General features: G+C 35.0%; 5 protein-coding genes and 1 pseudogene across 5 annotated transcripts; 4 read left to right on the top strand and 2 right to left on the bottom strand.

The window, feature by feature from the left end:
• Positions 1–41,892: 41,892 nt before the first annotated feature.
• On the bottom strand, positions 41,893–76,678 carry LOC128219871 (protein IWS1 homolog). Its single transcript, XM_052928005.1, has 18 exons — positions 76,564–76,678; positions 74,730–74,788; positions 74,069–74,111; positions 73,517–73,657; positions 72,761–72,836; positions 70,390–71,502; positions 69,850–69,948; positions 63,973–64,097; positions 63,500–63,617; positions 61,663–61,810; positions 60,051–60,133; positions 55,780–55,831; positions 55,338–55,415; positions 54,919–55,036; positions 54,039–54,147; positions 52,413–52,475; positions 50,864–50,993; positions 41,893–43,420 (listed from the first exon to the last, which is right to left on the bottom strand). Exons 1-18 carry the CDS (start codon positions 76,583–76,585, stop codon positions 43,295–43,297), a joined length of 2,703 nt encoding a protein of 900 aa, XP_052783965.1. The 5' UTR covers positions 76,586–76,678; the 3' UTR covers positions 41,893–43,294.
• Positions 76,679–78,654: 1,976 nt separating this feature from the next.
• On the top strand, positions 78,655–89,978 carry LOC128219029 (uncharacterized protein CXorf58-like). The gene is made up of 11 exons (XM_052926839.1): positions 78,655–78,809; positions 79,604–79,755; positions 80,153–80,343; positions 80,859–80,958; positions 81,691–81,785; positions 82,698–82,809; positions 83,342–83,473; positions 85,370–85,445; positions 85,687–85,840; positions 86,508–86,637; positions 88,663–89,978. The coding sequence occupies exons 1-11, from the start codon at positions 78,806–78,808 to the stop codon at positions 88,867–88,869; spliced, it is 1,353 nt and encodes a 450-aa protein (XP_052782799.1). The 5' UTR covers positions 78,655–78,805; the 3' UTR covers positions 88,870–89,978.
• Positions 89,979–90,898: 920 nt separating this feature from the next.
• Positions 90,899–94,600, top strand: LOC128220228 (uncharacterized). The gene is made up of 3 exons (XM_052928531.1): positions 90,899–91,333; positions 91,556–91,668; positions 93,364–94,600. Exons 1-3 carry the CDS (start codon positions 91,048–91,050, stop codon positions 94,342–94,344), a joined length of 1,380 nt encoding a protein of 459 aa, XP_052784491.1. The 5' UTR covers positions 90,899–91,047; the 3' UTR covers positions 94,345–94,600.
• Positions 94,601–97,385: 2,785 nt separating this feature from the next.
• On the top strand, positions 97,386–99,462 carry LOC128220229 (uncharacterized; annotated as a pseudogene).
• A 4,142-nt stretch (positions 99,463–103,604) lies between these two features.
• Positions 103,605–105,383, top strand: LOC128219486 (uncharacterized). Its single transcript, XM_052927294.1, has one exon. It carries the CDS (start codon positions 103,605–103,607, stop codon positions 105,381–105,383), a length of 1,779 nt encoding a protein of 592 aa, XP_052783254.1.
• A 6,354-nt stretch (positions 105,384–111,737) lies between these two features.
• On the bottom strand, positions 111,738–112,715 carry LOC128219487 (uncharacterized). Its single transcript, XM_052927295.1, has one exon. The coding sequence runs from the start codon at positions 112,713–112,715 to the stop codon at positions 111,738–111,740; it is 978 nt and encodes a 325-aa protein (XP_052783255.1).
• Positions 112,716–144,179: the final 31,464 nt, after the last annotated feature.

The raw sequence follows: 144,179 nt of genomic DNA on the forward strand, positions 1-144,179 counted from the left end.
CCCCGGCAAATTCAAATTTTCAATCTGACAGTTAGATTGTTTTCTCAAAGTCATGTTTCTAGTAATATTTAAAAAACAAATTAAGGATTTTTCAGTGGTGTAACCTTCATTTTACTTGCCTGCAAAGTTTCATGTCTAAACTTTATGTAACTTTTGCTTAATTTTGAAAAAATGTCCCTGAAGAGAAAAATGTATAAACTTATACAAAAACTTGCCCAGCGCCACCTGGAGGTTTATATAGTCCTGTTCCCCCTTTAAGACAGATACGACATAAAAGATTAGCAGTATTAAGCTATTACATGACAGATTCTATTTCCTATTATCAGCAACACAATTTTCACTCGCTAAAGTTTATACGTCTTGTCTCTTTATACTGGCATAAGCACTTCACTTTAAAGAGGTTTCGTGAGGCATGAAATTTCTAAAAGACGTGTGATCAACCCGCCATTTAGCTACGAGTTTCCATCTTCTCTTTTTCATCTACGTTCTTCCTTTCCACTCGTTCAGCGACGTACTTCCTTCACCCCTCATTCAGCAACGTTCTCCCTTCTACCCGGCACAGCTCGCCTAAGCAGGCACGTCGGAAACTAAATACTAACGACACTTAAGCCGTTGCTCATACAATTATCTTCAAAGTTAATTTTCCTTGACTTATAAGATACATGCATGCTTTATAGGAAGGACGACAATTCATTGTGTCAAACTGATGCTTAAAGCATTCTAATGCATACTGTCTGGTGGTGACATTTTCTGTACATAGATCTACGATTGCCATATAAAGACAATCAAATAGTCAAACATGCGTCATGGAATTGTTCTGCTCATTTATAAATGTAAATCCAAGAAAAAACAAACATCAGAAATAGATTAATTTGGAGAAAGAATTAACCTTTGTTGGCCTAAATAAATGGCATCAAATTTATGTGCATGTAGTTATAGACAACGTTTACAAATCGAAACTATCCAGTTCACAACGGTTGTACAACGAATGTCAATGTAAAAGCTTCAAAATATGAATAAGTGAAATATAAGGCGTTCACTTAGTCGGCATGTTTTTTTTCTCGGAAGATTTGGAAATATTGACCCTGAACTATGTCCGTGAAGTTACCGGCCTTGAAGCGAAAAGTTGGCAGCCTGACAGGTTGGCAATGCAACATCCGTTCAGAAACCCTAGCGTCATTTGTTTTTACCGTCTGCCCTATGAATAGTTCGATAGGCGATCTCCAGTTTCGAAATTCCTTGTGCTAAAACCTGTTCCTTTGGTTTATTGTGAATACTTTCGATTTGCCTCTCGGCCTCGTGGAATAGTTCTCTGGTTCTTCCCCGACCTCGGGCAAATATATTTAGCTTTTTACTGATAAGCCTATCTATACGTGAACAGTTAATGCAGTCACTAGAAGTTGTTACTTATGTCGTTTTACTACCTGACAATAGGGTCTCGATGACATTCAACGATACCCTCAAGTGGCATTAAAATGAAAATGTGTACATAACAAATTTACTTATTTCAACTACTATTCGGTCTCATAAAATATGTATGGTTGGCACATTTTGTTTGTAATTTGGTTTATTGTGTCCGTAACTCCGATATATAGTTCTCAACTAAAAATCGCGTATAACTTTCAGCTTATGTAACCATGTTTAAAATTCTTCTACTTAGTCAACAGGTGGATTATGAATAATGAATCCTTCTGTTGCATAAAATGTGCAGATCTTCACATTTCTTTGTCGTACCTCAGTAAAATGAAGGGTGTTGCTGCCGATTTCTTTGTAATCAGACTAATATTAACATTCCGGATTATATAAAAAAAATCTAGGTCTGTGATAATGGTTTCCCATTATTTCTTTAGGAACTCTAAAAAATGAAAAGGACATGACCTAGGCAAAATCTTATATCATTTTCTTTCTACCTCAAAATGCATTATTTGAAGATTAACACCTTTTTGATGTTCAGGTCAGGCTTACCATTTTAAAGGTATCCGAAACACACATATAGGATTTGCGGATGCCTGTTGACCAAATAACATTGGTGTAAAGGGCCGCTTCAAGGCATTTGGGATTGTAGAGTTCATTCCCTTCACACCACTGTGTAAAATAACTATATAACTAAGATCTACGGGTCCGGGTAACGCAAAATAAAAACAACTCTAGCCTCTTCAATAAATTACTTAACAAACAACACAATGATGAAGGTGTTTCCGAAGGAACCGTAACTAAAGGTGATCGTAATGACAACTATGATCACAACGTACACAAATCTAGAGAAGGGATGATACGAATCCCATCTTCCTTCGTTGAAAGAACCTTCTAAAATACTAGCATTCATTTTAAAAGTATCTTCGTGCCTAACTAAATTTGAAGCTTGTCTCTCACTATTTGTCAGGTTTTGAAATTTAAAGATTCAGTCCACCTATTAGTTTGACGCTCGACTAATTGCTATGTTTTTTGCCCGATCTGTGAATCTAAAATGCGAGGTTTGGAGGCATGAATGATTCAGCCTTTTAAATAATGCACATTATTTTTCACAATGACAAAAGTGTTAAGCGGGTAATTTAGACAGAGGATCGTCTACTTAACCATGTAGTTGCAACACTTAATAATAGCAACCCACGTTGCGATACAATTTTTTGTTGCCTAAATGCCAATATTTGTTGCCCTGTACACATTTAAAATACTCTGATACATTCATATTCATTGATTTAACAAAGTAAGAAACTCCAGTTGTTCCGAAAATACCAAATTTGTAAGTAGATTCCCTGAACGGAATAACGAAATATCAATGCAACACACAAGTTAAAGCATATATAGTTCAGAAGAAACTGAAATAAGCTTCTTATACTTACTGTCATCGGTCATCTCCGAAAAAAAATCCAATCACTGCCAGCCTACAGAAGTCTGTGCTCGCTATCAAATTTAATTTGTAGTTATTCTGTACTACAAATATCAATATTTCTCATTCAAACTATACGTCTGTTACATTGTCATGACTTATGCACAGAATCACAGAGTGTTCATCATACCTCGCCTCATGTCATGGAAGTCGAAGAGAGATCGACATATGTCTTATGAACTAGTTTCATCGTTTCACGAGTTTTGTCGGGTAGTGCCTATTGTGACCTAAAACTGCTTAAAACTCTCATCGTCCAGTCATTAGACGTTGTAATTTATGTCGTTTATTTTCTTACCATATGGTTTGAGTGTCCTAAAACGATACGCTTAAGTGACATTGAAAATGTGAACAGACGAATTGTGCCGACCACAAAGATTGTTTTGGTGTATATTTGTAAGAGTATACCCAATAGTTGTTGAATGAAATCAATTTGTTCTGTACATATTTACAATTTAAAAGTCATTTGAGCGCATCCTTGGATGAATAGTCAACTGTACACTAGTCTGAAATACCCACTCAATACTGGTCTTGGGAATCCCTGTTAATATTGATCCAGCAGTTCAAGTGAGCTTTAAAACAGATAAGACATAAAAGTTGACAAGTTTTGTACCATTGCATAACAAACTCTGTTTCCTGTTTGCTTATTATCAGCCACTAATTGCACTCACTTGCGCTGTAAGACTTGTCTCTTTCTACTGGCATTCGAACTGCGCGTGTTAAAGGTTTCGTATGAGACATGAAGTTCCTAAAAGACGCGTGATCGATAATCACGCATTTCAGCAACGAGCTTCCATCTCCCATCATTCAGCGACGTTCTTCCTTCTACCAGACATAGCTCGCCAAAGGAAGCATGTCGGAAACTAATCGACACTGGGACCGTTGCTCATAATTTACTGGTAAAATACTTACATGCCTTTTAGGGAGGATGACAGTACATTGTGTCAATTTGACCTTGCTAAGAGCAGACTGTTGAAAAACGTTTGGTATTGTTTCGCTTATTTATAATTGTAATACCAAGAAAAAAAAACATCAGGAATATATTTTTTTGGAGCAAAGAACTAACCTTCATTGGCCTGAATGCACGGCATCAAATATATGTTGTCATAAACAACGTAACAAATTAAAACAACCAAGTATACAAAGTAAAGTCTCGGTGGCTTTGGAAATATTGACCATGAAGTATGTCCGTAAAGTAAGCATGAAGTTAGCAGCCTGATAGTTTGGGCATGCAACTTGCGTTCAGAAATCTTAGCGTCAATTGTTTAAACTGTCTGGAAATTATTCGATAGGCGTTCAAAGTTTCGAATTTCTTTGTGGTAAATTTTTTTTTTTGGTTTATTGTGTATACTTATCGTTTTTCCCACTCATTCTAGTGCAATAGTTCACTGGTCCTTCCTCTATCTCGGGCAAACAAGTTGACTGTTTACTCATGAACAATTCTATTAGTGTATAGGTTATTTAATTTCTAGAAGTTATTTTTGGACAATTTACATTTGTGTAAATTTAAATCATACTGGTATGCTTAAAAATTGACACACAAAACTTTTAAAAATATGATCAATTCAGTAAAAAGTGTCTACTTCAGCTAGAAACACATGTGTTTTTTCATTGGTAAATGTATCACCGTTTGGTCATCTTACAATACTAATTAAAAGGTATTTCATATTTCACAGGAGAGTAGATATACATGTATATCGATTATCTCGACTCTTGATTTAGCTGGCGCGTTAATTTAAAGATGGCCAAATCTGAACCAGCAGTTTCTATCATGTCAGGGTTGTATTCATTCATCGTAATGCTGAGTTTAAGAAGCCAATGGCAAGAACAAAAAGTATTAAAGTGAAAACAATTTTGTGGTTAAACCTTTTAATTGTGATAACATTTACAAACTCGATGAAATAAAACAAATTATACATGGAATACATATATAGGATGCTTGTTGACTCAATATTATTTTCATATTGGGGGCTCTCTTCACGGCATTTTGCATTGTACTCTCCTGCGTTCATACAGCAGCAACACAAGAAAAAGCGGTAAATCACTGGATAACACAGTGGCGTGAAGGTAATGATTTTCCGCGTTCCCCTTTAGTGCCAATTGACATGTTATATGTATATAAAAGTTGTATTTTTTAAAAGACCCTCTTATATAAATCTGCATGAAAAAATACTTTGATGATCCAGCTAGCTTTTTAAATGTCATATGAACTAAAAGAAAGAGTTCATTTCCTTCACGCCACTGTGTGAAATATAAAAAAACGGAACTGATTTATATGCTAATAAAAATAATATGAAATAATTGATAATTAATTAAATAAGTTATCTTAATATGCTAAATTAAATGGTTGGGTCGAATTTTACACATTCACTAATGCATTGAGTCTGTGTTTGAGACTTAAAACTCAAATTTGTTAATCTTAATCTCATTATAAAATTGTGACGAAAGTGTTTGTATGGTAATAGTAATCGCTGAATATTTACAATTGTTAACACCTATTTTTGCCAAAAGAAACATATCAAAAACAGTTTGTAACATTGAACATTTTTAATTGTTTAAATCTTAAAAACCTTTACTTAAAATGTTAGTGAATTAGGACCCAGACCTGAACGTGCATAATTTTAGATTTGTTGTTAAATTCCTCATAAAATCTTGAGCAGTTATGGTAAAATGAGCTGCATCTGTTACAGATAACGGTCCCACAATCAGGCACGTATATTTTGTTTAAACAGATATATTAAAGATATATTTAAGAATTCACTTATCTGAGCCCGAGTCTCAAATTCAGCATCAAGATGTAAGTGAATACTGGGGTTCCAACAAATGATGTTGTCAGTCCTTGAAAATAGCATGGGGTTTATTTGAGTGTGAGGATGTAAGGCCCAATTCAGAGTGAATGGGCTTAGACCCCCCTTTGACACTGTATCCAAAGTTATTTACATTCGTTTTAAGGTACAATGTACTATTTTGATGCAAATGTCCGAGCAAAAAGCAATCTTTACAAATGCACATTAGTAAAGAAGCTCTCAAGCCTGTTTTCAGGATTGATCTTCAACTTTTGAATCCATGTGAATATGCGTCCAGCACTTCCAGTGAGCCTTAAAACGGTTACGATAAACATATTAACAATTCTTAGCTAAAGCATTAAAAACTCTTTCCTGGTTTCTGTTTTTTTCTTCAGATCATTATCAGCCCCTTATTACACAATTGGAGCACCGCGGCCATCTTCAATCGAAAACAACCTCGAGTGTATGCCGGTGCATCGATAGAGGTAGTTCGTAAAAAAATAGAAATAATAACATTAATAATAATAATAATAATAATAATAATAATAATAATAATCAGTTTTAAAGTATTTTGTATTGCAATATTCAAATTAATTCTCAGTGAAATGTATTATTGCAAATAATTCAGATTTACAATGAAATTACTTCTTGCAGCTTAGTTAAATATAAAGAATTATGTCATTGTAAATCCCTCCATATTCATCCGAGGTTGTTTTTGATGGAAAATGGCCGAGGTGTTCGGATTGCTTATTGCAAAGTTCAAATTATGCACGACTTATCTCTATTTACTGGCATTTGCACTGCACTTTTCAAAGGATAAAGTTGAACATTTGATCTCGGTAATGCTTCTTTCTGCATTAAAGTCAAGAGGGTTATAAATTGTAGAAAAGTTTGCAAATATTTCAAGTACTATTGCCACCAGTCGAGTAGCCTGGCCACTTTCGCCAATAAAGTATACATATTTATAACTTATTAATGTATAATATTATTATTACACCTATAAATATACAACGCATAGCTCGACCAGCGACGCAAAATATATTTGTTTTTTCCTAGTTTTAGGTTTTCCCTATTAATTCACAGTGGCACTACCCAAAATAGAACTTTTATTTTGATTTATCTTTATCATGGTAAGACTTCACTGTGACACTGCTAAAAATAGAACAATCTGGTAATTTATCTCAGTCATGGTACAGGAACAATTTCTTAATTTCTCTCTATCATGGAAACACGTCACATTGAATGACTTCAAAATATAGAACTTCTATTAGAACAATCTATTAAATTATCTATAGCATTGTACTTGACAGTAACACTTCCCAAAATATATATTTTTTTTTAATTTCTCTTTATCATGGTAATATTTCACAGTGACACTTCTAAAAATACAACATTATTTCAATTACCTCTCTTTCATTACAAAACTAACATAAATGAGCATATTTAAGTTAAAAAAAATTAAACTGTATTTTAAATCATAAATAATTACATTTAATATGGCAATTATGGACTCTAAAACATGTTTAATATTATTGTAATATTTAGACATGCGTAAACAATCGTTGTCATGGACCTAACATCTAGATAATAACGATGCAATACAAGAGATTTTTCTCGGATCATTATCAACCACTTTTATATGCGCTAATTGACGACTAATTGGGGGAATACGATTCTACTGTTGTAAAGAACTTATGTCTAACTCCATTATTCTATAATTTATAATATTGTTTTATATATTGAAACAGTTCAACGAAAAAGGCAATTACACATACATGTATTCAACAGCGACTGTATCTCTTTCTGACAATACTACGTATTTATAAAGAATCCGACCATCATGTATGTAAATTTTAGATGATTAGTAACCCCACTTTTTCTATCAAATACATTCAGGCATTTATGTTACAAATACGTAATAAGCAAGCAAATATGATACGAAAAATGCATTGGTCACCAGGCATAATATTTTGTTTTACATTATGGTTAATGGAGCTATTAGAGAGCTAGCTTATTTGTGGGTCGGATCCTTAAAATACTGACATGTTTACGACACGTAGACATGCTATATAATTCTCATTGCAATACTTCTTTCTACAACAAAGTCACGTCGTGGAACAATTTCATTAACAAGCTGTTGGCTTCTGTTGTTTCCGGGGATTTCTGGAGTCCCTGGGAGCTCAGCAGGCACGGCAATCGGTGTAAATACCCGGGTCACACTCTTTAATGTATTTATATACATAGTCTTAAGCTTAGACTTAAAATGCTTGTTAAGTAATGCGTATATCAAAGGGTTATAGATTGTTGAAACTTTTGCAAATATTTCAGGGATCGTCACAGCCAATCTAGTGACCCCGTTACCGTCACCGAACAAACACATAGAGACAACGATGGCATAGGGAGCCCAGGACAGCAGAAACGCAAGAATTGTCACCATAGAAGCTCGGGCAACTGTTACTTCAGTTTTGATGAAGTTACGATTTCCTAACATTCTTCTGAAATAGGGTATTGTCGATTGAGCGTGCTGATTCCTGAAATATCGCTGGCCATGTTTTCTCACCGCAAAGAAGATTCGTCCATAACATATCACCATTATTACAAGCGGTGAATACAAAAAGAGGACTTGAATAGAAACGTTGTAGGTGACATTCGTAACAGAAAAGGTGAAGAAATCGAAGGTGCAATAAATTCCAGAGGCATCGCGTACGTAGCTGCCGAATCCGAAGACAGGGGCACTTGCGCATATGGCTGAAACACACAGTATGGCTAGGATACAGGAATTTGAAAACGAGCGATTCCCCGGCCTATTTAAGAAGATTCTCCGTGTTATGACGAGGCATCTATCGATTGCTATTGCCGTTAACGAAAGAATGTCAACGAAACCAACAAAGGCAGCTACGAACGCATAGGCGTTGCAAACTGAAATAGCAGAAACAAAAATACAAAATTTCATAGTATATAAACATGAGATAAAATCACCATTTCCTACAGTCAAATCAAAGACCAGATACTATAAATGCATTGTGACGTAAACGTTATTTCCTACTGATGACGTCATTTCCTGTTTTGCGTATCACCAGATGAAGAATTCAATGTATCACTGTTTCAATGCATTATTGTCATTGTATTCCGCACAAATTAAAAAAAACCAATGAATTAAAACTTTATAATCTATCAGATGAGAATTGAATGAATGTAAGTATATCATGGCCCGTTCATTAACAAATCATGTTCCCTTTTTCAAAGAATTTCAATTTGATTGACCTTTAGTTTATCCTTGGACTTTACGTAGCTGATTTGTGACGGGCCATAAACTGGCCATTTATTATTGGAAAAAAATCTTCACAAAGAAATGTAAGGTCATGACCACAGAAATCTAAGAAGTTAGAGAAGCCATCTTGAACATGAATATTAATTGACCACTGGTTGTCATTAACATGACATTATATCTAGACAGCTTTCTCTTTAACAATTAGAATGCATATTTTTGCAAATAATTCAGTTGTCTTTGATTGTTATCAGAATTCATTTCCTGGAAACTAGATGTACATATAAATGCCAGCAGATGAAAATTTTGAAAAATATCGGGTGGGTATACACTTAATCATGTCTAAAGTATTTGCTTTTACGAGAAGACAATTTTCGAGTTTTTATCAGCTAGTTATACCATGTTTGAGAAGGTTGTCCCTGTTTTCTGTCAACAATTAGTCCCATATCGGACCTGTAACAATTAGGCGAAGCTTAATCGTGATATAGCTATCATGCAGATGTATTACAATGATTCTCACTTATATCACACGCTAGCTATAAACGATTAACATGGCAATATGGTACAAAATAGTTACGCCACCCATTTGCCTTCTGATTGAAATTATACACTCGCGATGGAACGCCCATGTGCAATTTCAATAACACTGGTTGTTTGTGCAATTACTATTACTAACTATTAATGACATTAAGTTAAGGAGTATTATTCAGACAAGTCCAAAATATACAGTTAAATGAGGCAAATATGACGATATGATTACCATATTTTTGAATGGTGGCTTATGCATTCTACAAGAGTAAACATAAACAGGAGCGCCGGAACTGGAGGCTCATCATCAAGGGGATACGCCATATAAGTCTTACAAAACAAATGTATTGAGTTATTTGTAAAACGTGTGCTAAATTACATGACACTACCTTGAATTTGTTTTATCGTTTCGAATAAAAACATCCCAATTATGCAATGAAACTACGGAACAAGCCCAGTAGTTGGAAACCCTAAATTTAACCCATTTAGAGGCATGAGGCAAGGGCAATGACAATGAACTAGAGACACAAACGCATGAACTTCACATACACAAACTACTCAACCCGAATGAGCTAAACAACAACATGACACATACCGTAGTAGTTGATTTCGATGACGACGTATCCGTTCACACAGTTTGCGATGATGATAGGTAAACACAGCATGCACATCAGAAGATTGGCCACAGTCAAGTTAATGATAAGCACGTTAGGAGTTGTGCGCAAACTCTTGTACCTATGTACAAAACAGAAGATGATAAATTCAAATTTAGTATATATGACACAGGTTTTAATAAATTTTCTTTAAAAAAACGATTTAAATTTGACCAATAAACTTCTGTTTAATAATTTTGCCGAAAAAGCTTTGCGCAAGAATTTTGTGATACGGTCACTTTCGGTGCAATTTAACGCTTTGCACTTTTGTATTATGCTGAAGTAGATTTCGTAATATTTTTCATTTAAGCAGTTAAGCCCTTAAGGACTTTACTCGTAATAATTTTACTGATTTATGCAATGAAACACTTCACTTGAAATTAATTTGAGTAATTAGTAATAAACTACACACGTAAAAATACTATAGTAAATTACCAGTGAAGGCTCATTTATTTTACAATCTACTTTTATGCGCCGACAAACATCGGCGTAACTTAGAGCAGAGATCGGTGTCGAAAAAAGAATGACATTTGTCATTGAGTTTTAACTCTTAATTACTGGGTTTACAAACAAACAGCAAAAAATGATCTACGGATCCGAGTAACGAGAAATAAAAAAAAACTCAATAACTTACTTAACATACAACACAATGATTAGGGTGTTTCCAAACGAACCGAAAATAAAGGTGAGCATCATTACAACTGTGATCACAACGTACACAAATCTAGAGAGGGGAGGGTACAAATCCCATCTCCCAACATTGAGAGAATCTACTGAAAGACTAGCATTCATTTTGAATCTTCATCCAACGCCTTACTAAATTCGAAGCTTGTCTCTCAATATTTGTCAAGTGTTGAATTTTTAAGATTCAGTCCACCACAAAGGCCACCTCTTGGTTGACGCTCAGCTAATGGCTATGGGATTTTTGACCCATATGCGTTTTCCAGTGGCGAGGTGGAACTGATATATTCACTGTTCAGCAGGTATTTTAGATAGAAGATCGTCTACTTAACATGTAGTATCCACCTTGCATAATAGCGACCCACTGTGCGCATGCAAATTAGTGTGGCCTTAATGCCACTATTTGTTACTGTCTATGCATTTTAAGTACTCCGAAACATTTATATTTATTAACTTTAATTATTAAGAAACTTCAGCTCCGAGTATACCACATTTGTTAGTAAGTGCATTGAACGGAATAACGAAATATCAATGCAACACACAAGTTAAAGCATACATAGTTTAGAAGAAACTGAAATAAGCATATTTATACTTGCTGTCATCGGTGATCTAGCAAATTTCCAATAACTGTCAGCCCTCTGCAGAAGTCTGCTCTCGCTATCAAAATCCAATTGAAGATATTCTGTGCTACAAATATCATCCATACTCATTCAAACTATACGTCTGTCACATTGTCATGACCTTTGCAAAGAATCGCAGATAGTTCGTCATACCTCGCCCCAAGTCGTTTAGAAGTCGCGGAGATGTCACCATATGATGTATGATCTAGTTTCGTCGTTTCTCACGTATTGTTTGGGAGTGCCTATTGTAAATTAAAACTGCTTAAAAATATCATCGTCCAGGCATTAGAAGTTGATATTTATGTTGCTTATATCCCGATCATAGGGTATCAGTGTCATTTAAGGATACGCACAATTTACATTAGAAATGAAAATATGTACAAAACAAATTGTATCAACCACACATATTGTTTTGATCTTTGTTCTTTGTAGTTAACCTGTTGGTAGTTGAATTAATTCAATTTGTACACATTTTCACTATAAAAATCACTTGAGCGTATCATTGAATTAATTTTAAACTGGACATTAGCCTGAAGTAAACATCTCTTAATACTGATTTCATGACTAATCATTAAGTTTAGAATGCCTGATAATATCGATCTAGCTGTTCTAATGAGCTTTAAAACAGGTACGACATCAAAGATATTAAGCAGTTTTAAGCTGCTACATCACATATTTTTCCTGTTTGAACATTATCAGCCACTGATTGCACTCACTTAAGTGATGTACGACTAGTCTCTATATAAGGGCTAAAGCACTGTACTTTTAAAAGGGTTTCGTATGAGGCATTAATATTAAAGAAATGCGTGATCGATAAACACGCAATTCAGTTTCGAGCCTCCATATCCCCTCATTCAGCGACGTTTGTTCCGTCACCTCTCATTCATCTACGTTCTCCCTCTCCCCTCATTCATCACATTTTTCCTTCTCCCCTCATTCAGCGACGTTCTTCCATCTCCCCTCATTCATCACGTTTTTCCTTCTCCCCTCATTCAGCGACGTTCTTCCATCTCCCCTCATTCAGTGACGTCCTCCCTCTCCCTTCGATCTCAGCGACGTTCTTCCATCTCCCCGCATTCAGTGACGTCCTCCCTCTCCTTTCGATCAGCGACGTTCTTCCATCTCCCCGCATTCAGTGACGTCCTCCCTCTCCCTTCGATCAGCGACGTTCTTCCATCTCCCCGCATTCAGTGACGTCCTCCCACTCCCCTCATTCAGCGACGTTCTTCAATCTCCCCTCATTCAGTGACGTCCTCCCTCTCACCTCGTTCAGCGACGTTCTTCAGTCTCCACTCATTCATTTACGTTCTTCATTTCCCCTCATTCAGTGACGTTCTTCATCCCCCTTTCATTCAGCGACGTTCTTCATTTCCCCTTATTCAGTGAAGTCCTCCCTCTCCCGTAATTCAGCGACGTTCTTCCATCTCCCCTCATTCAGTAACGTCCTCCCTCTCATCTCGTTCAGCGACGTTCTACCGTCTCCACTCATTCATCTACGTTCTTCATTTCCCCTCATTCAGTGACGTTCTTCATCTCCCCTCATTCAACGACGTCTTCCTTGTCCCCTCATCTCGCTTTGTTCTTTCTTTTCCCCTCGTTCAGCGACGTACTTCCATCCCGCATTCAGCTGCGGTCTTCCTACTCTCCCAATCACTTACGTTCTTCTTTCTCCCCTCATTCAGCGACGTTCTTCCTCCCCTCCCCCGCATTCAATTGCGGTCTTCCTACTCCCCCATTTAGCTACGTTCTTTCTTATGCCCTCATTCAGTTCCGTTCTCCCTTTTCTCCTCGTTCAGCGACGTTCTTCCTTCTCCCCTCATTCAACAACGTTGTTCTTCCCTCGACGCAGCTCGCTCAGACAGGCACGTCGGAAACTAATCGATACTGGGGCCGTTGCACATATCCAAATATTTTATAGTTCATTGTTTTTGAATGGTAAGAGACAAGTATGGTTTTTGGGGAAGATGACAGTACATTGTTTCAAATTTACCTTGCTAATATTTATGCGAAAAGCTACAGGAACAACCTCGGTAGCAAAAAGTTTAATCATAAATCGGTTTAATGGCACTGGGTAAACGCCAAAGACATATAACATAAAATCACAAACAAGAAACATGGAAGAACAGCACAAAACACCACAAACAGCACAGTGCATACATACTATATATAAAAAACTAGGTATGTTAAGCAAGGATTGTTAAGTACCTCCTTGGAACGATCAGTAAAATATCCATACTGTTGGAGAACCTTTGGTGGTGTCATTTTCTGTACATAGAACTTCGTTTGCCATATTAAAACCAAACAAATAGCCGAGCATGTGTCATGAACTGTTCCTCTCATCTATTAATGTAATTCCAAGAGAAAAAACAGCAGGAATATATTTTTTTGGAGAAAGAATTAAACTTCATTGGCCCGAATGAACGGCATCTTATACTTGTTGTCGAAGACAACGTAACAAATCGAAAGTATCAAGTCCTCAAAGTATCACTAAGGACAAAGTTACGTGAAAATATATATCACAATATGAATAAGAGATGTAGAAGGCGTTCATTAAGTCTCGGTGGCTTCGGAAATATAGACTTTGAAATATGTCCGTGAAGGAAGCAGCCTTGAAGCATGAAGTTAGCAGCGTGATAGGTTGGACAACAGCATCCGTCGTTCACAATCCCTAGCGTCAATAGTACTGATTTGCACCAAACAGTCTGATTCTCATCGAAGCGTGTCATGGTACAAAAATAAGCAGAAGATAGGGGTTTTGTATGTACATATTTTAATTATATAATACTTGGTATTTTTGCGAAACATACCTAACATAGGTATATTTTTAGATTCTTTAAACATGGTCTTGTTCACATGGAGGTGTGAATAAAAAAAATACATTCCGGTTTTGGAGTTTCTGGTATTCTTCTTTTCATTTTTTTTTTCAAATAGGTGTTATTGATTGACGTTCCAACACTTGTGTTTATTAATAGTCATATGGCTAAAGATAGACACACATTTTTTTAAACAAATATGATCAATACAGTAAATATGTCTACTTCCACTCTGAACACAGGTTACATTGGCATAGGTGAAATTATCACCTCTAGGTCACTTGACAATATTATATCTGAGGTAGGGATATTTCACAGGAGAGTAGATCAATTTTAAATACTGCTTTGGATTAATCAGAAAATATAAAACAATTCACATATATGCAACTTTTATAGACTTTTAGGTAACATAAACAGTTTCAATAATTGTTCAAAATTAAGGTTAAGAGAATAGTTTTATGTATTCGTTTTATAATGTTTTAACATTTGTGACATTAAAACATTTTAGTTTTTAAATATTGTATTAAGTCTGAGTGGCAATGTACTCGTGGATATGAATATTATTAGCATATGAACTATATATTTGATGTACATTGATGAGACGTAAATAAACTATAAAATATATCAATATGGGTGCTCTCGACTCTTTATGTAGTTGGTGCATTTATTTAAAGATGACCAAATCTAAACCAGCAGTTAATATCATCTCAGAGTGTGCATTCATTCAACGTGATGCTGAGTTTAACAAGCAAATGACAAGAACAAAAAGACTACAAGTGGAATTATTTTTTATTGGGATAACATTTACAAAATCGATGAAATATTTTGTATACATGACATACATAGGCGAGGCTTTCAAACTTAAATGCTAGTAGTTTATATGACACCCAATCTACCGAAATAAATTAAACACAATTTATCATTTCAACCATTAAGTAAACATGGTAAATTTGAGAAGGTATTTTCAATCTGATATTACACCGCTGCAAACTTATTTATCTGATTTGAATCAGGACAATCAAGCAGGTACAGCATTGTTACATTTGATATATATAGAGTTGCTTCTACGTGTTCACTAAGTATATAAAATATCCAAATATTATCATAGTGTAAGCATTTTTAAAGAAATTTGTTTTTGCTTATGTCAACACATATTTTAAAGTATTTGCAAACAATAAACATAGGTAAAAAATAACCAATGCTATGTAACCATCGGCTAGCTTTACCAGCTGTGCGGACAATCCATATGTGTATGGTTTGCAAGTCGATGAATACAGCTTATAATTAGTAGGATGAAACCCGATATGGTACGGTAATTTGGTTCATAATGTCCGTATTTCTGATAAAAGCACTTTTTAATAACCTTCTGCTTATGTTACCATGTTTGCTATATTTTACCTAGTCACAAGATGCTTTGCGCTATAGAAGATTCTAGAATAAATGCTTATTCCAATAACTTAGTCAGATAACCTTTATCCACCTTTTGACCAATTTTTAGCCATAGGACTCACCGGCAACATTGCCCTCGTAGTAGTAATATAACATCGCCCGCACGGCTCTCGATTGCTGGACGGAGTATAAAATTATCAGCACAGGGCACGCACGCCAAAATGTTTTTCTTGATAATCTTGCAGGTAAGAAAGAACTGGTATAGTTTTGTTATTTTCTTTGTATGTATATTCTTTTCAGAAAATTGTTTCAAAACTATTTTCAAATAAGTTAACATCTATATTAAATGATATTTATGTGAATTGATTTACCGTAATGTTTAATATTTCATTGAAAATGTCACTTGCTTAATTTGCTATATTTGATTATAGTGTCTATATACTTAAATTGAATTGATGAGAATGGTGAAAATATGTATATTTGTTCTATTTATATATGCCAATCTCGATATGCTGCATGTTTTTTTTAAAGGCACATATCAACATCAATGTTTTATTATGAATCATATTAAATTATTGATTTACCATCAATGGTGTTTGTGATTGTGTTTAAAGGCCTAGTTTAAGGAATGTTTGGCATGATAATCCCCTGCTGTTCATCTCCAGCTAATCGCACTGGTGTCACAGTAGGGATAAATTTCCTGTGTACTGGTTTATTGCCTCAGGGCCATTTAGGGTCCATATATATGTGATAAAACATCGAAAACTGCACAGCGGAATACACAGATTGGAGATCTGATAAGCCAATTAGGCAATAAGATTAAGAATAATTAACAGAGGTTGTGTTATATACACGGTGTTCTTCTTTTTTTTTTGGGGGGGGGGCGTGGCCCGTGTCCACATATATCCCAGTAAACACTAGGCTGTAGTGCATTGACTGGGACTTTAAATACATAACATCGCCCGTAGACTGTTCTACTCTGTCTCAAGATCTTCGATACGGTTGGCCATTAGACCGGCCCAAATATCCATCCCATCCACCTTATCTTCTACCTTGGCCACACGCTAATCAGTCCGCTTGTTACGACTCTTCAACTCTTTTTAGAATTCCCCATTCTCCGTTCAATATTGTCAAACGCCCCCAGCTTCTTTCCCCCTTCTTTTTGACTTCTATTAATGTTTTCGGGAGTTCGCCCTAAGATTGCATTTGCCGGCTCCTTACTATTTTCCGCCATCGTTAGGCTAGCGGGTGGGGTAATAGTTTTTACAGAACCCTCATAGAATACGCTTGTATCTCCGGTTTCACTTACATTGTCAGCAAATGCAAAATATAGTTTGTTCTGACTAAAACTTCACCGACGGAAACGTTGGCATCCTGCTTTTCAGTCGGATCTCTCTGTTTATGAAGTGTTCTATTGTTCGAAGATCCGCTTTCACTATCACTGGAATTCCTTTCTTTTCGTTTCTGCATAAGTTACAAATACTTTGTCCTTTTTTTTGGCACACATATTTTTTTTAAAACAATTATATTAAAGATATTTTTAAGAATATACATAATGAATATAGGGGTTTCAACATATGATGATTGCCCGTCCTGAATACCAGCAAGGGGTACAAGATACAAGAAACAAAAACATACAGGATATACATAAATTACAACACTAGCTCGCAGGTCTATTTTCCGACAAAATGCAAATCAAATAGCATATCAATAAAACAACAAAGAACCTGGAAGATAATAAATAAGTGCATTCAAATAAAAGTTACGTTAGTATTAGCAAAGTAATTGTTTTTGCAAAATAGTGTTTATAAATACATCGATTTTAAATAGATAGAACATTAAACATATAAGAAAACCACTGCTGACATGAAGATTTGTTTATTAATACTATAATTACAAGACTATTCAGACCATGCTTATGTCTTTCAATATTCTTAAATAATAAAGTGACACTTCTAAAAAAATACAACATTATGTCATTTGCGCTCTTCCATTACAAAACGAGTATAAATAAGCTTATTTAAGATATAATTGTATTTTTAAGCATAAATGGAAACATTGAACAAAACAAATATGGACCTGTTAGTAATTTGATATGATGTTGATAATCAACAGATGAAAATAATATTGACCTCGGCCTCTATAAACTAGTGGATATTATTATATTCTTTTTGTACGCCGAAATATAGAGATTGAGCAAACCATCGTCGCCATGGATCTTACACCTAAATGATTATTATGCAAACAATGAGATTTTCGCGGATCAATATCGACCACATTTCTATGCGCTAATTTAGGGCTAATTGGTGGAAGGCGATACGTCTGTCTAACAGAACTTGTGTCTAACAACATTGCTTATTCTAAAGAGGCTTCGCCTCGTATATAAGTATTCCTTCATGTTGACAAAATGTACTGTCACACTTGAAACCATGCGATATTTATATAATATTGTTTTATGTATTGAATTTGAAACAGTTCAATGAGAAAGGTTATGATATGCATGTATGTTTAGATCAATATATATGCAAACGCTACAGAAACATGCTCAGTAGCAAAAAGTTTAAACATAAACCCGGTTCACGAGGGCACTATTTCAATCCATGAAATAAGTATCATAGTATCTCTTCATGACAATACTACGTATTATTAAGGAATCCGACATTCAAATATGTAAATTGGGTGACCCCATCTTATGTATAAAATACCTTCTGTCATTTATGTTACATATAAATTAATTAGCACGCACCATCCTTTCAAATAACACGAAAATTTGCATTGGACCACAAGGTATCGCATTTTACATTACGGTCAATTGTGGTCGGATAATTATAATACCAGTATGTTTGCGACAAACAGATATGCTAGACAATTCTCATTGCAATGCTTCTGTCTACAACGATGTCACGTTGAGGTACAATTTCATGAACAAGCTGATTGCTTCTGTTGTTTCCAGGAATTTTCGGAGTCCCCGGGACTTCAGGATGCACGTCCACCGGAGAAAATACACTAGTCACACTCTTTAATGTATTTCTGTACAGAGTCTTCAGCTTTGACTTAAAATGCTTGTGAAGTAAAGCGTATATCAAAGGGTTATAGATTGTTGAAACTTTTGCAAATATTTCAGGGATCGTCGCAGCCAATCTAGTGATTCCGTTACCATCACCGAACAAACACATAGAGACAACGATGGCATAGGGAGCCCAGGACAGCAGAAACGCAAGAATTGTCACTAAGGATGCTCGGGCAACTGTTACCTCAGTTTTGACAAAGTTTCGATTGCCTAACATTCTTCTAAAACATGGTACATGATTTTCCATTGTCGTCTGAGTTTGCTGATGCCTGAAATATCGCTGGCCATGTTTTCTCACCGCAAAGAAGATTCGTCCATAACATAACACCATTATTACAAGTGGTGAATACAAAAAGAGGACTTGAATAGAAACGTTGTAGGTGACATTTGTAATAGAAAAGGTGAAGAAATCGAAGGTGCAGTAAATCTCAGAAGCATCACGTACGTAGCGGCCGAATCCGAAGACAGGGGCACTTGCGCATATGACTGAAACACACAGTATGGCTAGGATACAGGAATGTGAAAATGAGCGATTCCCCGGCCTGTTTCGGAACATTCTCCTTGTTATGACGAGGCATCTATCGATCGCTATTGCCGTTAACGAAAGAATGTCAACGAAACCAACGAAGGCAGCTACGAACGCATAGGCGTTGCAAACTGAAATAGCGGAAACAAAAATACGAAATTTCATATGTATATGCATATTAGAATAATTCACCATTTACTGTCACAGCTAAGCAGAGATGTTGTTATAGTACTTTGACATCATAGCCTGTTATGCATACATTCAGATGAAGTCCAAGTTAGCCGAAACGTTATCATAACTTAAGCTCTTAATGTTGAAGTTTGACTTACGTTATAATTCTTCATATTTCAGTAGTTGATAAAACAATGGAATATACAGGGATAAGCTTAGCTGCTTAAAACTACTGTGATCGTGCGTATTAGAAAAGGAATCAAAACAAAAAATCCAAACAGAAAGTAAACAAGACGTTCATAAACCAGCCCAACTGCGTTCATACCACGATAATGACATCAATCCCGCAGTTCATTTCTTAAACGATCACTGTTTCTGAGATTTGTCTTCTGTTATATTACGCTTAATTTATGTTTTAATTCATATAAAAAGTGCTGTGTCAGATAGGTTTAAAATGTTTGAGATTGTCTTGTGTTTTTCGTCAACACTAAGTCCAATTTTGGACCTGTAACAATTAGGAGGAGCTTAATCGTGAAATAGCTATCATGCAGATAAATGTATACACCAATACATCTCAATTATACGAAATCTCGTACGGCACGCAAGCAAACAGTTACGTCGCCCATTAATTCTGATTAAATTTATAGACTCGCGCTGAAACGCCCATGTGCAATTTCATTAAATCGGGCTGACTATTACACGTTCTTACTATCAATGACAATTAGCTGGACATGCATTAACATTTTTCTTGTAGGTGATTTATACAACTCCCCTTGAATAATAATGTGTTAATTAACATTAATCAGATAAGTCCAAAATATAGAATTAAATGAGGCAAATGTGACGATGTGATTGTCATATCGTTTGTACCATATATTTGGATGATGGCTTATGAATTCTGCTAGTTTATTCATAAACAGGAGCACCGGAAGCTAATTCTAAAGCTCGTCATCAAGCGCAAGACATATATTGTCCTACTTCACATATGTATAAAGTCACTTGTAACATATGTGCTAAGTTACATGGCAATACCGCGAGTTTTTTTCGAATAAAAACATCCCAATTTTGCAATGAAATTACTGGAACAAGCCCAGTAGTCAGAAATCCAAAATTAAACCTATTTAGAAGCATATGGCAAGGGCAATGACAATGAACTAGAGACACAAACGTACGAACACATCATACACAAAAACAAACACTAAACAACAACATGACACATACCGTAGTAATTGATCTCGATGACGACGTATCCGTTCACACAGTTTGCGATGATAATAGGTACACACAGCATGCACATCAGAAGGTTGGCCACAGTCGAGTTAATGATAAGCACGTTAGGAGTTGTGCGCAAACTCTTGTACCTATGTACATAACAGAAGATGATAAATTCAAATTAGACCAACAAACTTATTTTCGTTATAATACCAAATAAGCTTTTTGCAAGCGCAAGAATACTGCGATACGTACTCAAAAACACACTTTCGGTACACCTCGGCCATTTACCTTCGAAACACTATCGGATGTTAATGGACGGTTTAAAATGACAAAACACTTTACATTTTACATTTGTTTGACTACGCTACAAGTAGATCGCGTAGTAACTTTCAATTTAAGGACTTTACTGGTAGTGATCTTACTGATGTATGCAATTTGAATTTAGTATTAAAATACGCGTTGAAATACTACAGTTAATTACTAAAATAATTTTCATTAATTTTTCAAATTACTTTTTAATAATGTAACGGCTTATATCCGCGGTGTTGAAAAAAAGGATGGCATTTGTCACCGAGTTTAAATTCCTTAAATCGGATTTGCAAAAACTAGCAAAAATATACGGGTCCAAGTAACGAAAAATACAAACAACTCTAGCCTATTGAATAACTTACTTAACAAACAACACAATGATGAGTGCGTTTCCGAAGGAACCAAGTATAAAGGTGATCAGCATTACAACTGTGATCACAACGTACACAAATCTAGAGAGGGGAGGATATGAGTCCCATCTCCCAACGTTGAGAGAATCTACTGAAACACTAGCATTCATTTTGAATGGATCTTCGTCCACCGCGTACTAAAATTCAAGCTTTTCTCTCACTATTTCTCAAGTTTTTAAACTTTAAAGATTCAGTCCATCAGAACGACCACCTCTTGGTTAAGGCTCAGCTAAATGCAATGTTATTTTTTCTCCTCTATCGTTGTATTCCAAGTGGCGAAGTTTGGGGGTATCATATTTTTTCAGTATTTGAAATAATGCACATTCTTTTTTTCAATGATAAAAATGTTCAGCGGGTATTTTAGACAGAAGGGATTGTACTTAAACAGGTAATATCCACCCTTAATGATAGAAACCCGCTTACGCGTGCATTTGTTTGTTTTCTCAATGCCACTATTTGTTACCCGTTACACATTTTAAATCCTCCGATAAATTTATATTCATTAACCTAAAATGGTAAAAAACTATAAGTCCGAGAGTACCACATGTGTTAGTAAGTGCCTTGAACAGAATAATGAAACACAATGCAATACACAATTTATAGCCTATATTGTTCAATAGAAGCTGATATAAGCGGAATTATTTCCAATTATTGCCAGCCCTCTGCAGAAGTCTATGCTCGCTATCAAATTCCATTTGAACTTAATCCGTTCTACACATATCATCAATGCTCATTCGAGTGTACGTCTGTCATATTGTTATGACTTTTGCAAAGAATCGCAGAGTTCATCATAACTCTACTCATTTCGTGTGGAAGTCGAATAGAGGTCACCATATGTCGTACGTATGATCTAGTTTCGTCGTTGCTCGCGCTTTTAAGCGAAGTTTCAACGCAAATAGCGGGACAATTAATATGAATAATGTGTTGTTTAACATTGTTTTGAAAACAAATGCTTATAAACTCGTACATACCTCGCCATATATGAGGATGTAACATCCACCCAGCCCCACTCCCCCTGCAGTGGTACACCGGGTTCTGTAACATCTAACGGACAGATAGAGCAACTTGGATTCAGATTATATTAGAAAACAGGCAAACATAATGACGGTAATTTACAAAAGATGTGCATAGTCGGCACCATTTCCAAAGAAATAATACGAAAAAATTGTGTACAAAGCAACATACTGGTTCCCTTCATTAAGCATTTATCCACTTTTGCATCTACCCATTTTTGTCTGTCATTTTCAGTAAACATTTAAATTATTACCAGATGAATTCAAACGATATTGTCTACGAAAATCGAATTTAGGACATTAAAAGAATGCATGATATTCACAATCAATAACACTTACTGACAAATTCTGATTAAGACAATATGTACAAAGTCTCTCATCTTATGGAAAATTTATATATCTACCAAGTTTTCTGTTTCGTTCATTGTTTGAACAGCGAAATCTACCAAAAGCAATCTTATATTTTAATGGAATTTTCAGACGTATGTATCTTTTTGTATTTAATAATGTTTTGTAATGTTTATAATGGTGACACCTTGAGGAATTACTAACTTTGTTATGCCAATAAAATCACAAATTTATATAAAATCAGATCTATATTTCCTACATCTTGTGCAATTCAAGTGTAACTAAAATTTCGTCCGGCGTCATCAAGCGGCTTAAACATTTTGTAGCAGTGTTTAGGGTATCTATAATTAGGCATAGTTAATAGCTTACACTAGTATTTAATGCAATTAACAAAGTAAGTAACACAGAGGAAGACATCCACTTAAGCCCAGAGTTATACATGTATTTGTTGTTATTTTTACATACAAATGTATCTTGCAAATTTGTTTTAAACTGTCTCTATCGTATCAATATATTTATAACCCCAAATCTGCGACCCATAACACAAACTTGGCTTAACCATACTATCAAAGAGTGTAAATATTTGTTTTGCTGGGAAACCTCCAAAATGTTTATTATAGCTATATATTGAAAAAGAAAAATGCCTTTTGTGCTTGTGCAGATTATTTGACATGTGTTGCGATCCACGATAATTGGGGAGAAAGTTGAAAATTCAGGAAGAAGTTGCAAAAACTTTAGTATTTTTCTATAATGTACGTTAAACAAAAACGAGCAATACATCAAATATGCTGTTCAATAACCGGAAAGCATTACTGTTGGGATAATCCAAAATATGAAAGGAAACAATAAATAGCATTTTTTTAATTAGCCCTCCTACCATAGACTACCAATACTAATCTAATATGAGTGCCACAGTGTGTCGCAAATAATAACTATAAAAAGTGCGCGTCATTCTGTTTAACTGGTTAGTCATAAAATACAAACCCTTCAAGTAGAGGAGTCGTTATTTGTAAACACTGTTTAAGTAATCAGAAGGAAGACCTAATCAGAAATCACGTTATTAATCAAAGTAATGTTTAAACAAACCCAGAAGCCAATGTCAACGCAGGTACTCCTGTTATAGGAAAGTATTTAATGATATAATATGATATCTATACATATTTAGTGTGAATCATATTTACTGATATCTATTTATGAGTAAATATGTTTCACACATATAATGGCGATGTAGAATGATCACACAGACAGACAGACAGACAGGCAGGCAGGCAGGCAGACAGGCAGGCAGACAGACAGACATGTCAGATCTTGCCAATATTAATAATACATTTCCGTTTAGGTCATCATTTCTATTTTACATTTAATTTCACAGCTACTGTAGTATAAATTCGCCTTAGTGTTTATTTTTATAGAGTTTCATTAAGGTTGTCGATTGGACATTATGGTGATAACGGGAATAAACAATTGCTTTGGCGTCTGTTTAGTATATCTCGAGGACTTTAATAGTCATTGGCAATGATCAGAGTGTAATTCTTCTTCCATATCGATGGAAGTGCAAACAGACAATATGCTTGGTTTCGAGCTATGTCATTTCTGGCGCGACTATCAGTTCGAATAAGAACTGAATGAATTCATTTAGTCGTAATCTGCAAAAGAAAAACATTAAACTTTCAGCAAGATATCTTAATAAGTTTCGTATACTCTACTGGACTTGAAATTCTATAAACTTCTAATACTGTGATATTCCTTGTTAATTCTACATTTGAATACTTCAATGAATGTCTTAATACCAACATAGACGGATACATAACTTAAACCGAAATCATCTCATATTTATTTTAATATTATACATCCAATTACGACAACCTGTATTCCATTCATACACAGCTGCAGTATGTATTGTTTGATAATACTATTATCAGAGTAAACTAACTTGAGCCAATATTGTATAATACGCAAGTATCTATGTATATATAGTGGATATTTGCCTTTTCACTATATACACTAGCATTTCAGGTATTAGTTTTCACTCGAAATAATATTTTACATTTTTAATGGATTCGTTCTAATTGTACCCCCATACCTCTGCTGCATAATTCAATATATAGCCAATAATGGAATTAACCTTCAAAAAACAGTATCTGTGTTAGGAAGAACTAGAAACTAGCTGTGTTCAAGGAAAAAAAGGAAATTCGTAGCATTTTATTTTGTATTAGAGAAATTACGAACATTATTTGTAAAGAGAACAAAAAAGCCCAACGCCGGAAAAAGGATGAACTGTTTTAACGTTGAAACACACTGGAGGACATGATTAGAGCAAGATGCAGGTTTACATATAACTTTAATAAGAAAATGTGTTGGCATGCAAACAATCTATTGGTTTATATGGATTTATTTCCGCCCAAATCTAATTCCCAATGACTTAGGTTGAATCAAAGAATCCCAACTGTAAGCTATGTCGAAATATATGCAAACATTAAAGAACTTACATCTTTTTCAATACAGCTGTTATATCAACCTGTTGCATGTACAGTAACGACATCTGAATATAACGGCAGCGTCCTTATACCGACAGTATTGTTAGGTCCATTCAGGATGACTGTTGTGGTAAACCAACCTGCTTAATCCGACAACTTGTCTATACCGTCAAAGACAGTTGCAACCAACTGGTGTTGTGTGAGACAAGTTTCAAAGTGACTATTTCATGGTTTGTAAAAAAAGTACGGCAAATTATTCGCATTGTTAAAACTAAGGTACTGGCGTCTGGAACCCTTCAATAAATGTAAATACATGCTCAGATATTGTCTTTGAAGTCAACGATTTTTAAAAAAGAGCTCGTAACGAACAAAAGACTTTAACGTGATCGGTTGATTGACATTATCACGTGATGTTTCCAATGTATTCAATAAAGGTTGAAATATCAGGCAGCTTACTATGAGTCCTTGTGGGCGAGTGACTATTATGGTATTAGTTATCTTTTTCTTGACTGAACCGGCGTTGGTTCGCTCTCAAGTACAGCAAGGTTTTTTATACTTAAATTGTTTTCAGTAATTTCGCTATCAAAGAGTAAAATAATAATTAAGATGCATTTCCTTGAAAACTCATTTGTGGTGCCGATGCATGAGCGAGTCCCTTTACGATATAACAAAAATGAACACAAATATATGGGTTTAACTAAAGGCACTTTTTTATATTTCACGTACCATATTACCATCACGTGGACACGTGAGATTTATTTTGTTTTACCGGTATTTATTTCAGGTAATAGTTCATAGTGATATGAAACCCTAAAAGCACAATTTTATGTGCTCATATATGTTTTCCTGGAAACTGTTTTGACTCTTAGCTCATACACTTTTGGAGACATGCCCGACACAGGATTGAACACAACATATGCTTCATTTCAGTGGGTAAGATCTGCCTTTTATGCTCCAAATGTTACTTTCAGCTCTTGTTTCTGCATACATGATCTCCATCGCCATTGAATAGGAAAGCCATCTATAAGTATTTTTAAAAAAAGAATAACATACATATACATATTTTTTTAAATAAAACTCATAATTTCGCTGTCAGACTTGTCACTTACAGTTTCTGAAGTTGATAGTAATTTAAATATTTAAATGTGTATTATTCAATGTGATACATGTGCATTTATAGGGCTAAATATGATACACTCAATTTAAACATTGCTCTTTCGAAATACATTGTAAAATTATGACCATGTTTTTAACACAGTCCAATCTGAAATACCCTGTGTCATGAAATGTGTAGGAAAAGGCATTATTTTACTTATCTATAACATAATCTTTTAAATGACTCATAATGTACCAAATACAATGAATGACATATAATTCAAGATACATTTTGAAATAAGTGTTTATCTTCAAACCACGAGTGATACTGATTATATCCAGCAAAACAATAGGAATCTTCAAATCTACATGGCTGTGTTTACACCAAGAAAACCGCCTGAACATTTGAAATCCACAGATCGTATTGGCTATATTGTGCATCCATTCTCTGCATACTCACTGAAATGTTCTGCCTGACATGAGATTAGCTGATAAGCTCAGGCATGTGTACAGATAAAGCTTGATCAGTAAACTATCAGAGCACACTGATAAACGACTTGTATTTCTGATTTCTAATGAATAAACAACTGAAAATGTTCATACTTTAAGTGTAAAGTGTATATGGAAGAACAAATAATGTTAATATGTTAAACAAATATTTTTATCTTTTGTGTTTTCTTAAACTTATCAATTTAATAATAATAATAATAATAATAATAATAATAATAATAATAATTAATATGCAATAATGATAATACAATTACAAGGTGATAATTGCCATAACGAACAGATTGATATATTAATTAAACAATCAAAAATACACTTCATCTAATTAACTTTTAATTTTTTTGGGTACGATGTTAATCTGATGTTGGATTATGGTTGATATGTTCGGGGATTAGATATTCATAGAAACAACAGATGACCGTTCACTAGCTTTATTCATGATCGTATATCTTCCGGAAGTCCCGGTATCATATTACATGCACATACATATAGAGTAATTAAAAGTAATGTATAATAATTATTATACGAATATCACAAAACTTAATATTACAAACCACATTGATAACTTTTGCAATTGATAATTAGATTAATAACATACTCTGGTGGAATTGATCCTGTAAACTTAACTATAGTGTTTACAGGTTTAAGAAATTCCAAAGTAATCAGTTACTCATTGAAACTTGATACTGGTTCTACAGTGAGGTCAGTTCGAAGGTTATACTTACTACTACTAGATAATACGTTTCTACTACATTAGCAATATCAAACATTTACACATACGTACAAAATCTTATTCATATTTTTTTCATAAAGAATAATGTTATATAAGGAAATTGTCTGTAATCTAAATTGTCCATATTTTTTTCCACATTCATTTCTTTACTTTAAGTATGTCTTTGGCAGATATTCACTGTGAGAATTTTAAATATACGTAATGTTTTAGAATTTATCAAATGTTCATATGTCAAAACACATTTAAAACGCCTTATCAATATTAACTATAATAAAATAATATAAGATAATTTTGTACTCATTTTATGTTTACAACTCACACGAAAGATCAAATATCTTCGATCTGCAGGTTTCACTGGGTTTATTATGCCCATATCGCTACGAAACCATATTATCAACTTTCCACACATAGTCGCGCAAAGTCGCGCAAATAAGTCGGTGGTCGTCGTTCCCTTGTTGATCGGGTATGAACCTCCGTCGTATCTTGACCACTATCATTATCGATCAGATCATCCCCAAGATCATCGTCGTCGTTATTCCTATCCATGTTGGAGGCGTCCAAGTTTGGTTTAACCTTTTTCATAAAAGAGGAATTGCGTGGCACACCATGTCCCGAATCGCTTTCTACACTGATCATAGGTCCTTTTGTTTCCGTTACCGTGTATGGTATTGGCTTAAACTGCGTAGTGCACTTAGACGGTGTCTCATTTTGCAGCAGCACTTTGTCACCAGTGTTAATGTGGCGTTCCCTTGCCTTAATCCTTCTGTCCTCATACTCTTTTGAGTGTGATTAGGATTTCTCGTCATTACGCCTTGCGATTTCGTCTAATCTAACATCTTGTCCTGGCTTGGCGATATCTGGTAATCTCGTTCATGGTTCCCACTGAAACAATAAACGGAACGGCGTAAAACCAGTTGACGTATGTGGCGTCACTCTGTATTGGCGTAAGAAACAGAATAATTCCTGTTTCCAGTTCTTTCCTTCCACATGTGAAGATTTGATGCATTTCGTAAGTGGCTTATTAAAGGACTCTACTTGAGCTTTTGCCCGCGGCCACCTAGGTGTGATTCTTCGATGAATAAATCCACAGTATTTTGCATAATCTGAAAAAGCACTACTGTTAAATGGACTGCCATTATCCGTTTTGATGACAGTTGGTACCCCGAACATTGCTATTACTTTGTCCAGCACTGGTATAATAGTGTTTGCCGATACTGATTTGACTATCTCCACAATTGGATAACGTGAATATTCATCAACGATAACTAACAAATAGTCCCTATTTTGTAACGGTCCACAAAAGTCCGCGCCAATTCATCCATGGGCCTGATGGCATTTCCGACATTCTCAGTGGTTCTCTTGGTCTCGGTTCCTTTGTATTTGCTTGGCAAGCCAAACAACCTTTTATTGCTGTTTCGATATCAGCGTTCAAATAAGGAAACCAGACTTTTGAACGTATGTCGCTCTTGGTTCGCACAACCCCTTGATGCCCCTCGTGGCCCAGTTTGATAGCCTGCGCTCTTAACGATGTAAGCATAACGATATTGTCATTTCTCAATAGTACAGTTCCACAGTGTACACTCAGTTCATCCTTCACACTTCTAAGTGCCGATAATTCTTCTTTGTTTATTTCTAGATCATGTAATGTCTTTATTTCGTACCATTTTCCATTTTCTGTTAACTCAATAGCCTTTCTTATTGTCTTGTCATTTACCGATGCTGATTTTACTTCATCTAATGTCATAGCATTTGGAACAGCTCTTTCAGCGATAAAATGCACATATTCCTCTGCCAGGTTTCTATCGTTACCAACATCTTTCAATGGATGTCTTGACAGGTAGCCAGATGGATTGTCTTTTCCAGGCTTATAGATTTGTATGGCTGAAGTCGTAAACCCCACCGTTCAACTCTTAGAGGCGGTTGTTTTTTCTTCCATATGCATTCTAGCGGCTTATGGTCCATTATGGCAGTGAAGCATGGAGCACCACGAAGATACATGTTATAGTGTTCGCATGCCCATACAACACCTAACGCCTCTCTCCGTCTGACTGTACCTAGACTCTGTTGGTGACAATGCCCGACTTGCACATGCCACGACTTTGCCCTGTTGGGTAAGAATAGCTGAAAGTCCCACCGGTGAAGTGTCTGTCACTACTTCTATTTCCTTCCCTGGGTCGTAATACACCATCACTGTGTCACTTGAGAGATCCTGTTTGAGCTTCTCGAACGCCTTTTCTTGCTTACTTTCTCATGACCATGGTGTTTCTTTTCTTGTCAGTCTCCGGAGAGGTTCTGTTATTGTCGCATATTCCTTTATAAAACGGGAGCAATATGCTGTCATTCCAAGAAAACTTCTTATTTCTGACACATTGGTTGGTTGTTCCATTTTCCGGATAGCTTCCACTTTTAACGGATCTGCGGAGATCCCTGACCCATTGAAAACAACACCAAAGAACGTAATCTCTGACTTGTTGAATTCGCATTTTTGTTTATTAAGTGTCAAACCGTTGCGATGAAGTGCATTGAACACTTTGTCTAATGCAATGCCATGCTCTGTTTGGTTTTTCCCATATACAATTATGTCGTCTGAAATGTTCTTTGCTCCTGGAATTCCTGCTATTATTGAACTTATTGTCTTTTGAAATACTTTGCTTGCGGAGTTTGTCCCAAAGTTCAATCGTTTGTATCTGAAAAGACCTATGTGCGTCGAAAAGGTTGTAATTGGTCGTGAATCTGCTTTGAGAACTAGTTGATTGTATCCAGATTTCAAATCCATTTTACTAAACACTTTTGATCCATTTAAATCATGTATAAGCTCATCGATGGTTGGCATTGGGTGTCGTTCCCTTTCAATCGCTTTGTTTGCTAATCGTATATCAACACAAATCCTGACGTCCCCATTTTTCTTCGGTGGTGACACGATTAGAGACACCCATGGCGTTGATTCATTCCTTATTTCCTCTACTATGTCATTTTTGAGCATTGTTTCAATTTCCTTTTCGACCTTTTTTCGCAAATGAAAAGGAGTTATTCTCCCCTTTTGGGCCACTGGATGCACATCCTTGTTTATGTGAAGTTTCACGGTTTGCTTCTTTAATTTTCCAATACCTGCATATATTCCTGGGTATTTTCTTTCGATTATTTCCTGTGAATTGTTGACATTTTGGATTATTTTTACAACACCTAAGTCTGAAGCCGTTTGAAATCCTAAAAGTGTCCTGTAATTACCTTTGAGTAGGTAAAATTTGTCTACAACTATTTTTCTCAGCTGTCATTTCACAACAACCTTTCACTTTCAAGTTTGAACCCCCTCCGTATGGAAATAATTTAGGTAAATGTTTCGTTTTAAGTGTTTAAGAGGAATGCGTATGTGTTTTCATCGATAATATTTACACTCGAACCGGTTATCTATTGTTACTTTTACTGCTATATTGTTAATTGAGATGAGTAATTTTACTAACACTGACTTAAATTTGGTAGTTTATTCATCTTCTGAATCGGACTGTAGCTTTACTTCCCTAATACCCCTCTGTCGGCAGCACCTACTAAAGTGATTAGGCTTTTTGCAAAGATTACAAGTTTTGCCCTTCGCTGGACAGGTCTGCTTGTGTGGGTATTCATAACCATATGCTCGGCAGGTATTTTCATTCAGTGGAGCGTGATTACGTGTTAATATGTCGCATAATGCCTTATCCGGTTCTCGCAGGGCACGACGTCTTAATTGGTTCGATCTGCAGTTCTGAATTACTTGTTATAGAATTTCCTTTTCTACGTTTGTGAACTCACAATGTTTGGCAAGTGTCCGGAGTTCAGTCACGAACTCAACTAATGATTGTGTGTCATGTTGCTTGCATGACCGAAAATTGTATATTTCAATTTGATCATTCTTTTAAGGGGCGAAATAATCATTCAGCGCTTTCCTCATTGCCTCGAAGGTCGCATCCGTGTCCTTTTTTTTCTACATCGTATATGTCATACACTTTCTCACCAGCGTATGAAGCAACAGCGCCCGTTTTTTGTTCATCATCTGTCACTTTTAATCCTACAAATAAATTTTCTAACCGCCCTAGCCATTTCTCCCAACGCGTGCCAGCGTTTGATTTGTCTGTGTCCACATCAAAGGATGGAAAATTTGGAAGATTTCACTGTTTAACGTCTTTACCCATTAGTTAAACAAAAATGATCATTAATTCAAATATTACACTATTAATCCACAGTATCCTCGTCGCCAGATGATATGTTCGGGGATTGGATATTCTTAGAAACAACAGATGACCGTTCACTAGCTTTATTCATGATCGTATATCTTCCGGAAGTCCCGGTATCATATTACATGCACATACATATAGAGTGGCTACTGAGTACACAACAATGGTCGCCGACATTGTGATGTAAATCCAACGTTGATACAACGTTATTCTAACATCTGGTGTTTGCTGGGATGCAAATTATAAAGGTCAACTTGAGGCAACCTCTAACGTCATGTTCTCAGAAGTAAACGTCGCGATTTAATTGTGGCCTACCTGTCTACGTGTAAACATAGATATTGCAAAGACTTTTCAGTTCGACTGAATCTTGTACTTGTAAAAGTAGGAATACGGACAATTACAGTACGTGTAATGTTTCTTAACCTCACTATAAACAGTACATCTACCTAAAACGTATACAGCGTGTACAACGCTAACAAAATAAAACAGTTTAATATAACGTAAAACATAGTTAATTTATTGTTTGAGATTTTTAGGCGACTGACATTATTCAATTTAAACATAAATAATGATTCCATGGATCATGACAAACCTATGTCTCACTATAAGCGCATTAACAGAGTACAAAGGGTAAACTTTTTCTTTGATCAAATGATCAAGGTGCTTACTGAGGTCATCTAACGGTTAACCTTTATATCATTTACCATTTATTTCAATAATGCGTTCTGGTACTTACAAACCTATACAGTGTGTGTATACCACGTGATAAATTGCGTCATAAATGCTAAGTCGGAAGGCAATATTTTGCTTCAAATGAAGACTTTTAACAAAGATTACTTCACTATTTTCTCACCATTTTAAATGAAACTTAGCGCAGTCTATGCCGCTTACGGAGCCCCGCCTTTGGTCTTTTATCAGAGTTTCATTAAGAGTTTAGTTCCTTAAAACACTTCGACAAACCTTTTCACAATACGGCCGCCTGACCTTATCAAATTTCGGTAATAAAACGAAGGCGGGGCTCTATAAGAGGCATAGACTGTCCTTATTTTATTTAAAATGGTGTAGGAAAAGAAAAGTTATCTTTGATTTAAGTCTTCAGTTTAAGCAAAATGTTGCCTTCCGACGTAGCATATATGACGTAATTTATCACGTGGTATACACACACTGCTATAGTATATGAAAAACAGGGGTACAAACAATGAACACAAACATTTTCATCGAAGCAATTAATTAAAGTGCGAACATTTAAATTGGCCAAATGCAGAAGTAAATCAATGTAACATTATAATATTCGAATAAAAAGTGGAATACACATGAACTATTTTAATAAGGAAATATATTTAAATATTTTGGAATTTCGTACTTAATCAAGTGTTAATTTCTTCTATAAATAGAATCAAGTTTTACAATCTGACACTGGTATTGTACATGTGGACTAGTTGCAGATAACGATATGTTTAATTTATGATTCACTGTTGATTATAGTTAACATTTTAATTTATTTGATTATATCTTACGTTTTTGCAATGACAAAATGTGTATGACCTGTTAATGATAAATTCAAATAGTATTTAGACATACACGTTAATGTTCGATGTTTTTTGTCATAATCGCTGAAGTATCTACAGGTTACAAATGGCAGCTGCGTTCAGGGACGGTGATGTGCTTATTATGTACGATTCTGTCACCCATGTTGCAGGAATGGCGCTACTTGGTGTCCTGTTGTCGCATTTAAACATATCTAAATGTGTTGAACATCAGAATATGACATTCCTAAAAATCATATCAAAAGCAAATAAAAACACATTAAGTCGTCTAAATTTGAACCCGAATTTACGCATGTAAAATCATTCTAGGTCTTTAACAAATAAATGGGGACATGACCTCCCCTTAACGTAGCACAATTGCATAACTAGAATAGTCAGAGTATGATACGCTTGTCTTAACACATGATATAACATTCTCATACATTCCTTGAATAACTTTTAATAGTTTTCATTTAATACCAAATGTATAACATTTTGACCGGAGTACGTTTCTATAAACAGTATCAAAACAGTTCATTTAGTCGACAAATATACTTTTTAGTGTCCTTTATATACTTTTGAACTAATCACTTAAGTAAAATAAAACGTGAGCCGCAACTGTCGAAAATCTGTTTCAAAATCTAAATTAAGCGTCCACAATAGGATTATTATTGTTATCACATATGTATTAAATGCGTTTATTTCATACGGTGGTAAACAGTTTCGAAAAACAACTTACTAGAATAATACCCCTAGTTTATGTACAGAGGCATTTTTATGCAATGGTACACCTAATCCCGTCAGATAACAACCCGAATTCAGAAAACAGTTAATTTTCGCACACGTGCGCTGCTAATATATCTGTACAACATTTTCATTCAACATGCAGTCATTTCTTATAAAATTTCCACGTTTTGCCTCAGTCTGGACATATATTATCAGGCTGGCTAAAGTTATGGTTATTACAAAATAATTCAGCTTCCTCGGTGTAACAGCCAACAATATTCAAATTCGTCTAACGAAATATTATTCTTAGCACTATTTTCCCCCCACATAAAATGATGTCTGCTTCGTTCATTCACACTTGTAAAGCCACGTCAATAAATGTTATTTTAAGAACATGAACGTTGAAATAAATGAAAATGTCGCTTTCGTAAACCTTAAATCCCACCTTAAACCCAAGTACAAAGCATTGTATATTATTGTAAAAACAAAAGTACTGTAATGCAACACATGATGTCAATAACAAGTAATAAAGAAAACTAAAATAATTACTTTTTTAATTCATTTCAACAAATAATGCCTTGTAGCGACTTGTAATGGTCGCGCGAAAGTCACTAGGGAAATTCACGCATGGCTAGTAAATATGTTACAATATTTGTTGACAATGCTTTGAACGAGTGATTATATAATCCATGTCACGAATATCTTTGTGTTCCGTAACCACGACGCTACGGCCCAAAATTAAACAGATACTAAGGTAGTTTGTGCGCACTAAATATTGTTGAAACATGTCACAAAATATCAATTTTATCATAGTCTAACTGTTACTGTTACTGTTAAACTGTAATGAAACAAATCCAATTAGTGAGGCTTAGGCAGTCTCTAACAGAGAAGTCATGAGAGAATCGAAATTTATCAACATTTAGTTTGACAAAGTTCAGAATTTCCCTTTGGGACCGGGGATGCCACTGTCTTAAGTCAAGATCAGTGTAAAACTTTGAATCTTACATTATTCAGACAGTCGGGCGGCATTGGAAAACAAAAAGTTTGGCCTCTTCATTCGTTAGCCATGTGGGTGACATGGTAAAACATACGGTTTGACAGATATTCAGGTGATATAGAAAAGCAGAAATGTTGACCTCTACATTCTTCAGATTGGAAAAAGAGAAGGCTTTAAAAGATAAATGAAGGTAATTCCATATTCACACAAAGCAATAGTTTCCAAATATATCTTTTGAACCGGGAATCGTGTAGCACGAACTTTTCGAATCATGTTCACAGTACTTTGTGAGGATTGACCGTTGATAGAATAGTTCATACTGTACTATAACATGCTCACTTAAATCAAAAACAGTTACTATCAAATTACTTTTGAGCAGCATTAGTCGAAATATTACACCATGTCTTCTGATGGTGGGTTTTGCATTTCAATAACAACTGAACATTTGTGAGCAGGTAGAACTATTATCAGCTTATTATTAACGGTCATCATCTAAAAGCGTTGTTTTCTGCAATATTAAAGTCATGAAACAATATTTATGAACAGAACAGAACAGCATTCTGACGGCGGGTTTTGCTTTTCAATAACAACCGCCCAGCACTGACCATTTGTCAGCAGGAAGAACTATTAACAGCTATTTATTGACGGTCAACATCCAACAGCTTTGTTTTCTGCAATACTTAAGTCTTAGTATAATGTTTATGGTGATAGTTGAAATTATTAGTGGTTATCAATTATCGTCATAGATCATTATAGTAATTACTGAACCGTTGCGCACGGAAACATTTCCCCACGTCACGACAGTATTGAACACTAGTATTTATCTAGTATGTGACTAGTATGTGATTTCTTTCTTTCATCCAAATAATTGTTCTGTTATTGTTTCCATTAAATTTATTTTGTATTTTATTTCTCTGAAACCTGTATGTTCGATTATTATTTTACTTTCATTGCCTCTGTCTCCTTATTTAATTTACTTGTTTTCAAGTTAAAAATCTATGATCATGGATTTGGAATATGTTTATATTAATGTATTTGTATCACGCTTTCTAAACGAAACCAATGTTATGGTACTTATTTTAATAATTTTCCCCTTTTTTATAATCATATTGTCTTTCATTTTTTAACTGGTGAAAACGTACATGTACATTTATGTTTGTGTACTGTAAATCCTTATAATGCATTGCAATGAATTTGTTATTAGTTCATGTTGTGAATTTTTTTATGTACCTTTTGTTTTTGAAACTTGGTACACATTTAGACATGTGCTCATGTCTCACACGTGGTTATAATTCTAGCCTTTTCACTAATGATCTTTTTCACTTTGGAATGTGTACAAACACTATATACAGAACATAACTCGAACATTGACATCAAACTTCTTAGACATAAAAGATCTTAGACATATCTAGATCTTATGGAGAGCAAAGTGCATTCTGTGACTTCTCTTGCGAAACGTTATGGCAAACTTGGTTCATTCCTCTTAGAGGGATGCTAAATCTCTTGAAATAATTTAAAACAAAAATAAAGTACTGTACCTATTTTAAGAAGGTTATCTACAGATATTCTGTAATTATTTGGAGCTCAAAATAGAAAAATGTGTCATTTTAGCATCATTTAATCAGTACCGTAAGGCAGATATATACATGTAAACATAATAAAAACACAAATAAACAATACATGCACCTCGATTGTTTATTATTCAAAGCCTATGTAATTAAACAAAGTCTACCACTTGACCCGCCTAAACATGTGAGATTGAAATCATAACATTTGAATTATCCGGTATGCACATTTAAATGTTTACTGATTGCCTGGACAACATATAATTGGGTCCTGGAATAAGTTTTATTTAATAGAGTACAAACAGACCATATTTGATTGTTGCTACCGAAAGTTGTTGCTACCGAAAGGTGACAATGGAATCACCTGGTCAAGGATGTGAAAATTCTTAAATGTATTATTTGCTCTCTCCACATTCATTATTTTACCTGCAATATTTCGGGTGCTTTTCACTTCAATGTCATGTGCCAGGTATTTCATCAAAGCCAGTTTTATGGCTTTCAGGAACACAACAGGTTCTGTTTTCTGCAAACATAAGACAAAAATGAAGAAAAAAACAGCTCTTATATTTAGATATATGTCAAATTTCATATAATAACATAATTATATGGTCTGCAAACATATATTCGGAACTGGGCTTGACAAATGTGTATAACCAAACATCAAGAAAGTAGCGAAAATATGTGACCAACCGATAATTTGCTTCGATGCGCGGCTATATCGGTTAATTTCTATAATAAACGTATTCTACATGTATAGATGTGATATATCTTAAAAGACAGCAAATATGTTCTGTACCTTGTGTCGCATTCCACCGCTAAAATTTGATCAACTCTCATAAATATAGCACTCTGTTATCGGCTTTCCCCTCGTGACGTCATCAAAGGGCGGATAATTTCAAACACAGTATAATTGAAAGGGTGAATAAATCCAATCCATAAAATAAATTAATAGAGGCAGAAAACGGATATTATTACTATGAGTATTATCCACATACATTGTCAAGCTTCTGAGATTGAGATTTGACTTGAGAATTTTTGTCATATTTGGGCCTGATATTCGGCCGTGTATGTTGAATTAGAACGTTTATGAAAATGATTATGCTAGAATCATAAAATGTTGGAGTTAACCCGTTTCTTGATAAAGCATTTTTTATTATAATATTGTTAAAAGTCGATATAAAATGGTATGTAATGAAGTGTTGTTGTGTATATTCCTAGAAAAGTAAAACGCGTTTTCAAGAACTCATACACATGGCTTCCTTCTAAAGGGCGTTTTGGTGATACCAAACTAGTTTCAGTTTTGGTTTCAAGGGTTTCGGCGGTTTGAAATCCTTTTTGCATGATTTTGTGTACAGCTTTATAAACATGATGGAGCTTCTGCATGTAGCCATTATTTCTATGTTTCTTCAAAACAATGATACAGCAGATGGTCGTTCGCATGTTTTAACTAAACGGTGTTTCAGGACACGTGTTGGATCACTGTCCGCCATGTTGTTGTTTTTTTAAAGTGTGCTAATTTTTCGGATGGGACCAACCGAAGAAGCCGTCTCCGGGGGGGGGGTTTCTATAGTTTAAAAAAACAGTTTCGGTTTTCGTAAAACAAACGCTAAAACTGGTTTTCATTCCATTAGATTTGTTTTTCTCTCTTTCTCAAAGATATTGAGCTTCATTTACAACAATGATTAATGAGATTTCGTTTTATTTGTTGTTATTCGCAGACGATGCAACTATTTTGTTGGAAACTACGGAAGGCCTGCAGGAGTCATTTAATAATTTCAATCGTAATGTACTTATTGTTGTAAATGAATTCTACGGTCAATGTGGAAAAGACTAAAATTGTGGTATTTAGAAAAAGTGGTCGGTTAGCTAGAAATGATATATAGACGTACAGTGATCAAGCTGTTTAAAATAACAATATTGCATTACATAAGTTGCACATTCAAACAGGCTTGATATAGCAATAGCGTTTTGTTTTTACATGTATTGCAATTTAAATGATTTAGAAGGCGAATATCACTTTCTCATGAATGTACTTTGTTAAAACACGACATATCTGTCTATGGAATACTGCATCATGTAAATTCATTGTATTCCATGTTATTTTTACTAAAAACTATTCAATAAGACCATTAACACGTATCTGTTTCATACATTTATATTCATAGGAGATTGATGGACTTTGATCTAGTATGGACATTATAAATAGTCTCATCAAATCCTCATTATCACCTTGAACCAATAACAAATTTAATCCTACCGCAGTCATCAACTAGATAGACCGATAAATAAAGAGCATTAATTTCATGTCGTTTAACGTAAACGTTTAAAACTAAACTCTCCGGCCATTACCAGATAGCCAGAGCCATTATCACCAACTGGCAGGGCGCGGCTATTTTTGTTTAACCTCTTACTAATGAGGGTCTAATACATTCATTATCTATACGATAATGACGTAACATCAGATATAAGTACCCCTATTGCTGTACGAGATGCTGGAATTCATGTCTACGGAATTACGACTTGAAGCGCGTGACATTTTTTCTACGCATCAGCAAAGCGGATTCACTGTATAAAACATACAATTTGCGAAATGTATGTTACTGTGAACACTGTCAGTTGTAGCAGTACATTTTTCTTATGTAATCAATTCAACTCATATCCATTATTGATTTAAAAAAAAAATTGTTAAGAATGTCGGCGTTTAACAGAAATGGGTCAATTCGATGGATGGACCTCTTAATGTCATGTGTTGATCCCCTCTCTATCAGAAACATTCATATAATGTATATCCATCTTCTTCTAATGACAATGCGCGTATGTAAGATTTGTGAAGAAATTGATCATATAGGTACATTTCTTCACAAGAAACGATCGAGTGAAAACGTCACACGGGTCATGCAAGACTTACTTACATGTAGCTTTAAGGCGTAACAAATAAAAAACAACGGTTTTCCAGCCTACCCTATTATTTCCACCCGACTGTATATCTTTCTTTTTTTCCTTTTGATTTTTTTCGGACTGTTTTTTCCTCTCTTTTTCATGGATATCTTTCGGAAAGACGCCCACATGGAATGTTTTCAAAGCATGAAGGAGAAATATATTTATAAGCATACAGTGCGTTCAAAATTGGAACAGGTACTTGGTATGAGGATGTAAGTTTTGTGCACAGTGGTGTGTACATTGTGGGACTTTTTATGGAAGGAAATAACGTCGTTGAAATTGTGTCCCATGCCTATGCGCGCTAGCTGTGAAAGTGGCCTAAAATTTCAAAATACAATGTATCAAAATGTTATTTTACTGAAACAGTGAAATATCATTTATATTTCATCGATAAATCTCTTTAAGCCACCGGAAAGCATATAATAAAAGCGAACGTGTCATTAAATTCTGTCAAGGAAACTTGGATGACTTCATATGACCGCCGTCACACCTAACATTGTCATAACTTCTATCCCTATTTTAGTGAAATAGTAAATCATACTCTATCTTACATGCACAAGATATGGTTATTTTTGCAACACATAATGTTGTATTGATATACACGTGGGTTGAGCAACAAGTTAAGAACAACATTATAAATCGGCCCACGCAATGTGTCACAAGGACGTCTGGATTGGAAATTGAAAGACCAATAATGTGTTAGTTAGTTGTAAAAGGTTTTGAGATAAGTTTTCGTCTAGTAACGTATTTAGTACATCCCACATGTGACTCCTTTTACGGTTTTATTTTTCATTGCATTTTAGATCAATGGGACTCAGGTTTGGCTGTGATTTTTTACTTACTTAATAAATGTCTTTTAACGCAAAAACCTTTCCTCTATTTTAAATTCAGGAATAAGGCAAGGAGTTGTGATGGTATTGGCGTTTTTTCGGCGTGATGCAAACATTTCAACATTAGCCATAACTCCAGACCGTTCAATATATTCAAATGAAACTTGGTACACATAATGCTAGAGGCAATACGCATATGGATAACAAGGCTCATAACTCTGACTTTCATAATTGTCTAGTTATGTCCTTTCTTCGAAAAAATAACATAAATTTTCACACTTTTTGCCATCACTCAAAAGCATTCAACACATTCAAATGAAACATTGTACACGTTTCACTGATTTGGCAAGAAGGAATACACACTCACATAGCAAGGCTCTAAACTCTGACTTGAATTATTGTGCAGTTATGCCCCTTTCTCGGAAAACAAAAGACACGGGCATTGGCACTCGTACTGAACTGACTTTACTGTATGGCTATTATATAAATAATCCAGATTACAAACTGTTTTTCGTAAGACAGGTTGATTGAGTGTTGTGTTGCTGAATTTAGTAGGTTTAATGACAGCAAAGTCGTTCAGTAAATACTCAATCGGAAATAATGCAGTGGTTGGCGAGATGGTGATTTAATGGAGTTTGCACTAGGGTTAGAATGTGCATACATTTATTCTTATTGAGTTACTTGAGTTCATCAAACATACTTTATTTAGATATGTTGTCGGTGAATGCTTGTTTTAAGTTTCAATCAAGCACTGACAGAATGGTTGGTGAGATATGGACTGAATGGTACTTACATGCAATTTTTTAAAGTCAACCAAGGGCCATAATTTGAATGGATTAATCTTTGAGTTACCCATCTTGCTTTATTTAGTAGGTCTTAAGAGGTTGGTGAGATAGTGACTTTATGGTACTTGCACGCAAAATATTAACAATAATTTCTAAGAAGGGCCAAAATGTGCATAGAGTCATTCCTTACTTTTTGGTTAGTTGACTTGGAAGTTTCAATAAAACGAATTGAGAGGTTTTTGGGATAGGGACTTAATGGTACTTTCACACAACTTTTTAAAGAATTTCTAAGACAAACAAGAGCCACACTCGTAACTTGCATTATATTTAACCTAGAGTTGTCTTACTTGATTATTTTAGTAAGTGTGATGACTGGGAAGCTTTACAAGACAAGCCCAGTTCCCATGTCAATTTTGAAAACATAGGTCTAGGCATTGGAGACATATCACTTTACAAGCTTTTCGCATTTATGGTCACTGTGACCTTTAATCTGTTGACCTCAAAATAAAAAGCGATTATCTACTGGTCACGCCCAGCCTCCAAGTTAAGTTTGAGGACCATATGTCGAGGCATTGGCGACTTATCACTCAGACATGTTTTTGCATTTAAGATCACAGTGACCTTGAGCCAATGACCTCAAAATCAATAGGGGTCATCTACTGGTCACTGCCTCAAAGTCAAGTTTGAGGACTGTATGTCAAGGCATTGTCGAGTTATTTCTCAGACAAGCATTGGTCTACAGACCTTCTGACTGACCAACATGCGCAACACAATATACCCCATTAACATAATAAACTGGAAATAAAAGCAAAAATCTTATTTTTATGTTTTAATGTGTTTTTATTTATAATCGTTCTGACAAGCACATCTACATCTAACATAATTTTGTACATATTATGGAGTTGACTGAATAATGAAAACATTTGCTCAGCAAATCATGATTTAATGACTGAAACAATCCACTATCATTCCGTTTATGTTATATATGAAGAAATTCAAATAAATTGTATCCAAAATCGGCCAATGCAAGTAAATTTGATAAGGCTGCAATTAAACGTAACATTTTAAGTCTCTTTTTTAAATGGCATTATCAATCTTTTATGCAAAAAGTCTTTATACATTATCTTTATATGAGTCATGTAATCTATATGTATATTTCACATACTATAAATCTTCATGAATTCTATATATACTTAATATTATTTGTACATTGATCTGGCTGCATTGGTTTAAGATAATACTCACTATAAAGCAACATCGGTCACACTTTTAGAAAACCATTTCACAAATGTTAGAAAATTAATGAGACAAGCTATAATATATATTCTGGTTTTGAATACAAGCATTTTTAAAAATCGACAACTTCATGTTGATCTATTCCATAATAGAAACACGAAAGTAAACAAAAATCAATCAGTCAGTCTATTTTACACATCACATAAAGAATTGAGGTTCGAAAAACAGTACAAAAAACAACAACAATTTAATGTGCAAAACAAATTACTTAATAGCCTTCAGGCAACATCATCTGTCTATACATTTAATTTGCGTGAGTTTGCCTTCAACCTATGGTAAACTGCAACGTGCTCCTATTTTAAGTGAACTTTTCTTACATTTCTAAATTTACTGTACATATCATTCTCAGTTGACTCAAAGCACTCTCTACTAAGGGTCCTTCCAGCTTTCTCAAGACAACTTTGACCACTGTTCTGTTATAGTCTCCTTGACCTTGATCCTAGTGTTCAAAGTTACTGAACTGTTGTTACGTAGTTTCTAATCTTTCCTTAGACGACCTTGACCACTGTTTTGTAATAGTCTCCTTGACCTTGATCCTAGTGTTCAAATTTATTTTACTATTGCAGTCTCTCAGCTTTCCTAAGACGACCTTGACCCAGTGTACAAAATTACTGTTCTTTTAAAGTCTACTAGCTATCACTTCTAAAACAGTCTACCATCCAACTGCTTATATTCCCCACTGTTTCGAATACTCTTTAACCAAAATCATCCCATACATGTATTCTTTCAAGGCCTCAACCAGAATACATGTAGCAGTATAGTACAAATATTTCAACAAACAAAATGTTCAAATCACTGTGAGTACTGTAAAAGTTTCCCACTGTTTCAAAACATGTCTTGACCAACATCATCCAATGTTCTTTGAACAGTATACATGCACAGGTATAGCACTAATATTCCAACGAACACAATCACTCTGAGATCACAAGGCCATGTTCCGTCCTTCAATGCTAATCGTCACAGCCCGCATGCTTTTATTGTTCTTTTTCTTTTCAGCAAACTTTCGCACCTGTTTATCGTATCTTGAAGGCTCCTTTTTACTGTTACCCTGGGGAAAGGAATGACAAAAAATATATAAATATATCATGAAAAAATTTATATAACAGAAATGAATATAATTCTAATTCATTTGAGACCGATGAACCTGCAGTCAATTGGTTAATAGTTCTTAGGATGGGTCAGTGTCTGCAGCCATGGTGGCAGTCAGTTGTTCAATAGTTCTTAGGATGGGTCAGTGTCTGCAGCCATGGTGGCAGTCAATTGTTCAATAGTTCTTAGGATGGGTCAGTGTCTGCAGCCATGGTGGCAGTCAATTGTTCAATAGTTCTTAAGATGGGTCAGTGTCTGCAGCCATGGTGGCAGTCAATTGTTCAATAGTTCTTAGGATGGGTCAGTGTCTGCAGCCATGGTGGCAATCAATTGTTCAATAGTTCTTAGGATGGGTCAGTGTCTGCAGCCATGGTGGCAGTCAATTGTTAAATAGTTCTTAGGATGGGTCAGTGTCTGCAGCCATGGTGGCAGTCAATTGTTCAATAGTTCTTAGGATGGGTCAGTGTCTGCAGCCATGGTGGCAGTCAATTGTTCAATAGTTCTTAGGATGGGTCAGTGTCTGCAGCCATGGTGGCAGTCAATTGTTCAATAGTTCTTAGGATGGGTCAGTGTCTGCAGCCATGGTGGCAGTCAATTGTTCAATAGTTCTTAGGATGGGTCAGTGTCTGCAGCCATGGTGGCAGTCAATTGTTCAATAGTTCTTAGGATGGGTCAGTGTCTGCAGCCATGGTGGCAGTCAATAGTTCAATAGTTCTTAGGATGGGTCAGTGTCTGCAGCCATGGTGCTTAATTCGATTATACTTCATAAATACTATGGGACAAATGAATGACATAATCTCGTTTTAATGAATATGCATGGGGCAGGGGAGACAACTCTTCTTCCTATGAATTCACATCAATTATTAAGATCGACTTTAACCTTTCCTAACATTAAGAAATAAGGATGATATCAAATTTTAAGGACATATCTAAGATGTATAATGGATACGGTCAAATATTATTGTACTAAAAAAGCAGACCAAATTCAATTCCGGCTTTTGCCAGAATAGTTTTCTGCAGAAAAGCATCTGCAACCTTGCAGAACCAATGAGACTGCCTCATTGATTACTCATGATTGTGAGATTTTCCTGCCGAAATCGAAAAAAATCGCACACAACCAAGCATAATGTAGTAGTTTATCAGGGGTACAATGAGGATTGGTCAAAGTTAGCCAAAATGTTTATCAATGTGTTAGCCTGTGGACATCTTATCAAGGTCTCATACAACTGACTGCAGTAGTGCGAATAATCCTTTCATCGTTCAAGACATTTTAGATAACATGATATTTTCATGCCCTGAGTTACCCAACAAAATTTTGGTATCCATAGAAACGGTATTGCTTGCTGATTACAAATATTATCAGTTACATTCAAGAGTTTACGATACTTTTTCTTGCCTTTCTTTAAAACATATTAACAATTATTGAGCATTAAATGTTTACAACACCAACAACAGCCAACATAAATTATATATCACATTGTCTTAAAAAGCGAAGACATGGTCAATAGAGAGATTTTGCATAATTTCATTTGTATGAATAAAATGAAATTGGTTATTACCTATATCTTATTAGGTTCATGATCATTATGTAAATGCATGGAATACAAATTAACTGATATTGATATTTACTGAAGTTTTTCAAGAATCTGGTGACAGAAGACGTTATAAATTTTGTTTCGTCAGCAAATGGCAATAATATGGATTAAAGTATTCTTTCCTTAAATTATAACAATTGGGACAACCTAGAAGAAAATGACATTCATTTTCAATGACATGCATGTCCCAATAAGTACAAATTGTACCTGTCTGGGTATATAATGATGCCTTCCCGTTACAATCAATAAATTGTGAGAAGAAACCGGAAATTTTGTATGTGCTATTCTAAATGAGTCGTTTGCATTGCATCTAGGTAATTAATCTTGCTTAGTTCAATTTTATACCATATATATGACTGTGTTTTATCTGTTTGGTTCATTACAGTCCAGACTGTATTCCAAGATAAATGTTTATGTATATCAATAGTTCTTTGCTTTATTAATTGGATGGGGATTATTTGTATCATGGGGGTATCTTGAGAGTACGAAATATCAGACATTCCAATTTCATCCATTATTTATATAATTTACATGAGATGCCAAATTTAGTCTGTTGTAAGTCTCATAGCTATCAACATTGTTTTTTTAACATTGTATAAGTTTGCTTGAAAAGAGAGTTATTGTTAGATTTCAATATTTTTTATGGCATATTTGATAATCTTTATCTTACTTTCTATTACCATTGGAGTGTTATAATTTATTCCTGTCTCACTGATGCATTGTACATTCATGAATAGAAGGACAGTCAACTAACAATCCATATAAGTTCATTGCCACTCTAGTAAGAGTTATAGGAGACGCTATCAATTTTTAAAATACAACTAGGAAACATATCAATACATGTTTTTACTGATAGGAGAAAAAATCCCTTTGTTAATCCCATTCATGTCTGCCTCATTATCCATTATCCATATAAAAGCAGTTAAATAGGTATTGTTTTCTAATATTAAAGCTGCACTCTCACAGATTGAAGGTTTTGACATTTTTTTCTCAATTTTTGTCTCAGAATCAGCTGATTTTGGTATCAATGCCTTCAATTCAGTCATATAAGATAATTCACAATAGAACAAATCTCAATTGTTTGTAAACTGCCAAAAAACTCAATTTTCTTAAAGCGTTAGATCCGCTTTTAGCCATGAAACAGCAATTTTTCAACGTAAATATGAGTAACTTTGACCTGATATTTTGTCAGCAGTCTTATATCACTGGTTTCCAGACATTTATTCACAATTTGGCTAGTTTCAAGACAAAAAAATAAAAAGAATGTCAAAACGGTCAATCTGTGAGAGTGCAGCTTTAAGAATTGTTCTCATAAATTTACAATGAATTAATTCTATGTCTTAAGCTGAGTGGGTTCCAAAACATCCTGCACCATAGTTTAAAAGCAACTGTTACAACCTTTATATAAATGTATTATTTGTACATAAAATTTCTGTAAAATATTAGGAATAACATTATTTAACACTTAGATGCCTCACATGGGTCACAGATTTTGTCAGGAAAAAGTGGCTGATCCTAGAATTATATGACCTCGAAAATATTGATCAAATTCTTGCTTTTATTGTTAAAGTGAGAGTCATTCCAGTGGTGTTCGAAATCGTGTTCATTACCACCACTAGTTAATAAAGGGTTTTAGCTTATGAGTGATAGGAGGGTGCTGCATCCCGCCCCTTTTTAGTAGCACATTTCTAGGGTTTAGCTAGAGGGTTATGGGAGGTTCTGCACCCTGTCCTCTCTAGAAACTGTGCTTATTTGAAATAAAAATAGGTTTCAACTACCAAACACGTAAAATTTGTTTGAATTTATAATCATATTTCATGTTTAAATCAAAACAAATGGAATACTTGATTATCTTAAGCATTTAATTCTTTAAAGGCAGGAGGGTGCACATTCTAGTCTCTGTGAGGGCAGAACAGTGCTTCTAACATTTTCTATGAAATTCATATTGATTTAATTATTCACTGTGTACATTTAACTATATACTGTATTATAGTGTGTATAGGACACACTTTTTTACCCAAGAATTAAAAAAAATAATGCCTGCGTCCTATCTATAGTATTAGGTTTTGATTTTTTTCCAGTCCATTTCAGGCTGAAATTGTCCGAGCAGTGACGAAGGGGTAAGTACCGGTACAATGTCCACCGAAGAAAACAACTGATCTAGGTTTAATCATGTAAGCAAACACATGTAAATAGATGGAATGATTACTGCAAAATGATTTATGAGAAAAACCTTTAGGGGAAAAAATAGATTGTTTACTTTTTTAATATCAAAGGGATGCAACTTACATAACTTGATGAGTGTTAAATGTGATTTAACTTGGTTGAGTTATATCGGCCGAGGAAAATCGGGATATAAGGTTAATATCAATATAACAAGAGCCGTCGTAAGACAGCGCGCTCGACTTCGCCACTTTGACTTCACAGCTTTGACTTAGAAGTGAATACAATAACAATGTAATATTACCAAGTTTGGTCTATTTATGTCAAACCTAACTAAAATTATTCAATACATAAGGTGACTTTGATGCTGCCCTCCCACCACCCAAAAAATGACGCAAGTCATTCAAATAACTTGATTTCCCATTATGAAAATGGTAAAGAATATACAAATATGCCTTTCAAAAGAAATTAAAATAAAATTAAAAAAAAAAAAATAATAAAAAAAATTCAATGCCAAATAGTATAGCCCTCCTTGTTTGCCCTTGGTAAAAAAATGGTTAAGAATGTAAAAATGTGCCTGTCAATAGAAATTTAAAAAAAAAAATATAAAAATATTCAAGGGACATAATTTGTATTTAAGGTTAAAATGGAGTTATGTTTTTTGTTGTAAGATGGTCATAAATAATTTTGAATTTTATTAAGTGCATTGAATGAAAGGTATAGAAGTTTTTAACTTTTACTTGCCTAAAACTTTAACCTAAGTCAATCAGGGGCCATAACTTGTATTAAGGATATGGAGTTATGTAACCTCATTGGGTGATGGTCCTGAACAATTATGTGAAGTATTAAGTCAATTGAATGAAGGGTATAGAAGTTATTAATAAATATCCCAACCTGCCCTAAAACTTTAACCTAAGTCCAATAGTCAATCAAGGGCCATAATTTGTATAAAAGATAATATGGAGTTATCTAACCTCATCATGTGATGGCCCTGAACAACTGTGTGAAGTATTAAGTCAATTGAATGAATGGTAATGGAGTTTTAAGTGAAAATCCCAACTTGCCCTAAAACTTTAACCTAAGTCAACCAGGGGCCATAACTTGTATTAAGGATAATATGGAGTTATGTAACCTCATTGTATGATGGTCCTGAACAACCGTGTGAAGTATTAAGTCAATTGAACAAAGGGTATAGAAGTTATTTATAAATATCCCAACCTGCCCTAAAACTTTAACCTGAGTTTCAGAGTCAATCAGGGGCCATAATCTGTGTAAAGAATACTATGGAGTTATCTAACCTCATCATGTGATGGCTCTGAACAACTGTGTGAAGTATTAACTCAATTGAATGAAAGGTATTGGACTTATAAGTGAAAATCCCAACTTGCCCTAAAACTTTAACCGGACGCTGACGCCGACGCCAACACCAAAACCGGGGAGAGTAATATAGCCCACCCATTCTTCATATAATCAAGCTTGAAAGGTTGTTCATGATTTTAACATTAACTTTTAATATTTTACAATATACTTTGTAGTATATTTCTGAGTTGAAATTATAATAAAGGAAAGTGCATACTGCAAAGTAGCATTATTGTCACTATCAGAGATTTTCAAATGTGCAAAGGTGTGAAAAAACCCTCTGCCTTTAATTTGAAAAACACACAAATAGAACAAACTGTTGCGATGGTAGGGTTGTTTGTTCGCACTTTTCCATGTGTTTTAATACTAAGCTTAAGGTGTAGACATCTTGAAAACATTCACCTACAATATAAGGCTGCGGCTTTTATGAATTATATCATTCTTGAAAGGTTGTTATTTACGATACACCATTAGAAAGAACACTTACTAATTGTCATTTTTAGTACTTTTTAGTGCCTCTAATAAGAATAAGACTGTTGTTTATTACTTGTGCTATTACGTGTGCTACTGATACTTTTCGTGCTCATTATGCCTTATTTATTCACGTAAAATATGTTTTGTGTTTTGCGAAAATTAAGGGAGGGAAAATAAGTGATGCGGAATAAAATGGCGGTGTTCGATGATTGGGAGGATATTTTCCCCTAGTAAGTAAGTTTTATCACTTTTCTCGCAATATAACTACCCCTACCCGGAAGCAACACGTGTAAGCTTCTATCAGTTTTTTAACCTAAGTTTCTTGATTTTTTGCATATTTTTTTATTTTTCGACGGTTAGTGCACTTACAACTTCCTCACCGAACATAAAAGGTGTTTAAACATAGAAAAATCGGCCGTATAGTGCCCATGAAGGTGCACTTACCGTCGAAAATAAAAAAAATATGCAAAAATTCAATGAACAATAGCTAATATAGGTAAAAGACAGGTGCACTTCAACTAAAAAACACAGCTTCAAGTCACGCAATTTTCTATTTTCACTTTGTAAACAAGCAATCTATCAGCTTATACATTCAATAACTTTTTTGTTAATGCCTCTAGAAACACTGGTTAAAAAAACTGATAGAAGCTTATACGTTTGGCCTAGGGGTAGGCATATTTATATTGCGAGAAAAGTTAAAAACTTACTTACCAGTAAAATATCCTCCCAAAACACCAAAATCTCTTAAAGGTGCTTACATGCCAAACCTTAACCAAGGTGTGACGCTGACGCTTGGGTGAGTAGAATAGCTCTCCTTATTCTTCGAATAGTTGAGCTAAAAATGGTGTTGTATCATCATTCATGTGATTAAAATGTCGAGCAATGATTGGACATCTCACAGAGAAACAGAAATGCTTAACCTTCAGAAATTATAACATCAAAAATTGATTACTTCGGTGTAATCAAATTAACCAAGAAAATAGAATACCAAAAACATTGGTATTGAAAACTTGGGATTGCGTGACTTCTTCATTTTGAAGTGAGGCATTCGATATATGCAGTTTTGAGCCTTAAAGTCTCAAACTCAGACTCAAGGCGTAGGAGAATACAGAACCGATTCTTCTTCACAAATAAGCATGAAGTTTTTTTCAAGCCAAATTGTTATCAGATTATTTTTTTCATAGCTGGTAATTTAAAAAAAATAATTTAATCATAGTTTTTTCTCTATATTTTCTCTATATAAATACCCTTATGGAACTGGGGCTAATGCAGGGGCAGTATTCATTATAATTCTTATCCTTATCCTGAGATATGCTTCAGTGATTTATTCAATGCTTTGAAAAATTATTTTTACAGTCCAATTTCGCTCTTAAATATAAGTTAGATCATAATTGGTTATTAAAAACAGTTCAAGAAGCTTTTTATCCTCATATTACCATCAATTTTCGAATATGAATTAATTTAGATGAAACTATGTTGATGTTTAAGAAAATTGTAAGCTATATATATTCAATCCAAAATCAGGATCTATAAAAGAAACAGAAGTTAGGTTTATTTAAGTTTGCTTTACCTTTAAGAAAAACTATAATTCTTGGAATTATTTTAATTTAAAAGTTGCAAACAGAAAGCTTTTTATTACATTTTAAACAATTTCAAATAAAAAATTCCAATGAAATAGAATATTTAAAGCGATTGTAAGTGATAATCAGTTTTTGAAAATTGTTATCGATTTTTGGCAACTTTGGATGCAAATGATCAATTTTCGTCAACACTTGATGGTTAAATCTGTATTAAGACCAAACTTTTCCTACCCTTTTAACAGGAGTTTCCTCATATCCCTCTTCCTCTGTTTTCCACTTGGGCCGTATAACATAGTCTTTATTGGATGGCATAGGTACACGGGCACGATAGATCCAGCCAGGGTCACCCGGACGCAATGCTCTGAAGATACACAAGAAAATATTATCATATTTGTATCAAATTTCTATTACTTGGGTCATTTAACTCTCGTAAAACATACTGTCTTTGAATTAGTAACTTAATTATTAGTAGGCATAGCAACATGTGAATAATCTCTGGAATGTATTGCTTTTGAAACAGAGGTGGAAACTAGTACAGTCAAAACTTGTTTGCTCGATATCGCTTGGCTCAATATTCTCATTGGCTTGAACAAGTTAAAAAGGACCAATTTTTTTTTATAATTTGTATAAAAGATAATATGGATTTATCTAACCTCATCATGTGATGGCTCTGAACAACTGTGTGAAGTATTAAGTCAATTGAACAAAGGGTATAGAAGTTCGTTATAAATATCCCAACCTGCCCTAAAACTTTAACCTGAGTTTCATAGTCAAACAGGGGCCATAATCTGTGTAAAGAATAATATGGAGTTATCTAATCTCATCATGTGATGGCCCTGAACAACTGTGTGAAGTATTTACTCAATTGAATGAAAGGTATTGGAGTTTTAAAAGAAAATTCCAACTTGCCCTAAAACTTTAACCTGCCCTAAAACTTTAACCTAAGACAATCAGGGGCCATAACTTGTTTAAAGGATAATATAGAGTTATGTAACCTCATTGTGTGATGGTCCTGAACAACTGTGTGAAGTATTAAGTCAATTGAACAAAGGGTATAGAAGTTATTTACAAATATCCCAACCTGCCCTAAAACTTTAACCTCAGTTTCAGAGTCAATCAGGGGCCATAATCTGTGTAAAGAATAATATGGAGTTATCTAACCTCATCATGTGATGGCCCTGAACAACTGTGTGAAGTATTAACTCAATTGAATGAAAGGTATTGGACTTATAAGTGAAAATCCCAACTTGCCCTTAAACTTTAACCGAACGCCGACACCGACAAAGATAACTTTGCAATAAAGTGTCCAAGAGAAATAATTTTTGCAAGCTGCAAAACTTCAAATCTATCTATGTACAAAGTTGAAGTGAACTCCTTCAAGTAGTTTTTGAGTTCTGCTACCGACAGAATTTGGTCGAAGAAAAAGAAAAACAAAAATAAAAAGAACGAAATACAGTATGTCTCCCTTTCAGTCGAAGGAGCTTTTATGACAAACACATAAGGAAAAGAAATACTGTTTTCCAACAAAAAGTAGGAAAGTAAGAATTTTTTCCATCGGTTGATTATAGGATCATTTTACAACAATTTTCTATCTTAACAAATGTTTATTTAAGTCAGCCATTTTCACCAAAAAGTAGGATTATCAGGTGGTTTACAATGAAGTAAGCCTTTTCAAAAAGGAGGAAAAATAGAAGAGAATGATTCCTTGAGAGCCTGCTTATATCTACATAATTGACTGTAATACCGTACAACTTAGGGTTCAGAACAAAACACTACTTACTTTTGTTCATCAGCCATGGACTTGTCAAGATCCTTCCTGGGTGTCATACCTCCCTCCTCCAAACTGGGGTATAAATGTATATGTTATACAATATACTATACATTATTAAATATGCAGCCAATGGAAACATTCAGATGTATTAATACAATTTATTAATTTAGTTTTAATTTCAATTAAACTCTTTTATCTCTTTCTTATTTCTATATGTATATATTATAGAATGCAGTATTCAATCAGGTCAAGGCCTGCACCCAGGACCTCATGCTGTTCTACCAACTGACCTAGTCAAGCCTCTTACATAATTTTCTACACAATTGACAAACATTTATTCTAGATCCAAAGGTGGTCAGTGGAACTAGTGTATGCTCCTTAACGTCACTTTGTCACACGATTAGGCTTAATTTTGCTAATTTTAATAAAATTTAAAGGGCGTAGTGCAAGGATGTTGTAACAGCTTATATTTCTATGTTGAATTACAACTGTCTTGCACTAAGCCCTCGAAATGTTGGGACAAGTAATAGGTATAGTACTGGTAAAATGTTGAACATCTGTTGCGGTAACCCCATTTATTAACAAGAGCCATCGTAAGACAGCGCGCTCGACTACGCCGCTTTGACTTAGAATACAATAACAATGTAATAATACCAAGTTTGGTCTCTTTATGTCAAACCTAACTAAAATTATTCGATATGTAAGGTGACTTTGATGCTGCCCTCCCATGGTATTAGAGTTTTAAGTAAAAATCCCAACTTGCCCTAAAACTTTAACCTGCCCTAAGACTTTAACTGAAGTCAATCAGGGGCCATAACTTTTATTTAGGATAATATGGAGTTATGTAACCTCATTGTGTGATGGTCCTGAACAACTGTGTGAAGTATTAAGTCAATTGAACAAAGGATATAGAAGTTACTAATAAATATTCCAACTTTCCCTAAAACTTTAACCAAAGTTTCATAGTCAATCAGGGGCCATAATCTGTGTAAAGAATAATATGGAGTTATCTAACCTCATCATGTGATGGCCCTGAACAACTGTGTGAAGTATTAAGTCAATTGGATGTAGGGTATTTGACTTATAAGTGAAAATCCCAACTTGCCCTAAAACTTTGTGACATTGTGTGTGTCACGTTGAGTTTATGTAAGAACTAAAACCCTATGCCTCACTAGCTTTTTGGCACCTGGGCTTATCCCTGTAGTCTCCATTGTATAATTATCCTAAAACAAGGGATGGTCACGATATAACCGTGCTGGAGATTATCATTATGTGTATTAAGACTTGTCTGACAGGTGTTTTGATATGGTTACTTGGAGAAATTCATGACATGCTATATACTGGTTCACGTTAATGAACCAGGATGTATTTAATCAGGGTTACATTCTGTCCATGTAATATTAATTATGTGCAAGAGTTTAATTTTGCCTAGGACATTGCAAAGGATAATCTACTTTTGCAAACAAAGCTTTACATAAAGTTTCATTGAATTCTGACAAGGGGCTGCTAGAAAAATTTAGGTTGGGATGAACCGATGTATCAAGGGGAGGATAAAGCAGTGACAAAATGCTTCCCCAGAATTTTTTCAAGGAGAACAAAAGATGGTTTAATTCCTCCCATGTTCACACTTGTTACCTTGTCCTGCGTCGTTTTGGAAGCTGGTCGTAGTCTCGTTGTTCTCTCTCCTCCTTTGACAGACTCTTGTAGTTGGATGTCAGGTTAAACAGTGGTCGTGACCACTCGTCTGAATAAAACAATGTATGGTTTAACAGCTGACGTGACCACTCGTCTGAATAAAACAATGTATGGTTTAACAGCTGACGTGACCACTCGTCTGAATAAAACAATGTATGGTTAAACAGCTGATGTCACAACTACTCTGAATAAGATAAAGTCAGGTTTATAAATAAAACTATTGAAAACTGGTCTTAATAATCAACTAATATGCTTTTGTAGTTGGACATTTGATTAAACAGGGAATGTGACAACCCCTTGAGTACATCTGAAGCTGTTAAAACATAAAACTGCCCTTCTCTGCTGCTTTTCTTTTTTGTTTTCTCCTATTTGAATGAAACAGCAGTTGATACATCATTAAAAATTTAATGTGAATCCTTACAAGGCTATACAGTAGGGTTAATTGTTGAGAACTTTTTTAAAGTTAAAAAAATTGTCATTGTCATTGTTAAAATCCACATCTTTACTGTTCTGAAAATTAAATGAATTCTAATTTATTCCTAGTCCAATAATATGATTTGTAGTAGGCAGGCAATAATTCTGATCATATTCTTGGGAAAATAACTATGTATTATCTATCTATGTAACTGAGATTCTGGGTCAGTATTCACTAATTTCTCAAGTCTGAGTTTCAGACTCAGGCCCAGAAAACAGAATTCTTGAATGTTTTTACAATGTAATTAATTTTGACGAAAGATGCTGCTAAAATTTTGCATTTCTGGGTCTAAGTCTTAAACGATGTTAGTGGAAATGGGCCCTGTATGTATTAATCATGACTTACTAATAAGTTTTCCTGCACACTCTCTATTTTCTTTAATCTCCTTGGGATGTTTGTAGAGGTACATGACCGCCTTGCCAATACCGCTCGTTTTCAGGGCTCCGGGGTTTACACTGGGAAACTGCGGAAACAGAACAAAATAGGGGATATGGCAGATTATAATAAAGACGTGAAGTAACCAATAGCAAGCTAAAACCAATACCACACTATTTATCACTATTTTTCTACAGTGTATTAGTGATTCTAGCATAGTATTTACAGCTAAATTTGGTAAAGAATTTAAATACTGATCCATTATCACAAAAAAAACTTCAAATCTTCAAATACTTTTTGATGTTTTGTGGTAAAATGAGTTAAGATTTGACGTTGGGGGAAAAAAATGAAGCATCTTAAATTCATTGGGGTGTGGTAAATGGTTATACCTGTTGTAATATTTTCAGTAGCGCCTCTCTGATTTGGAGGTTGGGAAGACTCTTATCCGGCAAAGGGGCCAACCATTCCTGAAAATGATTCATAACGTACCTACAAGCACTCATGTCAATGCCCTATTGGACATTTATCTATAAGAACTACCCATTTTATTTTTCTCCCTCAGATTTTAATTACCGGTATATTTACAGAAACAAATCAGTGGGGAATACTGAAACCAAATAAATGTTGTTGTTTTCACAGATCTCTAATTACAACGTATATATATGGTTTTACTTTCACATTAAATGGAATACTGATTGACAAACAAAGACCTAAACATTAATAGAATCTGCCCAATAGGTAAAACAGTACATGCAAAAATGAACCATAATAGAATTTCTAACCTAGATAATGGCTTTTACTCATTATCATAAGGGCGTGGCAAGAACTTACAGTCATTGCATTCAGAATTCCACAGTCCAAAAACGCACCATGTAAGTCAGCTCTGAAAAATAAGTGAAATCAAGATGTTTTCCATAAAAATGGACGTTAAACTGGCAATCAGAAAATTCTTGATGAAACCATAGAAAATGACAACTAATTTGCAACACTGTAATGTGGCACTAACTGTCTATCAATTCAAATGATGAACTAAATGAGGTATCCATGAATCATCACTGTTTATTGAAGATGCACTCTTACTTCCAAAGAAGATGTACTACAATTACTTCAATTGTTTTAAATGACCAAAGAAGATAAATAAATATCGAAAACAATGGTTCTTATGAAGGATACCGTGTTTAATTTGAAAGAAAGGTGCAGATATTTCGTTGTTTTTTTTGGGGGGAATCAATTTGTTCCACGCCGGAAGATGGAAGATGGAAGATGGATCAATATCACCGGAGATTTGGCATGTATGCATTTTGTTTTGGATTATGTATAATATTTGTTACTTCTTGTTGATTATGTATTACGTTAATTGAAAGTGGATGTTATATTGACTATTTAAAATGGATATACGACGATTGTTCGTAAAGTTTGTGAATAGGCTAAGTATTTTTTAATATCAATATAATTATGTTATGTTAATCTAACTTTTTAATAACAGTCACCTTTTCTGGAACATTTTAAACATAGATTATGTATATGACCATATGGCATATTTATAGTATAAAACACTGATCACATTAAAAAAAAAAGTTTGGTTGCAAAATACTTCAAACACAGTTTGCATGATATAAAATTCAAATGAAACGTAACCAAACATAAAATTGATATGTTATAACCCAAATACCTCTTGAAACGGGTGGTAGTTAAAAAACTGCACATAAAATGGCTTCCAATCATTTCTTTTTAACGAAATATTCAATACTTTCTCAAAATATGCTGCTGACATTTTGACACGTTATATAATTATTAATTTATTATATTGTTTACAATAATAATTTGTGGAATTAATTTGCCCCTGTCCACAATACGAACAGCCCTCATATCTGAAATTATGTTGATAGATGATGACCCCTATGTTCAAACCCAATAAACTATATTCTGTTCTATTTATGTAAAATAATCAATTGTTTATCCTTCTCATTTCTTGACTTATTTATTTTTATAAACATGTACCGTGTTAAGTGATTACAGAGCAACAGATAACGTTTTACCTCAAGTGTATTGTATGCCCTAATGTACTTTTGTAAAGTGTATTGAACACCTTGGTGTAATTTAATAAAGTTTAATGGCGATTGTTAAAGTGAACTGGCACACTGAATTACAAACTTTACCTTTTTAGGTTTCATTAAAGCAGCTCTCATAGTTTATGTAATGGTCTCATTAAAGCAGCTCTCTTAGTTTATGTAATGGTCTCATTAAAGCAGCTCTCTTTTACGTAATGGTCTCATTAAAGCAGCTCTCTTAGTTTATGTAATGGTCTCATTAAAGCAGCTCTCTTAGTTTATGTAATGGTCTCATTAAAGCAGCTCTCTTAGTTAACGTCATACATGTGATAACGTCCCGGACGTCCGGGATTGTCCCGGAAATCGTATCTCTGTCACGGAGTCACGGAGGGTGCATGTTTGTCCCGGAAAGTCATAAAAAAAAAAACGAAAAAAAAAAATAATCTCGGAATCGGAATCGATTATCTTAATTTTACCAATGTAAGTCAGCTATTTTGCCTGTCCGGGACACTGGTCGTAAAACACAGGACATGTTGACACTAATCCGTTAATTGGTACGTGTGTCGTCGAGGTCATCGTCAATCACCCGATAATTGATCTATCGGCCTATTGTTGTGCTTAACGAGTGGGGGAGGGTTCTTGTATACAAATTCATTGTTTTCATATGGATTTGTTTGGTCTTATGAATGATAGCTTTTAATTGATGAATTGATATTTTTCACACATTTTACCAACAAACGAGCATGAAGGTAAGTTCAAAGAAAGTGACAAAATGAGTAAAAAAAACAAAATTAAAACACGGAAAACATCCCATATTCCTTTCAAATTTCAAAGTCGATACGTCGTTATACTTTTAACAACTTATGCGTCCATAAGGAATTTTAGTGTTTTGACCTTTTTTCCGAACTATCGTGTGTATTTTTACGCCGAAATAAAACTGACGATATGGGGTTTACAGGTGGTTATATAGAGTGCTTTAATCACGTGACCATGGTAAGTCACGTGATCGCTTTATACAGCCGATTGTTGACACGTCTCTATCAAAATTATATGCATCTCCAAACGGAAAAAAGCTCATCGACTGGAAAATCTTCTTTATCGTCTGAAAAATATTGTGTGTCATAAATTGCAAACGTTTTAAATGTGATGTAAAAATAAATATTTTGTAACGGATGTTCTCAAAAGCGCGGGAAAACAGGTGCCCGTATAGTTGTTTATTTCCTGTTTTGATGAAACCGAAAGTAGACTGCATATCCTCCTGGTTAGCACTTCATTTAAAGCCTGGGAAAATATCTGGTGGTTTTATTTTTTCAAGAAAATGCAGAAAAAAAACAACCATGTCAAGTAAAAAATACGTCTTGGCAGTCAAAATAGGTACATTTTCCCGACGTTAAAAACGACTAAAATAGCCCCAGATATGCTATAGAATGCACCACAGACGTTCCCCATTTGAAAAAAATTCCGGGGGGGCATGGACCCCTCTAGTGTGCGTTGACATTACGATGGGTGTCCCGGAATCGACCCAAGAAATTATCACATGTATGGTTAACGTAATGGTCTCATTAAAGCAGCTCTCTTAGTTTATGTAATGGTCTCATTAAAGCAGCTCTCTTAGTTTATGTAATGGTCTCATTAAAGCAGCTCTCTTAGTTTATGTAATGGTCTCATTAAAGCAGCTCTCTTTTACATAATGGTCTCATTAAAGCAGCTCTCTTTTACGTAATGGTCTCATTAAAGCAGCTCTCTTAGTTTATGAAACGGTTTCGTTTAAGCAGCTTTCTAACTTATGTTGAGGTTATGGTTTGATTAAAGCTGCTCTCTATCTTTACATAATGGTTTTATTAACCCTTTAGCACATAGGCAAGTGGCCAGATTACATCTCCCAGTCAATTATAGCCAACTTACTGATAAGCAGTCCTTATCTGTATAGGCATTTTAGGAGTTTTGAAAAAGAGCAAATTTATACAGCAGTATGACCTTAAGATCAATATTACTCCCAATAATTGTGGCCAAATCTTTTTTATGTGAATATATTTTTTATAGATGAATAAATTATCTAATAAATGGTGTCAATGATGAAAAAATAAATTATTCTATTTCATCTGTGAATGCATTTCCAAGATGGAATTGTATTTTTTTTTATTTCTTTGAAATGTCATAATTTCATTAAATCAAAGGGTAAAAAAATGCTGGGATCGATCTAATTTTTTTTACCCCTATAATAAAAAAGACCCATCTGGATTAAAAAGCCGACAATTGATGTTCTAGTGTATAATAAACAGAAATATTGTAGGAATATCCAGTGTCATCCAGCTGAGAGATCCAGTCCAGGGTGTCTGTTTAACTTGATTACTCCCTCATAAAATTGTTTACAAAAAGAAAGCCAATATGTTTTTCCGGTATGAATAATAAATCTAGATCATCCAAACGCTTGCACAAATGTGTTTACCTGACCTATTTTACGACCGAAATCATGCAAGACATCTATCAGCTCCACAGAAAATTAACCCATCATTTTCTCAGTTACTTATAGTTTCTATTGTTTGTCAACAAAATATTATCTTCAAATATTTATAATCTTTATTGATTTTAATGGTAAATTGAACTGACATAATATATTTAATGATTTAAGCATCAATGAATTTGGGGGATTTTCCATACAGTACTCGGCCTCGTGGTCTTATAACGTCACAATGGGATATCACACCTGCAATTGGCAGTATAAATAATGACCTTCTAATTTTAGCAGACGATATTTTCAAGGGAAAAGCAATACCCAAAAGACTAATCTTAAATTTTATAAACATCCGGGATATTGTTTACAAAAAGAAAGATGCAAAATTTAAATATTGAAATGACCCTATTGAAATATGCGGGCGATGCGTTTACATCCAGTAATAGTTAGACACGGCCAGATGCGTATACATCTGCTAATGGGCTATGTCGGCCAATCTCGTATACATGAGCTAAAGGGTTAAAGCAGCTCTCTTACTTTATGTAATGGTTTCACTCTTACTTTACTTAATGGTGTCATTAAAGCATCTCTCTTACTTTTTCAGCTGAGAGACCACAGTAGGCAGATATTTGAGTTTACGTATGGCTGGCTTTTTCTCCATGTTCAAGCCTCGATCCTCCTGCAAAAGAAACACCTTTCATATTAAAAACACATTTAAGTACTCATGCTTTCTTCCTGCTAAAGGGACTCATTAGCGTTTTAAACATTCAGACATCGAACAAAATTATTTTGTGTGAAATTGGAAAAAAGATCGTATTTCAATGATAAATGTCATAAAGAATTAAGGTTGGAGCTCAGAAGGGCATCGTTAACAATCAATATGTGACAGAAGTGTTCTACTATGTTCAACAGCATTAGTAACCCTTCAAATCAATAATTGTTCATAAAAATACCTAAAATAACTAAATCAAAACAAAAAAAACAAAACATAAATCTGTGAATGTGAGGACCTTTAACACTTTGTTTAAATACAATTAGAACCTGACATGAAAGTTGAAATGTTCAATCTCCTTTGCTGGGTTAAATTTGTCGGGACTAAGTCTTTTCTCAGTTTCCACACTGCTACATTCTTTGAAAGACAACTTATTCTTATCACAATCAAATCATTATGCTTGGTCGCAATTTAAAGAAACACCCTGTTTGGCTTTACCGATAAACACATTGGGCCAAAAAAAAAAATGGTTTGGTTAGGGTTCCACCCTTTTTCAAAACAGGTAGGGTAGGTAGGCTTTTTAAGTTTTTTTTTGGTTTTTTTTAACCAACTGACTATAAAAACAGTAGGGTTGGCACTTATTTTGTAGGTAGGGTCAGGTAACCCGAACCAAATGTATTGTTTTTAGGCCTTGAGGAGAGTATGGCTTGGTAAGTAGGTGTTTTCTTTTTACTTCCTAATCCCTTTGTATCTATCTAAAAAAGGGAAATTATGACAATGGACATGACTTTTTTGTGAATTCGTTCGGTAAGGCAAAACAAACCACTTATTGATTGTGCATGAGTAAACACCACATGTACCAACAGAAACATGTTTAATGTCTGAAAAATACGAAAACTACAACTTAAATCTTGTTGATAAAACCAGCAACGTGATCGCAGGTATCATTTATAAGGTTAAAATAAAGTACCCAATAAAATTACCAGAAGATGCTTTATTTCTACAATTTTACCTTAGCTGCAACTTTCATCTTGTTGTTCATGCATGGAATTAGTTCATAGGAGTTGTTTATCAGGTCAATGTAACGCCAGTAATGCAAGTGTTTTAAGATGTTTTATTGCTACGATATTTACCTCGGCTGCAACTTTCATCTTGTTGTTCATGCATGCAATTAGTTCATAGGAGTTGTTTATCAGGTCAATGTAACGCCAGTAATGGAAGTGTTTTAAGATGTTTTATTGCTACGATATTTACCTCGGCTGCAACTTTCATCTTGTTGTTCATGCATGGAATTAGTTCATAGGAGTTGTTTATCAGGTCAATGTAACGCCAGTAATGTAAGTGTTTTAAGATGTTTTATTGCTACGATATTTACCTCGGCTGCAACTTTCATCTTGTTGATCATGCATGGAATTAGTTCATAGGAGTTGTTTATCAGGTCAATGTAACGCCAGTAATGCAAGTGTTTTAAGATGTTTTATTGCTACGATATTTACCTCGGCTGCAACTTTCATCTTGTTGATCATGTCTGCAATGAGATCATCTGAGTCGTTAATCAGGTCGAAGTCTTTCCTCTTCCTTCGGCGTTTCTGCATCTCCTCTTTCTTCTTAGCCATCATCATGTCAAAGTCTGACACAAAGTCACTGAAAATAAGTCAGTTTTATCTTTTATTTGGTTAAAAATTAAAGGTGAAGTTAAATAGAATACTATCACACATCAAAGGTTGTACAACAGTTTGCATCAATTTACATTTGAGTGTTTGATATCAATGATTACATTTTTCAAACCCTTCAAACATTAAAATGATAAAACTTAAGGAAGATAACCTTGGGACTTGTTGATTTGTGAATAATGGTTCTTCAAATGGGCCATATTTACTAGGAGAATAAAAGACCAACCAAATATAAACCCTCAACAGTAACATGTAGTCATGTACAGTAAATAAAAGGGCACCAAATCTCGGCTGTTTTATTTTCACTCAAAAAAGGGGCATTATTCAACAATTTCAAAAGCAATAGTAGCTGGCCTTGTTGTACACCTGTGAATTGCCTCTGTGTTCTACTTTTCATCTGAATGTCTTATTTTTTTTTCCAGAGTTATAGCCAACGTTTGTCCATAACAATGCAGCCGCAGCAGACAATAAAACCAAGGCTATTACGATACTTTTACTTTTTCTCTTCAAAACAACAGACAAGCTTGTAAGCGTTTGTCCCCAGTTTTATTTGAACATAACCTTGGACAGTTTCCAGGCGAACGTTTTTACAAAAATAACGATAATGCCATTGATGATGACCTTGACCTTGTTACGACACATTGCCATTTTAAAACCAAGCTGAAGCACTAGTCTTGTTTGTACGACTATCTTGGCAAATATATATATGTCCCTGTTAAGTACATGTCATTATTTTCAGACAGCATCGTATGTGAAAACATCATAAACATTTATAAAGTTTTAGTTTTAGTACTAATGTACAGTACATTAAGGTATCGGGGGTATAATAATCAATAATAATGAATGCCCGCAATGTGTGACTATCATAATTGACTGCAATAATGTTGTCCCCATGCTAATTATTGTAGTAATGATTGTATTGTTATGATCGCATGACAGGTACAGAACATTCAGACTGAGCCTCTGTTAATGTGCCTTATGTAATGTGTACTGTCATTATAAGATTTTATACCAAGTTTTATATCAACACCACTTTGGACAGTTCTGACAAACACCATTAAGTAATATATATTGCAGTTTGTATTGTTGTGAATGACTTATTTTGCAATTTTACACTGCCTAACAAAATACTTCACTTCACATCAAACCAATTCAAATGATACCAAAATAATATAAGGTCACCAGGCATCCGAAATTCCCATTAATGTACAACAAATACCTTCAATCACCGTAAAATACTTACAAAATACAGTCATGTAGATATACTTGATAATAATGAATGGCTGAATTGTGTGACTATAATAATCAACAACATCAAAATGGTGTCCCCATGCAGTTAACTATAGTAATTACTATACTGTTATGACTTCATGTCAGGTAAGGTCTCTGAAAAAGTGTATCCTGTTTTTGTGAATAAGTGCGTAATACCATACATGTTTCTCAAAAGGTTAATGTCAATAACATCTAACCCCCTAAGGAATATACAGTACTGGAAAATGTTGCACGCTTAAACAATAGAATTTTTGCAAGCGCATTAAATGCATTTCAAAGAAGACACCAGGAGATGATTATTAACCATTACTGACAATTTAAGAAAATGGATACCCAACCAGATATTATGTCAGAGCAAAATATTGAAGGAAAGCTGAGGCAAACTTACCCCAACTCATGCTCCTTGCGAATACTTTCGTCATCTGAGTCAACATCCGGGGCAGCAGCAGCAGCCCCCTCTGACTCTCCCGTTGCCAAGCCTTCTCCCTCATCATCAGACAGGATTGCTGTGAATTAACAGATTTCTATAAATTAAATATAGTTTTTCTCCCACACATACACAACTTAAATCCACTAACCATCTTTATACAAAACTCACCCTCCCTTACTAGCTTTATACAACTAAAATCCACTCACCTCCTTTATACAACTGAACTCCACTCAACCCCCTTTATACAACTAAAATCCACTCACCTCCTTTATACAAATGAAATCTTCTCATCAGCCTTAAACACAACTCAACTCACCATCTTTGTGTACAAAAGCCTTCTACCAACCCCCTCATCATCAGACCAGATTGCTTTAGTTACCATTAGGCTTAGTCTGTTAATAAAGTTAACCTCCAACTCATACACCACTTACTCGCTTTTTTCTCCTTTTTCCTTGCAGTAGCCTCAACGTCTGCCTCTCCAAAACCTTCAAACTCTTCTTCCTCGTCACTGGAGCCGAAAATGTCTGCAACCAGATCCTCCTTGTCGCTACCATCCCTGAAAAAATGAATAATCACAGATAAATGATACATTTTATAGGGCATAGACTTTGTGTCCACTTCTATAAATCCTTTAAATTTTTCTTCCTTATCATCACTGTAGACAAGAATGTCAATACCCAGATTCTCAATATTGCGACTCTCGATGGAAGAATAATCATTTAGTTCATGTATGATTTTGGACTGGGAAATAGTGTTGGTCTCTACAATTTTTTTTAACTCTTCTTCCGGGAGCCAAAAATGTCCATAAATGGATCTCTTTTGTCACACTATGGTAAAGGTCTGTTTTTAGCTAAAAAGTTATGAAATGAAATCCTGTCCTTAACTGGTAGCATCCTTCAGCATGCATGGAGCCCAGCATTGGCACCCTTCTGCTTTCATAGACTTAAATGCTTAAAACTGTCAAATATTTTCTTTGTTTTGATTAAAACTTATAATACGAATATAAATACATACAAAAGTTACACATTTTGCAGCTAAAACTTTTTACACTTCAATGAAACACAATTCCAGGAATCCTAACATATTCTGTCAATTTCATAATGTTCACATTTATCACAGCATTATACAATGTGACCTTTTCTCCCATAGTACCTGTAGCACTATGTCCTTTTTAAAACCTGGCTAAAACACTAGTATAGATGTCTGCCCCACACCCTAGAGATAATGGGTTTGAGAATGTTTATGTCTGCCCCTCATACATTGAGCCAAAGTGTCAACTTAATCTGCTATTAAATGTTTTCTTTGCCTTGTTGTTTTGTACTTTGGGCCTAGTGAAGATTACAGACAACTAAGAAAGTATGTCAAGCTAGCTCCAATAAATATGAAGAAATAGTAAAAGTTCTCCCATAATTGACTTAAAACAAATTGCTGTTATGAAAAGTGCAGTGTGCAATTCAATCAATTAAAAATCAAACTGAAAGCAGAACTTATTACCAGTTACTAATTGGATAAATCAGCTACAAAAATACGAGTGGTGGGAACCCAAATGGTTGTTAGTTTACTGTTGAAAAATGGGCAGAACTACAATTATTCCAGCCTGAGTTATTGGCCTTGCTATACATATGATATTGGTATTGTCTCTGGCAACTTGTATACCAAGTTTCATTTGAATATCTTCAAACATTAATGGCCTAGTTTAGTAGTTTTGGCAAAACAACAAAACCAACATCCCCAGCGACAACAACACAAAGACTCTGACAATACCTTGCCTTTCTTCCTTTAAAAAAAAGATGAGCTTAAAATCGAGCAAATAAAGGGCTAAAGTTTAATGACTGAATTAATGTATCTTTATTTGTTGGAAATATTTTGCCAAAAAAACAACAACATCCAAGTCATTCAAAAGTCTGAAAAAAATAAAGATGATTGTCTTTTGTTTGTTTTTTTAACGTTAAAATTTAATTTGTAACTGGGAACTTAAGAATAAATGCCTTTTTTGTATATAAAGTGCCGACCAGGTGATTTGTTTTGCCTTCATAGAACTAAAAAAAATCATACAACAGTCAAAGTTCTTATGAACAATGTTTCCATAAATCATGCAGAATAATGGTGTGTCTATTAGTGATGTTCCGATGATCGATTTTAATCGAAAATCGATTGGTTGCCCCAGAAGTTGGCGACAATCGATTGTATAATGGTCATAATCGATCATCGGTTCAACCAGAGTTGCTTTTCGTCTTCATTTTCCACTTGCCAGGGGACATCACTGCGTTAGAGATTCGTCCTTTACTTTCCTTTCATTACCGTCTATTTTCTTTAGCTTCATTTATACATTTGGAGCTGTTCATTTCTTATCGTTAAACAATATGGCTGACCAAGCGCCAAATCTCGAAGACGAAATATTTCCCTATGCTGGGGGCAAAGCCAGATCGAGAGTATGGACTCACTTCGGCTTCAACAAAAAAAAAGCCAGGCCCACATACCAAAGAAAATCTTGATATGGATTATGCTGTGTGCCGGCTTTGATAATTAATTGATTTAATGCATATGTTTGCATTTGGAATTGTCAACAAACCACTTGGGTAAACAAGGCATGACAGTTGTACTATATGACAGTCTACATTCTGAGACTAAGACTGATGCAACATAAAACTCAGACTGTAGAGTGAAGCAGTTTGATTATTACAGTATTTATTTGGCTCATAGTAATAAAAGAAAAAAACAACTACTTCAAACATGGTACATTTACATGTATAACATAAGCTTAGTTTAAAATGATTATGAGTTATTAACTTATTGTACAAAATACTACAAATACTACTACATTTAAGGTATAGTCAGAAATGGTCCAACGGATTGTACTATCGATAATCGGTTACTTGAGTGGAACCGATCATCGATAGTAAAGCTGGAACCGATTCCCATCACTAGTGTCTATAAATCATATAGTCATACTGTAAAATCATTAATGTTCGTGGGGCATTTATGTTCGTGGTTTTTGTGGGTTGGGTGATCCACGAATTCAAGATCCCACGAAATATAGATCCTTTATTCACTTTTTCCAATTGCCATGTTATGTACATACACTAGTTTATTCGTTACACAGGCCGCATTATATAGCGTAAACATCCGTCTCACTGTATATCCTTCTTTTATCGTTTTGTTAATATATTATATATGCCTTCAACAAATAATAAACCAAATCATTTTAATGTGGTCATGAACCAAATGACAGAAGCACGTGCCTAAACGTTTGCTTTTCATGCAAATCTCAAGGCTAACACGATGTGAGTGACGAGTGTCGGTTCTCGATTTTTTCTTTAATGGAATAACTAATCGATTACATTGGAGGTTCTGAGCATCCAACGTGACAATGTACAAAACATCGCGTTCAATACACTTATTAAACAAAAATGTTTGAATAAATATTGAAATTATGATATGAAATGAGATGATATACAAAGTGATTAAATTTGTAAACATCAGCTATCTTTTGGGATTGTTTTCTCAAATATACGGACCTTCTCGGGGTTTTCGCAGTTTGCAAAATTCTTAATTGGCATTCAATGGCTTCGGCTATCTGTATTTATGATCACGGTACAACTTCTTTTATGACCTTGATTTCCAATTAAATCGATAATTGACATGCACTAATTGGCATGTCGTACCACTATAGCGAGTGTCATAAACCGTGTGACGTAGAAGACGAAAATCACGGGCCAGCGCGTTGAGATAATACATACAATTTAGGACGATCGCAGTTTCGATTTTTTTTTCAAAAATGAAAAACCACGATTTCAAGTACCCACGAAATTGTTATTTTTCGGCGAACCACAACATTTCATGCCCACAAATATAAATGATTTCACAGTATATAATAATAGTGTATCTATAAATAATATACAATACTGGTGTGTATATAAATCATTCACAATAATGGTGTCTATAAATCATATAGAATAATGGTGTGTCTATAAATCATGCAGAATAATGGTGTGTCTATAAATCATTCACAATAATGTTGTCTATAAATCATATAGAGTGATCGTGTATCTCTGAGATATTGCACTACAATTATTTTTTTGTAACAGGAGCAGACCATATAAATTCAAAACCAGTAAATGTTTATTGAATATAAAAGACAAAAAAATGAAAAAGCACTTATAAATTGCCCGGTCAATAAGTAAGCTATTCCTGAATGGTATGTAGAGCATTAATTGGCTGATTGTTTAGAATATTGTTAGAAATTCTCATTCACAATTTTAGGGTTGGACATTGAATTTTTTTGTGAAATGTTCAGAAAATGCTTGATGCAATAATAAAACATCATCAAAAAAATAAAATAGAACTCTTTGGTAACTATTTAGTTAAAAACGTGAAAGAAAATGCTGTTTTGGGCTGAAAAAGCATAGTTACACTAAATGAAAATTGAAGCATTTTAGGCTTGGATTTTTAAATCCTGTCCAAACAAGAATCTTTCAGTTGGTGTATGGTGTTCACACATAAAAGCAACAAAGATTAAAACAAGTTTTCAGCCTAAATAAAACCTGTGAAAGAGTGAGTTAAAAGTTAACTAAATTATATGGCCAACATTGTAAGCAGTTCTCTAACCTTAATGGACACCTTTTTTTTAGATCAGCAGTATAGATTTGAGACAACTGTTTCACCTGTTCTTGTTTTGTTTAACTATATCAGCATATCATAAAATATTTCACCTTTAAAACTGCACAATGATGCTGTTAATCATGTTTTTAACAAAAAAACTCTGAACAAAGGGCCAAATGTATCAAACCAATAGATGCTAGTGTTGGGAATCGGTTGCAATTTTACTATCGATGATCGGTTCCACTCAAGTAACCGATTATCGATAGTACAATTGGTTTTAAAAATACTAGATAGTACATGAGTTGCAGTTTTATTCATGTACAGTATCAAACTCTTAATCATTATATGCATATACCTTATGTCTATGATTGAAGTTATTAAGTGTTGTTGTATAAAAAGTAGTTTATTTTCTTGCTCATTGTGGCTTTCATCAGCCATTTTGTTAAAGATAACATCTGAACACTTACTTATATTTGTTTTTGTTTGTTTTTCCGATAATCAATTTTAATTAAATACTATCGATTGTCGCCAATTTCAGGCCCAACCAATCGATTTTTGATTATAATCGATCATTGGAACATCACTAATAGATGCTGACAATATGGTTAAATTACCATATTTTCTTTACACATCTTTTCAACACTTTGCTATTTAATTAAGATGTAAGACACATATATACATTTACACCAGCCTACAGGTGGTATTTTACCTTTAAACAAACCTTTGACATCTATGTGAACTACCGACTTAGCATGTCATCAAAAGTGGTATCTATTACAAAGCATTAACTAAGGTCACCACCTTTCTGCAGTATTTCAGATCCTAGAGGACAATTAACCTGTAACAATGTCCTGTAAGACACAAATCTCAATTCTAGACATTAACTTCAAACAATAAAACAACATGAAAGTCATGTAATTGTATGCTTGAAAGTTGTCTTTGCAGTAAAATATACTTCCCTCAAAACATGTACCTTGTAATGTAGTTTCCAAATCATTCATTAAGTGAAACCATGCTTATCTCGGATTACAATTGACCCCAATAATTACCTTATGAATTTAATACAAAAATAGTTTATTTTCAAGTATACATGCTTCCAGGGTTACAATAATACTATTTTACAACTTCATTGGCACAACATTTAAGAATATTGATATCAGGGTGGCTCTGTATCATCATGTAGGGTTTTCAAAAGGTTAGAGTCCTGCAGAAAAGGGACAGGGTGCTAAAGGAGAAAAGGGCACATTGTGTCTGGCATTAAATAATTTGTAAATAATCAATTTTACAAAAAAAAGTAGGAATTGTGCTTACCGTAATTAAAGAAATAGTACCAGTAGGTCTCAACTGCCAAATGTGTCAAGTTTGTATGAATTCATAATAATATTTTAAGCTTTATTCAAAATAACAGTTTGTTTTTGTTTATCTTGAATTTAATTCTATGAAGGCAGAAGGGTACACATGCTGGTCTCCATGAGGGCAAAATGGTGCTTCCAAAAAAGGACAGGGTGCAGCACCCTTCCGTAACTCTTTAACCTTATCATGTATGCCAAACCTTGTATCGGGAAACAAAAGTGAACAATGTGCTGTTGAATTACTGGGTATACGATGCTAAGATAATTCTAATTTACAACTAAGATTGACCTAGAATGTTTTTGAAATGGAGCCCAGACATGTGAAGCGACATATATGTTTTACCCAAAACTTACTTGTCACTAGGGGCCGGGGACCCTGCTCTGCTCCCAAGGGGGCTGTAGGGGGCTGGTGAGACAGACCTTGATCTTGACCGGCTGCTACGAGAACCAGATCTGTAAAGAAAAGATTAATATGTTTCATACAATTTTTCAATAAAGTTTTCAAAGGGTGAAAGGGAGTCAACTTAAGGCAGACTTAAAAAAATATGAAGATGTGATTGTGGCTTACTATAATTCAGGAATAAAACCTTGGAAAAATAATTATCATGTACAGGAGGTTAAAGCAGTCTAAGCAGTGTTATTGTTTAAAGTTTTTTTTTCTTAGCAATGCATGTTTTGAGTGGTGAGAGTTGTCTAGTGGTATAGATGTCTGCCTCTCACCCAAGAGGTTGAAGGTTCAATCCCCACTAGGCAAACTTTCTCATGGCCTCTCAAAAAGGACACAGTACTGGTTTATATATCAATGCATATACCAATGCATGTTTACATCTTATTAAAGTGATGCTATCAATAATTTTTAACTTTTAACGCAAAAAACCTAAATGTTACACTGACCTGCTTCTATTGCTGGCAGGAGATCCTGACCTTGAACGACTGCCTGACCTTGACCTTGCACTAGCTGGGCTACCAGAGCGGGACCGACTTCCAGACCGGCTCCTGGCAGGACTATTAGCCCTACTACCTGCTCGGCTCCCCGACGCAGACCTACTTCCTCGACTGCCTGATCCCGACCGTGACCTGATTTTCTGACTTGCTGGACTCCCCGAGCGGGACCTGCTTTTTTGACTGCCAGATCTACTTCTTTGACTTGCAGGACTGCCAGACCTAGAGCGACTCTTCTGACTTGCTGGGCTTCCACTGCGTGACCTGCTTCTTGCTGGTGAGCCAGACTGAGACCTTGACCTACTCCTCTGACTGGCTGGACTTCCTGATCTAGATCTGCTCGCCTTACTAGCAGGGCTGCCTGATCTTGATCTACTTTTATTGAATGTCTGCGAGGGTGATCTGCTTCTGTCTCCACTTCCTGTGGGTGAGTTTGACCTTGACCTTTGAACACCATCAGGACTTGGTGACCTTGACCTTTCACCTGGACTTCCATCAGGTGACCTTGGGGCACTATTGTTCTCTACTGGAGATGCTGGGCCATCTGCGGGAGATCCAGGAGATTGAGGTCCACCTGGGGAGCCCGACCTACTTCTGTCTCCCAGGGGTGAGGCTGACCTACTTCTGTTTCCTGGGGGTGAGGCTGATCTACTTTGATCCCCAAGGGGTGATCCTGATCTACTTCTGTGGCCAATGGGTGAGGCTGACCTACTTCTGTTTCCTGGGGGTGAGGCTGATCTACTTTGATCCCCAAGGGGTGATCCTGATCTACTTCTGTGGCCAATGGGTGAGCCAGACCTACTTCTTTCTCCAGTGGGTGAGGCTGACCTACTTCTGTTCCCAAGTGGGGAAGGTGACCTAGATGGGCTCTCAGCTGGTGAACGGGGAGAGTTAGGTGGACTTTGTGGCCCTGACCCTGGTGAGGGGGAACGTGACCTTGAACCCATACTGCCCCCTGGGGACATGGGCTGGTCAGGTGAGCCTGGACTTTGAGGTCCAAGGGAGCCAGCTGGACTGTGAGCACCACTCTGAGGGCTTCCAGGGCCATCACTGCCTGCAGGAGATCTGTAACAGTTTGCAGTATCATTTATGTTAACTTTCAAACAGAAACACAGGCAACATTATTTTGCTCAGCATATGCTGGATAACTGTCTGACTGTGAAAATCACCTAAATGCAGCATAACATAATCCAACAGCAATAATAAATTATATCATGATTCTGATACAGGCAGAGAATTGTTTAAAACTTGATACAAAGACGTCCACAGGTTAACTTTGGCCAGTTTGCACATTTAAAGGATTCAATTTGATGATAGTAATTATTGGATGAATATCAACAAACCAATAAACAATTTGGCTAACTTTAACCAAACGTAAGAGATAACCAGTTAATACAATTGACTGCTGGAGATCTTTTTTTAAATTTTTTCTATCAGTACATGTAGGTTTTACCAACAATGGTAAAGTATGAAAATCATGTTAGTATAATTGTCAAAACAAATGCCAAGTTTTCAAAGGGAGCAATATTTAATAAATTAACCTGTTTTCACATATATATCACACCACTTTAATACAATCTTTTTCATACCACGTCACAAAATAGCATTGTTTGTACTGTATTTTGATCTATGAGGTTATATCGACTACAGCGTTTTTTTTTGCAAAATAGATTTATTGAGACTCTAGCCGCATGAATCAAAATCTTCAAAAATCTAGCTGAGGCGAATATGAACTCCTGTATCAGAATGCAATAGCAAAAAACTCTTTAATCAGATACCGTACAGGTCAGAATCATTTAGATATAAAACATATAGTTAATACGCCCGGACAATATTTTCGAATATCACCCCTTCTTATCACCCTCTGCCACAGTGTTGCCCTTTGATATCATTTGTTGGTTCAGTATAATAAAATAGATACATGTATTGACTGCTTTGGGAGTGTCAGTGTATATTGTCAACCTTCTGAAATTACTGTCAACCTCAGCTTCGCCTCAGAAGACAGTATTTACCACAATGAAAAACTACAGAAACAAGCTCAGTAGCAAAAGGTTTAAACATAAACTTGGTTTAATGGCACTGGGCAATATGCATTTGTCCCCTCAAGGCAGTCAATATTTATATAAATAAATATTACTTTTTCATAACACACCTTTTTGTTTTCCAACATCAATATAACATTGAATTGTAAATGTACTTGATATGATCTGTGGTCAGAAGAGTAGAATATGGCTGTATTGCACAAGGTAGAATATGAAAAATGGATTTGGCAAAATATATTGCAAGCCTATTTATGATTAGTATACAATAAATGTTTAGTTACCTTGGAGACTGTGGAGGACTGTTGTCGAATGACCCCGTTGGTGATATTGGGCCACCTTGGTCTGCATCCGGGCTCCCTGGTAATATAACAGTGGGCATGTGAACCTTGATTATATCATGGGGAAACATAATCTGTGATAATGAGTTGAAAAGACCGTAGGATAGAAAGGAATTATATTTCATTTGTTCTTTTTGGCACATAACGTTATAACCGACATGCTGGCTTTTATATTTCAGCAACATTTTTATTGTCCGATTCCGAAAGTGCAAATTGACATTGCACAAATGATCCTGCTGACAACTTTTTTTTATTTATTTGTCTTGGAATGAGCCACTTTTTGCGTAAATATCTGGAAACTAGTGATATAAGACTGCTGACAAAAGAGCAGATCACAGTTTTCAAAATTACTTTTGAAATTGATGTTTTATGGCTAAAAGGGTTACTAACACTTTAAGAAAAATGAAGTTTTCGGCAATTTACTAAACATTTGAGATCTGTTCTATTTTGAGATACATACATGTATCTTATATCACTGAATTGAAGGCACTGATGCCAAAATAAGCTAATTCTGTGACCAAAAAAATTAAAAAGGTCAAATCTTTCAATTTGTGAGAGTGCATTTTTAACCCATCTTGAATGAATTAGACAAATGATAATAAACGTTAGCATTGTTGTACTTGAAACAAATCTCATATATTTTTCTTCCGAAAATTGTGAGATACGGCTGATCACATGGGAATAAAGTCACGTGTCTACCTATGGGTGAGCCCTGTGATTGAGTGGGTGATCCTGGGGGACTGTCACGAGGTGAGGCGAAGCCTGGAGAAGGGGGTGGGGAACCCATTGGGGAGTCTGCACCACTGTGAGTAGACATACGCTCAGCCTCATCCTGTGACCCTAAAACAAAGTAAGGAACTTGTGTATTGGTATTAGTATTAAAAAAACAAAGCAAAAAAAACTTCACAATTTGGCATAAAGTTGATCAATTATAAAGAAATGTAACAAGGACCTAAACCAAATCTAATAAGGACATAAACTTACTTTTATGAATGACTTATTGGTATACAATTTCAATGGATTTACAATTCAAATAGATTCAAAACTGTTGTCTTTTTTTAAGATTAAATTAATCTCAAAACTGTTAGTGTTTTATTGGAAGTTCAGTTGATGATTAAATAACCTTACCATCTTCTTCAATGTCTTCCTCAGAGTGCCCACCCTCTCCATTTGTCTTTTTTTAAGATTAAATTAATCTCAAAACTGTTAGTGTTTTGATTGGAAGTTCAGTTGATGATTAAATAACCTTACCATCTTCTTCCATGTCTTCCTCAGTGCGCCCACCCTCTCCATTCTGTTAACAAACAAAACAATTGTGTGTCATTAGAGCTAAATGAATTGACAAGTCAGAGACAGTTGGAGCTATACATGTGAATATGTATGAGTTTAAAGGGACGTCAATGAGAGTATGTCGGTTTTCTTTCAAATGGTAAAGTGTCATAACGTATTTGTTTAATACCAGTATTTACAATATGACCATTTGGGTTTTCGGTGCTCACATCCCTTTGGAAGCTGAGCTAGAAATCTGAAATTCAATAACTGTGACCTGCCTAATCCTTGCGCACAGCATGTCATAAATCTTTGATAACTAATATCACTTACAGCCTGTGTACAAAAGGTCAAGTTTAAATATCAATAACATTCTTGATATGAGCTAACCAATAAACAGAATTACATAATTTACTTGAGATCTATCATTTTCACATGTTTTCTTTCAAAATCCACCTTTATTTGTGATTCCAAAATATTATAACATTGCTGACCTTCAAAACTGTTAATAATGAGTAAAACATAAAAAGATTCTTTTAAAATCATACATGTATGTGACTCTCAAAACAGAATGCAGCAAAATCACATGTTATTACTTGAAGTACAAAGAAGAGTAGAAATATTATGTGTGTGTATTCAGAACCTGTTGCAATTGGTAGTCAAAGTCCTGTTCATCTTGTAATGGGGTTTCTCCACCTTCACCTGTTAAGAAAAATGCCAGATTAGACAATAATTTAGTATTCATTATTTAGAAATATTACAGACCACTGAGGGTTTTATGATGTCAGCGGTCTATATTTTTTTGGTCAAGTCCATCTCTGCCAAAAATACTTTATGGACTATGGATGTCATAAAACTGTAAACTTTTATTTAAATACATTGATACAAGGACCGATTGACAATATATATATATATGTGTGTATCTGACTGAGATTTCAAATACATAAGAAATATTTTTGACACCACATTTCCGAGAGGTGAGTACGGTTTCTATTTCAGCCCGATCCAAATAGTTCCAATGACAAACTTGGCCTGGTCTGTATTGGGACAATTTATCAGTATTATATTACATTTGTTCTCAACCGAAACAATTTTTTTTTTGACATCTAATATATTCACGCATCTGTCAAAATAAGCACAAATCCTGAAGTAAATTTCTTTCAAGGCTTGCTCAAATTATTCTTATAGCAAGCATTGTTCATTTAATCTAATGAATAAAGTGACCTGTTCAAAGTTCACAGCGCATGCTTGAATAGTGTCTTGATTTCTGTGGAAAATTCTCAAAAACGTCTCTAGCTATTTTTAACTAACAATAATAAATGTCATATAATTATAAATGCTTCATTGTACCGATCATGCGCATGACGTCAGAGGTCAGGTTTCATAATTGTGTCAAATGCTTGCTGCTTTACCATGTAATAAAAACAGCGGCAGTATATTGATGATTCAATGTTAATTATTAATAAGTCAAGACAATATTTAATAGGCGATTACAGACGTAAACAAATACAACACTGGTAAGAAACTTATGCGACTTACTCAACAGACACAGAGTTCCACCGCGGGGTCATAAAATCAATAATATCTGACGATTTCCGACACTACCATTCATATTTACACTAAAAATAATAGGGGTTGAAAAGTCTTTGATATTGGGGTTGAAAAGCCTTCAATATGACTATTGAAATATTTCGTCACCTTAGTGCAAGAACTCAATATCTGCTTTTATATCTATATGCAGTTATGCACCAGTCAATTGTAACCAAGCCCCCCCCCCCCCCCCCAGGTTGGGGGGTATACCCGGGATAGCCAGGGAAAAGGGCCGTGTTTTTACTTTCCAGGTGGCCCCGCAGTGCCAGGTGACTGCGGAGATTGGGCCTTACATGCGGGGGCATTTGATCGGGGTTTAACCATCGGTTTGTCCCCGCAGGGCGGAGATTTTACCCGGGGTTGGCTTGACCGAAAGTCCCGGCTATTCCCCAGATCTGGGGGGGGGGGCGTGGTAACAATTGACTGGTGCATTATTGAGTTATTGCACTAAGGTGACTATTTCAACTAGAGTTTGAAAAGTCTTTGATATAGGCGTTGAAAAGTCCAAAGAGGTAGGGGTTGAAAAGTCTAAGGGTTGAAAAGTTTTCATTTTGAGAAGGTGTTGAAAACTCTTGTGGTTGATAGTTCTGCTCCCAAACAGCTGTAGGTTTGAACTGCACATCAAGCCCACTTCGCTGTCATTCCAAGCACGATTACATTAAACTTCGAATTATTACCATTTACTTTTAAGAAAAAGTGGGAAATCAATTTCACAGTTCTTCAATCTAAATATCTGAAGTCCTCGAAACGTGTTTTAATATTGACAAGGGTTGTGCAATAAAAACTGAAAAAGTTAAACATAAACAATACTTCCTTAATTCATGGTTCAAGGCGATATTAAGATAATAAAGTAAAGGTTACGGAAAATATCGCTTCAGATATCATACCCATAAGTTCGTTTGCTTCCATTTTTGTCTAATTGCTCCTTTAAACGCGTAAATCTTGTGAAAATATTTTATTCCTCAGTAAGCTTTATGGACAAAAACAAACGTTATCCAAAATTGGTTATATCGACTTACACAGTCGTTGTAAGATAAGGTTACATACAACCATACTTTTAACTACTTTGCACACCTACGAACATCTAGAGCTCTCAATTTGATTATCTATAGAACTGCAGGCGAGTACTCGATTACTCGTTCGATCAACGTTCTAAATGAAAGCCAGAAAAAAGGAAACGCGCTAACTTAAAATAAGTGCAATGACATTTGTCACGATAGTTTTCAGGGAGCAGGACTTTTCAACCCCAAGACTTTTCAACCCCCTCTCAAAATGAAGACTTTTAAAATCAACACTTAGACTTTTCAACTCCTACCTGGTTGTACTCTTCAACCGTTTTATAGTGAAGACTTTAATTTCAACGCCTTCTTTAAATAATTCAATAGCCATATTTGAGACATTTCAACCCAAATTATTTATGTCAGCCAGGAATTGTTTTTAGTCTTTTTTTGCACGCAACTTGAAACTGATCGATTTAATAAAAAAGAGTATAATTTAAATAGCATACATTTAACCAGGAAACAAATTATAAAGTTCACCTGATAATGTTCTTTATATATTTTGATAGATATTTACTTAATTCATTTGTTTTGAATTTATGAGTAACTGCGTAAATTGACAAACGTCAAATAAAGCAATTTCCGCATGGTTATTGAAATACACTTTCCCCCAAAGTATTGGATGGATCAAAGACAAAGGTGTTGCATTGATCTAATAAGCATATATGTAATGTGAGCGAATTTATATATTTTATTGACAAATTTTAGCACCATTCATCCTTTTGTTCTTCCAATAAACAACATATTTAACTTGACAACAAATGAATGTTATGGTTTCTTAAGAATTATTAAAACTCCTTTCTGTTTGACTTTGTCCGTGTATACATGTAGCTAGGCTGACACCCCTCGCTCACATCCACCACCGCCCTAGCTCTTTTGGTATGCGATATGTACGGGCATTTTACAGAGTACTTGAGACCCAAGAGAGTCTCGCTTGGTATGTTGATTTTTGCGGCACTATTTAATACCCCTTGTAACTCTGTATTTTAGATAGAAACTAAAATAGCGCTTGATACACCAAAGGTGGTGGGGGCCAAACATTTATAGTAAACTTGAAATTATACAGCGATTTTATCGTCGATTTAACATAACTGTTATTCGTGGACTGTTTCAATGTCTATTGCGCTATTGAAGTTCGAACTATTTTAACTAGTTAAGTTATATTTTATAGAATCTAACCCAGTATCAAGTGAAATAAATTTAGTAATCATTATATTGTATAGAAAAAAAGATCAACTTTTGTTTTCAATTAAACATGTGTCCAATAATGGGTATAAAGTACGAAAAATAAAAGACAGTAGTCGAAAAGCAGCTTTTTGTGATTAACTGTGGCCTACAGGACAGCTGAGGTTTTAAATTTAAGTTATTAAAAGGAGTTAGTCTACTATTTTTATGTTTTTAATGATATTTTAGAGTTATGGCACTATTGAAAGCAAACATCTTAGTTGGGAAGGCTGACATGCGTCAGTTTTTTCCCTGCAGCCAGATCAGGTACAATTATCAAACTTCTTGACTTGATATGCATTTGTTACTCAGATTCAAGTTCGGTTTTTTGGCATTGCTTAATGAATGTTGACAGTGTTAAATACTTTACGATAATTGAACAGTAAAATGAAAAGGCCAAAGCCAAAGATTAATCAATATTTGATTGAAAATATATGGATCTTCCAAGAAAAAAGCCACCCTGCCATAGAGAATCAATGAAATACCTAAAAAGAAATTTACATTATTAATGTGTCATTCTGGCCAGCACAGTCTGAACACTCTGAACTTAGCCCCAAATAAATTTTATGATTGCTTGTGTTTTTTTGACAACTTCATTAAAAGCACAATAGGATTAAATTTATACAAAGTTCGGTAAGTATCGAAGTTTAAAAAGAATTGCCGTCTTGCTACCGTGTTGGGACGTTTTGACTTAAAGCCAAAATATTGCTACGGAAGTCGCCATTTGTTTTCACTGGAAACCGTTACAAACTAATAATGTAGTTCTATTTGTTTATGTCGATTTTTTAGGTTTATTGGTGAACAAGCATGTGACATACTGTCAGATTACAACGGGATACATTTGAACATGGGTATGTTTAATTTTACGAGGTCTTTATTAATTTTACTTTGTCAATTTGTTTTGTGGAGCAAAATATCATATAAACAAGAAATATTACCAGATATTGTTATTTTATATTAGTTCTGTACACAAAAATTCATTTCATTCTGTCAAAACATAACAATATATACATGAAGGGCACCTGCAAGGCTTAGGGCACAATTTTAAAACAATCAGAACATTTCGGCCAAGGCCGAGTTGTTAAGATTGTATTTACGAGGTCTATCTCGAAGTTTGTAGGAGGTGGCCAAGTTATAACGATTGGGTCAAGTTGTTCCTCTTGGCATAATTGTTGTCTATGTCAGTCAACCTTCGTTTTATTGGAAAGGTAAAGAATGTGCTTTAATGCATTAAAAGCTTGTTTTGTGCAAAAAATTTCACTTACATGGTAAAGTATTAATATAAACCTTTATGATCAATTTCAACCATAAAATACTTCACTTTATAAAATTTCAATATTTTTCAAACACCCCCGGTTTTTGCACAAACCCGTTTAGACGTTAGGGATTGGAAGAATCCCGTATAACACATCTATTATTTTAGACTATCTACCCGGCCTTGACGGGCGGCTGATTCTTACAAACACACCTAACACTGATCCCACCATTGAACAATAAAGTCAATTAAGGCACTCTTTATTTTACTCCCAATACCAGTAAACTAGGAGTAAAAAAATGTGCACAGTGCTGATCCCATATGACTGTAACTAACAGAACTGGTATGACAATCAAATTTGTACTTACTGATGTCATGTTTCCCCTTCAGACTCCCCAGAAGGCAAAAGTTATGATGCAAAGAGTGCTACCAGCAAGACCTCCATAAATGTTAAAATTCCATCAGCTCATACCATAGATGAGCAGAGGAAAAAGGCGGCCAGTCCGGGGTCATCTCGTCGTAAAACACCGACACATTCACAGGTTAGGTCATTCATAAATAGGATAATAGTAGAATAAAGTCACTGTGCATTCATAAATTGATCTGTTGAATAATTGAAGTGAAACAAAGAGTTAGTGCTTGGATTGAACGTGGAACCAGTCATTCTGCAGGCATATATATTAGACTAATAAAAAGTAATAATAGTACTTACATCACAAAGTTAATTTGATACTTAATTTGGACATACTCAACTTAAATGACCATGGTCATTTAAGTTGAGTTCAACAATGTTTAATAAATTCATCTTTATAATAATATAAATTATGTTATCATATCGTTAAATGCTTATGTTGTAAACTAAATCACATGTTATACATGTATTTAGATATCAGAACATAATTATGAGACTTGTTAAGTATTTTGTTTTATCTTTCACAGAATGATCCAGTCAGGAAATCTCCGTCTGCTCCTCAACTGACTGGCGAATTTGTTGCCACCTTAGAGGGCCAGGAATTTGGACAGTACAGACATGCCACAAACACACCCATCAGTGTGGTGGGGCCGGTCCCAGAGAGACGTACTCCCAGTCCGGGGAAACACCTTCGACAACCCCCTGTCTCAGAGGGAGAGTAAGCGAAATTGCAATTATAGCTTACCGTATACAATTACAATGAACAAAATCTAGTAATGGTTTTGTTTAATTGTATGCATGTACATACATGCCATATCCTCTGGCGGGGAATAACTCCCCTTAATTTTCCTTGAGTTAATTAAAATTAGAAAGCTTTAAAAATTAAAACAAGCCATTAAAAAGTCCTGCAATTAAATGATTAAAGACGGTCAGTGAAATACCCTGGTCAATGTAAAAATACCTTAGTTTACTGAACAAAATCTTCTTGGAAGCCTAAGTGTAAAAGTGGAGAGATGAATGCTTAACTTTAAGTCTTGTTAGTATAATGTTGAACTTTTTTTCTTTAGCACTTATAATTGCTTCGATGTTGTAAGTTTAATTATAATAATTGTTTTCAGATGAGATTAAATTCTATATTTTTTTTCTTTAAATTTCATAAAAATGATTGCAAGTTTCAATAACAATGTGAAACCATTATTAATTCTCAATGCATGGATGTTAATTCTTCTTTAGAATAATACGGCAAGCTGCAGCCTCCATTGTTGAGAAAGCGTGGATTGGCTATCGTGACCGACAGATGTTCAAGCTGCTGAAACATGCTGTCTGTGCAGCTGTAGGTATCCCTGCATGACCCTGCAGAGAAATAACTTGATCTTGTAAAATAAACATAGCTTTCAGTAACTTAAATTTATGCTTTTAAAAGTAGATAGATTCACAAATAAAATTGCACAATATACGTTTACACTTCATAGAAGGGTCAAACTTCAAACAATATTAATTTGGTATTTTAGAGCTCTGTGTTCAATTATTATTTAAAATGTGACAAAATGCTTGAATTCAACAATTTGTTGCCAACATATAATATGTAAGAAACTCCCTTTAGTGGGTATTTGTTTCCTTTGAATGTCGATTTTAAGCCAATCTCAAATTTTAAAATCCCTTTGCAGTTGGTAAAATGGTCAAAATTGTAGTGTTACTGTTGAAAAACAAAAATGTTCACTTTGTTATGTTAGTAATGGTATGCATCAGTTGTTGGTATGCATTTAGCCTTAATTAACTGTATGTCATGTACTGAGTAATCAAGATGACATTTTTGTAAGGGTAAGCAATTCATTTTAACATTGGTTGTCTGGTTAGCACATTGGATTCTCACCAAGGTGTCCTTGGTTTGACTTTATTGGTTTGTGGTCAACAAGCCAGACAAGTGAGTTTCCACCAGGTACTCTGATTTCCTCTTCAATACATGACCAAACCCTCGCTTAACATTGTGCCAACAAGAGTGACTTAACACAATCATTGTTAAATAAATTAGTTGAAGCTAACCTAACATTGTAATGATTTACAGGAGAACTCTATGTCCAGTGAGATTCTGAGGAAAGTGGCACCAAAGGAGGCGGAGTTTATGAATGACAGATGCAGCGAGGTCCGAGTACGCTTTAGGTAGGGAGGATAAAGATTTGACCTTAGGTGTGAAAGGTTTAAAAAGACAAAAGAAGTCAGGAGTGGAAAGGGAAATTCTTTAATTTCAAATAATCAAGTATATAAATTTATGAATTAGGGATGATATGTGTGAAAAATATTCTATAGCATTGAGAGTAGTCTAGTTATATGGGTGTCAGTGTCTCGGCCAAGAGGTTGTGGGATTAAGCCCAACAAATGGCACTTGGTTTTCGCTATCCAGACACCAGTGCTGATTTTTATTAAAGGAAAATAAAATTGAGTGTGATTTTAGCAAATGCATTCTAGCATTTCAGTTGAAAAATGTTAGTACAAACAATGTAGAGGATATTTGTTAGATTTATTTCACCAGGTGATTACAGAAAGCAATGTATTACATTTTCAAATTATTATATTTCCTGTGATCATGATCGAAGTATATATTTTGATCTTTTTCTGTTGAAATTCAATTTTTTTTTATAAAATTGTTGTGAAATGGAAAATCGTGTGAGAAGCATAACATTGTGAGGTCATCTTGTAATCTCATTACAAAAAACTTGAACTAGGCATAATGATCACAATTTGCAACCTTACATTTCAAAAGTAAGATAGGAACCATAATGTCTAAAACAGCAGTGAAAATATTGAGGATATTCAAGAAGGGCCAGATCAAAATTCATTTTACAGACTGATTACAGAAAGGAATACTTGTAATATTCTGTGATCACAAGTGAAAGAACAACAAAAACTTACATCAGAATTATTAGAGCCAAGAAATATAAAAAATAATGCTTTCACTGCAGTGGCTACTGCAGTGTAAATAGCAGTGATATTTTACTGAAACCTTAATAATTAGTGTTCTTACTACAAGTAATAGTGTCAGCAATGTCTGATCATACCATGTGTATTTTCCAGGTTTGGAGGTGGAGAGTTTCCACCCATGATTTTCTTCAAGGTCTTCATACACTCTGACGGTAAAGGGGTGAAGTACCTGAGTGGGAAACGTGTCATAAAACCAGCTTCTGGGGTAAGAGAAGTAATCCCAGTTGTGTCAAATTAATGTGGTGATTTTTTGGTGACAACATTAAATTTCCCTTATATTTACTTCTTTGCCCAAGAGTTTTAAAGTTTTTAGGCTTTTTTTACGTAGAAAAAGTGCTTGAAATCCTGTAAGAGAATTGAATTTATGAGAACCGCTGCATAATTGCAAAGGAATTTTATGAGGAGAAGATAAAAAAAAAGCCCCTGTGATATAGAGTAAAACAATAGCATAGTAAGCTCGTCTGATGTTTTTCAGTAAGAAAACGGGCAGAACTCAATTATTTTTAAAGTCAGAATTATGGGCCTTGCTGTGCATGTATGTATTGTCTCTGGCAACATGTGTACCAAGTTTCATTTGAAAATCTTGATGAGTTTTAGTCAAGGCCATGGTTAAAGTTAATGTACTATGTTGACACCAATAACAACACCAAGGCTATGAGGTTACCTGATTTTCTTTTTGCCGGAAAACAGATGAGCTAATAAAACCAGTGACTTGAAGTGTAAATGTTGACTTCCAGGCTGCAGAAGACTCACTGAGACTAATGGGGAACCGGCAGTTTTACAACCAAATGCTTCAGGATGTCATGTTCCAGAAAAAATATAAAATCACTGATGAGATTGATGTCACCACACTCAAGGACTATATGCAAGTAAGGACATAATCTAACAGCTGATATCGCAACCTTTATGTTGTATTCTACTAAAATATGCTGAAAATATTTTTTCCTATCAGGGGTTTCATTTTGTCTGAAAGTAGCTGGATAAATGCTGAAAATAGGCTGGGGTTTAGGGGACCTCCCACATCAGGTTTCAAAAGAGAAGCAAAAAAGTAGCTGGATGGGCCGACACTAATTGCCGGGTTTTATAAACGGCTGCCTGGTCATTTTGAAAGCCTGAGCACTCTTTAGAGACTTAGAGCTTAGACTAAATCACAAATAACCCTTATCTATTACATGTTTATCGGTGGTATATAGAGATCTATCAGTGAAAATAAAATACTTCACAGCTTCAAACAGTGAAATAACATTGTGATATTTTTCACTGTTTTGAAATTTTAGGCTGCCCTTAATTTCAAATCTAATGTCTGAGTGTTCACAGATCTGGGACGCAATTTCAATGACACCGACACAGGAAATGATGTTTAGTTTGCACACAACTTGACACGCTTTTCTTAAAAACTATGATTAAATGTTATTTAAGATCCCTTTTAAGTATTTAATAAAAATACAATTTGTTGGTTTCAGTGTAGATAGATAGATATCTATTATGATATATGGCCTCCCATCCAATCATTTGTGCAACAAATACATATATCATTCCAACAGGTATAACTGGTCATTCAAATTCAAACTTAAGCATGACAATATTAGCCAAACATACACATATCTAACAGAACAAGGTATTAAACTTAATAATTATATAGATAGTGTATGAATATTATCAGGTGCTTATACCATTATCTGTAAAATATTTATTTCGCAAATTAAAAGCATGGTATACAAATAAAGCTGTATTTTGTATAATCAATTCATTTTGACATTACAACAGATTGTAGAATGTTTGTAATGTTGGATAGTCGTAATACAAACGTGGTATGTACTTAACACGTATACTTGAATACAATGGACAAACAAGTAGGAAATGAAATTCGTCTTCTACAATCCATTCATAATATAGACAATAGCGATATTCCTTATCGATTCCATAATGCCTTCCCTTTTCTATCATGAGATTATGACATGAACTCATAAATCTTGCAAAACAGCTTCTTATTTTTTTAATATCTATAACATAGACATATTTTTCAACTTCATATTTATTTTTAAAGTTAGCATAATGAAACAATTTTCTATTTGAGAAAACATTTTCCCTCCAGTTTTGTACATACTGATCCTTAAGCCTTTGAACATATTGATACAAAAACAGTTTTTTTATTAAGATGGCAATATATTTTACCAAAAGTAAGTATTTCACTTGTTGAAATATAGCTTTTGGTGCTTTCTCAGTGAAACATATCATGATCTTACGTTGAGACAAAACAATTACCGTCTCTTATTTATGCTTCATAATAGCAATTGGAAAAGTGATATAAACCATGCTATTAAAAATTACCTATTTATATGAACAGGTTTCCATATGATATGTCATGTGAGGACACCCTGTCTTATTACCTCATGAAATCAAAGAATCTTAAAGCTGAATTGAATTTCAATAAAGTTTGTGCCAATTATGTAATGAATTCTCACATATCCATTTAGCTATAACCTTTTTAGAATTAAATGCTTCAAACAATCATATATATCTTTTGATTAAAAACCATAAATTGACTAAAAATACATAAAAAGTTTACAAATTTGGCAGTTGAAATTTGAAACCAATTAATCAAACAAAATTTCTATCATTCTCTGTCAAATTCATTATGTTCTTCACAGCCTGATACTATTTGCCCTTGAGACTCTCCCTCTAAGCACCCAGTCCCTCTTCAGCAGCACCCTGCCCTTTTTTAAACCCTGGCGAAAACCCTAATCCTTCTGTTAATTTTTCAGTATCTAACTAATATAGATGAGACTCCTGCCAAAATGGGAGGCAAAGAAAACTACTGGAGGAAACTTACATTGGATGGTAAGAATTAAAGATCTCAGTTACAACCCTTGAAATTTGATTCTTTATTATTCTTTAAAGTTCTATCCCACCCTATGTTTTGGTTTATAGAATAAGGTTCAGGCAACTGATTTCGCTAAGGACATGGTTTATATGTCTGTGACTTTGCTTGTTGAAATATTATGTTTAAATCTGTTATGCTTAAGATATTTAAAAAAACAACAACTGAAACCTGTATTTATGTTCGTATGTGTTATTTCAGTTCTACCACGACACACAGTATTCTACGACATCATAGACTTCCTGTACAACCACCGGATGACCCCCCGACTGAGGGATGAAATACCCCTGCTGGTCACACGGCCTATAACACAAGATATACAGATACAACACATCAGGGCTGTCACAGAAATGAGGTAAGAAAAATACAAATTCATGCAATATTGTTTTTGGAAGCTATTTAAAACATAATGAGCTAATCAAACTTTGTCTAAGAAGTTTAAATCTTAAAGTCTTCTGGAGCAAATGCGCAATTGGTGTTTTCATTTGTTTGATAGTTGTATAATTATGCTAAGGGAAGGCTTTTTTATTGTAGTACATGTGTTCATGAAACATTCATTTCAAATTAAAGATATGAAAATCATTTCAATTTCCCATGTAAAACAATGTTTAGTTTGATATATATATTTAAAAATAAAGTACCCAGAATGGAGAAATATAGCCGAAAGACTAGGGCCCATGTTTACAAACACCCTTAATGCACCAGTCAATTGTAACCAGACAGCTTCCCAGGTCCGGGGAATAGCGTGGACTTTGACTTTCGGTCCAGCCAATCCCGGGTAAAATCTCCGCCATATAACCCCGCACCCCAGGGATCCTAGGTTAGGCCCATTCCCTGCTATATTTTTGCGAAGACAAAACCACTGCATTCACCTGGCACTGCGGGGCCACCTGGAAGGTAAAAACTAAATGGCCCATTTCCCCGGCTATCCCCGGTATACCCCTGGGACCTTGGGAGGCCATGGTTACAATTGACTGGTGCATAAGTGTGAGTCTGAGAATTAATGTTTTATTCCACTTTAGGAGCCCAGATGTACCAATGCCCACACCAAAGTCAAAGATGTCTGGAATACAGAGTCAGATATCTGGTAGACGTTCCAAGCAGGCACGTATGCGTGCCATGAAGATGCGAAAGATGTATGGATTGGATAGGGTGGGTAACTTGGTAGCTAAGAACCTTATCTTATAGCAGAATATTAATTTGTTTTATAGTAACATGTGGATTTGGAAAAAACAATGGAGGGGACGGCAGTTTTATCTATTTGAGATGAGACATATTATGGGGTGATCTTTTCAACAGTCGTATTGAACAGTAACTTTTTCAAAACAATATTTCTCAGTAGAAATGAAACATTTTGAAAGGTATAGTTTGATTTATGAGTTCAGACCAAGTTTATTTGATTTTACAATGAAAACATTTAATTTCCATTTTAACATTGACCTTATAGTTTACTAATCATATAAGAAGACAACCCCCCCCACTTCACAATGCGTTTTGACTTAGAAATGAAATAAACAACGCCATAAAAGTGAAGCCACAATTTGGCATAGAAATTATGGAATGAGGTTAGCATAATCAGTATGTAAACATGTAGAATATGATTTTTTATGTACTATTAAAATAGGTTACATATTTATAACTGATTTTTTTTTATCTACTGGTATTTTGCCATACGCACATTGATAAAATGACCCCATTCAAACAATCATAAAAACAAACTATTTCATAGCACTTTTTTCACTAGCAGATGTATGTAGGTTTCAGACCCTCATTTATTATATGCAATGTAAATGTAGTAGGTGTGGTTCACGTTCCTTACAGTTCTTGGTGAATGCAACTCTTTTGTTTTGAAATTTGTTACTTTAGTATGTTGTGTATTATAACTTGTTTTATGAATAAATGATCTTGATTGAATTTTGTAGTAGCTATAGTTGATGTTGAACACTGGAAAATGTAACAACTTTTTGATTGAACACTGGCCATGTTATTAAAGTTGTTAAATCAGAAATAAAAAAAAATATATTGACTAATGTGTTTTAATGATAAAATCAAAAACTTTTTAAGGATAAAATATTGTGAATTTTCCAGTGTTCATTGAGAATAATTAACTAAATATTAACAGTATTTAACATTTACACAGCATGAGTCAACCCTCACTGTAAGGTTGCCTCTGTTAGCTCTAAGGGAGGTAAGACTGGTGGCAGTATCACTGTAAAGGGATGAAACTCTTGTCAAGGGACATTATTGTTATTATGTTGGAAAGGTTGATTTATATCTCTTGTAAAGGGGCTTAATTTTGTTTTAAAACAACTTTGTTTTCAATGTTAAGGGAAAATAACATTTGAAATGGGACTTAATTCTTTCCTAAGGGATTTAGTTATGTTGTTAAAGAATACAGTATTTTTTAATATGGGACATAAATATTGTAAGACTCACGCTAAAGTTGTAAAGGGATGCAATACATTGTTTTGTTTTACTTAAAATTGAAATTATGCTTTGAAGGACACAATTGCATTTTGAAAGGGACATAATTCTGTATTTTACAAAGTGCAAACTGAGAATTCTGTGCTTGTAAAATTTAAATGATATATTTCTGTGGTGTATGGACATAATTTTCTTGTTGAAGGACATATGTATTTGTGTTTTCCATGGAAATAACAGTGTTATAAAGGTGGGATAGGGGATTTTCTAAATTGATGTTTTTCTATTATTAAGCTAATTATGAAATTATTGTGTTTCTTGTAAAGGAATCTTCCATAATTTTCTGAAAAGTCATGATTTGTATATTACTTTTAATAACGTTGTAGTTTTATTGTCTTTATGTCTAAGATAACAAATTGGATGGCATTGATGTTGTAATTGAAAATTGTTGGTCTTTAAAAATTTAAATGTTAAACTTCATTACGATAGAAATACTAATGATGTTCATAATGTCATTAGCGTAACTAAGATACCTACAATAAAAATTGTTATTGGGTAAAAACGAATTAGTTATTTGAATTTTTCAATTGAATTTTTCAAGTTTCCAACATATCTGAGTCAATTTTGCTATTAATCTGTACTCCTTTAACGTCACAGACCCTAATTTAAGGTGTATAAGGTATAAGATAAATTGTCTAATTTAATCCCATAAAGCACATCTTTAAGCACCTTGATTTTATTCCTTATATTCCTCAGGAGGACGTGCTGGACTCCCGGGGACAGACAGCAGTATCAGAGGAGCCTGAGGATTATTTCGACAAGTACGGGATAACAGGTGAATATGGGGAAGAGGGCGACCAATGGGAGCGGGAGGCGAGGAAGTTGTATGAGTGGACGCAGGAACTGTCCTTTAATGACGACTTGATGGGGACACCCAGACTTATATCTGGAAATATATCTTGATACTGTGATATTTGTGTTGAAATGAGCATTTGTTTTGAAGAATTATTGTCAGTGTATTTTTTTGCAATTATATTGAAATTTTATGTCACATAAGAGTTACTTCAAGTTTGTTTGATTTATTTATTTTATTAATATTAATAAACTGGTTTTAATTGTTGTTAAGGGAAGTGGAGCATGATTTGAAATGATAAATACAGGTATAATATCGCGTTGAATTAGAAATATAACTTTTACCTCACCAAAAAATTGTTGAGTATGTGAATTCTCATGTTGATTTGTCATATACTTAACATATAATAACAGGTATTTTGATTTTGTAATTATCTGGAAATTATATGTCACAAGTTTTTACCAAATAATGACTATTTGTTAAAGTATTTTTGTGTTCCAATAATACCTTTAACAAAAGATTTTGCTCGCATTTTTGCTTTAAGCTGTCCATAAGTGGGATAAAATATGTGACGATACTGCTCCTTATAATTTTTTTATAAATGTAATTTTTCTCAAAGTTAATTAAAGTATTATTAGTTAGAAAATGGGCCAATAGCTCAGTACTGTTAAAATGAACAACGTTGTTAACACTAGCATTGTTAACTTGGTGTTAAGGTGATTTTTTTGCAACATGCTCATATGTTTAGATAAAACAAGTTCAGCTAAAATAGGTGTCTCAAACATTTGTAGATATACTGTCAATCAGAAATTAGTCCATTTTAGTTATATAAGAGATGTGAAAGTTAACAACAATAATGTTGACAACGTTTTCTTGCTAACAATGATAATGTTTACAGTGATATCATTTACAACAATGACATAAACAGCGTTGACGTTGACAGCATTGACCTTATTAACATTTACATATATAGTATTGTTAGCTTCAACAAAATTCTGAACAATCAGCCATATCTAAGTTTATTTGACGTTGCTTGACACAAAAGAAGCTCTAATCATAAAATCGTCATACTTATCCCGCAACATGCTGATTATGGGTTTTATGTTATGCATTTTAGCATTTTATTGAAATTTGTACAGCACTTATTGTTTTGTTATATATTTTTATTTCATTTGAAATTTGTGAATATAACGTATGTTCAATAAAATCAGAAACGGTACCAGCTGTATTTGTGCACATATTTAGTCACATATATCATAAACATTTGAAATAATAATTATTTTCTTCATACGATGTATATTTCAGCCATTTGTCATGATCGGGGTTGGTTACAGTTTTCGCTGGAAGGCTGTCACTGTGGCTAAAGCTACCTTGGTGTTTAGCTCCCCAGGTCCCTATTTCTCAAAAAAATCTTATTCATAACATATCCTTTTATATTAAACCAAATTAGTTACTTTAAGTAGATGTTTCAACATAAGAAATAGTTATTACTTATTAAATTCACAATGTTTTTCCTTAAAGGTTTAATAAGTTAGCATTAACTGAGCAATATATTCCAAAACAAAAATAGTAAGCTTAGATTGGATGTTAACCTTCAACTTTATCAACAGTCTGTATGTTAACACTCTTGGGGCATTATTTCATAAAATAATTATGCAACTTGGCCATATTGTGTTTCTATGTCATGCTAGGCAAAGTCAGGTCAAATCATATATTCAAGTCATATGTGTAAACATGCATACCAATTGGTTAATTATTAGAAAAAGGTACTCGCAAGAAGCAACAATTTCTTTCTAATGTATTACCATAACACTTATCCAAAATATGTGTCCCCACAAAATATAGGTCGAATTTGATTATGGATCATGTATTTCAAGGGTCGGTTACCAGGTCAAAGGTTTTAAGGCACTTGCTAACACTGCTAATAGGCAATATTTTTATATGTATGAAGGACCGATGAAGGTGGCGCTGTATTGTTATGAACTCAATATCTAACCTCAGCAGAATGTGTGCTTTAATTGAACTCAACGCTGATCTCACATGAACCAAACTATGGCTTGAATTAATTATAACAATCTACATACATAATTCACATCGAACGGTTTCATAAACAATCTGACGTATGAAACTGGACAATAAAGTGTGCATAGTCATATATGAATACATAATGTATTACAGCGCACGTATGTGGAACGGTTGCTTTTGCGTTTGAAAACTACCAAGTAGCTCATATACAGCAGGAGAGACTTACAAAAACAAATACACAAACGAAATACCAGATACAGACGATGAAGCCTAATTTAGTATCCAAAGTGTTTTTAACACTTTTTGCATCGTTCGCCTTTGGGGCAAGCGTCGAATCAAACTGTGACGCCGAAAATGGACCCGATGGAGCAGCGGTATGTGTGAGATCTGGGCTCCTGGGTACGCTCGTGGGGAGGCGTCAGTGGGCGGCATGTGTGAGGGGCGATTACATCGAGTCGGCGTCAGGAGGAAACCGGAAATGTCCAAACTCAGACACGTATTGTCTTTATAAGTGTAAAGATGAGCTAAAGTATGCTGGAATTGCACTAAGTAAGAACATCTATTTACTTTTTAAAAAGCGCAATTTATCAGCGTTGCTACGAAAAGACAAAACGAACACTTATGCAGATAAGTGTAAAAAAAATTGGGAAGTGTTATTACAGTAAGAGAAAACATTAAAACCTGATTAACTGATTTAGTAATAATATGTATGATGATTTGTCGTTTAGTTTTGGTTAACTGTGAATTTTAAATAATCATTTGGAATTTTAGCTGGCTTGTGCGATTGTGATCCTGAATCAGTGGAGAGGAATGTGACCAGTTTGCCGGACCGATGTTACAGCCCGGACAATGAGGACTGCTCCTGGTTTAAAGAATGTCTACAGGTGAATACAACTATATTGCATATTAAGAAATCCCGAATTGAATCAAACGCATTTGATGTAATAGTTATATAATATGAATTTAAATCTTAATGATTAAGAATGCTCGGGGCGAGCGTAGCGAACGAGCCTTTCTGTATCATTAAGATTTTACTTCAGGAAACTGACTTAGAATTCAACCGCAATGGCTTTCACATTGTCATGGAAAAATCTGACACAGGGAGTGTGATTTGGACGAGTGGCATTAGGCGGACCAATCAACACCCACCCATTAATTTTTTAATGATTAAGCCCAGCCCTTAATAATTGCCTTATCCTTGGCGGTACATGCAGGTCGTATTCTAAATCATCTTAGCATACAACCTGCAGTTTCAGCCTATGAACTACCAGTTGTCCGTTGCTATCCGCCATGACCTCCAACAATCTGCACGTAGCAACAATAGTGTAATACGCCGATTTCTATATATATTTCAAACTATTTTCCTCATAACCTCAAAATGTATTTTTTTCGTTATTGTAACCGTACAGAATATACATTAGTACATTTTCCGTTAGTCTTAAAAAGAAAATAACTATTTAAGTGTATAATTTTGACGATATATTGTCATTTATTTTTATTTCTAATTTGGTCTCCTGATTGTGCGTAAAGTTTAAATTTAACACGTTCACGTTTGCTTTTAAGTTTGTTACCTTTTTAGGGAACATACAACTCAGTTTAAAATTATTTGAGTTATATTTGTTTTAATTTTAGATAAAATATCTTATATCATATAACTGAAGGTCACAAAAAGTATATACATGTACGTACTTCTCGGCCATGGAGGCTTCTGACAGTACACGGTTATTAAAGAACATTTCATTGTATCATGCGAATTCATTGGAAAAACAGTTGTCTCCCCTGCCTGATGCATATTCATTTAAACTAGATTTCATTTTGTCAGTCAATTGTTCCACGGTTTTTATGAAGTATAACATGGTTGCCGACGGGGATAATGCTAGAAGGTTCCATCACCTTCCATAGTTGAATGTCGGTTTGTACCTTCCGACATTAAACCCATTGTATTTTGTAGCTATCCTTTGGAAATGTTTTATGTGAAGGAAGGTATGAATATGTAAAACATATACCGAACAGACAAATTGTTTTGGAATATTGCAGGCCATATCATTTCCGATTGCATAATGAACAAAATACAAATTGCAATAACTTTACCTCTACCATATTTTTAGAAAATAAACAACATTTTCAGCCAATGAAATTGCATGAAGTAGTAGACTTTATCATTAAGACTGTCAACTTTCGCGCGTGATCAATGGTCCATCTTTAGCCAATCATCCGATACATACTCCCTGCGTCAGATTTTGCGTTGACGATGTATCAGCCAATAAGGTTGTATTCTAGTGAGCCGGTTAGATGACCTGAATTAAAATCGAAATGATTAATTAATTAGCATCAGCTTCGTTTTCTTCGTTTTCTTAAGAAACAACATGTGTTCAAACGATTTGTTGTCTATGTAAGATTTCATTAACGTTTTCCGTTCCGTTCGTTTCGAATCGCATACACAAAGCAATTTATTTTTATTTAAAATTGTTAAAATAAGCTCACTACCAAGTTTATAATTTAATAACAACCTATTTTGGATCATTTAGGCTTATGTTACTGTTTGAAATGAAATAATAATAGTTTTACGTTGACCCCAGGGTCAGTTCCCCTGTACCGACGAAGATGGCGCAGCCTTCGTTGCAGATGCGGGTGAACGCTGGTGCCGACTGTTTTCAAAAGGAACCGAAAAACTGGACGCGGTTGGTCGAACATGGGTCGGCGAGGTACGACAATGTCTGCAGAAGTCCATGATCCCGTTTTTCCGGCCGTATATCCAGCCTGAGTGTACAGAAGCTAAACAGGTCACATTCGACTTACATAAACGCTGCTATGCGGAACCATCACCCTACGCTCCAAAGATTTGCGACGTTGGATTCGACAATTGGATCAAGGTTATGGGAATTGTGAAAATTGCACTTACTAAACAGACATGGTTGTCTGGTAGCGAAGAATCAAATGAAGCCCTTGCCGATGCAGCAGCAGAGTTGATTGAAAAGTGTGGCTGGGATGTTTCGAAGTATAAAATACTTCGCCTAAAACTGAAACGGATCGGGCAGCGAATAATGCAATTTATACCCAAACTCCCATTTATCATTGGTAAGCGTATCCGAAACGCCTTAAGAGCAAAATTCAGCATTGACAAGTATTTGGTTATCACGTTTCATCTAAAAGACAGCAGCAAACAAAAGCGCAGCGTTGATGAGGGCGAGTTTTCGTCAGTTTACGTCATGGTTTTGTCAAGGGAACAGTATGACCTACACTACAGTGAAAATGACCTTGGCATCGAATCCAGCAGTTTATCCTCTATCTACAAGTACGTGATCAAAGAAATAGAGAGCGGCAACCTTAGGACGGATCCGTCTGACGATTACGAAGTTGAAGCATACACAATGTGTGATGACGTCACTTGCTCTAATCCACAAAATGCCATAAACCGTTCGATTGAGGATCTTACTCCGGGTCAAACGGCGCTTATTGTATTAATGGCGATTGTATGCGTCCTTTTGGTTGGCGTCGGTGCGTTTTATTGTGCTCGTCGCCCATCAGCCGTCTACAAAGAAAAATACACTAAATTTTAGGCCAACAACGACGGGAGGGAAGACAAAATAGAAAGTTAGATCTTCAAAATTAACATGGACCATAAATTAGTGTTACTTTGCTGCTCAAAGTACTAAAAAGAATTGAAAGTATCTCTACAAGTATTTTCTACATTGTAAAAGACACTATAACCATCTTATCCGTTTAGCTTTTCCCATCTTTTTGTAATCTTAAGTAATCTAGTGTATCCGGACCGTTATGTTAAGAATGGAAAAAGACAATAAACATCACAATCAATGAGTTGCCTTTTTGTTTACTTGATCTACTATTGCCTAGAGAGGCGTATCAGGGAACTTTTTCTAATGAACGCCCGGGTGGTCGGGTTTGTCCACCATGTCTGTAAACTTTGCGCATTCTCGTTGAAATACTGCCTTGCCTTCGAAAAAGAATAATTATCCCGGTTGTATCCTTATTTCCTATCAGGGCGTCCTTATATCGTTCTAAGTGTTGCAATTTCCTGAGGCTCTTACCTAAGACATTTTCCAGAGTGCGCACTTGAAATGGTGAAATCTGCTGAATTATAGCGATCGAGATTTAGTTTATAGTCCCACATCTAATCCCATATACGTACTTCATAGGACTGTGAAAACCTTTTCCTGTTTATATCTTAAATAAACGACGTATGGTAAACTGTAAAACTTAAGTGACCACACACATTGGCATAGAATCGACCTGCTTAACCTACCCTTTTCAATCTATTAGTAGTAAATTAAATATTTTAAGTGCGAGGTTAAGTACTTACCAAGTAGTTTAACTGACTGTTCCAAAGCGGTGTTGTTTGTGTGTGGTGTGCCTGTGTTGTTTGTACGTGGAATGCCTGTGTTGTTTGTATGTGGTATGCCCGTGTTGTTTGTATGTGGTATGCCCGTGTTGTTTATATGTGGTATGTCCGTGTTGTTTGTATGTGGTATGTCTGTGTTGTTTGTATGTGTTATGCCTGTGATGTTTGTATGTGGTATGTCCGTGTTGTTTGTATGTGGTATGTCCGTGTTGTTTGTATGTGGTATGCCTGTGTTGTTTGTATGTGGTATGCCTGTGTTGTTTGTATGTGGTATGTCCGTGTTGTTTGTATGTGGTATGCCTGTGTTGTTTGTATGTGGTATGTCCGTGTTGTTTGTATGTGGTATGTCTGTGTTATTTGTATGTTTTATGTCTGTGATGTTTGTATTTGGTATGTCCGCATTGTTTGGAACGTCCGTGTTGTTTGTATGTGGTATGTCCGTGTTGTTTGTATGTGGTATGTCCGTGTTGTTTATATGTGGTATGCCTGTGTTGTTTTTTTAGGTGGTATGTCCGTGTTGTTTGTATTTGGTATGCCTGTGTTGTTTGTATGCGGTTTGCCTTTGTTGTTTGTATGTGGTATGTCCGTGTTGTTTGTATGTGGTATGTCCGTGTTGTTTATATGTGGTATGCCTGTGTGTTTTTTTTAGGTGGTATGTCCGTGTTGTTTGTATTTGGTATGCCTGTGTTGTTTGTATGCGGTTTGCCTTTGTTGTTTGTATGTGGTATGTCCGTGTTGTTTGTATGTGGTGTGCCTTTGTTGCTTGTATGTGGTATGTCTGTGTTGTTTGTATGTGGTATGCCTGTGTTGTTTGTATGTGGTATGTCCGTGTTGTTTATATGTGGTATGCCTGTGTTGTTTGTATGTGGTATGCCTGTGTTGTTTGTATGTGGTATGTCCGTGTTGTTTGTATGTGGTATGCCTGTGTTGTTTGTATGTGGTATGTCCGTGTTGTTTGTATGTGGTATGTCTGTGTTATTTGTATGTTTTATGTCTGTGATGTTTGTATTTGGTATGTCCGCATTGTTTGGAACGTCCGTGTTGTTTGTATGTGGTATGTCCGTGTTGTTTGTATGTGGTATGTCCGTGTTGTTTATATGTGGTATGCCTGTGTTGTTTTTTTAGGTGGTATGTCCGTGTTGTTTGTATTTGGTATGCCTGTGTTGTTTGTATGCGGTTTGCCTTTGTTGTTTGTATGTGGTATGTCCGTGTTGTTTGTATGTGGTGTGCCTTTGTTGCTTGTATGTGGTATGTCTGTGTTGTTTGTATGTGGTATGCCTGTGTTGTTTGTATGTGGTATGCCTGTGTTGTTTGTATGTGGTATGTCCGTGTTGTTTATATGTGGTATACCTGTGTTGTTTGTAGGTGGTATGTCCGTGTTGTTTGTATGTGGTATGTCCGTGTTGTTTGTATGTGGTATGCCTGTGTTGTTTGTATGTGGTATGCCTGTGTTGTTTGTATGTGATATACCTGTGTGGGTTTGTATGGGTATGCCTGTGTTGTTTGTATGTGGTATGCATTTGTTGTTTGTATGTGGTATGCCTGTGTTGTTTGTATGTGGTATGTCCGTGTTGTTTTGTACCTTGGCTTTCTATATTGTGATCTTCGTCGGGCGTTGACCCTGTGCCTTCAAGGATGTTCATCCTAAGTTGTCTGGTTTTCGGTCTTGTCATTGCAGTTGCCGTTATTTTATTGATATTCTTCCTGTGCGTAAACTTTCGATATAAAACATATCTTTGTGCACGCGTCTCCCAGGCGTGATAAGATAGAGAAACTAGATCATTAAATGGTTTGAATACTTCTTGACTCCGATTCCTAAACGTGATTGAAAAGTAATGAGTACTTCTGGAGTGCGATTCAAAACCGTGAATAGATATGAATGAGACAGCTTCAAACGTTTTAGTATACCTTGAGAGCAATTATCGGGCGTGGTTAGGTACAGATAAGATAGATATAAATATTGGAAGGACTCTTTGATTGCGATTCCCAGGCATGATTACATAGCGATATTGAATCATTAAATGCACATATGGGCAACATTTAGCATAGTCTGTCACAGTTATAATTATTTACATTTTAATTCAAATATCTGCAACCCATTACACACATAGTTTAATTGGTCAAACCGACCGATTTACACGCCATCTAGGTTACGCTAGATTTAACAACCGACCTTTATAAACACTGTACATGTACATTGTACATGAAACGTTACTGCACAGTGAACATACCTAAATCGAAAGTAGACGGACTTCGATCATCTATATTTTATCTGTAGGTGAATATTTCTAAATCGAAAGAAGGTTGATTTTTGAAAGATTTTATTTATGTCGGATAAAGAACTTTCTTTTACACAAAGTGGGTGTGCACTTAACTAGAAAATTATGGCTACCGGGAGATTTCCTGAAACTCTTCCAGAATGTGGTAGTGACGCCGTCGGTGAAAGAATCGGGATCAAGTGTGAACCCTGCCGTCGTCGGAACAGGTCGGATGTGGCATCATTATTCTGTAATACATGCAAGGAATATCTATGCGATGATTGCTGTGATGGACACAAGATATACCTGACAAACGTAGATGAACATCAAATCGTGGCTGCCCAAGACGCCTGCATCACACCGAAAGTCAATATGAAGGGAATGGATCAGTGTTTAAAACATAAACGAGCATTCATGTTTCACTGTTAAGACCACGAAGATTTGTGCTGTGAAATATGTGCCTTTTCCTGTCATCGTAGATGTGACAATGTCCAGGAAATAGCGATGGTCGCTAAAAACGTGAAAGAGGATGAAAGGGATAAGATACGTGCATCTACTATAACTGCCTCAGAAGTTATAATGAAATGTAAAGAGGATCAATTGAAGAACGTTTCGCGAGTGGAAGAAATCATAAAAGAAATTGATATATACAAGGAAGACTTATTAATGAAAATTGAGGAAGCAAAGGCGCAAATTGTCAGCGAAATGACTAACCATAACAAACAGGAAGAGGAAAGTCTTAATATGAGGAGAAATGCGGCTGAAAACCTGAAGAAAGAACTCGACACGCACTTGGCAATGTCGGATAGCGTTCGCAAGAATGGAACGGAAACGGATATATTCATTTTAAACCACATTCTCAAAAGGAACCAAGACAAGGCATCGCAAACATTGGACTCTTTGTTGAAGAATGATTACACCGTCAAAGTAGAACTAAAAATCAACGCAAACATTTTAGAAATTAAAACTACTGATGTCGCATTATTTTCATTAAATGAAACACAAAAGCTAAACTCACAATCATTCAATGTAGTCGAGGAAATCAAGACAACAAAAGGCTCTACAAACGCTAAGGAGGTCCAACAACGGCCGGTGCGTCTGGAGCTGTTGAAAACCTTTGACCTCGTGAAGACAGGGGACGACAAGTTTCCGCCGTTTGTTCCTGGCCTGGACTTCCTGCCTAACGGAAGGATCGTCGCCGTGGATAAGTTGAACTTGAAATGTTTTATCTTGAGTGACGCACTGAAGAGGTTCGACACATTTTATAAATTTAACACACATCCAAGGGACGTATATTCTTACTCTGATAACAATATTGCAGTAATCGCAGATCACCAAACTATCTGCCTGCTGACAATAGACAGGCACAACACGATAACGCTGATGAAGACGCTGATTACGTCCACCTTATGTGGCTCCATCTGTCACCTGAACGACCGCACGTTCGTAGTGAGCACTTATTACAACTCACGGCATGCCAGGATGATCGACGTGGACGGCAAAGAGAGCGACTTCGACAACGTCAAGTTTCCTGGGAAGTCGTATGGGATTGATGAAAGTAAGTGTACCTTCATAACATCTCGGGATACTCTTGTTCTTACGGACAGGCATGCTGACACTGTTTACATATACAACAACGTGATCGCCAAGAGCATTGAGTTGATCGATGTCCGTATACGGGAACCGAGAGGCGCATGCGTTGGTCTCGATGGCTCCGTGTTTGTCTGTAGTGAGGACACAAACTCCGTCATCCAGATATCTCCCGATGGGAACATATTAGCGTCATGTGACGTCGACATGACCTCTCCGTTGACCGTGACTGTTTCCAGGGACGGCTCAAGAATGGCCGTGAGTGGATTGATAAATATGAAACTGTTTAAAATAATACAATAATAAGAAATAGAATTGTTAAGCTCAGTAATAAATAAACGCGTATTGTATAATGTTATGTACAAGTAATATTACTTTTTGTTCGAACATTACCTTGGAGTATTTTGTAAATAAGATTCTTGTAGTTATACAATGTATTTTTTAAAATTAAATCAAACTTTATTTTTTCATTGTTATGTATATACAATTATTGCCAAAAGACGTTAAGCTATATGTTTTACTCGTGCACGAATCCCGTATGTGTGTGCCTTTAACCTTCAGATAAAGAAATGATACATAATGAGCTCCGGTGTATGTGCCTTTAATCTTGCGATTTCAAAGGTATCGAAGGGAATACCACATCATGAGTCCGTGTGAATGTGCTTTAACCTTCAGATATCAAAGGTATCGAAGGGAATACCACATCATAAGTCCGTGTGAATGTGTCTTTAACCTTCAGATATCAATGGTATTGAAGGGAATACCACATCATGAGTCCGTGTGTATGTGTCTTTGACCTTCAGATATCAAAGGTATTGAAGGGAATACAACATCATGAGTCCGTGTGTATGTGTCTTTAACCTTCAGATATCAATGGTATTGAAAGGAATTCAACATCATGAGTCCGTGTTATGTGTCTTTAACCTTCAGATATCAAAGGTATTGAAGGGATACCACATCATGAGTCCGTGTGTATGTGTCTTTAACCTTCAGATATCAATGGTATTGAAGGGAATACAACATCATGAGTCCGTGTGTATGTGTCTTTAACCTTCAGATATCAAAGGTATTGAAGGGAATACCACATCATGAGTCCGTGTGTATGTGTCTTTAACCTTCAGATATCAAAGGTATTGAAGGATATACCACATCATGAGTCCGTGTGTATGTGTCTTTAACCTTCAGATATCAATGGTATTGAGGGATATACCACATCATCTTGGAGTCATATGACGTTGACATAAAGTGCCCCCGCGTTGTGACCGTCACCAGGGACGGGTCCAGAAAACCGTGACTGACATAGTAATACACAGAACATGTTATTGTCAAGATTAGTAATACTAACGCGTACGATAATTAAAATTCCTTATTAGGACATTATGAATAGTTTGTTTTCAGTTTGCTGTAGCAATTAATTGTTGTACCTGAAACAGTGCACTTATTTATATTGTATGGTTACGTATGTAAAATAAATACAACTCACATTATAAGTATAGAAAATGTTCTTGAAGATGATGATGCTGCTGGTGCTGCTGGTGCTGCTGCTGCTGCTGATGATGATGATGAGGAAGATGATGATGATGATAATGATGTTGATAGTTGAAAACAAAGAAGATAAATCAAACAGAGTCATGATATACATGTAAGACCTATAAAACAATCCCGAGACACTTATAAAAAGTTTAATAAAATAAATAAATTTGAATTTAAAAATGAGCTTCGTCTTTTTTTGTCATATTTGTCAAATAAGTACTGAAATTGATATTACGGGGATTTAAATTCACATAAATGTACATTGGATACCTTAAGAAATATATTACAAAAGAATGCACCGTATATTGACAAAGATTATATGGACTTTTTATACTTTTAACATTAAATTGTAAAACATTCACAATGATCTGACAATCAAGATAAAAATCAACAATACAAAATCACTTAAGAATTATCTCACAAACTACTTGCATTAAGTATCAATCAAACAAAGTGAATGGGTGAAAGATAAAGATAATTTGTGATATGCTTTCTGGTGGTTTATAGAGATTTATCAGTGAAAAAACTGATATTATTCCACTGAAAATAACAATTTGCACTGTTTGAAATTTTTGCCCGCTCTCAATTTCAAATAAAACGTCAGTTCTCACAGAACTTGGACACAATATTAAGAAAGTAGATAAAAATGTTACAGTCAAGGTCATCATCGATATTTGCTTTCATAAAATAACACATGGTACAAATTTCATTGCTGTAGCTTCAAAAATAAGAAAGTTGGTATAGGTGGCTGGGCGAGCTTTGATCCCAGGGTAATGATTTGAATATTCCTAATAAAGGGTCATTATATGATGCTACATAACAAATATCAACGGTTTTGGCCATGTAGTTTAAAAAAGTATTAAAAAATAATCTTAGATATAAGTCTATAGGAAACTTGTGAACCCCAGGGTGTGGCCAGATTTGTCCACTGGGTATACTTTTAAAAGAAAACTTGGTGGTGGACCGCTGTATGATGCTACATACAAATTTCAAAATATCAAGAGCCTGGACCTAGCGGTTTCAGACAAAAATAAGTCTATAGAATACTTGTGACCCCGGGGTGCTGCCAGTTTTGACCTCAGGGGCACGATTAGAAGACCACTATATGATGATACAAACAAAATGTCAAGGGTCTAGGCCTAGCAGTTTTAGACAGGATGAATTTCAAAACAATTCCTTTATAATTCCCTATATAGGTTTGCTAGAAACTTGTGACCCCCAGGACAGGGACAGGTTTAGACAAAGCGGGAATAATTTGAACAACTAAGTAGAGAACCACAAGGCAATGTAACACACCGAAATAAATAGGCCTCGTGGTTTTGGGCAATTTTTTGTCGTTTGAAGCAATTGATGACGGTAAACTGACGGGCGGACGGACGACGGATGGTTAGCGCTAGGAAAAGCTCAGACGGTGAGCACGCATTGGACAGTATCGAATAGTGTTTGCAAGAATGAAACAGTTGTGGAAATATTCATCCTAAACCATATGCTCAAAAGGACGCAAGACAAGGCATCACAAAAACTGAACATTTTATTGGAGAATGATGACGCCGTCGATAAGGGACTAATTCGTAACGAAAATATTGCTAAAAACTCACACTACCCATGTCGCATTCTTTTAAAAGGACAAAGGAACCCAAAACACCATCATTAAATGAAGACGGAAGTAACACCACCGATATTTAAATTGAATGGATCCCAAAACACAACCATTAAATGAAGACGGTTTAGTCAAGACAAAAACACCTCTACAAACGTGAACTAAGTCCAACATTGGCCGGTGAGTGTATAGCTGTATGAGACCGTGGAGTTCGTAAAGACAGGGAACAACAAGGAACAGCCGTTTGTTACAGCACTGGACAACCTGTATAACGGCGGGTCGTTGGTGTTGAACGCTGTCAATGCTGAATGTTTCATTTTGAGTGACACATATATTTAAATTAAGACACACCTTATTCACGTATCTGCTTACTCTGCTAACAATCTTGAGTAACTCTCAGTTTCGGAGATGTCCATACCATTTTCCTGCTGACAGTGTGCAGTGACAACACGAATACACCTACAACGATGCCTACTTTGACTCCATCTGAACATTGAACGACCGCACGTTCCTGATGGACATCTGGGGACATGGCCTGCCCTAAGACTGGCGTTGACGGCAAAGATAGTGAATTTCACAACGCGAAATTGCACTTACATGATTGGTTTATGTTGTGCACCTATATACACTTTTCCAGGGACGGCTCCTGTTTCTAGAGAGGGTTCTAAAAGACGGTAACCTCAACAATTGCTGATAAATATTTTCTGATTATTGTGTGGTAAGTCAGTTGTTTTGTATGTTGTAACCCTGTGTTGCTTTGTATTTTGGCTTTTTATATTATGAATTCCGTTGGGCGTTGACCTTGTGCCTCTTGGCATGTTCATCGCAATTTGTCTGGCTACCGGGCTTGTCATTTGTAGTTGTCATCGTCTTAATGATATTTTCTTTGGGCGTAAACTTACCATATAAAAACATACTTATAATGCACGCATCTCCTAGGCGTGACGGGAGTGTGATAATATATCATTAAATGGTTTGATACTTCTTGAGTCCGATTCCTATTCGTGATTGACTAGTACTGAGATCTTTATTTTTTTGAGTACTTATTGAGTGCGATTTCCAGCCGTGAATAGATATGAATGAGGCAGCTTCAAACGTTTTAGTGCTCCTTGAGCGCGATTATAGCTCGTGATCAGATACAGATGAGATTGATATAAATATTTAAAGGACTCTTTGATTGCGATTACCAGGCGTGATTACGGAGTAGTATTGAATCATTAAATGCACATATGGGCAACATTAAGCATATTCTGTCGCAGTTATAATTATTTACATTTTAATTCAAATATATGCAACCCATTACATACAATTTAATTGGTAAAGCCAACCCAGTTACATGCCAGAAATTTCGTTTAATTTATCTTATCATCTTTCTAAGTAGGTTACGCTATCTAATAATCGACCTTTAAAATACTGTACGAGAACATGAAACGTCATACTTTCCGTTACACAAAGGGGGTGTTACTTAGCTAGAATACTATGGCTACCGGCGGATTAGCTGAAACACTTCTAGAATTTGGTAGTGACGCCGTCGGTGAAAGGACCGGGAGCAAGTGTGGGCCCTGCCGTCGGCGAAACAGGTCGGATGTGGCTTCATTATTCTGTAATACATGCAAGGAATATCTATGCGATGCCTGCTGTGATGGACACAAGATATACATAACGAACGTAGATGAACATCAAATCGTTGCTTCCCATGAAGCCTGTGTCAAGCCGATAGTCGATATGAAGGGACTGGATCAGTGTTTCAAACATAAACGAGCGTTTATGTATCACTGTGAAGACCATACAGAATTGTTCTGTGAAATATGTGCATTTCCTCGTCATCGGAGATGCGACAATATCCACGAAATAGCAAACATAGCTAAGAACGTGAAAGAGGATGAGAGGAAAAAGATACGTGCATTCATTATCACTGCCTCAGAAGTAATAATGAAATGCCAAGAGGATCAATTGAACAACATTTCGCGAGTGGAAGAAATCGTAAAAGAAATTGATTTTTATAAAGAAGACTTATTTACGAAAATTGAGAAAGCCAAGGCGCAAATTGTCAGCGAAATAACAAACCATAACACATATGAAAATGAACGTCTAAATACGAGGAGAAATGCGGCTGAAATCCTGAAGAAAGATCTGGACACGCTCTTGGCAATGTCAGATAGCGTACGCGAGAATGGGACGGAAACGGAAATATTCATTCTAAACCACATCCTCAAGAGTACGCAAGACAAGGCATCACAAACACTGAACACTTTGTTGAAGAATGATTACACCGTCAAAGTGGGACTAAAAGTCGACAAATTCATTTTAGAAATAAAAAGTACTGATGCAGCATTATTTTTAATAGATAAAACACAAGAGCCAAACACACAATCATTAAATGAAGACGATATAATCAAGACGGCAAAAACCTCTACAGACAGGAATAAAGTCAAAAAACGGCCGGTGAGTCTAGAGCTGTTGAAAACCATAGAGATCGTGAAGACAGGAGACGACAAAAAGCAGCCGTTTGTTACTGGACTGGACTTCCTGCCAGATGGGAGGATTGTCGCCGTGGATGGCTACAACTTGAAATGTTTTATCTTGAGTGACACACTGAAGAGGTTCGATGCATTTTATAAATGTAAGACATATCCCAATGACGTATCTTCTTTCTCTGATAACAATATTGCAGTAACCGTAAATGACCGAACCATCTGCCTGCTGACAGTGGGTACTGACCACAAAATCACGCTGATGAAGACGCTGACAATTTCCACCAACTGCTTCTCCATCTGTCACCTGAACGACAGCACATTCGTAGTAAACACTCATGGCGACCCAAGGCCTGCCAGGATGATCGGCGTGGACGGCAATGAGAGTGACTTTGACAACGTCAAGTTTCCTGGAAGGTCGTATGAGATTGATGAAAGTAAATGTACCTACATACCATATGGGGATACACTTGTTCTTACGGACAGGCATGATCACACAGTTTACATGTTCAACACCGTGACCGGCAAAAACACAAAGATAAAAGATCGCTCGATACGGGAACCGAGAGACGCATGCGTTGGTCCCGATGACTCCGTGTTTGTCTGCAGTGAGAAGACAAACTCCGTCATCCAGATATCGCCCGATGGGGACATATTGGCGTCATGTAACGTCGACATGACATTTCCGTTGGCCGTGACCGTTTCCAGGGACGGTTCCAGAATGGCCGTGACCAACAGTGAGAGTGGAATGAGGAAAATGAAACTGTTTAAAATAATACAATAAAAATAGAATTGTCCAGCTCAGTTATAAATAAACAGTAATTTAACTTTTTTCTAAAATGATGAAACACACCAACGACAAAAAAGTCTAAAAGATACTTAAGTTTGAAAAAACATTTATTGTATTTACGGAAATGTAAGAGATACATTATCCAAACATCTTTTCCATAGAAATAGATATTGAAATATATAGACCATTATGTATTATTACATTGTATGTATAAGTAGATTATCATATTTAATTTGCGATTTCAAGATTCTGTTGCAGCGACTTAAATTATATATAACACGCACTTCGTGTTCGTGTATTATTTCAAAAGTATGGTAGTGGGTGCATTTATTGTTAATAAATTTAATGTTGCAACTTTATTAATAATACTTTGCTGTCGAAGAATGCGAAACTTTAATTTTATTTATTTAACGATTTTGCGCAGTGCAATATCTTAGGCGTATATAAATTATAAACTATTAGAGCATAACTGATGATGATGGTGGTGATAATGATGATGATGATGATGATGATGATGATGATAATGATGATGATGATGAATATTTGAGTTTCAAGATAAACCGAAAAGTTGAAAACAATATAGTAAAATCAGACATAGTCCTTGTATACATGTCAGACTTATTTAGAAAAGCAATCCCGAAACACTTTTAAAAAATATTGATAAAATAAATAATTTTGATTTTAAAAATGAGCTTTTTTTGTTATATTAGTCAAATAAGTTCTGTAATTGATATTCCGGGGGTCACCAAGGATGAAAATCACATGAATGAAAAAGGATACCTTAAAAATACATTAAAAGATAATTCACAGCATATTGAACAAAAATAAAATAGACTTTTTATTCTTTTAACATTGTAAACCATTCACAATGATCAGATAATCAAGATAAAAAACAACAACAAAAAAACACAAAGGCACTTAAGAATTATCTCATAAACTACTTGTATAAAGTATCAATCGAACTAAGTAAATGGGTAAAAGGTATAGATAATATGTGATATGCTTTCCGGTGGTTTATATGGATTTATCAGTGAAAAAAACCCATTGATAATCCACTGAAAATAACAACTTGATAGTTTGCACTGTTTGAAATTATTTTCGCCCGCTATCGATTTCAAATGAAACGTCAGCGCTCACAGAGCTTGGACACAAAATTAAGAAATTAGATCAAAAGGTCACAGTCAAAGTCATCAGAGGAAAACATTGATATTTGTTTTCAAAACAGTACACATGGTACAAATTTCATTGCTGTAGCTTCAAAAATAAGAAAGGAGGACACATTAAGAGTGGCAGCTTTGATCAAAGGGAAATAAGCAAATTTGGTAGAAGGCCTTCATATAATGCTACTTATCAACGGTCTGGGCCATATGGTTTGAAAAAGTAAGATTTTCAAAATAATCCCGATATTAGTATATAGGAAACTTGTGTGGCCCAGGGCGTGGCAATTTTTTCCACAGGGCCTTATTTAAAAAAGAACACTTGGTGGTGGACCACTGTATGATGCTTCATACAAAATATCAAACTATCAAGGGTCTGGATTAGCGCTTTTAGGCAAAAAAAAACCTGGTCATATATAATTCTATAGAATACTTGTGGCCAAGGGTGGGGACAGTTTTGAACCCAGGGGCACGGTAAAACTTATTTGATAGAACACCACTGTATGATGATATATGCAAATTATCATGGGTAAAGGCCCAGTTTCAGACAATAAATTTTTCAAAATAATCTTCCTTATAAGTCCCTATTTACGTATGTTAGAAACTTGTGACCCCCGGGGAAGGGCCAGTTTTGACCCAAGGGGCATACTTAGATTAATTTAGTAGAGGACCACTAAACAATATAACACACGTAATTTTATAGGCGTCATGGTTTTTCGCAAGTTTTTGTCGTTTGAAACAATAATTCACGGAAAACGGACGGACGGACGGACGCCGGACAGTTAGCAACAGCAAAAACTCACCCTAGTGCTCAGTTAAGCTAAAAACTTGACACGCATTTGGCAATATCGAATAGCGTTTGCGAGAATTGAACAGATGCGGAAATATTCATCCTAATCCATATGCACAAGACAAGGTATCACAAACACTGAACATTTTATTGGAGAATGATGACAACGAGACTTGGATTAAACGAAAACAAGTTTAAAAACTAACACTTCCGATATTTAAGAACAAAGGAGCCCAAAACACAACCATTAAATGAAGACGGTTTAAACAAGACAATAACACACTCTATAAACGTGAACAAGGTCCAACATTGGCCGTAGCGTCTAGAGCTGTATAAGACTCTGGAGCTCGTGAAGATAGGGGACGACAAAGAGCAGCCGTTTCTTACAGTACTGGACTACCTGTCGGACGGACGGGTCGTTGGTGTTGAAAGCTGCAACTGCAAACGTTTCATTTTGAGTGACACCCTGAAAGGATTTGACACATATAGTTAAATTAAGATACACCATATGGACGTATCTGCTAATCTGATAACAATATTGAGTTACTCGCAGTTCCGGGGATGTCCGAACCATTTTTCTGTTGACAGTGGGCAGTGACAACACTATCACACCGACGACGATGCCTACTTTGACTCCATTTGTTCATCGAACGACCGTACGTTCCTGGTGGACATATGGGGGCACGGCCTGCCCAAAGACCGACGTGGACGGCAATGAGAGGGAATTTGACAGCGCGAAATGGCAAGACTTATACGACTGGGTTATGTTTTTGTACCTAAATACACTCCCGTAATATCATGTTTTTTCAGTTTACATGTACAACATCGTGACCGGATCGTAGGTAAGATATCACCCGGTGGCGATATACCGTCGGGAAGAGACGTTTACATGCCATATCCGTACGCCGTGGCTGTCTCTAGAGAGGGTTCTAAAATTGCCGCGATCGACGGCGTGAGAATACTGATATTGATAAAAATTATACAATGACAAAGTATTGTTGAAATTGTTTATTTTTAATCATAAACTACCGCGTATTTTTTATTAATTTTTATAAAAACAAATAAGATTAAAACATGAAATTGAAAGAATTTTGTCAAAAGTTTAAAATGATTTGAAAATAAACGTCCTGAAGTTATACAAGGTAGTTTGGTACCTTAATTAAATAATGTATGACATGGGTTTTTTCATTACGAGCGTATGAGCGAATGAGGAAATCATGAAATAATAAAAACTCATTACGAGTAAGTACAAATAAACTCAGATGAATTATTGCAATGCTTTTGTCACTATTAATGTATGAACAGATCTTCAGTTTTAACGCGTGAGTCTGCCAAGGTCAATAATAATTTCAAAGGAGGAGGTTCATAATCTGAGTTTGACTTCAGACACTGATAAGGATATCAATACAAATTTGGATTGTTAACGGATAAACACTCGTTATCATATTCAAATGTAAAAAATAATAGATAATGTCATTGACGTGGCATGTTTTAATGCCAATACGGATTACTGAATGTACCAGACGAACCATTAGAATACCATTCTAATACCATTCTAATTTCATTCTTGATTAAACCAAGTAATAAAAAAGCTGTTTTTTAAAAAAAGATATTCGCTAAGTGAATAGGTATACAATAAGCGGTATGATACGAAATTGATCTACATCGCTTCATTAACTTAAGTTGAAACATTGACTTTATGGCCTTAAAACGTGGTTTGTCGACCAGGGCGTGCATTCAGAAGAATTAAATGGCTAATGGAGCAACAATTTTAATTTTAATGTTATGTACCATATTTTTTAAATATTTGACCCATTGTAACTTTCAATAATTATGGAACATAAAATACTTTCCAGATTGTAACTAATACACGACCTTGTCTAACGTAAAAAACCCATAAATTTTATAACACAAACAATGAATATTTTACTGCATCACACTTATAATGAGCAAATTCGCACCTATTCCTTCGATTTATCATCCGATAAAACACATAAAAGTCCACAGCATCAGTGACATTCACGAGGAAAGACACAACTTTTGGAGTATTGCCAATATTCTTTTCATCCAATAAAAAAGGACGTTACAAAAAGATGAGCAATATGAAGAAGAAGAAGAAGAAGAAGAAGAAGAAGAAGAAGACTTTATTATGCAAACAAATCTGACAAGATCCATAGCAGAGCAGAATTAACAACACAGTATAATAATAAACTGGTACAGCAAGATGTCATCTGGCATAGTAAGTTTACATAATATCTTCAAATAGCAATATGAGACTTACTTGAAGGAAGAATTTTATGTTGTACGGCAGGGACAACATGTATTCGATTCAAAACATATAGGTAAAAAGCACGTCAGTCATATAATAAATGTCGTTTTTTTTCAAAAGCATTGAAAGTAAATGTGGCAAGTTTTTTTAATTCGACTAAACTTTCACTTATCAATTGCATAATATCCAATGAAGTTGCAAATAAAACCTGTGCACAGAAGCTGCGAGGGGCTGAGCCGTTCAATGTGCTAAAAACGCCTATTGTTTGGCTTCCGCCAAAGTATGGTCTGAACCGAACATTCTGTTAATACTACAATTAATGGTTTGGCAGTTATGCTTGCTAGTCATCATGAAACTTAATTACGCTTGAGATTTGACATCTGTTTGAGTGATTGATTCTGTAAAAACTGTGAAAAACAATTTTGTTTGAAATTACAGTGGGTCAAATATATTTCAACATATATTACATTACAGAGAAACAAAACTTCCTTCCAGAATGTTACTGGTACAAACCTGATCATTTTGAACCTTCATTGCATTTTTGTTAAACATCCTATGCATGGTAAAAAACAGCCCGGAAAAGATTCAGTCCGGACGGACACACGCACTACCGCACTGACGCATTATTTCACACACATACAAGGAACCGTCATAGTGACAACTATGTCTTTCTCATCGCAAGCGGGCTCAACAAAAATCTTATAATGCATGCTCTAGACACACCCCGTACAATTCTTAGTTTTACCTTTGACCTCTAAGGGTGGCCTTGACCTTTGAGGTAAAGGCCTCGATCTGGTTTTGAAAATCCTATAATGCAAGTCAAGATACAGGCCAGACAAGGATAGTTCTAACCTTTGATCTCTATGAGTGATTTTTACCTTGGTCTTCGCGCGACACGCCACCTCATCGTTGTGAACTTTCATGGCAAGTTATTTTGAAAACCATATAATGCATGGTCAAAATACAGCCCGGACATGGTCAGATCCGGACGCACATAATAACGCAGTACGGACATACACGGAACCGTTTGACAAAAATAATGCATATTCTGTTTCTTTTTAGAAACGTATTGTAATTTTATCTTTTTACTATGATAAAGTATTATCAAAGGTTCAAACTAGAGCTATACTTTGGGACTGCCATGTACAGCTAAAACATGAATTGTTGATATATTTTAATTGTAAGAAGCCGTTTGTTTAACTTTCATACAAAACATTTCGATTTGTGCATTAGATAATGTAGACAGAATATTTCGCAAATAGCACAAGCGACCTTGATAATGACGTCACACCATGATAATGCGCATTGAAATTGGTTCAATATTGACGTCAAAATATTTCCTCTTGTACACAAGTAAACCTTTATTAGTACGTGTTCTTGTTTTGTAAGATATATCGCAAACATCAAAACTGGTCGTGCAACAAACAGGAAAGAACATTCAAATAAAGATAAAAAGAAACAAAATATCAACAGATCGTCAAAATACATATGTACATTAAACACTATCAACATTGTTTTCATGGTAATGGTTTAAGATTACAGGCATATGCAAAATTTGTTAAATTATGTCTATACATAATTTATCTATTTATAGCATATATGCTTTTATTACATCTTTCCAAAATATATTTGACAGTGTTTGGCAAATATGTTCACAAAACATTTTACCACAATTAAACATCTTAACCATATCAAATGAGCTAGCCTTCACTTCGAAACATTTACTATTCTATGTACCATATAGTTTTTAAGCAATTTTATCTTTAAACTATACATATAGCTAACAGCGTCTATCATATTATAACACCCTATTCTGTAAAGTCTTTTACAAATACTGTTCTTTTTATTAAAAGTCGCATCCCAAACAAACTCAGAGAATAAATCATTGAATTGTTTCATAAAATATTAACATATTGAAAATTATACACAACACTAACAGGTTATTTCGAGGAGCAGAAATATATCGATTAATTAGGATTTGAACCTTAGTATAAGTTGCCACTTTGGTATTGTATTTAGCTTAGCAATCACTTGTCTTTTCTGCGGTTGTTGATTACCAATCGTTCTTGTTTTTCATGTTGCTATAGTTTTTATCATCATTAACCAATAAGATTTTAAGTAACAGATTATTTTTAGGTTTCTCCCCTAGCTTCGCGTATCAAAGCCAATGAGTACTGAAGTTGTGTCCATTTGTTCTTGTCGCCACCTTTGTCAGGATGATACTGCAAAGCAAGCATTCGATATTTTGTGTTTATTTCCCCGTTAGAGCTTGATAAAGGCAATCCCAGAAAACGGTACGCATTTTCCAGAGCCTCAGATTTCGGGAGACCGAAGGCCCATTGTGTTAAACGGTCGGCCAACTCGTGAGCTTGTTTTGAAGCATATACAAAACCTACGACAGCCCCTGCTATAGCCCCAATAACTCCACCGACAGGGCCAGCGATCGCACCACCAATGCCCAAACCAACCAATTCGCCTCCTATGCCACCAATAACTCCAGCTGCAACTGATAAGCCAAAATCCATTATATTTTTAACGCATCTAATTCCTGTAATTTCATCTTTCCACCAACGCTTTATATTTTTTATGACACCAAAAGCAAGGGTACAAGCAACCAAGCCAACTATCACAACAGAGCTTCCGCCAATCGCTATTGCAACTGCATTTTGCAGTCTATCTGAAGCGCTTAAATTTTGAAGATGTGTCTGTAAGACGTTAAACTGTGGTTTAGAAAGACGTTTGACCGCGTTTCGGAAGCAAGCTTGCTTAGTACATGCAATGCTGGTGCGAGGTTTTACACGATTCCATTTCTGATCACTATTTGTTACAAATTCTCTGTCATCTCTCATGTAATTGCTCCATATTTCATGCATATTTTGTCTTAACTCTGAATCCTTGTCTTCTTCCTTGGTTTCTTTCACAAGACGCAGTGCTTGACTTTTAAACAACCTATCATCGCCAAGGAGCGCTTGAAGAGATCGGATATTTGTTTTTTTCCTTGTATTTTCGCAATAAAGCAGGAAAAACAGAGCCCTGGCGAAGTTATCTGGTTCATTTCCAAAAACATCCGCCAATTTTTTTTGAATGGGTTGTGGAACGTTGTCAGCCATCTGCAGTATTTAATTTCAATACAGTTACAATAGTATACGACTAAGTTTAAAAAGCGAACTTGTCTCAACGCTAGTTGCTGCTCAGATACTGACACTGAACGCATGGCAAGTATTTATAGGATTAATATTATTAACAAAATCTTTGCAGTAACGGGTATACATCACTGAGCATCAACAAGGTGTTCCTGAAACTAAAAACTAAATGTACTTTCATAACTCTAGAACGTAACTTCCTTAACTATGCATATAAACCCTTGTACCTAAATGGGACTATTTTCAATAGTCCAGAATGAAACTGTCTAAAATGTGCACATAAGCCCCTGTGTTTCACTGATACAATATTCGATACTCTGGAACGTTACTATTTAAATTCTGCATATAAACCCCATATCTTAATTTAAAAAATCCAAAAAGTGACATTTAAGCTAGATGATAAAAATTGACCCGGTTCAAAGACCACTAAATGCAAATCCAAAAAGATAACTCGTTCATAACTTTTAATGAATGAAATATTCAACTATGAATAGTATTATCTATACCTAAAAGCCAGTTTACTTATGAAAAAATACGATTTTTATTATTTTCTTTAAAAAAAACAATACTATACACGTTTTAGTCAAGTTTATTGACATCGAAACCGGAATATTGACTATTCGACAGACACAATACGTAATGCAATGAAATTAAAAAGAAAATAAAAGAACGCCCTTTCCGACGTCCATTCTACACGATAGAGCAATTTTAGTACAGCGATGTGAGATGGTGTACCAGTAGAACGGCTAAAACCAAGATATTTATTCGTAATTTTTTACTGACCGTACTAAGACAGCTACCGAAAAATGTATTGACGTATGTATATTTGTAAGATTATGACATAGTATGTTTGGGTTATACTTTAAACAGTTTAATGGATAGCAATATGGCTTGTCTCTGTAACATACATATTAGACTCATAGCTATGGCCGACCCCACAACAGTGGCCAAGCCAACAAACGCCAAATTAGTTCACAGCCGTGGCCGATCTCTAGAAACATCACCACAGCAAATTCAGATTTTCGTTTCGAAAATAGACCTGTTCACGGGTACATTATTATTTTGGAAAGGATATTGTAAAAATTGAAAATCATATACAAACTTACTTTTTGTAATGTTTATAAATTAAAGTAGATCTCGTACGTTTTTAAGCGGAAGGCAACAGTATTTTTCGTTTTTGCAAAGATCCGAACTCGACAAGACTCGTCAATTGAAGCTGCAATCAACCTGCAATAAGGAATTTCATTTACAATTTTCAGTAGCCTGTGGTATACAAAATGCTGGAAATAGATGTATTGGCTACAGGTAGTGGCTGCCTGGATCTCTAGCTTTTTGCATATATATTGTGTTTAAAGACCAATGACAATTTAATAAGTGGAGTTGATTTTTTTTCCATTTTTATACCAGCCGACAGCAGATAAGGCAAATCCAACGCAGTTTCAAATTCAACCGGCAAAAATGGTGTTTCAACTGGATATTTTTCACATTTTTAAGACATAAACATGCTGAAATTGATACCACATTAATAAATTTGTTTAATTATGTATGTGCTTTTAAAGCGACCTCCTTCTAACATACCTTCATACATGAACCTACCCAGGGGATATTTTGCAAACTCATATTTTTACAGTAAACATGTGAGATGCGCCTGGCGTTGGGCCCGCTCAAACGACAGCCAGGACACTAGCAAAATATTTGCCTTGTGTTGGTCCCGCCAAATCAGTCAACTCACCTATGTGTCCTAGGTGTCCTGAATCATCAGTACTCAACAGCTACATATTTACGCTTACCTACCATTTACTTATGGCCAAAATTGACATATACAACACGTATAACAGTTATCATTTGTATTGTCTACGGTGACATTCCTGCTGACATAAACTCGGAAGATTTTAAACTTAAAAAATCTTTCAGGCAAGAAAATGACGGACATTAGAAAGTCAACAACCGATTACCAAGAGTTCAAGCCCGCATAAAACTAATTGTACTAATAAATACAATGTTGAATACTTCAGGGCGGATTTAACAGAAATGTTCATCGACAAGGTAACCGGAACTTTCAGAGATGATGTGAGTATTTTATATAAAGTATATTTGATTTGGGGTTTCTCGAACACAGTGCATTCAATTATCAATTTCCTAACTGCATATATGTAGGCTGGATTTTCAAGAGACCCTAAAATATAGCTATAAATAGTTGCATGGAACTTGCATAGTTGCATAGTTAATGGAACCAGGTCCAATCCGCAATCTTTACTAAGGTATGATATGAATAACGATGAATACGACCATTTCTGCAAACTTTCCATGCTCTCGTTTCTACGTGTTGTTTGTTATTAGTTACCTACTAAGATCTTCACTCAAGTTTGGAGGTTGGGTAAATTTACCCTCGCGGGTATTTGAGGTCATATAGATGGAACAATTGATTTGCATATACCACCGTGCATAGTTTGCTTATGACATGGTGTAACAGTGAATAAAGGGGAAAAAACACAAATGAAGGAATGTTATATATACAAACACATTTATTATATCAATCTTTGTTTTTAATTCCCGGCAGATTGAAATATTTGATATAGCATGTTCATGTCCGATTGAAAACATTTTTGTTTTCAGGTTTATCTCTTTGAGAAAGGAACTATATGCTATAAAAATAGAGTGCTGAAGTTTTCAAATACATGTACTTAAAAGTTATCAATCTTAGCTGATTTTTTTAAGTTATCAAATTTAAACACATACTTCTTTCCTAAATTGTTTTAGAATTAAACCCCGAAACATGAACATGTTCACTATAGATGTTTTCTGACAGTTTTATAATTTCAGAGACAAACCGATTTCTTTATTGTTTTCTCGAAAATACTACATTTTGTTTCTCTTAGTAAATAAGTTATATATTAAATACGTAAAAATCTATCATGTGTAACTTATAATAGCTTCACCATGATTTTGATGTACTTTTCAAACAATGAAATAAAAACATAATTAAAATCATACCTCTGTTGTAGCTTCCACCAAATGACAAACGTTTGCCATAGAAAATATGAAATGCATTTAATGATTTTAGACTTTTTAAAACATAATTAAAATCATACCTCCGTTAAAGCGTAGCTCAATCTTTACTGCCTTTGTGATACGATCTAAACAAATACGCTATATATACAGTTTCATGGAGGGGTTGTTACACAAATACTCGGTTACAATTTAACGCTTGTAAAAACAAAAATAAACTGTGCTTTTTAACTGAATTGATAGTTTCGTTTATTTTTTTCCAAGTAAGTATCACAGTCGGTCCAAGCTGACATCTAAGGTTTGCGTGTACATACATTTGCATTTTGTTTTCTGAATTATTTGAATGTCAATTATCATTCGCTCAATAATTTTGTAATCATATTAGATATTCTTAATCTAGTTACCTCCTTACTTTAAAAATCATCAATGACAGCAAGCACCATGACAAATACCGTATGGAAGAACACAACCCCCACTAATATTCGATATACCGCTTATTTTAGGACTAGAAAACCGCTTAGTCGGAATACCATTTAAATATATATTGAATAAAGGTCCTAATATTTCTTGAATTTCATATTATAAATAATTTTATCGATAACTTGGCGTTTCGGTCATTGATTCCAATATAGTTTATAGATAATATTGTAATTATCGCCCGCCGAATCGAAGGTTTCGGAGGAGGATATTATGTTGGCGTCCGTCAGTCCTTCCGTCCGTCTGTCCTTCGTCCTTCCGCCCGTCCGTCTGCCGACCGTCGGTGTTTTCCTTGACAAAATCTTCGATTAGCTCATGTGGTGTCCAAAAATAGGTTACAAGGACAAATCTTTGAATTTCTTTGTCTGGAACTGTATTATCGGAACCTTATGCTGGTAGGGATTGGTTAGATTATGTTCAAACTTGGTCAGAATGTTCCTTTGATCAAGTTCCAACTGCTTGTAAAATTTGGTGACATGGAGTTATAAACATGATCATTAGAGGCATTAGAAATAGTTAATCATAAGAAATCATCATTAATCTTAATTAGAATGTTTCCCTTCATAATCTTTTGGACTACTTTAAAACTAATTGACATGTGGTGAAAAGGTCACTAGGTCAAATCTTTGTTTGTCTGGATCCATATCACGGTATTTATAGCTTAGATTGTGTTCAAACTTGGACAGAATGTTTCCCTTATCTCACCGTACTTGTAAAGTGGGTCACATTGGGTCAAGTCTTTGGCACAAGGTCAAATCTTAGAATGAATGTTTGGAATTCTAGAGGTTATATATCTAGTCAAATATTTATAAAATTTAACCAGAAAGTTTTTCTTGATGGGATAAATGACTACGTTGAAACTGAGTCACATGAGGTAAGAAACAAGGCCACTAGGTCAAATCTTTCAAAACTCATGTCCGGAACCTAGTATTGTTATTTATTTGTCAGACTGTGGTCAAACTATGGTTAGAGTGCTCCCCTTGATGTAATCTTGGTAGACTGTAAAAGTGGGTCACATTGGGTCAAAAGCTAGGTCGTAAGATAAAATCCCTTGTGAACAAACAGAGGCAGAATATATGCTCGTTTCATATATAGTTCACAATTATGCGGTTTTGTCATAGTAAGATTTATTTTTTATTTAATTTATATTAATTTCAAATTCAGTGACATATAACCTTCTTGCCAACAAAAAACAATGCTTGTTAAAATTGTTTTAATTAAAGGGAACTGGTAGCATTGTAATAAATGTATATTTTGCCATAAAGCTAAACATATAAGTGTTTTCATAGTCAGAGAAGGTCTCAATTAATTATATACGAATTATTTTCGCAATTGCTATCCCACTGAATGGCGATAGTAATGACGGTAAACTATATAAGACACTTCTGGGTTTAAACAACAAATTGATACATAGACCGACTGTCGCACCTGTACAATGAACAAAATATTTGACACCATGACTATCATATTTGGGGCACGTACAAATCGTGTTAATACATAAATAAGTTACTACCAAGCCACTAAGTTATTAGTATTGAAATTTTGTGTCGACCCACATATTCGAAAATCGAGTCTTATCTGAAAAATTGCAAGGTCGTTTTCAAACAAACAAGGCAATGTCAACTATAAATACTTTGAATAACGTCTAGAGGACACTTCACGTTATCTAAACTTTATTGCAATGATATGCTAGACATTTGTCCTTGGGTAATATTTCGACGCGTTATAACGCAGCAATGAAAAAAAAGAGAATGATTATGATGAAGGATTAATGGTTTGCGATGAAAAGTACATTGGACATGATAATTCGATGCGCTGACTCTTGAACGATGCGAAGAGGGCATAGCGTCTTCGGATGAGGACATAATTATATTGTCTGCAGCGAGGGATTCTCGTAGAAAACCAGCGGGTTCCATTTAAAGAGGACAGCCTTTCATTGGCGCTGTGAGGCATACAGTTTTCATCTATTAAGGCTACCACAGCGTTTTGGCTTCAGTAAATTCATAATGCAGCAATAAAGGCGCGGACAAATCATCATACATTCTACTAGCACCCCCAGCTATTTCTTTATAATAACAAATTATAGAAAATTATGTACTACTATTCCCCAAGCTTACACATTTTTGACAAATAATATAAAATTCGTGTGTGCTTTAAACAGATAGCAAACAAACTTTAAACTTTACGTCGTGTTCATGTTTACTTACGATCAACGATAGGAAAACCTAAAAACAAACTTTGATGAATTCCTCATACAAAATATTAGGTTGAACATAGCGTCCTTATATAACTAAACTTTGCAGTGATTTAATGAAGTTTTTGTAGATTCGTGTCATCTTTAAAACCGTTTTTTGCTTGCTAGGAAAGTTCAAGCGTTTGACCACTGGCACCGGCTTTTCAAACTCAATTATTTAAAAAAAATCAATCTTATAATTCTCAACTTAATTTATTTTTTTATAAATATGCATTCTGTACTGTATATTATACTAACATGGTTTTGAACGTTTCGCTACCCGCGTCACTTAATCATCTAATTACTCCATTCAAATGAATTTCTGCAATATAATTTTTTCAATACTTTTTCACATTTTTGGTATTATAATATTTAGTTGGGAATTATAAGATTTTGTTTGATTTAAAAAAAAAATGATTCAGTTTGAAAATCCGTTGCCAGTGCATTTGACGTCTCTTTCTTTTCAAAATTTACTTTCATAATCATTTGGAAGAAAGGTTTAGCAAATACATGTCGTGTTTTTATTTTTAATAATGTGTTCTTTGTTTGTTCCCAGTTTTAGTACAATGATTCTTTTTATTATGAAACTGTATAATCACACAGTTTAAACCTTTTATTAATTAAGGCAGACTGTGTGTGAGGTTCATAGTATCTTTGAAAAGCTTTTGCATTAGGTACTCTGAATTGTATTCCTACGTCTGCAGATAGAGAAGGAACCTCTAATCATTGAAGTACTTTGGGGTCACCCATTAGTTTATTATTATTTATTTTATGATTAAGTTTCCTTAAGTTAGTGTATTCTTTGATAAGAATTACCTTTAAGGTTTTTACTTTATTCAGGATTGTTGAGATAAGAGTGAAGTTATGCACTCAAACTGGTTTAACCCCCCAGTAAATTTACATTTTACTGACCGTTTTAAGGCGGTACCTAACCCGGCTTGATAAACATAGTTTGTATGTATAGTATGCACTGTGTTGTTTGTGGAATTTTGTGCTGTTTTTTTCATGTTTCTTGTTTGTGCTTTTGTGTTCTGTGTCTTTGGCGTTTACGCTGTGCCATTAAACGGGGTTTATATTTAAACGTTTGGCTACTGAGCTTGTTTCTATAGTTCTTCATATAAAAATTAAAAAAAAATGTATTTAAAATTTCAAAGTACCTGCCGAAGGATGTGCGGTAGCTTGTAATTAAATGCAGATGAAAGTTCAACACTCAACTCATAAGACCAAATGGTAACTTTACACAAAAAGTTAAATCCGACATAAACATGCTATAGCATTTCAGTCCTATTAAGAAACAGTTTATCGAGAAATTTCAACAAGAGTAAGATTTTTTTAACTACTTCCTTCCTATTCTATTGTTTTATTAGTGAGATTAAAACTTTAAACGGTAACCCTGAAAAAATTGAAATAACCTCGGAAGAAAGGCAGTTGTTGCGTTAACATTTAAAATTGTCCCCAGGTTAAAAGTCGGCATGAACGGTGTATCGGGAATCCGCCATATGGGCTACCAGAACCAACAATGATAGCGGGATTCCTCCGATATATTTTTGCGCGATGGCATTGCCTCATTTAGCACTCAAGCAAGAAAATTATGAAATTATGCCAAGAGTTTTCACGTTAAAAGGGTCGTGAAACTAAAAACAATCAGAACAAATATATCGGTGGCAGTATTCAATACGCGAGGACTTGATCGAACGACTAAACATGCACAGGCGTCTACAAGAGAGGTAAGAGATAAGTTAAAGTCGGAAGTCTTGATCAATATGCTTCAATGCATCTTTACAACTTATCCATGATAACGATATGCAAATATGTCAGGGCTTGTCAGTTCAAGTAGTGGAAATCTTGGGTACGCGTCCCGGACACAACCACATGATCAAAATATTGAGCAGCAACCGGACAACCATGACGTCAACGTCATGCAGACCTTGATCGGGATAGGAGGTCGAATACGAAGACGAGGCAGTATAAGTGGCGTTCTAGGAGAAACAGGTCAAGGCTCTGAGTGTAAGTTTGATTGTAAAGATTAATATGATCACGTGCAATGTGAGTGGCTTAGGAAATCCGTCTGATGACAAACATGTTATAACTCAGTATTTACTGTAGATATAATGTATTGCTCCTTGAAACGTGGAGTGACTTAAGTAATACATTTGAAAACATACTTAATCATTTAACATGTCTCGATAACGTTTGATCGAATTCTGTGTGCGTTTTATGTTAAAATGGAGGTGTATTCTGTTTACATTAAAACTGTGATGATGAAGCATAATTTTATCACTTGAATAAGTATTGTATAATTTTGTATATTAATAGTGCTGTAATCAGGTCCATACATGACATACACTTATACATTGCTTATGTCTCAGCGAGGGCTCGTCTGTTTATAATAATAATAAGGAAAAAAGAACCGAAATTAAAGGCATTGATAATACTTTTGAAATATTACAAATATCCTATCCTGATACAAATTTAGTTGGGGACTTGAATGCCCGTGAGAAAGAAAATAAGTTTGCTTATATGCCAGATAATAATCTACAAAGCGTTTTAGTCTTTAGTTATGACCACAGGTTCAAAGACGAAATCGAATGATCATTATTCAGTAAAATCAGTGGTTTTAAGTATGTGAACTGTTGGCTTGATTTTTCAGAGAATGTTCATTTAATAAACATATGGTATCCATATAATTTCATTTGATGTGGTAAACATTCTCAACTGTCAGGAGTCGAATTCCGTAATGAACTCTCAGTCACATTTTGGAAGGGAAATGCTGGAAGTGAGCATGAGTCATTGTTTTAGCGAAGGAAAGTGCACGAAATGAAATGGAGACAGCTTCTAGTTACAACTATGTCATTGAGCTGTCATGAGAGTTATCTCTTTATCTGGTATATAAACATAACTTTGGGCATTTGATAAGTAATATTAAAGTAGATTTATGTGTAAGTAAGCGATGAATCGCTTATAGTACATGAAGGTTGTTAAAATTGACGTACGTCGAAACTGAAGTGGCAATCAGTAATTCCATTGTGGCAAGTTTGCAGCCAAAAAGCCTTAACGTTTAGTTGAAATAGATGCGTCGAGACAAAGTAAACCAAAACACATTAAACACAGCAGCCAATAAAAGTGGAAAGGCTTTTATATTTTAAAATTGTAATGAACCAGATCGAGCAAGCAAATGGAAACACAAGGGCTAAAAAAATGTATTCATTGCTGAACGCTAGTGGTTGATGGTACAAATTCGAACAAGATACAAATCCCGAACACCTGTTGAAACACGCGTTTGCTTACGGTGACCAATAATTCGATTATCTAGATCACTGCAGACGCTTGACTTAGCAACACTTGCGATGTTTCATCTTGTTTTTGCTAATGCAACTCAATAGCAAGTGGGGGATTGACGACACATCGCAGATATTTATAAAAATACATTCATTTTCGCGAGGTTGACTTTTGGCACCTCGTGTCCTGAAACTTTTCCTAATTACTGGACTGAATTTGCATGACATTGGAAGGCGGTGTAGTCTTCAAGACATTTGGCAGCTGCCATTTTATGTTGTGGTATGCCTTTATGGAATGTTGACCACAATTGTCAGCTCAGAGACAATTGATCCAAGACATATTGGTACAGTTCACATTCATGTTGAGCGAGCAATCGACCTGCTTAATTGTTTCCGAACTTAAAATATGTTACAAAACCGGGCAAGAAAATGAGGGTGATTTAAACCCTTTGAACTCTTCGAAAAAATATATGAGGACTAAGTCCTCACGCCTACTACTTTGAAACCTTTGTGTGACTTTGCTCTGTCAGTACCAATACACGTACTTGTAAACCATACTAAATCTTTGTGTTCATAATTGCATATTTTATTGTGTTTATAAACTTCAATTTATAAAATTGCTGATGAAAATTGTGGTTTTGTTAGTATGGACTAGCTGCAATGTCCAAAGTATGGCACAATTGCTTTCCCTTATTGAGTAACCTGCTCTCCTGTATAGCATTCAAACCATAAGCATTCTTCAGATTCATGATATAATCCGTGTTGAGTTGACCTGTTCGCCACAGTAGGTAGATCTGGTTGGTCAAAACATGTTCGGATCTGCACGCCTTGATTTTGGCAATGCATTAACAATGTGACGAAACTGCTTTGTTTTAAAAAAAAGTAACATTTTGGGCAAGAATGTATTACATGGCAAATTTTATGGTAAATATTCTGTAATTAGTGCATTTATCTTGCCCGGTTGATAAAAAAAATGCGATTTCTTTGCTTTCACAATTAATTTTGCCTTTTTCTTTATTCAATCGAGTCGTCTGCATTCCTATGAGCACACTAAGTGTCAAAATGTGGTAGATATTGAATTCGAGAACTTGTAATCAGTGCATGGTGTGTAGAACTGTACCGTTTGATGCGCAAAATGCCGGTTGAGTCCATTGAAATTCATGGAAAACAGATAGTTTAACTGGAAAACTGGCACAGACTTTCCGATTGAGCTAGGTCTGGGTGTATTCATTTATTGAGAACTAATCGAAAGTGTTTTTGTAAAATAATAATAATAATAACTTAGTTAAAGTTGTTAACTCGCAACTGCCTGAGTTGAATTTTGTAATGAAAATTCCTTCACAGTTCTGGGAGAATTTATGTATGGAGGACTAATCGAGAGTGTGTTGTCAATCAAAAAGTAACGGGTTGACTTGACTGTTCTCCTAATATCGAAGCACTGAGAGGATTGGAAGACTGGGGGAAAGGTATAGTGGGTGTCGAGAGTATGAAGAGGTTCATTAAATGAGCATATGGTATCCATATAATTTCATCGGATGATGTAAACTCGTAACTGCAAGAGTTGAATTTTGTAATGAAAACTGCGTCACATTTTTGAAATGTGGCGAAGGAAGGTGCGCACATGCACTTGGGTATTGAGTGTAACGGAATACCTCTTTATCGTAAATATGAAGAGGCACTTCATAATATTGCATTGCATCAAGTTGTAAATAGGCAATCAATTGACAGCCGTAATGGATTTACCGAAACATGGCTATCTTCATATTTGCTACTGTTATTCAGAATCAGGGAATTGAAAGTAATTAGAGACTGGGGTAATAGAAAAGTGGTTGTCGAGACTGATTTTATGACGTGAATTATTGTGACATGCGTTTCATATGCAGTAACAATCTGTGCTATGCAGATGGAGCTATGTATAACGATGGATATCATGCTGTAAAGTTTGTACCAGTGGCTGATGAATGGATTAATTATAGTTCAATACATATTGCAACAACTTCTTCCATACTGTATTATTGCTTTCATATCAAGCATCATTTACAGATAAATACTTGCAACACCAAATGACAGGTTGTTAGTGAATACCACTTATTGTTTGCAGAGTTTGTAGACCAATCATCTTAACACCATGTTTCGTAATAATTTCATACACTGTCAGACAATTTTACATTTAATCTACACTTTTTGAACATTACAAACATCAACAGTTCTCACACATAAGACATGTTGAGTATTGACGTAATTTCAGTTGAATTATAAACAAAACTAAACTTGATTTAGCAATCACTTATTGAGCTAAGAGATAACGGTCCTGTTTTTTCCGATCACATTGATACTTAAGATTTATTCTCAAGGTTAGTTTTCCCATGTCGCATTGCACAATGATTTAGATCATTTACCAGTTTGCTCAACATATACATTTTCAGACATAAAGCAGCAAGCGCATGTTGATGTTGCAGACCAGAGAATGCCGAAACTTTAATATGGAAAGATGCATGTGAAGATGGATTTTAGCGAAATTCGTAGTTATGTGCATTTCTGCACGTACATAAATTGTTCTTCAAATTGATACGAATATCAATAGTCCAGTTGAATAAATAATTAATTATTTTGCGCAGATGCGCGTAAATCACAATAATACGACAAGTTGTAGCACAACTTATTATCAACCCGTGTATAATCGGGAGTGTGGGCCTCACGTAGGTTTCGCAGGACTTGTCCATTACTATATTTATAAAACTATATATTTGTCAGAAGATTTGAAACTACTTGCTTAATTAAAATGTAATTGCACCAGCAGCTTAAAACGGGTGAGTAAGTATTGTCTCGTAAAAGTCCTATATACTTTTGTAATTTTCTAAAAGGCTGCCAACGTACACGTAAATATAATCGAATCGAATCTGACTGAAATATCATTGGATGCGATAATCAATGATGAGTATGACAGTATGACAGTCTTTTATTAACTGAAATTACCGAAGAGAAAAGGCATTCTCAAATTAAAAGTTGGGAAATCTCAGGGGGTTAATTGATTTAGTGCTGAATTTTACAAGATTTTAAGACACCAATCCTTCGTCAACTTTTTAAAAATATTTTTGAATATAAGTTATATCCCATACATTGGGGGTAGTATTATTGTACCCGTGCGCAAGTCAGGCTCTAAACATCCCTCTAACGATGGGGGCATATCTTTTATCAACGTTATATGTAACATATTTTCAAATATTGCGAATAACTGATTAAAGACATAGGCGGAATAATTTGATCAAATAAATAAGGCCAATGTGTTTTTTTCCTAGAAATCGATAACGTACACTATATTTCCATTAAAACGTATAGTACAAAAATGTACCATTAAACCTGGAGGTAGATTTTATGTGTTATACATGGATTTAAGAAAATTGTTTGATGAACTGATACACCATGAACTGCTCGAAAGTTTGCCCGATAATGGGGACAAATAAAGCGTTTTCATGTCTACATATTAATGTACGAATCGACAATGATAATGACACACAAACCTGTAAATGTTACATTAGCATAAGGGGACGTAGCCTGTATGATACTTTATAAAGAATAAAGTGTTTTTCGTTACGAGACATATTGCTGACGACGTGTAAATGTGCGGTTCCATGGGGCTTGAACTATCCTTGACAAAGGCAAAAGCAAAACGTACTTAATACCGTTTGCTTAAAAAACCGTTATGCAGGCGTCATACTGTCTCGAAACTGACATCGGATGGACACACGATAAAGGAAAAGTTCGGCTCCTACCGTAAAACCGTCGGGTAATTCGTGTGTACATCTTAAACCATCTCATGACAACCTTCTGAGTCCGGCATCATCTTCGTGAGTTGTTACAAAATCTTTGGCATGCCAATAAATTGTCGGAAATCTTGCGCAGGTTCATTTTCGTGTTGAATACGTGTGTCCATATTACCCTTCGAAAGGCCATAGTGAGGGCATTTTGTCAAATCGTGGCATCTTCGTCTTTAATTTGTGTGATCGTCGTAGTCATTGGGCATTTTTGCTTCACGAATACCATACTATGGAATCAGAAAGCTGCCGGATTGTCTTAGGAAGGCAACACGATTACTTGAAACCCTGGCAAACCCGTCTTTTAGACATTATGTAGCCATCTTTTTATAGTGCAATTACATCGAGATTGGACCACGGTCTCGGCGAAAACAGCCGAATTAGAGCAACTCGAGTGTTTCCAATGTGTCAGGATAACGTTGACAAATAAATGACCAGCCTTAGACCATTTTCATCATTCCGTCGAACCACAATCCGTTGAAATACCATACTAGGAGATTCATTGCTAGTGCTCGGGATTATAGGGCTTGTGCAGGGAAATGTTGTACTCAGTACTGGTTCAACCCAGGAAAGTTGAGTCCAGTGTATCGGTGCTTACACCATGAGGCCGATTCGCGAAAGACTATGGGAATCGCACCCAGATCTTTTCTCTCTCTCTCTCTCTCTCTCTCTCTCTCTCTCTCTCTCTCTCCCTCTCTCTCGCAGTTTTTCAAGTCTTCATATCTGGATATGACTGTGAATTGAAGTCTCCATCTCATGCCACCCATGGCATTTAAAACACAATTTAAGTCTTGATAGCGTCACAGCTGGGTCAGGCCATAATGCAGCCAACAGGCGGGCGCAGAAATCGATCAACTCAAATACTCAAACAAGCATCTTCCTCACACAGCGCTGATCAACGATAACGAGCAGGGACGTGTTATCCCCAATGCTTCAATCACAAATAATCACAATTCAATATATATGCAAAAAGCTACAGAAACATGCTCAGTAGCAAAAAGTTTAAACATAAGACATAGAACACAAATTCACAAACAAGAAACATAGAACAGCACAGTGCTCTACAAACAGCACAGTGCATAAATACTATATATATAAATAATTGGTATGTTTATCAAGAATTGTTAAGTACCGCCTTGGAACGGTCAGTAAAATGTAAATTTCCTGGGGGTTTAGTCAACTCCTGCAGAATGACATACTTTAATGATGAGACTATTGGGAAAAAGAATCGTTGTATGAATAAATCGATTATCAGTCAATGGATCAAGCGTCATATCACTGTGCTTATGTTTTTAATTATCAAAAAAGCTTGATTTAAACGAAAACGCCTTTTTCATACCCGTCATATTTACTATTCAGATGTTGTTTGATTTTTAATAAAGTTGAACTAATTTAAACAATTAATTGTTTTATCAAAATCAATTGACCAGACTAAATAAAAATCAGAGGTCTGAGACGCTTGAAATGTTGCTCACCGATGAATCGCTATCATTTTTTTCTGAGTACGTTCATTCTACCAGAGTGACTAAAAATTTAGCTGTTGCATAGATATTACACGACAGTGAGAGCAAAAGACGATCTAGGAAGTGGCTGACCAAGGGTCTTGATACCGCAATAAGACGCCAAATATCAGAACGACTCACCTCAGAAACTGATTCAAACCAGTCACAAAAACCGCACGTCGCATTGTTGGTGCACCTGGGTAAGAGTTTTCATATGTCCAATAGATCACCTTCTATTTCTCATCAATAGAAGTGTGTATACTTTTACAAGTCCGATTTTAATTTTGTCCGAAAACCCTTGGAATTGAGGTATTATTTAAGGAAAGCACAACTCAAGACTTCTCATATAATAGATAAATTATAATTAATATGAAAAGAAACAAAAAAATCAAAATTTAACATATACCATCTAAAACAGATATGTTCGTGTATTATATTCAACATGCTAAATGATACGCGTTATTCGTTTTAATGAAATTAGCTTTATTTAAAAAAAAACACAATATCATTACTGTTTTCCATATTCAATACGTAACAAGTTTTAGCATTATTTATATTTTGAATAAAAAAAGCTTCATTTTGAACTTCATTCAAAATCTTTAATGCTTAATATAGTTTTTTTGCAATCGTATCATCAATGAAGGGACAGGCCTGTCGACAACTAAAACGATGGAGACGTCCATATGTCGGTCAAGTTCTCTGTTCAAGGCATCATCAGGACCGGTGCGCTTGGTGTCGACGTCACTGCAATGGCATTAAGTCATGGCGCTTTTAACCAGTCGAAAGGGGATGATCGGCTACTTGTGTGGTGATGACCAGGAGGGTCCAATGCATATTATTGCGTAAAGAAAGTTGACATTTGGAGGAAGAACGGTTTATGTCTGGAGATGTATTACAGACTTCGATAAATTTGGCCTTGTTATTCTCACCGGGAATGTTAATCTTATCACGTACATAGAAGAGGTGTAAAGACCATTGGTTTTTCCTTATATGAGTAGTTTTCTACCGTGTTTTGCAGCACGATATTGCAGGTCTGCATAACGGTCATAGAATTACGATATACCTGCAACAGGTAAAGATCCATGTTCTTTGGTGGCCAGCTAACTCCCCTGACCTCAATCCGTTTGAGAATATCTTGAGTATGCTGGGCAGTCAGTTAGCCAATGTCAACATCCACCGTCTAATGCAGCCGAATTACTTGTTGCGTTAGTTTAAAAAATGGTATGCATCTCTACAGGAATATATTCGAGCAGTTATCCGATCCATGGGGGGGCGTTAAGGAGGTGTTGTATTTTATGTATTGATGCCCAGGGACGACGTATCCCATATTACTCAGTCTGTGATTTGAGTGCTTTTTACGAGTGATTAAATGCTATATGTTTGATCTCTATATACCTTGTTCGATTGCGCAGAGAAAATAATGTATACCGGGATCGGTCGCACAATTAAACGAGTTTTCATTTGAGTTGACAAGACAAAAAAGTGGCTGCGCGTTTTTGCATAGTGTTTTGGCGTATATCAAGACAGAAATTAAGCATTGTAGTTTCTCCGAATCAATTCAGCATAAATGGGAATGTTACATACGGTTATTTAATTTATAAAACTGAAAACAAACATTTGTTTGACGTTCACAATCAAATAATAAAGTGTTTTAGTAGTTGGCTTGTCTCGGTCTAAATACACTGAAGTTTGCGGGATTTGTTGGCCGCAAAATTTTTGATAATCGATGGAATGTCAACTTCGTGGACCTTGAAATAGAGCTTGAGATTGAAATATGGCTTGAGTTGACATTCTCTCGTTAGCCCTGCAGGAGCCTTGGTACATTGTAGTTCTTTACTCTGCGCCTAACACTAAATGAGTGTTCAGCGGTTGTCGACGTCGATGGCATTGTCGACACAAGAATCAGCACTGCACGATACAATCCTTTGTTGGCGAACGGCAGCTGAAACCCCCCATGTAAACACGCCATTTAGTCTGAAGTAAAATATGTAAAGTGTATTCAATATTTCCACATTCCTAATATGAGTAGTGGCTGTATTTTGTGTTGAGGCAATCACGACGTAATGCTGTTTAAGTGCCATAAGTTATATGACAAGTATACAACTTTCTTTGGTTAAAAACAGTATCGGGTGTACCAGAAAGCACAGTATTACCCTTTCAATGTCGAGCACTAGACAAAAGTGCAGATGGTACCTTATTTTTACATATTTCGGTTTAACGCGGCCGGTATTTGAACCCGCGACCTCGGCACCCAAGGCAAACGCTCTTTACCAGTGAACTATCGGGTGGGCATGTATTGTTATATTGTGCAACTTGACACTTCCATAAATTTCAATTGTGCACTTCTGGGTTTCTTCCTGTATTATTGATTTTATTATTAACAATACTATAATATGTATGCGCATCATACCTTCCAGCGGCTTGTTTCCTCCACTTACACTTTAAACGATTGGTTAATGTCGACCTTGTTTGTTTCCAACAACTGGTCACGCAATGCATTGCCGTGACGACCAATATGATTGCAAACGAAGCTCCGCTACACAGAGCTGATCATTCCGTCAGCAGTTGGTCTTTAAACACAAGACCGTTCTCTTCAAAAGAAGAAGACATGGACCATTAAAGATCAAAGTCTTACATATCTGCATGTACATGACTCGAGTATGAATAATTAGTTAATAATCTTATTGATAACATGAGACCTTACCGACCGGTTCACTGTGTCGTTGTCGCCTAGCTTGACGGGAAATATGTGGCTAAACATCGAAACGGCCGGCAGTATCCGTTTCTTTGCAAAAACAACTTTACCTTGAGATAAATGGTCGGAGTCCTAGTGCTACTAAGAATGTGTTCGGATGTGACATGGGCGTTGATGAAATTAAACCGTATTATGGCGGCAATGAATTAGTTGCCATCTTTATCACCATCTTCTTGATGCGTATATATCTAATCGGATTACATCATGGGTGTCATACTTTTCAAGTGTCCAAGATCAAGATACTCATTTTAAGGTTTGAGGACATTTTCAGAGTTATTTACATTTATTTAGTGGACGTTTTATCTGACTCTCCCCCTACTAAGGTAGATTCCCGTTCAAAATAGCCGTCTTTGTTTTTTCAAGACATTTGTAATTTTCACGTAATATCAACACCATAATACCACTAGACATTTTTTAACGACAAGAGTTAAAAAGAATGGTTACACACAACCATTTTTTGGTACGACCCTAAAATAATGTTTCCAAAACTTGGTTTTTAATAGTGTGTGTGTGTGTGTGTGTTGGAGGGTGGGGGGGGGGTACTGAAACTACTGTTTCGACTAAATGAAGGGGGAAATGAAATGAATCGAGAATAAGAAATAAAAGGAAAATAACAGTTTTAAATGGCTAATGTCAAAATTTATTCAAACAACTCTTTCATCCAATTTCATTTAAAATTATGTGTTCAGGGTAAATCATTTAAGAAAATGTTAATATAAATATAAATATAAAAAAATCAAGTTCAACTGTTTTACTTACTGAAGCCAATCTGAGCCGAAAATAAGTTGATGTTGAAAAGATAATAATAAAATAATATTATAATGTTGTGGGAAATAAAAAACAAACAAACAACATTTATCAATAATGAATTATTATCAGAAGTTAAAGTAAGAGCTCTTATTTGGGAAAACCCTTGTTAAGTTCGAATTTGAACTTTGTTATTGTTTCACCATTGTGTAAATTTCGCACGAAATAGTTTTTCTATGTATGACCGTTTAAAATGTGAATGAATTAAGCTTCCTTTTTTAAAAATAAAAATAAGGTAAAAAACACATTTCAGTCCAATCCAGCAAAATGAAGAAGCCATGGTGATACTTATGGAATGAAAATACTTTATTTACTGCAAGATGTAGTATATATTTATCAAAACGAGTTCTTGTTTTAACTCAATGATATATTGCAAACAAAAACATCTTGCCACAAACAAAAAAGAACATCCAAATAATTCTTAAAAAATATCAACATATCGTAGAAAATACATATGAAAATTCAAACATTTTGTAAATTCCACACAACCATCAATATAAAAAGTTAATTTCGAAAAGCAGAAAAATATCGGTTAATCACGTTTTGAAAAATAATATTTAAAACTGATACATTTTGGAATTTCCGTTTGAGTTTATTGTTCACGTATTTCTGATTGTCACTGTTCATATACAACCGATCATATTATATTAAATAGAAAGTCTAAGGATTTAAATCAGAACATATTAGTATTCATGAAAGCAATAATAACATGCATCGTATAAAAACAAAATTAATAAAATAATCATACGCGTGATGCTTATGGAGTTAAGTGTACATTTGAATGTTTAATCTTACAAAATAAAAAAAAAACATGTGTCAACTTTTATGCCATTATGTGAGCATACCAGACTTTAAACACAGTAAATTGTTGGTATGTATTCATAGTTTTGTTTAATAACCTGACAATTTGGGTTTATTTGGCATAAGGTGGCCTACGAATTAATTGTTGCCATGTGTGACCGATGCTGCCAACTGTTGTACACTTGCTTTTACCATAAACTACCATGTGTATTTTCAGAATGAAATATTACAATGAAAACAAACCGGACAAGCCCAGAAGTAAAACATCAAATATAAAACAATTTTAGGACAATACGGTCAGGGCCAAAATAACATTTGAAAGGCGTTTTGATGGTGCACGGGGTAAACTAATTTATATCACATCACAAAGTTTATATATAACACGACACTTATCTAAACAATTATCACAATTTATAAGATAAGCCTTATTGGAGCTAGCACTACATTGAAGAATAAAGTTAAACTAAATGATAAACTTATCAAGTTGGAGCAACAGTTCCAACGTTTAAAGAGCACGATGCATTCATTCAGTTAAACCAAGGTTTAAAGCTCATCATTTTATCTAATACTAAATGCATCGTTGTACTAACCAAGAGGATAAACACATTTGAATTATAATAAAACGACAGTAAATATTACATGTCTTTAAAATATATTTTATCAAATGATGTTTGTATTAACCTTACTGCTTGCTTGTCTCTTTTCTGTGCTATGTTGTTGATTTACTATCTCTGTTGTTCTTCAGTTGTTATTGTATGTTTCATCATAAGCCAATCATATTTTAAAAATATATGATAAAATGGCTTAAAGCGGCTTTTTTAGGTTCATCCCTTGCTGTGCGTATAATGGCCAAGGAGTACTGTAGTTTCAGCCATTTCATCTTGTCGCCACCTTTGTCAGGATGATACTGCAAAGCAAGCTTTCGATATTGCGTGTTTATTTCACTGTTCGAGCTTGATGGAGGCACTCCCAAATAACGATACGCATTTTCTAGAACCTCTGAGTTCGGAAGACCAAAGAACCATTGTGTTAAACGATCGGCCAACAACTGAGCTCCAGTTGTAGTAATTGCACTAAATACGGTAGCCCCTGCTACCATCCCGATTGCTCCACCGACAGGACCAGCGATCGCAGAACCAATGTGCCGAACCAACTACTTCGCCTCCTAAACCACCAACGATTCCAGATGCAGCTGCTACCCCGCAATAACACATCGATTCCCTGAAATGTCACCTTTCCACCAACGATATATATCATATGTGATAACAACTGCAACCATAGCGGCAAGATCCAAGGATTTTCTCACAACAGCCACTGACTTTCTAGCTGATTTTACCAAGCTCCGTATGTCAGATGAACCGTACGATGATTTAAGGAATGCTTTCAAATCGGTGTACTGCGTCTTACTTAGATGTGTGATTGCGTTCATAAAGCTAGCATGCGACCCACTGATAAGACTGTGAGAAGAGACGGAAACAGCCCATTTCTGACCACTATTTTCCAAAACATTTTCCTCTTCCATCATAAGCTCATTCCATATGTCATGCATCATTTGCCTAAACCCTGCATTTTGTTCTATGGTTTTAGTATCTTCCACTAGACGCATCACCATACTTTTAAACAAATCATCTCTGTCAAGAAGCATCAGAAGTGCGCGTATATAGGGTTCCCTTTCTTCTTTTCCGCAATTTAAAAGAAAAAACAGAGTTCTGGAGAAATTTTCAGGTTCGTTCCCGAGAACTTCCCTAAATTTCGGTTGTATTTTAGGTAGTACGTTGTCATCCATCTGCAATATATTTTGCTGTTACAATAGTGAACCACTAAGTTTAAACAACGATACTGCATCTAAGATAGGTGCGGGTCAAATACTAAAACAGATATTAACACTGAAAGTCAAGCTAGCTATATGAAGAGCATAGGGACATGTATCTAATGAAGAGATTTTATTGTGTTAATTTTGTTATATATCTTGTTTCCTTGATAAAGTTAAATACACCTGTATTCTGCATTAATAGGCAAATAAGATAATTTTTGGGCTAATTACGTTCCAGAGATAAGGTTTGGTAACCGAGTGTGTTTGTTAAAACATTTCCGAGAAGTTCATTTGAAAATAGTTGTTATAATAAAATAAATATATAAAGATCTTGTTAAGATGTCAATACTTGTTATAATACATCAGTTGTGCGTGGTGATCATGCACATTTCATCAGATTGAATTGCGAGCATTATCTAATTGCATTGAGGTTAAGCCAATGCTGTTAAACACTGATATTTGCATAGATGATTATTGGATTCAATTTTGGTTTATAAGGGAGAAATACTTCCGAAATATTTTAGGTGGGATTAATCAGAACTTACTAAAAGACTCATGGTATACAGCACTATTGACTATAAATCAAAATGATTGGTTAAATATAGAATTAATCATTAGTTCCGACTCTTAAAATAGCTCACTCTTAGTTTCCACTCTCTGAAACTTTCTGTCATATGTAAAGATTAAAAGATCAATGTGCACTTGAAAATGTTATAATTTCCTGTCAAATAAAGATTGACCGCTACAAGACAAGGAATATTATGCATCAACCAAAATAGTTCAACTGGTAAATGGTGGGGTTACCGCTTTGGCATTTAAACACGCCCAGTAGCAAACACGGCAAAATGTACTAGCAAGAGATACACAAAATGTACTGAATTTGTGGTGACCCTGGGCAAAATATTCTGCTTTCAATCAATATATTTAGTACATTAGGACCTTAATCTTGATACGCAGGAAGAAAACTCAGACAAAAGAATCACAGATTTGTTTGGTTCAAAAGGTCAATTACTAATGAACTCACGGACATAGGAACCTCATCCTTAGTAGGCAGTTTGAACTCTACGAGCGGTAATTGATAACAGTATTTCAATAAGGTGATCAAGCCATTAATCCACACCATTCTATTAAAATTAATTTAGTGTTTGGTATTGTATTTAATTTTACTATCTTTTACATTAACAGTTTGATATAATAACACATTTTTTATCTAGTCCAAGTTTCCATTTAAATGTTTTCGGTATCGAAATAAGCGAAATTGCATCGTTATGAGGTAACAAAGGACTATTGTAAGTTCGCCACTGTTAAAAAGGATAAAAAGGGTTGTATATAATAAAACACAGTGTATATACCAAAATATGTCCATGCATGAAAAAGTTACAGCCCGGACAAGACCGCCTTCACTCTATGTCATAATATGCACCATTTCATTGTAATGAAACAATACGTTTGACCTTAACCTAAGAGTTCGAGATACAGGTCGTTCACGCTAAACGTCGACTTGGTATGTCGAGCTCATCTTGCAAGATATTTCAATATATGTGTATACCGGAGAAAGTAACAGCCTGAACAAAACCACCTATACTATACTTGCCGTCTTTGTATGTCGAACACATGTGTAAAGCTATTTTAAAATGTGTCTAAACAAGACAAAGTAAAAACCAGGACTTGACCACCTATACTCAATGTTTTTCTATGCAGCATTCCATAGTAAATGATTACTGAGCATGACTTTGACCTTAGAGGTAGCGACATGGTTCTTGCATGCAACACGCCGTCTTAATATGTCGACCACATGATGCAAGCTAATTTTAAAGTGACACTCTTATTCAAAATCAATACATAAAAAAATGTTTTAAAATACCCATTTTGACTGATAATCCTTTAACTACTTACTAAATAATACATTTATGGAAAATATAAATTACTGAAAACAAGATGGTAACCGTGAATTTAATAGCAGAAAGCGCAAAAATATTAAATGATTGGTGAATGTTTAAAGATTTACTTTGGTCTACTATAGTCTCACTAGGTAGAAATATCGTGTTTTATGCTAATTCCTTCCAAATTAAACTCGGTATTCTTCATAAGAACCACTGTTTTTGACATTTATTCATCCTTTTTGGAATATTAAAACAATATTTAAATCTTATGTGGGAGTAAGAGTTCATCAGGCCATATAAGAAAAACTTACAGTCTGGACACGTGAAATTTAGCCGCACGCCAGGACCGACGGTGCGATTTTTATATACCCAAGATCGGGGCCATAATCCATGATAAACATACCTAGTTTTTATATAAAGTATGCATGCACTGTGCTGTTTGTTGAGTTTTGTGCTGATCTTCCATGTTTCTAGTTTGTGAATTTTTGTGTTTGTGTTAAATGTTTCTGGCGTTTACCCAGTGCAAACCGGGAGTATGTTTAAACCTTTTGCTACTGAGCTTGTTTCTGTAGTTTTTCACATAAGTTTAATATGTCTTTGTAAATGTATTATATTAATAGTCTTACTTAACGAACTTAAACACTTAAACAATTAAAACTACTATTCAAATGTATACCCTTAGAAACATTAATACAACGAATTATGACATGTATGCGTAAGGCCATACCAAATAGTCTTTACGTTTAGCGTCAACGAAAAGCTTACTAGAAATCCTAGAATAAAATTGTTAAAAAGTACCAAAATGTCAAAAAAATGTGGCGGAGACATTTGATATCAGAAAATCATTCCCTTTGTGTGATTCCCATTGTCAACAAAAATAACTACATGAACATTTTTATTTGGACCCATCCAGTAGTGGAAAACTATCTTTCAACTGAGAATGGTCCGGAATGGAAGCTCTGGTGTCTTTAATTCTTCAGATGAGCTTTTACTGTGAGTAGTCTGTATTGAAACTCTGATTGAGTTTGATCAATGGAGAAATTGAGACTTTGTTGTGTGTAGATGCTAGGAGTCTGATGGGTCAACATGGTTAGAGCAAACGTAGCTAGTGGTATTCAGGGAATTCCTCTTAAGAACTGCGAATGTGCAGTGGTTCTCTGATAAAACTAATTATAGAAGCAAATACCATGGACTTGGGCCGTGCAATAAACATCTTAAAGCAACTGTGCACCAGATTATCAATTTGCAAAAAAGTAGAAAATTGTCGAAAACTGACATAAACTTGGTATTAATGTATACAATGCATTGAAACTTACTAACTGAAATACCACATAGTTTACAATTAATTTAAGTTTAGCATTTATTTCGTATTTTTCCATTAAAAAAGATTACTGGGCATGTCTACCTTGTAAAATTCATTCCTTATGCGTGATTGTCTAGTCGATGTTATCACGTGATATTACCAAGTTAGGCATATAGCTTAAATATTCTACTTACTTGATATGAGCTTTCGTAGCCCAGTGGATACAACACTGGACTGCAATTCTGGCGACACGGGTTCGAACCCGGTCTCCGCAACATTTTTTTGACGTTTTGGTACTTTTTTACAATTATGATATCAAAGCGTAACACATTCTATTAAATAATTGTCATATGATTCGTTACAGAAAAAAAACTTTTTTTTGGGTGCCAATCTGGTGTACAGTCCCTTTAATTGATGTCAGAGAATAAAAATTTGCAATGGTTTTTACTTAATGATGTATTAAAACGTTTTAAGAAAGAATTATTCGTTATTATGTTGATGACTTTATTAGATAGTTATTGTTATACAATCATTTTGCTTAATCATTTTATTAATCAAAGGAAACGATAGTCCGGAGTAAAACATATACAAATAAATACTAGATAAGCAGTTTTCTATATAAAACAGACCGCTTAGAAAAGATTTCAAGCAATAGATAGTTCGTTGTAGTTATATGTTTTGATAAGAGAAGTTGGGTTTGTTTAAGGTGAAAATACTCGTATTAGTTTAAACTTATTTATTTTACAACAAAAGTGAAACAAGTTATTTCAACTTATATTAATCACTCTCGTTGGCACGATGTTGCGCATTACAGCTTTAAACATAAGATACAAAATCTAACGTATCTTGTACATTATGTCATAGATTAAATAAAAATCAAACATAACATACTATGTGTTAAAATGGAAAATGAAGTACGATATATAGAGCTCTTTAAACTAGTTTGTTATGTTATCAACCATTATTAGCTGTGATCAAGGTATTTTTCCGCTATTCTTAGCTCGCTAATAGAATTTTGACATAGCAGTTTTTGGAATCTCGATGATGTTTTTTCGTTTAAATTAAATTAAAACTCAAATGACACGGTAGCAGTTAATCACGATTTATCATACAACTTTAGCCATAACATTAAAATTAGAGTATTAATGCACTCAACGCGTAAGGAAGCTTTTCAGTCGAAAAACAAAGTATTAACAATCTGGCTGATAGTGGTACTGGGATATTATAAGTAACGAGGTTAGTTTGCGACCCGATATGGAGCAAAGGAAACCCTGCGCCCCGTATATCCCATATCGGGTCACCTACTTACCCCGTATTGTATATATCATGTCGATAACCTGTTTACAAGTTCAAATGTTAATTTAGTGAAGCAATAATGAAGAATAAGGTATCACCGCGTAAGCAAGTCCTTTACAAAAGCGATTAAACAAATATATTTTTTATATCATGCTAAAAGACTTAAAGAAATGAGAAAAAAAACTTAATGTTTTATGGTTATAACTAAAATGGTGATGATTAAATCTTTTTTAAGAAGTGTACTATGCATATTACTTTAAAGGATTCTTTTCATAAAGAACGTATTGAAACTAGTTTTTATCAGACAAGTGCTTCAGTATAAAGTAAAAATATTTACCTTTATGATTTAATTTGTTCAACTATCTTACAACATCAATGCAATTTTAATGATACGTATTTGTCACATGGTAACTTCCTATGGCGATCTAAGGTTTCGTTGTATAAGTAGTCTGATATCAGTGTTGTCATACCATGTGGTTTGTGACGTCACAAATTGATATTCATATCATGTTCTAGTTCTGAATCTGATTTATACGTGGCAAAGTTCATTACTGGCTTTTAAACAACGAGCAGGGAGTGCGCTTAACTAATTTTCTTAATGACAGTTTGAAAGAGTTCACGTAATCAATATGTACTATCTATATGTACTTAACTTTGAAATCGGGGACACATTATACACTTATTTAACAGTTGTGTTAGTAACCGTACACACTGTAGTCTCTGGTGGAGGGAAAGACATCTGAAGAAGACGGCCCGAGGCCGATAAGCCATAGTCAACTATTCCCGAGAGCAATATTTCATATTGTAATCCTCGACACCAAGGAACAACAGTTTTGACCGTTACCAAAACAAATTGATAGCAATCATGTAAATAAGCAACACTGACATATCAATATTTGTATAACGAATCAGGCAATACTTTGCCGGTTAAACTCTAATACTTTTTCAATTGTTTCCTAACGTTATAGATATATAATAGTTTTACTCATAAAGATAGACATTATACTAGTGTGGACTCTGAATGGCTCGTAAACGTTTTTTTGTTAATTGCTAGAAGCTGGTTATTTTTCTCTGTCGAGGTCAAGGTTGCACTGTAAGGGAATACTTTGATGTCAAGGTCACACTGGTATCGGAAAAAAATCCAGTCACTTTTTAATATTGCTTAGCACAAAGCATTTGGTGTTGTTATTTACTTATTTCTCGACACTGTTTGTATTTACGTAGCCATCAAGTGGTTAACATTTAAAGTATTAAATCATAATACTGTTAAAGATTAGAGTCGCTTCCATAGTTTGTTTAGTTTTGCACGGACAAAGGATGGTTTATTTTTTACAGGGAACGGAGCAATGGGGAAGGCTAGGGCAGGGAAATCCAAGGGTAAAGTTGGCTTTCGTGCACATGCTATTGATATGTGTTTTAACTTATGGTATTCAGAGATGGTAATTTCCAAGGTACGGGATTGTTTGAGACGTGTTTTAAAATATTGTAAAATAAGCTGGACCTGTTCCGAATAATAAGTAACATTTCTTTGCGTTGAACTGCATGGCCAAGTCGTCAGTACAAAATTAAAGGTTAGCAAGTTTTTGTTATGGTAGGAGGTGATCATAGGAGTCAGTCGTCTGCAAAAAGTTTAACGTAAAGCTTGACTCTACCTGGCTCGTCGTTGCTGTGGCAAAGGGAAAGAAGTGTACCAAGAGCTATGTCATGTGGGATGCACGTGTTCATGTTGGTATTACTCTCCTTTAACCACGACAAACAACAGTGTCTTTGTAAGGAAGAGGGCGATCCAGGTCAAGGTGCAACATCATTTTATGTACTAATCAAGTTTTCTGATGGGCTTCTTGTGCGGCACAGTTAGGAATGCTTTATTAAAGTCCACTATCGCGATCTTGGATTGTTTATTCTTTTCAAAGTCGGAAGTTCATGTATTGTTACATTATGTTTTGTTTATCTTAAGTAGTGGTTGACGGATGTTAGAACACAATGCTTGTCTTGGTGGTCTCAAATTTGGTTGCTGATGATGTTGTTTGATATTACGAAAGTCAGTAAGACGGGGCAGTGATTTTCTGCGTTGTGTTAATCGCCCTTTTGTAAACTGGTGCTATGATGACATTCATCCAATAATCAAATTACTAGGCAGATCATAATGCAGATTCGATAGCCCTCATAAAGAAGGTAGATTTTGCACATGCTTGAAGAACGATGTTGGGAAATTCATCTGGACCAGCTTCTTTAATTATCTCTCTGTTTATAACAGTTTCTTCACACCAGTTACTCCAATGCTAATTTGTGGCATATTAGAATGTGTTATAAGGTGTTCCCATTTTGTCGTCTTGTGTTCTTTTTACATTCTTTTTAAAAGTGTCTATACGGTGCTCAGTTGTTGGAATTTTTGCTTCCTTTTAAATGCTGTTTTTTTGTCATAGTTTCATGATTTCCTTTTTGATCAAGGTGTTTGATGTTAATAAGATTTCATCGCCCATTAAAAGAAGCGATGACTTCCTGAAGTTTGCCTTAAAGGTGCTCCTTAATTTATGGACGGTTTAACTTGATGTATTAAAGATGTTTTGAATTCCTTTGACAATTCGATCGCCATTCTTAAGTTCTACCCAGTTCGCTTCTGATAATTTGTTGATTTTACGAGGGGTTTGCATTGTGAATAAGGGTTTGCTAACAGAGTCAATGACTTCAATATCATAGGTAGGGCATCTGATTTAAATCTGCCCTGAGCATCTTACCTAACTATGAGGGATTGTCAGTCTATGTCAAGGCAGTTGAAAGCTCCAAATCAGATGTAGTTGTTTTTCTTTTTTGTATGTTGTCAGTTCCTTTAGTTAAGCTATATCTGATAATTTTCTGTGTAGCATATAGAAGGATTTGACGATAAGGTTTCCATTACCTTTCATTTTACTTGGACCCATTCTATTTAATGACTTTACTAATTGGTGGTTTCCTTAGTTTTCATGATAAATATTCTAATAAAGAGGTCACCCGAACTTGTGTCTGATATACAAGCACTGTTTGGTGTGGCTTTAATCCTATTTTGAAAGCGATTTGCTTTCGTAAAAAACCAACAACTTGTTATACAATCTTAGCAATTGCCCACACCATGCAATGTATCTACGAAATCCACATGTGATGTCACAAACCACGTTGTATAAACGCACTGGGCACTTTATGTTTATTACTTAAAGTTACTTTAAACTTAGAAAAAATACGAACTACTGCTATAATGCGAATATATTTAACAAAATAATTATGAATGAACGCAAAAATGTACACAAATTTTAAAACTGACATTTTTCTGTCTATAAAAACAATAACAGTAATACATTAGCTTTAAAAGTGTTGTTAATTATCATATAATTCTTATTTAGATTTTTCTGACAAAACTCATTCAGTTTTCTTTCATTCAATATAAAACTTGGTATAAAACACATCGATATGTTTTAATATTTTCTATAGTTAGGGCTAAGGGTTACTTGGAACACTTCTATATTTTTTAATGATTTGGTTTATTTTGTTTGTAATTTGGAACAAAGAATGTAACATTTGTAGACCTTTTAATGCAACTCTTGTCGTTTACTTTCTGGTTAAAACATGTTTTGTTCTTTTTTCATATTGGTCCCAGGTACACCGTTTTATAATTTTTACAAAATGTGTATTTTCAAATTAGACCTGAAGAAAAGAAGAAAATATGTGCAAGGTTTGATTAATGGCCGCTCACACACTAGCCTGTGTGTACCGTCTATCAGTGTATTAAGATTTCCTTTGCTTACTGTCAATTCAAAATTAAATGTATATTTTTTAATACATACTTGTAGAAAATTTAATGACCGTTCCAATTATGTGGCCATGATATTTGTCCACCATCTGATCTATTTGTTGACATAAGGGTCTGCCTTTCTGTTTTATGACATATTTACCATCTACCGGTGTATATGACATTTTGACCCATATTACATGATAAGGCACTGAACCTAACTTCTTACAAAAGTATTACACAAACGTGATCAGTTACACAGTTTGATAAACTTATGTAAACTGGTGCGTATAAACATGTTATTGGAAGTATAGCGAAAAGGGATTAACTTTGTTTATACAGCATTTAAATATGTTACGCATATAGCTTATTCATCATTGACTAATCTATTATCTTCAATTATATTGATAAAAGTGACATTCCACGTTTCTATGTATATATATTACATATACATCAGTTTTCAGAATAACTTGGAGGTCAAATATTATTCGTTAACGATTGTTGTAATCATATAAAGTTGTTTTGTTCCAGTTAGTTTTTTACTCTCAAATATCCCCATTTCGCTAATGTATCAGTTTCCCATGTCATTATGAATGAACAAATGTCAGCAAGAATCAGGACGAATGACGCGTAGCTGGAAATTGTCACTCCCTCCCAAACTTGAAACAGGAATTCTGCTTGTTTCAGAACATACATCCGGAATAACATTTATTTAAGGACCACAATCCGGAGTAACAATTTATTTTAAAATGCATGTATATCTCAATTTTGCATGATTTGGGTGATTGTTATCTATTTCGATGAAATATGGGGTTTTAACAGTGAAATAACAACAGCGAAAATATCAATTTCATATTTTCATTTCAAAATTAGGAGTGAAAATATGTTTTTCTATGACACTCGTGAAATAAAATACGAGCGTACAAAGAAATAAACCAATATCCTCTATATATTGGCTTCTCTGGCCATTTCTTAAATAAATCAGTCATTACACACGCGTGACGATACGTACTTAAAAATAAACGCCCGTTATTTAAGTATCTATCTATTTACCAGTATCACTTTGGTCATACAATCTTCGTCGTAGTAAGATTTATTCTTAAATTCAGTTCATTTAAATCGCTTACATAATTTTAAAATAGGTATATATTTGAACATATTTATCACATAGAATGGCGAAAGAGGTGATAAGTTGGTTGAACTGTTATGTATGTACTAATTATATCTGATACCATAACTCTCGAAATCTTGACAACACAAAAATTCGTCTCTATTAATTCGCGATGTTACACACGTATACGTATTTTATATTTTCTGTGACAGCTGATATTACTTTATCAAAGTGAGGGATACGTTTTATCGTCTTAACAATAACGTATAAAAGTGTAAAACGATAACAGCGCATTGTTAGCTATCAATACAATGAAGATGAGGCTTCACACTATAAATACCTTACCTTCGTCCATCGGACAAATGTACCCCTTGCTATTGTTTAAAATGAATATGAACTGCTAAGATAAAAATGAATATATTAGATAAAATGTCAATGGTAAAACCGTTTGCGGTAAACAGTTCATTAAACATTATCATGAAGCTAAAAGATGTACGGTGGCTTTTAATTTATTTGAATTTGAACGGCAGTCACTCCATTAATAGCACCAAATAGGCTAACTGGAACTAAAATATTTAAATCCGACTTAATATGTATTTTACAGTTCATAGATTGCCAGAAACAGCTTGCCGAAAAATGTCAACAAACTATTAGATATAACATACATAACAGCTTGCTTCCCGTATGGTTCTTATCATTTGTCAAACATGTACTGTAAAACTCCGCATAGATCGAAATGCCTCCGGGGATAATCAACGGTTGCATGTTTATTAAATGATACCTTTCTTATTGGCAATATTACAGGTTCCGTGAGGGACGGAGAGAAATAAATTTCTGTATAAGTATGAAATACAATAGATATATGTAGATATATAGGATCTGACACGAGTTGTCATTTAATACAAGATTTTATTAAACGAGTTCATGAAAATTGTTAGTAAGCGAGCCTCTGGCGAGCTTACTAACAACTTTCATGGACGAGTTTAATAAAATTCTTGAATTAAATGACAACGAGTGTCAGATCTTTTTATCACATGCTTAAAACGATGTTTTTATTACTAATAAAGTTCCACTTTCTGAACCGATTGTTTGACAGCCAAAGTACTCAGAGTAGAATGTCAACGATGCGCCATATAAATAGTTCCAAATTAAAATGACAAGAGTAAATAGCAGTTATCAAGTTTTAAAATCTGATAAAGCGCTTAACAAGTAACAAATATAAAAATGTGTAGTAAAATATCCAACAACATGAATAGCGAACGATTTTAACCAAAAAAAACACAATAAGTACACAATTTGATGACGTCACACTCAGAGTACATGCATTTACGTTTATGTGACCTACATCGGTCTTTCAAGTTTTACTGTGTTCACGGATTTAAAAGTTATTCGCTGTCGCTTTCTACGATGATTTTCGGCGTTTTCTTGGTGTACATGGTGTTTCACAACATGCAGATGATAACGGCGAATCCTTACTCTGTACTGCATGGATGTTGATGTTGAAAAAGTTAATTTCCACCAGGAATGTTTCCAGAGAACATGATGTTCTAGCCGCCATGGGATGTGTAATGAGATGTCTGTGCTG

Source organism: Mya arenaria, chromosome 15 (genome assembly GCF_026914265.1).
Source record: "Mya arenaria isolate MELC-2E11 chromosome 15, ASM2691426v1".
NCBI lineage: Eukaryota > Metazoa > Mollusca > Bivalvia > Myida > Myidae > Mya > Mya arenaria.

Bases quoted from the DNA above. Each gene is read 5' to 3' on its own strand.
- LOC128219871 (XM_052928005.1), bottom strand. From the start codon at position 76,585: ATGGAAGCAAACGAACTTATGG. The intron at 64,098-69,849 runs GTAAGTTTTGGG...TCATTTTTTCAG, and splicing joins TCCCCGGCCCCTAGTGACAA to GGATGGTAGCGACAAGGAGG. The intron at 54,148-54,918 runs GTAAGTCATGAT...TGTTTTATTCAG, and splicing joins GTGTGCAGGAAAACTTATTA to ACGAGTGGTCACGACCACTG.
- LOC128219029 (XM_052926839.1), top strand. The intron at 85,446-85,686 runs GTAAGAATTAAA...GTGTTATTTCAG, and splicing joins GAGGAAACTTACATTGGATG to TTCTACCACGACACACAGTA. The intron at 85,841-86,507 runs GTAAGAAAAATA...ATTCCACTTTAG, and splicing joins AGGGCTGTCACAGAAATGAG to GAGCCCAGATGTACCAATGC.
- LOC128220228 (XM_052928531.1), top strand. From the start codon at position 91,048: ATGAAGCCTAATTTAGTATCCAAAGTGTTTTTAACACTTTTTGCATCG. The intron at 91,334-91,555 runs GTAAGAACATCT...TTGGAATTTTAG, and splicing joins GTATGCTGGAATTGCACTAA to CTGGCTTGTGCGATTGTGAT. The intron at 91,669-93,363 runs GTGAATACAACT...CGTTGACCCCAG, and splicing joins GGTTTAAAGAATGTCTACAG to GGTCAGTTCCCCTGTACCGA.
- LOC128219486 (XM_052927294.1), top strand. From the start codon at position 103,605: ATGGCTACCGGCGGATTAGCTGAAACACTTCTAGAATTTGGTAGTGAC.
- LOC128219487 (XM_052927295.1), bottom strand. From the start codon at position 112,715: ATGGCTGACAACGTTCCACAACCCATTCAAAAAAAATTGGCGGATGTT.